This window comes from Esox lucius, chromosome 7 (genome assembly GCF_011004845.1).
Source record: "Esox lucius isolate fEsoLuc1 chromosome 7, fEsoLuc1.pri, whole genome shotgun sequence".
Taxonomy (NCBI): Eukaryota; Metazoa; Chordata; class Actinopteri; order Esociformes; family Esocidae; genus Esox; species Esox lucius.
The window spans coordinates 6,346,397-6,483,197 of record NC_047575.1 but is presented as its reverse complement, the minus strand read 5'-3'; the positions used below and the strand labels follow the sequence as shown (position 1 = coordinate 6,483,197).

General features: G+C 41.4%; 4 protein-coding genes and 1 long non-coding RNA gene across 6 annotated transcripts; 2 read left to right on the top strand and 3 right to left on the bottom strand.

The window, feature by feature from the left end:
* Positions 1-20,349: 20,349 nt before the first annotated feature.
* Positions 20,350-36,431, bottom strand: vtnb (vitronectin b). Its single transcript, XM_010899653.4, has 10 exons — positions 36,269-36,431; positions 36,031-36,132; positions 34,028-34,144; positions 25,957-26,205; positions 23,988-24,127; positions 23,384-23,540; positions 21,769-21,924; positions 21,403-21,640; positions 20,851-20,945; positions 20,350-20,759 (listed from the first exon to the last, which is right to left on the bottom strand). The coding sequence occupies exons 2-10, from the start codon at positions 36,086-36,088 to the stop codon at positions 20,635-20,637; spliced, it is 1,335 nt and encodes a 444-aa protein (XP_010897955.2). The 5' UTR covers positions 36,089-36,132; positions 36,269-36,431; the 3' UTR covers positions 20,350-20,634.
* Positions 28,150-28,473, bottom strand: LOC117594669. Its single transcript, XR_004575901.1, has 3 exons — positions 28,448-28,473; positions 28,272-28,350; positions 28,150-28,188 (listed from the first exon to the last, which is right to left on the bottom strand). It is a non-coding gene; the product is annotated as an uncharacterized LOC117594669 (long non-coding RNA).
* A 25,298-nt stretch (positions 36,432-61,729) lies between the features above and the next one.
* slc13a2 (solute carrier family 13 member 2) lies at positions 61,730-74,992 on the top strand. Its single transcript, XM_010899654.4, has 12 exons — positions 61,730-62,116; positions 63,696-63,824; positions 63,954-64,090; positions 65,876-66,129; positions 66,501-66,681; positions 66,891-67,013; positions 67,534-67,743; positions 68,535-68,644; positions 68,766-68,884; positions 71,290-71,451; positions 71,580-71,717; positions 71,960-74,992. Exons 1-12 carry the CDS (start codon positions 62,018-62,020, stop codon positions 72,092-72,094), a joined length of 1,797 nt encoding a protein of 598 aa, XP_010897956.1. The 5' UTR covers positions 61,730-62,017; the 3' UTR covers positions 72,095-74,992.
* Positions 74,993-84,306: 9,314 nt separating this feature from the next.
* unc119b (unc-119 homolog b (C. elegans)) lies at positions 84,307-114,114 on the bottom strand. Of its 2 annotated transcripts, XM_010899655.3 has the most exons (5): positions 113,481-114,114; positions 85,780-85,893; positions 85,500-85,599; positions 85,234-85,406; positions 84,307-85,131 (listed from the first exon to the last, which is right to left on the bottom strand). In XM_010899655.3, exons 1-5 carry the CDS (start codon positions 113,770-113,772, stop codon positions 85,019-85,021), a joined length of 792 nt encoding a protein of 263 aa, XP_010897957.2. In that variant the 5' UTR covers positions 113,773-114,114; the 3' UTR covers positions 84,307-85,018. The 2 variants fall into 2 exon arrangements, with proteins under 2 accessions (XP_010897957.2, XP_019903336.2); XM_020047777.2 differs by lacking the exon at positions 85,780-85,893.
* Positions 114,115-121,859: 7,745 nt separating this feature from the next.
* cryba1b (crystallin, beta A1b) lies at positions 121,860-124,707 on the top strand. The gene is made up of 5 exons (XM_010899656.4): positions 121,860-121,936; positions 122,678-122,878; positions 123,056-123,197; positions 123,468-123,610; positions 124,077-124,707. Exons 2-5 carry the CDS (start codon positions 122,703-122,705, stop codon positions 124,222-124,224), a joined length of 609 nt encoding a protein of 202 aa, XP_010897958.1. The 5' UTR covers positions 121,860-121,936; positions 122,678-122,702; the 3' UTR covers positions 124,225-124,707.
* The last annotated feature ends 12,094 nt before the right edge of the window (positions 124,708-136,801 follow it).

Genomic DNA, 136,801 nt, shown 5'->3' with positions numbered 1-136,801 from the left:
TACCATCCTGGAAAGATGAACAATGTACAGTAAATATTGTGATCTTTAATACATTTTGTTAATCAAGAACCGATGTATGACTTAAGTTTTACATTTCTTTGAGCAGTGTATATATAATGATTATTTAAAGGGGAAGAGGTACGCTTTGCTTATGTAGCAGAAGTTTACTTGCATGTATTTATATGAGGATTATTACAATTGTATTCATTCAAAGGGGTAATTTCCTTAAATATTTTTAGATTCAAGGCCCTTATTGATTCATATACCCTTCCTGGTATAACATTATATTGATGTAGGGTCAAGTTCACCAATTTCCATCATATTTTAATTCATTTTCACTCATGATTTTAGTTAAGGCCGTACAAAAAGAAAATGTATCTCTGCTCTATTTTCTACTGTGGTAACTCGTCATATTTTCTAGAACAGATTAGGTGTCCATATATCAGAAATTAATATGCATTCTACTGTCCCAATGTCAGGAATTAATATGCATTCCAGAAATTATTCCAGCCAATCAGCAACAGGTATTCAACAATACTATAAACAGTATATATCCACATATGTATACTGTTAACTGCAAGTTGCAGGCCAACCACACCGCTATTATGGAATTGATTGCTCAAGTGGCCACCCTGGCTAAACACCTGATACAGAGTGTAAAACCCCCTCAAGCTGAAAGTCACACCAGCCCTTACTTGCCTTTGCCAAAGAAAGTCAGAAGACTAATTAAAAGGACAGGTGCCGTGAATGTGTATGGATGGGGAAAGTAGGTGCCCTCACTGTTTTAGGAAGGTGGTCAGGAAGGTCACAGAGCCATTGGTTGTCTGAAGAAAAGGGGTCGGGATACGGAGTGAGGTTTCTGGAGAGGGACAGCCAAGGACTGTAGCCGGTGAAGTATTTTCTAATTGCATCAAAACAAAGAACCTGGAAGCACTTACCATAAAATGTAATCCACCCAAGATACAAGCAGAACAGTTCATTGGCAGATGGTATGTAATGTCTTGTGCCATTAATGGGATCCCCATAAGCATGTTGTTTGACTCTGGGGCCCAAGTCACTAAAGTGGAGAGGGACCAAATTACAAAATATTAGAATTCCGTCCCTTCAAACATTACTTTCAGACTACTCTCTTGAAGTTTCTGCAGACTACTCTCTTGAAGTGTATAGGACTGACTATGGACAAGCACTAATGCTGGTAAACCAAAACTCTGCAATGTCAACTGTTAGGCTCCAATCTTAACGGAAATCAGAGAAAAGTCTGATGTTGACATTGATGCATTACTGAAAGACGTGAACTTGAAAGAGGATGCAGTGAGTGCTACTGTGTCTGTTTTACAACTGATAATTGACAAGATATTTCCCCAGGGCTCTGTTAAGGTTGGTTGAAAAGGGAAAATCATCCCGCCGGGTCAAGTCTGTGAAGTGATATGCCAAGTCCGAGGTTGGTCAGAGGGAGGAACCATGTTGTTTGAACCAGTGTCGGAGAACCACTGTCCGGAGGGATTAGAAGTTGTTTAGAAGGTGATGTCCCAAGTGGGTCCTCCAAAATTAACAAGAAGTAGTCAGAGATATGTTGTCTGAAGAGTCAGATGTTTTTGTTAAGGATGACAGCTGTATTCCAACCAAACCTGAAACAAAAAATACATCAGGGAACTCAAGTGAAAAGACCATTGACCAACACCCATTACTGTAGATACAAGACCTACTGAGGTTTCACCTAGATTTCCATACTTGTCCAAGCCAATGCATACACCAAGGTTTTCTGGAGGAAAGCTTCCAATAGCCACCCAACCCATCCTTGTCTACCCGGATTTTGACATTGTAAAACCTTTTGTTTTACACATGAATGCGTACAACGAAGGCCTCGGGACACTGAGGTAAACAGCAGGGAGGTAAACTACGTCATAGGTTATAGGTAGTGATGGCCATTCGAGGCTTCATTACCGTTCTTCTAGCTGCAGGATATTATGCTAGCAGCGTTAACTCAAATTTTCTTTTTCAAAGTACAAGCCATCATTGAAATATATAAGGCAATATAGTCAACAATCTAGTCTGTCTATCTAATCTGTCATTTTTTGTTTAATGTCTGTCCAATGTTGTTCTTGTCTGTTCTTTTTTGAGGACTAGATTGTTAACTATATGTCTTTATAACTTTCAATAATGTCTTTTATTGTGATAATAAAATATGAGTGCTTCCAGCATAATATCCTGCTGCTAAAATAACGCTAATGAAGCCTTGTTTGGCTATCACTGGTTATGGGTCCAGGACACTCATATCCAGGACACTCACACTCAAATATAACCTACCCACGGCTCCACACGGTATCTGCCTTCAGACCCGAATGTTGTCAGTTTGAAACACGGCCCATTGGTTTACTGCATTTTGTTGTACTGTACTTGTACTGTTCAATGACAATAAAGTTTAATCTAATTGAAAAAATACCTGCTGAGAAGACTTACCACTTACATTCAGGGTAACTGGAGTTCCTGGCCCTTAAGTTGGCGATGTGTGACAGGTTTTGTGATTACCTGTATTAGGCACCCCGTTTACAATATACACAAATAACAATCCCCTGACCTACATCCTTAGTACCGCCAGACTCAGTGCAGTTGATTATAGCTGGGTGGAGGAGTTGGCTGATTTACATTTTGATAGAAAATACCATCCTGGAAAGATAAATTCAGATGCAGACACTCTTTCATGATACCCTATCCAGCTACATCTGCACCTAGGCGAGTACACTGAAATGATAATGATGACAGTTAGCTGCCAAACGTTGTGTCGGGTCACACCAGAAGATACTGTTCAGCAAGAGGATGCTACCATCTGAAAATTCATACACCTCAAGAATACAGGGTGGAATCCTAATGGGAATGACAAAAGAAAAATGAAATGAGAAAAAGGGACACTGATTCATGAATGGAACAAAATGAAGATAGACAAAGAAAGTCTGTATTGGTCTGTAACATAAACAACTACTACTATTTTTTATGACATCAATCCTTGCTTCGGCTTGAAATGTTACACCATGATCAGTGGCGGGAATTCAAGAACAACCATTACAGTGACTCCAACATATGGCAGGAATATCCCATTGTTCAAAGAATGAACAGAACATTGCCGAATATTGCTTGATGGTTGACTTTGAATTTGACTTGAACCCAGAAAAGTAAACGTAGTGCTAGTGAGGAACCTCTCAGAGAGAGGCAGCCCCATGTGTTTACTGGGATGAAAAAGTAGACAGTGGGAGATGGACTGTTATATAAAGTTCAAGCTGAGGTTGGAGAGAAGGCCACCCGTGTTCTACATCAAAATCTACTTTTACCTGTCAGTGACTTACCCCTGAAACAGACAGAAGACAGAAGAACAATCTCTGTGAAACCAAAACCTGAGAGAAAACAGAACCCTAAGAAAGCAGCATAACAGGACTCCGACATCTCTGATGATGAGCCTCTGGTACGTACAGCCTCCGGTACATACCTGTGTATGAGAAGAGAAATGGGAACCTGATGTTCAACTGGTACATCAGAATGTACACTGATGTGCCAAAACATTATGACCACCTGCCAAATATGCTGTTGATCCTCCAAAACAATGCCGACCTGCCGAGGCAAGGACTATACAAGACCCTTGAAGGTGTCCTGTGGTATCTGACACCAAGACATTAGCAGCAAATTCTTCAAGTCCTGTAAGTTGCGAGGTGGAGCCGCCGTGGATTGGACTTGTTGGTCTCAATCGGATTGAGATCTGGGGAATTTGAAGGCCAGGGCAACACCTTGAACTCTTAATGTTCCTCAAACCATTCCTGAACAATGTGTGCTGTGTGGCAGGGCACATTATCCTACTGAATGAAGCCACTGCCAACATGGAATAGCTATTGCCATAAAGGGGTGTACCTGGTCTGCTACAATGTTTAGGTAGGTGGCAAGTGTCTAATTGATGTCCCAGGGTTTCCCAGCAGGATATTGTCCAGTGCATCACATTCCCTCCACCGCCGTGTCGTCTTACCACAGTGCATACTGGTGCCATCACTTCCCCAGATAAATGTTTCACACGTACATGGCCATCCACGTGATGTAAAAGAAAACGGCACTCATAGACCAGGCCACCTTCTTACACTGCTCTAAGGTCCAGTTCCGATGCTCACGTGCCCATTTTAGGTGCTTTCGACAGTGGTCACAGGGGTCATCATGGGCACTCTGACTGGCATGTGGCTATGCAGCCTCATATGCGGCAGGGGGTGATGACCACTGTTGTTGTGACACATTCATCCTGAAGAAATCATTCAAATTTCATGTGACTTGTGCCACAGTAGACCTTCTTTCAGATCAGACCAGACGGGATAGCCTTCATTGCCCTTGTGCATCAAGGAGCCTTGGGCACCAAACACCCTGTCACCACGGTCAGTAGGTACTCACCACTGCTGACAAGGGCCTGGTTTCCAAAAGCACTAAGATGATTAAGGAGTGATCGCAAATAGTTAATATCAAGACAATAGAACAAATAAAACTTGTCAAAACAGTTTTGATTTCGACACATTTATTTCGAAGTGCGTGACTGGATGTAAATGTAACTGAATGCAATTGGTCAACTGAGGATAAAGAAAAACATACGTAAAACAAGAAACAGGCTAATTAAGAATTTCTTTCCAAAAATAACTGTTTATGAGTCTGAAACCCTGCATCGTACTGCTACTATTATTTGATGGATAATTGCTTGTGCCTCTACATCGGCAAGAAGAACATTGAAGAACATTCCAGAATGCATGTTTTCTCTTGCATTCCATTTGTATTCTGAACAATTAGAATACATTTTTCTCACTATGCTTTATATTCCCAGTTAACCAATCATGTGTTGATTGCTATGTGACTTATATTCTATATAGCTACTGGAAAATTGATAATTGGATGTCACGTGATCAATATCTGTAGAAATTATTTTGATTGGCTGAAGTCCACCCCCATTGGTTGCAAATAACAGTTTTGTCCACCATACATTTCTTTACTTCTTCGAGTTTTACATTTTCTTATTGATGCCTAAGTAGTAGTTGAATGCATCGCCAGCGATATTAAATGCTTCTGATAAGTAAGCAAGCTCTATCGAAATGCAATATTTCAAAACATATTCATGGCATGATTCCATTCCAAGCCCCAGAGATGGCCTAATTCCATTCCAAACGGCCATAACGTGGCACTTATGATGCACTTTATAAAGAGTGACTTACATTGTGGTTTGGGAAACAGGCTAAGTCTGTCGTAACAAAGTCCCACTTAAGACTATGTGTGTTGCTAAACCATCGTAAGTGCTACTCTATCAGGAAACCGGGCTCTAGAGCACACCACATGCCTTGCCATTTCAGAAATGTTGTAACCCAGTTGTCTGGCCATAACAATGTGGCCCTTGTCAATGTCGCTCAGGTCTTTACTCCTGCCCATTTCTCCTGCATCCAACATGTCGACTATGAGAACTGATTGTTCGCTTACCATGTAACCTAACCATATTTTGACATGTACCCTTGTTAGGAGATGATCAATGTTATTCACTTCAACTATGAGTGGTCGTAATGTTTTGGCTCATTAGTATAGCATTAACCTTTTAGACTCACCAAGTTACCGACCAAACTCAAGCACTTTTCCCAGACAGCAAAAAACAATACTTTTTTGAGAAAATTGTGCAATATGTGGATGTTCTCTATGAACAATTTGAAAGTGTTTTGAGGTTTCTAAGCCACATGGTTAAATAGCTATTGAATACATAACTTTGCGGCATGTAATGTATTGACGGTGCATAACAGACCACCCGGTTATATAGCGTCGCTGACTCTGGGAAAACAAGACCTGATGTTGGGGTTTGAATATCCGCTGAATGTGCAATATCGAATATCAAACCAACTTTACCTCGATTATATGTGTTATGTCAAAACTTTTTCTGCTACTGAGGGCCTAGCTCCTATAGTCATGATTCGCCACTGACCGGGTCCAAACATGACCAACAATGAAAACGGTATTAGAAATTATTAAAGTATTGAAAATTAAACAGATGACATAATTTAAAAGTTTTTTTTTTGTTGTTGTTGGGGAGAACATCGTTTCCATCCATCATCAGCTACCTTTCTTCTTGTCAGATTTCCCAGTTAAAACATTTAGTTTTGATAGCTGTATGGTTGTTAAGGAAGAACATGGTTTGTGTACATCAGCTAGATTTTCTGTATTTTTTTCCACTGGGCAGCAATCCTACTGTAGCTACCTTGAGGAAGGGAATGTGAGCTTTACCCTTCCTTCTAGCCCGACTGAAGTACTGTGGGGTTCCTGCCACACCAGACGTACAACCCTGCCACACCAGACGTACAACCCTGCCACACCAGACGTACAACCCTGCCACACCAGACGTACAACCCTGCCACACCAGACGTGAGAGCAGTCTGTCATGGTTTATGAGGTGAATTCGTCATCAATGAGCTAAATCATTTAGTGGTCATTTTTATAACCACTAAATGATTTGCAAACATTACAAGGTAAGTTGTAGAATTTCTACCTGCCAGCTGTGTTACATAAATTAATTAAGCAATTATTTTTGTGCTTTCCACTGTTAATTCACTTAATCACATGCATGTTCAAACACATATTATTTTAATTTCAATGTGTATATTTCAGATGGGGTGAATATATTTGAATGTCTGAATATAGTCTATACACCAATAAAAATCATGACCACCTGCCTAATATTGTGTAGGTCCCCCTTCTGCCACCAAAACAGCCCTAACCTGTCCAGGCATGGACTCCACCAGACCTCTGAAGTTGTGCTGTGGTATCTGGCACCAGGACGTTAGCAGCAGATCCTTTAAGTCCTGTAAGATGCAAGGTGGAGCCTCCATGGATCGGACCTGTTTGTCCAGCACATCCCACCGATGCTAGATTGGATTGAGATCTGGGGAATTTGGAGGCCAAGTCAACGCCTGGAACTCATTGCTGTGTACCTAAAACCATTCCTGAACCATTTTTTGCTTTGTGGCAGGGCGTATCATCCTGCTGAAAGAGGCCAATGCCATCAGGGAATATCATTGTCATGAAAGGGTGCACATGGAATGCAACAATGCTAGGTGGAACGGGTCAAAGTAACATCCACATGAATGGCAGGACTCAAGGTTTCCCAGCAGAACATTACCCAAAGCATCACACTACCTCCGCCGGCTTGCCTTTTTCCCATAGTGCATCCTGGTGCCATGTGTTCTCCAGGTAAGCGACGCACACGCACCCGGCCATTCACGTGATGTAAAAAAAAATGTGATTCATCAGACCAGGCCATCTTCTTCCATTGCTCCGTGGTCCAATTCTGATGCTCATTTGCTCATTGTAGGTGCTTTCGGCAGTGGACAAGGGTCAGCATGACGCAGCCCCATACGTAACAAACTGCAATGCATTTTGTGTTCTGACACCTTTCTATCAGTACCAGCATTAACCATTTCAGCAATTTGAGCTACAGTAGCTCGTCTGTTGGATTGGACCACATGGGCTAGCCTTTGCTCCCCACGTACATCAATAGGCCATGGATGCTGCAGACCGGAAACACCCCTCAATGGCTGTAGTTTTGGAGAGACTCTGACCCAGTAGTATAGCCATCACATTTTGGCCCTTATCAAAGTCGCTCAGATCCTTACGCTTGCCTATTTTTCCTACTTCTAACACATAAACTTTGAGAATAGAATGTCTGCCTAATATATCCCACCCACTGACAGGTGCCATGATAACGAGATTATCAGTGTTATTCACTTCACCTGTCAGTGGTCATAACGTTATGGCTGTCTGCTAAAGTACAAGCCAGTGAAGACCAAAAACAGTTAGTAATTAATGTATGTAACATTAATGTAACATTAAACAATGCGGAACATCTGATTTGCCTAAAATATCAATTTCAATACTAAATACGGTTGTGCTCAAAAGTTTGCATACCCTTGGAGAAGTGTTTATATATGTACCAATCTTAAAGAATACATGAGTGAGCAAGCAAAACACATTTTGTTTGTTTCTTATGGGATTCATAGTCAACTGTAGGTTATAACAGAATGGCACAATCATACTTTGTTTGTTAAATATTCTAATTAGTTTTATTTTATATTTCTGTGAGTTTAAATGGGTTTATGAAATACATTATCTGTATTATTAAGGTGGGACTTTTATTTTGAAGGTTATTCTAGTCTACGGGGAAGGAAACACAGAGCGCGCAGTTGAGCAAAGAGCGTGCAGTTGAGCAGAGAGCCAAGTTGATCACAGTCGTTTTGCAGCTGTAACGTTTGCAACTTTGTTAAGCACCCCCCGAAAAGACATAAGGTCTGTATATATTTGATGAATGTTTTGTGTAATTCGCTGTTTGTTAATGTGTATGATAGAGTCTTTGCACTAGTAGTTAATTCGCGCTTCTTATACTATGTTTGTTTAGCTCTTACGGTGATTTTTGAAGTCTCACGGTGATATTGATGTGAAAACAAACTCAATGAATAAACTTCATGAACATCAGTAAAGTGTTGGCCATCATTCGGGCGGGGTCCGCTACACATGGCAATAAAGAAAAAAATGAAATGACCCCCCTTCAAAAGTCTGCATACCCTTAGTTCTTATTACAGTGTTTTGCCCCATTTAGCATCAATGGCAGCATGCAGTCTTTTGTAATAGTTGTCTATGAGGCCCCGAATTTTTTAGGTGGCATAGCTGCCCATTCGTCTTAGCAAAATGCCTCCAGGTCATGCAAAGTCTTTGGTCGTCTTGCATGAACTGCACGTTTGGGATCTCCCCAGAGTGGCTTGATGATATTAAGGTCAGGAGACTGTGATGGCCACTCTAGGATCTTTACCCTTTTCTGCTGTAACCTCTGGAGGGTCAACTTGGCCCTGTGCTTAGGGTCACTGTTGTGCTGGAAAGTCTAAGAGCATCACATGTACAGCTTTCGTGCAGAAGAATGCAAATTGTCTGCCAGTATTTTCTGATAACATGTATTTGCAGATCGTGAAACATTTGTTTGTGGATGTTACATTCATTTCTAAATTGTATTTTCTGTTTACACATTGCAATATACATTTGTAAATTGTGGTGTGCACATTTGCAATAATTTAGAAGCAATTCTATCTCCATATTCTATTTTGCCATCAATTTTCACTAGATACTTCGTGCCTTTAGAGCTCACACACCCCCAAAACATTAGTGAGCCACCACCATGCTTCACAGTAGGGAGGATATTCTGTTCACTATAGGCCTTGTTGACCCCTCTCCAAGCATAGCACTTATGGTCTATTTTTGTCTCGTCACTACAAATTGCAGTGTGCCAGAAGCTGTGAGGCATGTCAAGGTGTTGTCGGCACTGGTGTAGTGGTACCCGGAGAAGTGGGTATACTGTAATCCAGTGGTGTAGTGGTACCCGGAGAAGTGGGTATACTGTAATCCAGTGGTGTAGTGGTACCCGGAGAAGTGGGTATACTGTAATCCAGTGGTGTAGTGGTACCCGGAGAAGTGGGTATACTGTAATCCAGTGGTGTAGTGGTACCCGGAGAAGTGGGTATACTGTAATTCAGTGGTGTAGTAGTACCCGGAGAAGTGGGTATACTGTAATCCAGTGGTGTAGTGGTACCCGGAGAAGTGGGTATACTGTAATTCAGTGGTGTAGTGGTACCCGGAGAAGTGGGTATACTGTAATTCAGTGGTGTAGTTGTACCTGGAGAAGTGGGTATACTGTAATTCAGTGGTGTAGTTGTACCCGGAGAAGTGGGTATACTGTAATCCAGTGGTGTAGTGGTACCCGGAGAAGTGGGTATACTGTAATCCAGTGGTGTAGTAGTACCTGGAGAAGTGGGTATACTGTAATCCAGTGGTATAGTGGTACCCGGAGAAGTGGGTATACTGTAATCCAGTGGTGTAGTGGTACCCGGAGAAGTGGGTATACTGTATCCAGTGGTATAGTGGTACCTGGAGAAGTGGGTATACTGTAATCCAGTGGTATAGTGGTGCCTGGAGAAGTAAGTATACTGTAATCAGGGGCGTAGAATTAGGGGGGACGTGGGGTCATGACCCCCCAAATATTACAGACCGGTCAATGTGACCCTCCTCGAAAATATCCTGGGATTTTGCTAATAACTCATAATTGTAGCCTAATTGAGTTACTTGGTGTTTGGTAATGAAGGGCCTACTTTGGATCAGCAAAACTGACTCCAAGACAAGTAATTCATAAAAATACAACTGATGGCACATTTATTCATATTAACTAGTTTCTAAGTAATTAATCATTTTATTGTTATTCATAAATATAATAATAAATCGTGTTCATGCAATGGTATGCAAAATCATGATCCTATTAAACAGCTACTTTTTAATAGGATATTAAACCGTCACAATTAGGTACAATTAGGGCACAATTAGACACAATTTAGCAATCAAGTATTTATTTATCAATCTTTGGACACCTATTTGGAAGATGAAAACAAACATTTCAGCTCTTTGTCAACAATTATTTAATGATCAGTATGTTTTGATTTTAAATGGAGCCAGAAACTTAATCAGAAAGTAGCAACAGAACGGAATATTAACCCAACTCCAACAACTGAATCTATTGAAAGATGCAGAATATAGGTATAGAGGACCCATACACATTAATAGTGTAGTAAGAACATTTACTTAAACAACAGTATAGAATACTACATTACAGAATACTACAGAACCGGTATTCCAAAACAGTTCAAAGGTTCTACCAAAAACCGTCAAACTTATGCATGAGTGTGGGTGAGAAAGTAAGCAAGTGATTGAGTGAGTGTGTGTGAGAGAGGTAGTGTATTGAATGAGAGTGTGTGTGGCCTACATTGCAGAGGTCTCTTTAGCTACTGATGCCTTTACGCACAAATCATTTTTCAAATGGTTGTGGCATTTAGACATCTTTGATGGCGCCGGTAGATCAGTCCAGCAAAAGAAAATAAACGCTCTACTGGAGCTGAGGATGGGATGATTGTGTTAAACCTCCAAAAAGGTGCTTGATTAGGGGATAATACTCCAAAGATGCAAAGTACACATTTCTCACCTTCACCTTCTTCTTCAGGTATGGATTCATTTTCTCTTCTGATCTCAACCAGTCTGGGAAAATTACTGAGTATTCACCAATCAGAGGCAGCATTTTTATGATGTCATCATTTAGACTTTTCACCAACTATTTTCCAGTATTTTTAAAATACAAAATACAAAATGATAAAGTATTTTGATACAAAATATGAACCCATTTTCATCAAATACAAATGACAAAATTCTATTTTGTATTTGAAATACATATTTGAAATACATGCATCATAAATACTGCCCATCCCTGTCTAACACCATGTAGATACATTGGAAATCTAGCTAACTGGCTACCAGTCCTGATGTCAGCTTCCCTACCCGAATTTTCCAACTGAACTAGCTACCATTTTCAAAACAAAAAAATTGTCAACAGTAAAGTTAGCTCAAATATTTTTGCTAGCTAAGGCAGTTAACGAGGGAGTACTGCCAAACCGCAGCTTAGACAAATTGATTTAAGGCAAAAATACGTAATTTACTGATATACTGTATGGTACAGTCTGTATAAATAGAGGTACCAAGTCCTTACCATTGAGGATCCGGTTGCTTTCAAAATCTGGAGGAGCACCAGCAGAGCCGGCAGTTTTGTCGGCTGCTGGGCAACGTTTATTTGGTTGGACAAATGTTGTTGGATGAGTTTGTTTCATAATGTGTTTCATTAGTAAAATAAGGCTAGCAAGCAAGCAAGTTTATTTATATAGCACAATTCATACATAGAAGCAATTCAATGTGCTTCACAGTGAATTTTTTAAAAAATAAAAATGCTATGGAACTAAAACAGTTAGATTGTTACAATTCTCTAGCTCAGCTGTCTCCAGGAGGATCAATGTGAGATACTCATTGCATCAACGGCTTACTTGGCTCTCTCCAGGGAAACATTTATGCCATGTCTGTATATATTCATCTTCAAGAATTACAGTTACCATAACTGTTTACTGAACCACCGCGGTATCTCAATCCTCACGCTTCAGCACTTGGATAAACTTGTCAGTCCTTTTGTGAGATAATACCCTAAGTTGATGTTTAAACAGCAATGTCAGGTCTGAGTCTATCCGAACACCAAGATTACGCACTTGATCCCTGGTTTTAAGGGTCAGAGAATCCAGCTCTTTACTAATACTTGTTCTTTTATTTTTGTTGCTAAACACAATAATCTCATCTCAATCTAATTGTAGACAATTTTGGTTCATCCAGGTATTTATGTGCTCTATTCAGTGACACAGAGTCTATTGAGCTGTTGTCATACGGTATAATCGGCAAAGCTGTGGTCGTTAATGTTGTGGTTCAGTAGAATTTGGCCCAGAGGTAGCATATAGGTACATACCCTGGAGCCAGGCCCGGGGTTGGGGCTCGTACACGAGCACCTGGTGGCCAGGCCTTTCCCCATGGGGCCCGGCCGGGCTCAGCCCGAAGGAGCGGTGCGGAGAGGATCGGGCGGCAGTCGAAGGCGGGGGCCTAGACAACCCGATCCCTGGACACGGAAACTAGCTCTAGGGACGTGGAACGTCACCTCACTGGCGGGGAAGGAGCCTGAGATCGTGCGTGAGGTTGAGAGGCTCTGGAACCACACTCCTTGAGAGAGGATGGACTCTTCACCACTCTGGAGTTGCCCATGGTGAGAGGCGGCGGGCTGGTGTGGGTTTGCTTATAGCTCCCCAGCTCTGCCGCCATGTGCTGGGTCGGGGATAGGTCTATCACTGTTGTTTGTGCCTACGGGCCAAACGGCAGTGCAGAGTACCCAACCTTTTTGGAGTCTCTGGGAGGGGTGCTGGAAAGTGCTCCGACTGGAGACTCTATCGTTCTACTGGGGGACTTCAACACCCACGTGGGCAACGACAGTGACACCTGGAGGGGCGTGATTGGGAGGAACGGCCCCCCTGATCTGAACACGAGCGGTGTTCAGTTATTGGACTTCTGTGCTAGTCACAGTTTGTCCACAACGAACACCATGTTCGAGGATAAGGGTGTCCATCAGTGCACGTGGCACCAGGACACCCTAGGCCGCAGGTCGATGATCGACTTTGTTGTTGTTTCATCTGACCTGCGGCCATATGTCTTGGACACTCGGGTGAAGAGAGGGGCGGAGCTGTCAACTGATCACTACCTGGTGGTGAGTTGGATCCGATGGCGGGGGAGGAAGCTGGACAGACTCGGCAGGCCCAAGCGTACTGTAAGGGTCTGCTGGGAACGTCTGGCCGAGTCTCCTGTCAGAGAGATCTTTAACTCCCACCTCCGGCAGAGCTTCGACTGGATCCCGAGGGAGGCTGGAGATATTGAGTCCGAGTGGACCATGTTCTCCACTGCCATTGTCGAAGCGGCTGCTCGGAGCTGTGGCCGTAAGGTCTCCGGTGCCTGTCGAGGCGGCAATCCCCGAACCCGGTGGTGGACACCGGAAGTAAGGGATGCCGTCAAGCTGAAGAAGGAGTCCTATCAGGCCTGGTTGGCTTGTGGGACTCCTGAGGCAGCTGACGGGTACCGACAGGCCAAGCGGACTGCAGCCTGGGTGGTTGTGGAGGCAAAAACTTGGGCCTGGGAGGAGTTCGGTGAGGCCATGGAGAAGGACTATCGGCTGGCCTCGAAGAGATTCTGGCAAACCGTCCGGCGCCTCAGGAGAGGGAAACAGTGCCCTACCAACGCTGTTTACAGTAGAGGTGGGCAGCTGTTGACCTCAACTGGGGATGTCGTCAGGCGGTGGAAGGAGTACTTCGAGGATTTCCTCAATCCCGCCGTCACGTCTTCCATTGAGGAAGCAGAGGATGAGGGCTCAGAGGTGGACTCGTCCATTATCCGGGCTGAAGTCACAGAGGTGGTCAAGAAACTCCTCGGTGGCAAGGCACCGGGGGTGGATGAGATCCACCCTGAGTACCTCAAGTCTCTGGATGTTGTGGGGCTGTCTTGGTTGACACGCCTGTGCAACATCGCATGGCATTCGGGGACAGTGTCTCTGGGATGGCAGACCGGGGTGGTGGTCCCTCTTTTTAAGAAGGGGGACCGGAGGGTGTGTTCCAACTATATGGGGATCACACTTCTCAGCCTCCCCGGGAAAGTCTATGCCAGGGTTCTGGAGAGGAGAATACGGCCGATAGTAGAACCTCGGATTCAGGAGGAACAGTGTGGTTTTCGTCCGGGCCGTGGAACACTGGACCAGCTCTATACCCTCTATGGAGGGTTCATGGGAGTTTGCCAAACCAATCCACATGTGTTTTGTGGATTTGGAGAAGGCATTCGACTGTGTCCCTCGCGGCATCCTGTGGAGAGTGCTTCGGGAATATGGGGTCCTGGGTCCTTTGCTAAGGGCTGTCAGGTCCCTGTGCGTCCGAAGCAGGAGCTTGGTCCTCATTGCCAGCAGTAAGTCAGACTTGTTCCCAGTGTATGTTGGACTCCGGCAGGGCTGCCCTTTGTCTCCGGTTCTGTTCATAATTTTTATGGACAGAATATCTAGGCGCAGCCAGGGGCCGGAGGGTGTCAGGTTTGAGGAACACACGATTTCGTCTCTGCTTTTTGCGGACGATGTTGTCGTGTTGGCCCCTTCTAACCAGGACCTTCAGCATGCACTGGGACGGTTTGCAGCCGAGTGTGAAGCGGTGGGGATGAGAATCAGTATCTCCAAATCCGAGGCCATGGTCCTCAGTCGGAAAAGGGTGGCTTGCCCACTTCAGGTTGGTGGAGAGTCCCTGCCTCAAGTGGAGGAGTTTAAGTATCTAGGGGTCTTGTTCACCAGTGAGGGAAGGATGGAACGGGAGATTGACAGACGGATTGGTGCAGCTTCTGCAATAATGCGGTCAATGTATCGGTCTGTCGTGGTGAAGAAAGAGCTGAGCCACAAGGCGAAGCTCTCGATTTACCGGTCAATCTACGTTCCTACTCTCACCTATGGTCATGAGCTTTGGGTCATGACCGAAAGGACAAGATCCCGGATACAGGCGGCCGAAATGAGCTTCCTCTGCAGGGTTGCTGGGCGATCCCTTAGAGATAGGGTGAGAAGCTTGGTCACCCGGGAGGAGCTCAGAGTAGAGCCGCTGCTCCTCCACATCGAGAGGGGTCAGCTGAGGTGGCTTGGGCATCTGTTTCGTATGCGTCCGGAACGCCTTCCTGGGATAGTGTTCCGGTCCCGTCCCACCGGGAGGAGAACCCGGGGAAGACCTAGGACACGCTGGAGGGACGCCTCGGTGTCCCCCCGGAAGAGCTGGAGGAAGTGTCTGGGGAGAGGGAAGTCTGTGCATCTCTGCTTAGACTGCTGCCCCCGCGACCCGGCCCCGGATAAGCGGAAGATGATGGATGGTAGCATATAGAGATTGAACAGAAGCGATCTGAGAACTGATCCCTGTGGAACTCTGCATGTCATAGCCACCCTATCAGATTCATGATTACCAATGGTGACAAAGTAACTCCGGTCATCTAGATAAGATCTGAACCTTGATCTACCGTGTCAAATGCTGCACTGAGATCTAATAGAACTAGAACTGCTATTTTATCTTCATCAGTATTCAGCTGTATATCATTTAAAACTTTAATCAGTGCCGTTTCAGGACTGTGGTGAGGTCGGAAGCCTGACAGAAATTTGTCTAAGAGACCGCTTGAGGTCACAAAATTGCTGTGTTGATTGAAGACAACCTTCTCAATGAACTTGGCTATTAAAGGGAGATTTGATACAGGTCTATAGTTGTTCATTATAGATGCATCCAGTGTTCTCTTTTTTAATAAGGGCTTAATGGCAGATGTTTTTAGAGATGCTGGGAAAATGCCTGATTGCAGAGAGCTATTAACTATTTGCTGCAGGTCCATTGTTATAAAGTAAAAAAAAATGTTTATGTCTGATGGCATGTTGAAGCTTTAAGATGTCGAACTATTTCTTTTAGGGACTTTTGATCGATTGTATTAAATTGCGATATAATAACCAAGTTATGGTGGTCGTAGTGACGGTACAGTGTCCTTGTTTGACAATTGTCAATAAACCTTATCCGTAGTTGAGGGGAATTTATGGAAATGTAATTTGGGGGGGGGGGGGGGGGGGGGGGTGTTGGGACCCTGAATCTTCTGGCAGGCAAAAATATTTGACTGAAGTGAAGTAACATGAGGTTGTAAATAACCAGCCAATCAGAGCTATGTCATACATTGGTCTCGGTCAGATTATTTATTGGTCGTATTTAAAATGTTGCATTTGTAATAATTGTACGACTGGCTTTTGTATGCTACTTGCATGCTTTATCTACAACAAAAATTATATATATTGCATATACGTACACTGTACTACATTCATACTCATTAGTAAGAAGTCAGTGTACTCTATGCCAGCTTACAAAAAAAGTGGGTAGAAAGCGTATACCTGCATATACCCTCCACTAAACCACTGGTAAGAATGAGTGTACGCAAAGGCTGCTGACACAAAAGTGGGTATATGGCGTACCCTACACTACACCACTGGTTGTCGGGCATATTGTAACCAGGCTTTTTGTGGCATTGGCGTTGTAAAGGATTCTTTCTGGCAACTCGACCATGCTGCTCATTTTTCTTCAAGTATCGTCATATTGTTCTCCTTGAAACAACCACACCGTCTTTTTCCAGAGGAGCCTGTATTTCTCCTGAGGTTACCTGTGGGTTTTTCTTTGTATCCCGAACAATTCTTCTGGCAGTTTTGGCTGAAATCTTTCTTGGTCTACCAGACCTTGGCTTGGTATCAAGAGATCCCTGAATTTTCCACTTCTTAATAAGTGATTGAACAGTACTGACTTGCATTTGCAAGGCTTTGGATATCTTTTAATATCATTTTCCATCTTTATGAAGTTCCCTTATCTTGTTACACAGGTCTTTTGACAGTTTTTTCCTCATGGCTCAGTATCTAGCCTGCTCAGTGCATCCACGTGAGAGCTAACAAGGTCATTGACTCTTTATACACAGATAGTAATTGCTTAGTAAACTTAAAGCCACAGGTGTGGGAAATTTCACATTTAATTGCCATTTTCACCTGTGTGTGTCACCTTGTGTCTCTGAAACTAGGCCAAACATTCAAGGGTATGAGTTACATTCAAGGGCCATTTGGGTAATTTCTGTCATCTTTATGATTTGAAAAGGAGCAAAACAACTATTTGATAATACATTGATTCATTTCATCACTTTCCTTAAATAAAAGAAGTTTTTTTGCATAATCAGTCATTTTTTCAAAATCAATGCCAAAATTTTCCAATTTCTGCCCAGGTTTGCGAACGTTTTTTCTGGATATTCCTTGCCTCTCTGAAAAGACTGCCAGTGTACTCTGTGTCTGTGTTGGATGAGTCTGAGGCATTTCCTTCCTCCCTTCTTTTCTGTTCCAGCTCAGAGTTCTCTTTCTCGTGGGTTTTCATATGTTTAAACAAATTGGAGTTGTTGCCACACTAGTGAACAACCTTCCCACATACCTCATAACTCATGATGTTTTCATTTACAGCTGTGAAATATCTCCACACGCAAATGATGCTCCTCTTTCATTTAGCCTGTATCTCGGATTGGTGGTTGGCCGGCTGGCGAAGCAATTTTCATGACTACTGAGCGTTGTTTTCACCGAGTGACAGTTCTACTCTTTGATGAAATGGGTGCAACCTAGAAGAGAGAAACTGAAAATGGTATAGATCCTATTGACAGTAGAATCGATCTTCAAAAACTAGATGTAGTGTCTGTAGTATTGATATTTTGGGATCGATCCGCCCGCCCCTAGTTTACAAGTCAGTTTTGTTCAGAAATGGTATCAATCTGCATTTTCTTTCAGGAATGTAGGGTGTAACTTTGTAAACAATGGTAAACAGCCATTTAGCACTTATTAGCTACCGATGACATCCTAGCTGAATAACAGAGGCTGTGTGGGGTGGTTGCTGTTAATAGTTCCATAGTGCCAGTTTGAAGTCATGAAATTCCGCTGGCTGTTTCATCAGTATGCAGTTCAATTCATTAATTTGTACCATGCTTATGCTAATTCCAGACCGGGACAGAGGTGAATAATGTTGTGTTGTGAAAAATTACTCTATGGGCCTTCAGTAACAACTCAGGATGAGCTAAATTCCACACAAATATGAATCTAGGTCAAACTGTCTCTTTAAGGAACTGGAAACAGCTGACTTGGGTCTTTAGATTGGAGCATATTCCCTCTTCTGCTTCCTGACGTTGACAATCATCTCTTGTTTTGCTGATGATAATAGAGATGTTGTCATGGCACCACACAGCCAGTTTGTTTATTTCCTCTATCTAGGCTGGGCGCTTGTTGGTAATCATCAGACAACTGTGGTGTTATCTGCAAATTCGATGATGGAGTTAATCAGAGGGTGGAGTACACTTGGGTAGCCCCAGTGTTAAGATTCAGTGGAGGTGCCATTGCCAGTCCTTACAGTCTGGGGTATGCGTGTCAAGATGTCCATTTGTGAGTTTGGCATTTGTGCATCAACATACTGTTTACCCTATATACTTCATCCTTTATATGTATGTAGTGTTGCAATTACTCCAAATAAATAATTCTAAGAGAATAACAGTTGGTAACTTCGGTTTATTCGTATACAAGAACAAGTCTCATTAACATATACAGAGAATCCAAGGTTGTTCTGCCTTACGTTGTCTCAGTCTTATATTCTCCCTGCACCCCCCCTTCTGATAATGCTGATTGTCCTTGCTCAAGCTTAGCACATACATGGGAAAGAGGAACAGGTCAAAGAATGTTAGGCTGTCTAGGTCTTCCTCTTTGAGGTCATTTGTTAAAGTGTGTCTAATGGCGCCCTATGTAACCTCATCAGAAGGAGCACACTACTTCTAGGAATGATGGTATCAAAGAGTGATACAGAAACGGACTAAAACAGAAAGATCATTCATCTTTAATTTTATCACTAAATATACACTACTGTTCAAAGGTTTGGGGTCACTTAGAAATGTCCTTGTTTTTTAAATAAAAGCAAATTTTTTTGTCCTTTAAAATAACATCAAACTGGTCAGGTAATGTTGGAAATTATTATTGTAGCTGGAAACGGCAGATTTGTTTATGGAATATCTACGTAGGCGTACAGGGACCCATTATCAGCAACCATCACTACTGAGGTCCAAGGGCACGTTGTGCTTACTAATCCAAGTCATTTATCATTTTAAAAAGCTGATCATTAGAAAACCCTAAAGCTTGAAACTGTTGTGCTGATTATCGAATCAATAAAACTGGCCTTCTTTAGATTAGTTGACTATCTGGTGCAACATACATTTTGGGTTTGATTACAGGCTCAAAATGGCCAGAAACAAAGAACTTTCTTCTGAAACTCGTCAGTCTATTTTGTTCTGGGAAGGCTATTCCGTGTGAGAAATTGACAAGAAACTGAAGATTGCTGCGTACTACTCCCTTCACAGAACAGTACAACCTGACTCTAACCCCAATAGAAAGAGGAGTGGGAGGCCCCGGTGCACAACTGAGTAAGAGGACAAATACATTAGAGTGTCTAGTTTGAGAAACAGATGCTTCACAGGGCATCAACTGGCAGCTTCATTAAATAGTACCATCAAAACACTAGTCTCAACGTCTGTGAAGAGGTGACTCCAGGATGCTGGCCTTCTAGGCAGAGTTGCCAAGAAAAAGCCACATCTCAGACTGGCCAATAAAAAGAATAGATACATATGATTAAAAGAACACAGACAGAGGACGATTGGAATAAAGTGTTATGGACAGACAAATCTAAGTTTGAGGTGTTCGGATCACAAAGAAAAACATTTGTGAGACAGACCAAATTAAATGATGCTGGAGGAGTGCTTGACACCATCTGTCAAGCACGGTGGAGACAATGTGATGGTCTGGGGGTGCTTTGGTGGTGGAATAATAAGAGATTGTACAGGGTAAAAGGAATCTTGAAGGAAGGCTATCACTTCATTTTGCAAAGCCTTGCCATATCCTGTGGACGGCAATTGATTGGAGCTAATGTCCTCCTACAGCACAACAATGACCCAAAGCACAGCTCCAAACTATGTAAGAACTATTTAGGGAAGAAACAGTCAGCTCATATTCCATCTATAATGGAGTGTCCAGCAAACTCACTGGATCTCAAGCTGTTGTGGGAGCAGCTTGACTATATGGTACTTCAGTACCCATCAAGCCAATCGAACTTGTGGGAGGTGCTTGAGGAATCATGGGGTGAAATCTCTTTAGATTACCACAACAAATTGTCAACTAGAATGCCAAAAGTCTGCAAGGCTGTAATTGCTGCAAACGGAGGGTTTTTTGACAAAAGCAAAGTTTGAAGGACACAATTATTATTTCAATAAAAAATCATTTTTCTAACCTTGTCAATAACTATATTTCCTATTCATTTTGCTATACTTCCCATTCAAACTAAATTCATGTATGTTTTCATGAAAAACAAAACAAAAAGTAACCCCAAACTCAGTGCTAGAATAACTACTGTAGCAAGTTAATTCCCTGCACTTAACTTACTGTATTTTGAAAATGTATAATCATTCTCTGGCTAAATTATCTATTGCTTTTCATCTATTATTTTATTTTAGCTAGTAATGTCAGCCTCTTCTGTCAGCCTCTTCCTAGCTATTGTCTGATACTGTCTATTTCTTCTCAGCCTGGATTGACTGTTGTTTGCAGCCCAACCAGTACTTTGCAATGGATCGTGGGTAAGGAGGGTGTGCATAGTCAACGCTTTTGGTCTGGAGATCCACTCTGTAGTATTTATCTGGGGACAGAAAACAAATAAAGTGGTTATCAAAAAAGGTGTGTGTGCGTGTGTGTGTGTTTGATGAGCATGACATGTTTGTTACTATCACCTTTCTTGAAAAAGTAGACATTCTGTACAGGTACCATCTTGTCCTGTGAAGTTGGTGTAATATAGTCACTGTAGTCATACACGAATGGCTCCATCCTGCAACACAAACACTTTTTTTAACTGATTTATTGTTACGGTTGATTGTTCAGTAAGTGGATGAGCTCTATACCACACTTTCAGCCAATCAGTTCATTGTACAAAAATCTTCTTGGTTTTCTGATGCCAACACAATCAGACTGAGCCTTTATAGCACCAATGGAGGCTCACAGAAATGATTACAAACATACAGTGAGGATTAAGAAATCTAATAAAAAAGACTGCATGGGGACTAACATAATGTGACAAATGCCATTTTAAGACATTGATGTGTGTAGACTTTTGTTCCAACAGAGCACACACACCAGAACTGATTGACAGGACTGCTGTTGTGTTATATCAGTTAGTAAAAAAACAGATTTAATAGTAGATCTGTTTAGTCCATTAATGAAAGATTATTACTGGGCTGGCACAAAAGCCTGCTTTGCATTAGGCCTGGGCTTTATACAGTACTTACCAGTCATCATAGTAAAAAACATCCTCAAAAAGAGAGCGACTCTGCCTGGCCTGACCCCTGTGGCCCCGCCTCTTGTTCTTCCTCCTATTGGCTTGTCTCCTCGGGGTGGGGGGTCGGGAGGGAGAGGGTGTCGGTTTAGAACTGATGTAGATACGGCCCACCATGGCAGCGTCTATGGGGGACTTGATTCCGACCCAGTCCCTGTTGATGAACTGTGGGCCCTTTTTATGTCCATGCTCTGCCAAGAAAGATCGTAGGAGTTCCGTTCTTACGGTTAAGACATGAGTCAGAGTTGAACATTTGAGACACTTGGACATGTGCACAGAAGAATGTCAATGCATAAACACACACGCAGCTGTGTCTTACGGCCTTGGAAGAGCATTGTGAATATATCCTCCCAGGAATCGCCACAGTAAAGGTCGGTGTAACGTGTGAAGAGCACAGAGGGGGTGGACTTAGTCATGCGCACACACTCCTCATGGGATGGCTGATGCTTGAACTCGTACTGGTAGTACTGGTTGTCTGGGTGGAGAGAAATTAACGTTTTGTATCAATTTAGATCAAGTCAAGCAATGCATTGAATCAAATTGGTGTCTGTTCCAATTGATTTAAGGTTCACTGCCTTACCAGTGTTTCACAGGTGTGAAGTGTTTTTTGAATTTGTTTCGGTTTACAATGCAGCTTTTGATGCTCAGGACGCACAGTTTCAATTCATGAGTTGGGTGATACTAATAAGGCCTATTCCTGGCTGGGACAGAGGTGAATAATGGCTTGTTGTGAAAAATTACTTCATAAGCCTTCAAGAACAACTCAGGGTAAGTGTTAATGCACTGTACAAGGGGCACTAGATAGAAAGGATAATTCACCTATTTCAGAAAGCTGGAGTATTTCCAGCTGTTTTTATCATCAATGACTGTTTCAATAAAATCCTTCTGTATTCTGTCTGCTGTAGGCTTAGTCCTACCTCAAAATATGGTGGAATTCTCCAACTGTCTGGGTACATCTTTGCTACAAAATGATCAATCTTGTTAAGCTAAACATGTCATTATTCTTCAAAATGTCACAGTTTTCACTAGGCTACCTTAGTGCTATTAAGTCAATTTTATCTGCTTTTTTGTGCTCACTAACTACCATGACCATTTTTAGTATTTTTAGAATGAACTGGATATTTAGATAGTGTTACGGGGGGAGCCACGAGTGGGCCCAAGCGCACGACACAGGAAACTAAAAGGGTATTGTAACGGTGGTTGGAATGGAAGGACTGAGGCCAGGCTGGAGGGGTGGGGGCTGGGCAGGTAGGTAGGGCGAGGTAGACAGGACAGTGGCTAGGTAGAGCAGGTGGCTGGCAGGTGGGCAGGGCAGGCGGGAAGGTGGAGGTGTTTGGAGGCTGGGTAAGGTGGAATCTTGGGAACGAAGATAGACAGGGTAGGCAGGAAGGAACAACTACAATGAATACTCAAACTGGTTTGGAGTGGCCGTGAACGTTACTACGTAGTAGAGAATAACAACGATCTAGCACCGGACGGACGGGAACCAGGTTATATAAAGGCAGGCTGATGAGGGAATGAATAGCAGGTGTAAACCAGGGTATATAAAGGCAGGCTGATGAGGGAATGAAAAGCAGGTAAGGAAACTTGAGGGGCAGGGGGGGGAAAGAAAGCCTGGCCCGGACTTCAGGAGGTGGATGCGGAGGGCGTGACAGATAGTTACTTGAATCCCACTCCAGCTTGATTCAGGTAACTATCTTAATCTCCAGTTAAATAAGGAGGCTGAGTAGTAGGTCAAAGACATAATAAAGGAAAAATATGTTGGTCTGTGTGTCTAAGATTATTGGACAACAGAAACACTGTATTATCAAAAATGTATATGAATGAAAATCTTATTGACATGATGGGTGCATGGGAGCCCAGAGCTCTTGGAGCCTGTCCCCATGAGCCATGCTGGGTTGTGAGGTTATCCTCAACACCAGTGTGTTCATTACCTTTGAAGAAGTAAACCTTCTCTTTGCCATGGTGACCAGGTGCTGGTACAGCAAATGCTGCATCAACATCAGTTGGAATCTTCTCAAACCCAACGGAAATGTCCCGAGGGTAGTCATCATCTAGGACATCATCCTCAAAACGCCAGTACTTACTTCCCTGAAAGCATATACATGAAAGCCTGAAAATATACTTCAATTTCAAAGACCAATTTTCTGTTAGTTTGGGATTTATTTCATCAGACCTCAGCTTGATATCAAACTCCTCAAAGAGTTATCCACTACCAGTCATTTTTTTATATAGTCCATAACTAGCACTGCTTATTCAACCAACGTAGAAGATCTAAATCAGTCCTCGTGAAGAGCTTGACGATTTTCGGAGCCAACTGTTTAAGTTCAGAAATACATCAAAGAAGTGGACTGGCTGGGGGTCTTTACGGTGACCATTTGGAAATATTTACTTTAAGATAAACGATCCCTTTAACAAAGCAGTGTTAGTTTTGTTAAAGGTCAATACATTAAGATAAAGGACAATGTGTCAGTGTTGTGAGTTGTGAAAAAAGTGGTAGCTTATGCAAATAAGAGACTTTGAAAGGTGTTAGCCTACCTTGAAAATGTAGGTCTTTCCCTCACAGTTAATGCGAGTGAAGGCAGCATCTATAGGTCCCCTGATTCCCCACACATCCTGGATCAGTTTGGGGTATCCGGGGACAACTGCTTTCTCGTCCATCTCAAAGAAATAATCACCTGTAAGAGAAGGAGCACGCTTTGAAGACGAGGGTTACAGGAGAAACAATAGAGACAGTGTAAGAGAGACAGAAAGAGAGAGACAGACAGAGAGAGACAGACCGAGACAGAGAGAGACAGACCGAGAAAGAGAGAGTTACACAGAGTAGCAGAGAGATGAAAGAAATGAAAAGTCAACATGAAGAACACTTACAGGTGCTGGTCATAAAATTTGAATATCATCAAAAAGTTCATTTATTTCAGTAATTCCATTCAAAAAGTGAAACTTGTATATTATATTCATTCATTACACACAGACTGATATATTTCAAATGTTTATTTCATTTAATTGTGATAATTATTACTGAAAACTAATAAAAATCCCAAATTTAGTATCTCTGAAAATTTTAATATTACTTAAGACCAATACAAAAAAATGCTTTTTAGAAATGTTGGCCAACTGAAAAGTATGAACATGAAAAGTATGAGCATGTACAGCACTCAATACTTATTTGGGGCTCCTTTTGCCTGAATTAATGCAGCAATGCGGTGTGGCATGGAGTCGATCAGTCTGTGGCACTGCTCAGGTGTTATGAGAGCCCAGGTTGCTCTGATAGTGGCCTTCAGCTCTTCTGCATTGTTGGGTCTGGCGTATCGCATCTTCCTCTTCACAGTACCCCATAGATTTTCTATAGAGTTAAGGTCATGCGAGTTTGCTGGCCAATTAAGAACAGGGATACCATGGTCCTTAAACCAGGTACTGGTAGCTTTGGCACTGTGTGCAGGTGCCAAGTCCTGTTGGAAAATGAAATCTGCATCTCCATAAAGTTGGTCAGCAGCAGGAAGCAAGAAGTGCTCTAAAACTTCCTGGTAGACGGCTGTGATGACCTTGGACCTCAGAAAACACAGTGGACCAACACCAGCAGATGACATGGCACCCCAAACCATCACTAACTGTGGAAACTTTACACTGGACTTCAAGCAACGTGGATTCTGTGCCTCTCCTCTCTTCCTCCAGACTCTGGGACCTTGATTTCCAAAGGAAATGCAAAATTTACTTTCATCAGACAACATAACTCAGCAGCAGTCTAGTCCTTTTTGTCTTTAGCCCAGGCGAGATGCTTCTGATGCTGTGTCTTGTTCAAGAGTGGCTTCACACAAGGAATGCGACAGCTGAAACCCATGTCTTGCATATGTCTGAGTGTGGTGGTTCTTAAATCACTGACTCTAGCTGCAGTCCACTCTTTGTGAATCTCCCCCACAATTTTGAATGGGTTTTGTTTCACAATCCTCTCCAGGGTGCGGTTATCCCTATTACTTGTACACTTTTTTCTACCACATCTTTTACTTCACTTCACCTCTCTATAAATGTGCTTGGACACAGAGCTCTGTGAACAGCCAGCCTCTTTAGCTATGACCTTTTGTGTCTTGCCCTCCTTGTGCAAGGTGTCAATGGTCGTCTTTTGAACAGCTGTCAAGTCAGCAGTCTTCTCCATGATTGTGTTGCCTACAGAAATAGACTGAGAGACGATTTAAAGGCGTTTGCAGGTGTTTTTTGGTTAATTAGCTGATAAATGTGTGGCACCAGATGTCGTCAATATTGAAACTTTTCAAAATATTCTAATTTTCTGAGATACTGAATTTGGGATTTTCATTAGTTGTCAGTTATAATCATCAAAATTAAAAGAAATAAACACTTGAAATATATCACTCTGTGTGGAATGAATGTATACATCATACAAGTTTCACTTTTTGAATGGAATTACTAAAATAAATCAACTTTTTGATGATATTCTAATTATATTACCAGCACCTGTATACTTACACTAACCTTTCACAGTCCCCCTCACCTCTGAATGCGTAGATTGATCCATTTTTCAGCTGGAGGAAGGCGTCAAAGGGCTTCCCACTGCAGGGCTCTGCCTCTGGATCGGGGGGATGGGTGGGGTCGTGGGTAGTGGTTGGAGACGGAGTAATGGTCGGGGCAGCAGTTGTGTTCATGGTCGGGGGAATGGTTGTGATCCCAAAGTCAGTGTGAACCACATTAGGGGTGGGTTTCATGACATCCTCTGGGGCATCAAAAGTGTCACCACGGGCAACTAACAAGAAAATATATTTACAAATATATTATCTGTTGCATACTTTATATGGACAGCAGTTTCATATATACATCAAAATGTATCTTAAAATAAGCTACCGAACACCTTCATTTTAAGTGTATGAAAAAAAAAATAATACAGCAGCCACACCATGGATCAAAAAATGGAACCAGGCAAGCCTAGTTCTGCTGACCCGCAATGGAATATGTTGAATATATCATTTTCACTCATTAACATCACACCAAGTTTAAATATTTTCTTAGACACCCTTCATTAGTGTCAAACTGAGTAATATTTCTTATTAAGTTTACCTCCACCACAAATAGTATCTATGAACTTTATGCCTTTTGCCACTGGCCATTTTAAAAGCTTTTTAGCAAGAAATATGTCGCCATACGCCATTAAGTATTGTTAAAGTGAGTAACGTTTCTTATTAAGTTCACTTCCACCACAAATAGCATCTATGAACTTTATAGCTTTTGCCACTGGCCTTGTTAACAGCTTATTAGCCAACAGCTGATTATCAGACAATAACCCAGATAGCAATGAGTCGGCGGACCAGCAGCGGTCCTCCAGAGACAGTAGAAGCGTCAGAATGTCTTCTACTGTCAATGCCAGCGGCAGCCGCTATTAAAAAAGCGGCAGCCGCCTTCCTACCGCCTTTTTTCTGAGGCCAGCCCGCGTGCCAACCGCCGTTATACCAAAGGTGGACCTTCCAAACGCTATTTTCGAGAGATCTGCCTCTTGTATAATTTAACATTTATAGCATGCAGTTTGTCAAGAATAATGATTGATCAAACCAGACAAATTTCCATTTGGCGTTTTAATTCCACATTTCAGTACAGTACAGTAACTGTCACTGAAACAAGATGTGTCAGATCACTGAAATATAAATATAAAAAAAAAAAAAATTATATATAAAAATTAAAAAAAATTTCAAGCCATTTCTAACAATAGGACAAGTGGTAATAATTTCAAGTAAAGCTCTGGAGTAGAATAGACCATTATAATGGCATTGCTGACCTGGGGCACAAGATTTACACTGTGCTGCAATAAGATCTGTGTTTCTTGTATTTGTGATAAATAAAACTTGACACACACACACACACACACACATATATACACATATACATATGTATATATAAAAATACTGAGGTAAAAACAGTAGTAGAACAGACCATTATAACTGCAATGCTGACCTGTGGCACAAAGATTTACAAGCTATATTTAACAATAGAATAACAGTTAAGCACTGTGACGGAATGAAAAAAGCTAATGTTAAAAACAGAGTAAGTAGAATATTTGGTACCAGGTAATGTGCAATATCAAGTATCAGAGGTATGAAATAGGATTTCCAAGCTATTTTTTAATAGAAACAGTTAAGCACACTGATGGAATGAAAGTAGAATTTTGGTACTAGTTAATGTGCAATATCAAGTAACAGGTATGAAATAGGATTTACAAACTATAATAGAATCGTTAAGCACTGACGGAATGAAATAAGCCAATACTTAAGTTAAAATACAAAAATAAATAAAAAATCCACAGTGAATAGTGTGGTTTGTGTGAGTGTAGTCTGGCACTTCTGGCTTCTTGATGTTACTGACTGCAGGATAAAGAAAGTGTTCCAGTTCAGTGATGCTGAGGTGTCAGTAGTCAGCCTAGGTTTAAGGGGTCGGCTGTGGGTCCCTCTCAGCTGTGCAGCCCCTTTTTCCGCCTTCACGGTCAGATGCTCCTTTCAGGAAACACATAACACACCTACAAGGGGTTCCCAGAATAAAGTAGTCAGTCCTGGTCCCTCAAATACTAAACTATGACATATATATCTAGGTCTACTACATGTACAGGTGGCCCCAGTGGGAATTAAATCAACAACCACAGGTGGTTTGCAAGTGGTACCTGATTGCCCAGTGCAAGCAAACGTCTTCAACATTGTCCCAACTTGTTTCACCTGCTCTTGAAGTGAGCCGCTGTCATCCGAAGCTACAAAATGAAAGGCATATGGTAATTCTGAACCTACATTACACACAAAAAAGATAAATTTAAGAAAGAGTGCATGTTCTTACCTGCTCGTGCATTGCCTTCCCTCTGGGCTTGGTTCTCCTCCCTAAAGATCTTGGTTTTCATTCTGGAGTCTCTGGAAATCTACATTAAAAAATTAAATAAATAAAAAAACAACTAAAGGCACCATTTTCAATATTGTTAAAAAAACTGGACATTAAGACATAGGACTAGAATATACCTTCATAGCTGAAAACTTCATGCTGTACACGAGATAGCGATGACTTTCTCCTATTGATAATCATTGAAGTAAAAATATGTTTGAAGTTATTGCATACATTTAATGAATTGGACTTAAATGTAACACTTAGTTTAGCGCAAGGTATTACATACCTCCAGCATTTTCACCCTATGCTGCCAGGGTAAATTTGCTGCTGGGGGTGTAAAGCTTAGTACTTGACGAGCTGGGGGAACAAACATAACTTTCATTTCACTGCAGAGATTGCATATTTAGTAATGAAACAATAATTGAACTGTGCAAAGCTAATGGAATGTACAACACACCTCGACACCTTTCATCCAGAAAGTAAAGTGCCCTAATGAAAAACAGATTATGGATAAAAGGATTCCTCATCTTAAATAGAAGCAATAGTTTCCAGGACAAAAAACATCACTTATTTGTACTCAAACTCTTGGCTCTGTGAAGAGGAGTCTGGATTACTGGGGAGAAACCTGGTTCTGAGAAAGAGGGATGAGAAATTTGAAAATCTAACAAAGGGTATAGTTTAGTTGCAGGATCACAAATTAAGCATCACAGCAATACATTTTACATACCAGCTCTGAAGTCTACAGATGGCTCAACTTTTTCCTGGTTTTCTGGTATCGATGCAACTTCTGGAGCATGGATCAGCACTGAAACCTCGTTATGTTTTCAAATCTCAAAAGAGGTTTTCGAAACAACGGCACTGCTGTTGCATCTGGAAGACTAGACTCCACTTCATCAGAAGAGGCCTGGGGTCTGTACTTGGAATTTGAGATTCTCATTCGCTTTCCCTTCTTGTCATCGTCCGTCGTTTCAACGCTGGAACCTGTTTGGAAGCACACCAAATATCTCATCGCCTCTTGCCAAGATTCTAGATCAGGGAATAATGAATGAAAGAGTCAGTTATGCACCATAAACAGGAAGCAATTCCATGTTGATTTTCATTTACATGAGGATTTACTTGGTCAAAGTCGGGAATAACAGCAAGTAGAGCATTGTTTGCAGCTGCAATGTCAATATTATTTTCCTTTTGGCCCAGTAACTAGACATTGCGACTAACAATGCATTTACCTTTAAAGCCAAAACAATTGTCCAACAGTAGGTCATTTGGGTGAAGATAACCGGTTATGCTCTGGTCAAGGTAGCTGCAAGAAAACGTGAACAAAACCGGATTGTTAGGAATATACAGTAGCTATGCTGTGTATATTATCAGCCAAATGTGGATTAGTGAAATTGTTACAAATAAAATGTATTCATTGAGTGTAGTGATTCAAGTGAACACAGAATTGTCCTCAAACAAAAAAATACAGCAGTTCAGAGAATTAGAAATCACAATCGCCTTAAATCCAGTACAGTAGCAACACAGCACAAAACATGCTAGCCACAGTGTGTACTGTAACAAAGGCAAAAATAGCATGTGCTAGCCACTCTAGCTACTGGACTAGCAGCATACTTGTTCAGGCAAACAAAATCATTTAAACAACCTATATACATGGTTATTTTTGTAAGAAAACATCAAAAGTTAAACTTAGTCTTTCTAGATGTAAAGCTTTGGCTACCTACTGTAGCTAGTTACATTTCTACATGTACTAGCAACATTGCGTAAACAAGGCTACTTTAGCTGAACTAATTAGGCAAGAACAAAGATTACTACAGATTTTAAATATAAAAACTAAAAACAATGTAAACATAACATAACATTACACAAAAAGGAAACATGTACTTACTTAAACGATGGTAGTCGAAGACTTTGCTAGCTAGCAAACTGCAGGCTGTAATAACTCGCGATTGAGCAACGAACTGATGCAAATGTGTGTCGAAACCAACATGGCTGGTCGATTTTGAGAGTAGCCTTGTATTTCAAAGTGGCTAGCCGCCAGACGGACGCGGTCCATTAGACCAGTGGCTCCCAACCCTTTTCAGTTACTGTACCCCCAAAAAGATTTTGCACTCCTTGGAGTTGAAGTACCCCCTCATGTTCATTTCACTAGTAAGTCTATGGTGTCATGAGTGTTTTCAAGTACCCCCTGTGGAGAGGCTAAGTACCCCCAGGGGTCCTTGTACCCCTGGTTGGGAACCACTGCATTAGACCGAGGCAACCATCAGAGAAAATGAAGCAGTCGGACCGCCGGCTGATTGCCGGAAGCATCTCGTAAGAAATGGGAATGACGTATTCGGCGGCAAACGTTTCATCCCCGCCACCCAGACGCACCTATAGCCGACAGCTTAGGGCCGGCGGCAAAAAGAAGCCGTGCAGATATTTTTTGCAATCTGGGAACTACTGTATCAATACAGGTGACGATAACTGACTTTTCGTTTGTCTATCCTGAACAAATCCTGAGACATAATTCGAAAATCCACCAGAAATAGTCGCAATATAACAGTTAACAGTTTCATTTTAGACTTCCCATAACATAGCTACCCAAGGTTGTAGCCAGCGAGGTTTTTGTCTTTCCTGAACAAATCCTCTTTTGCCACTGGCCGTTTTAACAGCTAATTAGCCATTCGTGAATGACACTGATACAGTCAATATGCATGACGATAACTAGTGATGGCCATTGAATGCTTAATTAGCGTTATTTTAGCAGCAGGATATTGATATGTTAGCAGAACTCAGATTTTCATTATCACAATAAAAGCCAACATTTTAATGTATAAAGCAATATAGTTGACAATCTAGTCTGTGAAAAAAAACAGACAAGAATAACAATGGAACGGACATTAAACATAACATTTGCAGACTAGATTGTTAACTATATTAACTAATTTGGTTCAAAGATGATTTTATTTTGAAAATGAAAATCTGAGTTAGCACTGCTAGCATAATATCCTGCTGCTAGAAGAACTGTAATGAAGACTCAAATGGCCATCACTAACGATAACTGACTTTTTTGTCAAATGAAAAGATGAGGGAATCGTGAAGCCAGCGAAGTGTTTGTCTATCCACCAGAACCGTTTTATTTTAGGCTTCCTATTACGTAGCTACGTAGGGTTGTAGCCAGCAACGTTTTTGTCTGTCCTGAACCTCTTTTGACTGTTACAGGACGCGAATGCGGGTCCTGTTGTTCCGGTCTCTAACCATTATGCTATTTAACAAGGGGTGGGTAGTCAGCCACTCACTCAGTCAGAGACATTTGCACTTCTAGGCCGGCTCCGCTTACGCGGTCCGGCAATAAACTACAGTATTTTTGTATTTAAAAAATACTTTTAAAAGGAAGCATGAAATCACCTTGCAGACCTTCGATCTATCTGCCTATTTGATCTATTCCTTAACCAGTACATTGACTCAGTTGATTAAGTAGACAGTATTTGATAGCAACAGCTTTTCTCTGCTTAACGAGACATGCGATAAAACCAACAAATGCAACCAGTTAACACATTAATTATTCCCCTATCCCTGTGATCACCCAAATGAAGATTTTTAAAGTAACCAACAGTTTAATGTTTAACTAACAGTTTGCTAATGACTCATAATGTACCGTAATGTACTTGGTGTTTGGTAATGAAGGGCCTACTTTGCATCCTCAAAACTGATTCAGTGACAAACAAGTAATTCATAAGAAGCCTGGAGTCATTAGCAAACTGTCATTCATAACACTGACCTGGATATGGGCATTAGTGAGCTCCTGGACAGTCAATGGAGCTACTTGGCAGTGTCGGATGTACCAATACATACTGTCCCAGAGGTTCTCAATTGAATTCAGATCTGGGGAACACAAGGGCCAATCAATGGCATTATGCCTTGGTCATCCAGGAATTGCCTACACACTCTGGCCACATGAGGATGGGCATTGTCCTGCACAAGGAGGAACCCAGAGCCCACTGCACCAGCGTAAGGTCTGATGATGTGGATTTCATCCTGGTACCTAATAGCAGTCAGGGTACCATTGTCTAGCATGTAGAGATCTGTGTGACCCTCCAAGGATATGCCTCCCCAGATCATCACTGATCCACCGCCAAACTGGTCATGCTAGATGATGTTACAGGCAATTCTGGTGTTCACTGGTAAATGCTGATCAAGCTGCACAGTGCTGGGCTGTGAACACAGGTCCCAGCTCCTCAAACAAAGGAGCAGATACTGGGTAGAGGGTCCTGCTGCTGGGTTGATGCCCGTCTACGGCCCTGTCCAGCACTCCACATGTAACGGCCCATTTCCTGGTATCTCCTCTTCTCCTCTATGCTCTTGAGACTGTTCTGGGTGACACAGGAAAACTTCTTGTGACAGCACATATGGATGTGGCATCCTGGAGGAGCTGGACTACCTGAGCAACCTGAATTGGCTGCAGGTATCGCCTCATTCTACCAGTAGTGGCAAGGACACTAACAAAAGGCAAAACTAGAGAAGAATCAGTCAGGAAGGATAAGGAGAGAGAACAATAGTCTGTGGCCACCACCTGCAAGACCATTCCCTTTTTGGGGGTTGTCTTGCTGTTGCTTCTCCAGTGCACCTGTTGTCACTTTCGTTTGCACCAAAACAGTCACAATTGCTTATGCATCCTAACTGGACAGATTGATCCCATGAAGTGTGATTATGCCATAGTGTGATGATGTGTTCCCTTAATTTTTTTTGAGCAGTCTAAATTGTGTCAGGCAGCCATTCATGCAATGGAATCCAAAATCCTGATCCTATTAAACAGCTACTTCAATTAGGGTACAATCACTTAGCAATCAATAATTGATTTATTAATCATTGGACACCTATTTGGAAGTTGAAAACAAACATTGTAGCACTTTGTCAACAGTAAATGATCAATATGTTTTTATTTTAAATGTAGCCAGAAACATAATCAAAAAGTAGCAAAAGAAATTGTCAAGGAGCATTGACCCAACTCTAACCACTGAATCTACTGAGAGCCTCAGAATATACACATTAATAGTGTAGTAAGAACATTTACTTAAACTCCAATAGAGAATACTACAATAGAGAATACTATAGACCAAGCATTCCAAAACAGTTAAAGGTTCTACCAAAAACCGTCAATCTTAAGTGTGAGTGTGAAAGTAAGCATGAGTGAGTGTTAATGACAATAAGGCACATGCACTGTATGTGCATTTAACAAGTTACACCATATTGTGGCATTATAACATGTTGAACAACACTGAAACACTGAAACTAAACAATTTAGCCTAGGCTACTAGAATGAACACCAAAACTTAACATGAACTGTAAAACATTTCAGCAATTTATACTAAAAACCGATGGAAAGTTGGCAACCTAAAGGTTTCTCACCTTGACCTTCTTCGGGTATGGATACATTTTCTGTTCTGATCTCAGCAAATCTGGACAAATTACTGAGTATGCAGCATTTTTATGATCATATGGTCATCATGTAGATGTCTCACAAAGCATTTTACAGTATTTTTAAAATACAAAATACCAAACACTGAAGTATTTTGACACAAAATATGAAGCCATTTTCATCAACCCTTTCAAATACAAATGTATCACAAACACTGCCCATCCCTGAAAACACATTTACACTGAATAAGATATACTGTACATAAGACCACCATATCATGACAACCATGATATGTTGACAAGCAAAACATCTTTCTTACTCTTTTTAGGGCAGGCAGTGTCAAAGTCCACACAGCAGCTACCGTAATAGTGGCACAAGGAGTCACACTGGCACTTGTTCCTGGGGTTGAAGCTGTTACAGCGACCCACACACGATTCTTGGCAGACAGGAAAGACCAGAAAAGGGTATAGGTTAGGGTTAGTAAGTTATATTTAAAATGTTTTTGATAGTCTGTATCCAGTCTGTAAAGCATCTATGGATTGAATATCCAAATAAAATCTTACTCAAGGTAATTTGTACGTAGACACAGGTTGTAGAACAGAACCATTTAGTGTAGACATTTTAGGATAATCTAAAACAATTTGGGATTTAGAGAATATCATTTATTTCTTTTTTTGTCTTTAGAACCAACCACCAATGAAGTCGCTTGTCCAGGTCTAAAACCAGGTTTATCTGTTCCAACTGCAATTTTTGCTTAAAAAGGACCACTAATGTATATCTAACAATTATTCCAGAATTTGTACTGTTATTTAACCAGGTAAGTTGGTTAAATTTGGTTTGGTCCAAACTTATTGTCCTATACAACAGGACATGCAGCTGTGGATACAAAAAAAGAACAAGCACAAAATTCAGCACGCTCAACAAAAATGGGATGGCATGACAAACTATAAAAACGAAAGGCCAACAAAATTACTGGTAATTAGACCAGGGTGTATTGTTATAACAAAAATCTTTGAATTTACTTGAAAACAGGAAGTACGCTTCATCTCCAACATGAACACGCACTTGTGGCTGAACAAGAACATTAAAATGTTGCCTATGTGGATTTGTGATGGAGACAGTGCTTACGCAGAAAAGTTACATGGATTGTAGGACTGATGAAAGCCAAGCTACCTAACATCATTAGACTTTTCTCCATCTCTTTCCATTAATCATTTTGTTGGTCCATAGTGGTGTGCAGTTGGCTTGCTGGAGTTATTTGAGTGGAGAGGGTACGCATGCCTTATTGCAAAGAACCTCAGGGAGACTTGAGTGGATTCAAAAATGAAGCACACATTTTAATGAAGGCAACGGTACAAAAGCAGAATCCAAGCGGCGTAGTCAGAATACAGGCGAAGGTCTAAACCAGGTAAACCGTAAAACAAAGGCACAAGAGGAGTAGGCTTGAGAACATAGTAAGGGTAGTCATGATTGTAACCGTTAGATAACCACATTTTAAGGATAAAGAATCAAAAAGAAAGGCTCAGTAGAGTAGCAGCAACTAACTATACCTCACAACAAAACAAAGAAAACAAAGTGTCATATATACAGGTGAACATGACAAGTGCAATCGACAACAGGTGTTCAGAATTACGGTGACCTGGCGACAATATGTTTGGTAAGGCTTACTAAATATCTTAACTATATTGGGTAACACTGTTTAAAATATGTTTCTTGGATAGCTTTTGGCACAAGCTCATTGTGTATGCATAACTTTTATTCAATATATTAATCAATGGGCAGGTCAGTTCCACTGGAAATGGTTCCTCTTTGCTATTGGTTAAATTCAACAGCTGTCATTTTTATTGATACATTTGCACATGAGGTGCTATTTGCCCAATATCCAAATTAGTTATAAAGTGTTTAAAGGTAGGCCTACCTATGTTAGAAATGATCAGTTAATGTCTCATAAACATTTCCAGCTCCAGGTATAAAGTCACATAAGTGGTTGCTTAGGGCCCCCAACCGCTAGAGGGCTTCTGATGCTAGGGAGCCTCCGACTGAGTGGAGAGGGGGCCCAAAATAAAATGTTGCTTAGGGCCCCTAAAAAGCTGGCACTGAACATAACATTTTATAAAATGCACTTGTATTCTATACAATTACAGTACGCTTTGACCGAAGCATTTTGTTCACTGTGATGGGGTTTGGTTTTACTACTAATTACAACTACTTGGAGTAAAACACTAAATTATAGTACCCTTTAGTTATAGTAGATAGGAATATATGCATGAAATCTAAGCTATTGCAGCTCACAGGTTGAAACATTTAAAATGTTTAGCTCACCTTCTGCAGCAAACGCTGTGGCCAGCACAAGCACTAGCAGAGCCCCAGACCGCTTCATTTTTTCTCTCGCTGCGGGAGACCCTGAAACCACAGACTGGTCTCCTTCGTCAAGTGAATGTAAGAAACACACGGAGAAAAACTAAGAATAAAATGCACAAAAAACACAGATGGCTTCTAGAAAGTATAGTCTATGATTTCGAACTGCACTTTACTCGGTAGTGACAGTAGGGGTATTTACCGGATGACCCACTGGAGCTGCTTTATTGTCTGCAAATCAGAGATCGATGCGGAGCTCCAAAGGTCGTTCACCGCTGGTTGTTTGCTTTGTGAGTGGTCAGTCTGTCGTCGCCCTTATATAATCATCAAACACTGCAGCTGTTGGCCTGTGCTAGGAACCGCCGTGGTCCACTGTGAAACACAGGGTCGTGACCGCGCGCGCTTTACGCACATAGGCTATTTGACAAAGTGCACATTGGAATAATCACTTACTTTGCTGGTACAAAATGTGTATCGCAAGACCGTATACTATCGGAATCTAACGCTAACCACTGTCAATCTTTGTGTAACTAGGCCAGCTGTTTATATTGAGCGGTCTATTTGTGGACTGAGAAAACAACATCCAAAAGCAAATTCGTGTGACCGGCTGCGTAATTCGCTGTTTTACTGATGTTAAGATGAACAGAGAAAACCAGCCTATTCTGAAATTCTGCAATTACTTTTAATTAATGCCAATATATTTTATATTACATTTTCCCAACGTGGGTTATTAAACAAATGTGACTTTGTTACATTAGATAATTTCACACTAGGCTATATATGTTGTTGAATACATGATGGTATATTGTGGTCACAAAATTATATTTTTATTGAACCGTTTCGGGTGAATCTGAGCATGAAGTCTGCACTTCAGGCTGACTCGTGATTGAGCCCGAATGGCAAGCGGTCTACCCAGGTGGAGCAGCTGGCTCTTCTAAGGCCGCTAGGGGGTGAATTTTTTGGTCTCCCTCTATGTTTAAGGCAAAAAAACACTGGTTCATTTTCAGTGATTAATCATTAATTAGGCTGCAACTTCACATCAGATCCGAACAAAGATATCACGCAGCCTGATGTTAACATGGTGAATTAAATGGGTTTTAGATTTCCTGATCAGTGGTTCGCTTAACCGAACCGATCTCCTCTCAGCCCTGTAAAAATATATAATGTCCTTACACGGATGGTGAAACATACGGAACCCCTTACGCTCTCGATTGGACGTCAGACACCCCATTAGAAGGTCAAAATCATCATACCAATCATACTATTCATATAGGGATATGCAGTGCATTTGGAAAGTATTCAGACCCATTCACCTTTTCCATATTTTGTTATGGTACTGCATTGTTCTACAATTGATTCAGGCTAGATGTTTTTTTGCCTTAATAATCAACACACACTACCACACAATGACAAAGCCAATGTTTTTTTTAAATGTATGCAAAGTTATTATAAATTTAATCAGGAGTTTTTGCCACTGATAATCACAAAAGATCCAATAATATCAATGTGAAAATAAAATCTACACATTTTTCTTTATTAAATATAAACAGAAAACAGAAAAAAATTGATTTCATAATCATTCACCCCCTTTGCTATGACAAAACTAGCTGTGGTGTAAACCAACTGTCTAGAAGTCACATACAGTGGGGGGAAAAAGTGTTTAGTCAGCCACCAATTGTGCAAGTTCTCCCACTTAAGAGAGGCCTGTAATTTCCATCATAGGTACACTTCAACTATGAGAGACAAAATTAGAAAATAACCTATTGGTTTTGTTTCTAGGTTTTACGTTTTTTGACTAAATGTACATTTTAGACAGACCCTGCTAAAGGGAAACCTTTTGAATATAAGTGTTGTTTCAGTTTTTCTTACTGAAAATAAATTCATCAGAAGGGGGGGAAGAGAAAGAACTTATGCACTGATCTGGGTCAAGGTAAGAACCTTACCTGTTGATGTGAAACTGAATCTAATTGAAGGTGTAAAAGAAAGTGTGTTGCAAGAACATTTTAGTTAAAAATGCCAGAAATATTATGTGAAGTTGTTGGGACGTGCAGTCATTTATAGGAACTCTGTATAGTCAAATAGCAAAGAGCAATGTACACTGGGTAGCATACAAAATTCAACTCCAGGCACTCATGTTGATTTCAAAGTTAAAATGCCTTTAATGTGCTGGCTCGATGATCATATAAAAACAGTGCCTGGAATTGAATTTTTTACGCTACCAAGTGTACATTGCTCTTTGTTTTTTGTCTATCATCTCCACTCCATGTGCGCCTGTGGTGGTTTCTCATTTTTGAATACCTGATGCACTTCTGTTGCAATTTCGTTTTGATCTCTGTATAGTGTTCTCAATTCCCCATGAGACCAAAGAGTAATACAAGTGCATGTAGCCTTGCTTACAAGATTTCATTAAAATGAATGGATGAAGAAATCAACAGCTAGTCCATTAAATGATTATAACTTTGAGTTTCTGAATGTAAAAGGGCTCCACAGTCAAATGTATTGTGAGCCTTAATGAGACAGTAGTATGATTCTGTATGGGGATAGGTTCAGATGGATTTTAAGGGGGCATGGGTTCCAGACTTTGAGGATTTTCTGGGTGTGGTTTTTGGATTGTACTGTTTATATTTTTGTGACATAAAAACATGTGAAAAATATTAAAAGACATACAGCTCCGGAAAAAAATTAAGATACCACTGTACCTTTTTCTTTCCTTTCCAAAAAAGTTGAAAAGGAATGTTTGGAGTGAGGAACAGAAGTGTTCAGTTTGCAATGGTCTCTTAATTTTAGCCCTTTTGTTCCTCACCCAAAAGCTTCCTTTTCGACTTTTTTGGAAAGGAAAAAGATAGGTGCAGTTGTCTCTTAATTCTTTCAAGAGCTGTACATCAAGAAAAGCGCCTTTAAAATCTCCCCAAAGGGAGACAAGCCCCCCTCCCGTTTTTTCCTTCTGAATCCCTTCCCTCTTAAGACAGTCATCCACCAGAGGGAGCAGTGAGTTCTCTGCAGTTGGACACTTCAGGAAGATCCTATGTGATTTGGTTTTGGTATGGTGTAGTCTTGTGTAATATCTTAAATTCATTTCTGCTACCATCATGCTCTGATATCAGCCACTGATGGTTGTTTGACAGACTGAAATGCATCATACCAACAAGATGTACAGTGACATCAAATAGTATTTGGACAGTGACAAATTTTTGTCAATCTGTATTCCCCCACTGGATTGGAAATAACAATGTATTTTCTATTACCATAACTATGTATTTTCTGATAACATGTTTAAGATCTCCCCAGAGTGGCTTGATGATATTAAGGTCAGGAGACTGTGATGGCCACTCCAGAACCCTTACCTTTTTCTACGGGAACCACTGGAGGATCAACTTGGCCTTGACCAAGACATGACCAAGAGCGTCCCATGTGCAGCATTCGTGCAGAAGAATGTAAATTGTCTGCCAGTATTTTCTGATAACATGCTGCATTCCCTGTACCTCTAGAGCTCACACCCCAAAACATCAGTGAGCCACCAACATGCTTCACAGTGGGGATGATGTTCCATTCTTGCTGACCCCTCTCCAAACACAACGCTTATGGTTGTGACCATAAAGCTCTATTTTGGTCTCATCACTCCAAATTACAGTGTGCCAGAAGCTGTGAGGCCTGTCAAGGTGTTGTCGGGCATATTGTAACTGGGCATTTTTGTGGCATTGGTGCAGTAAAGGCTTCTTTCTGGCAACTCGACCATGCAGCAAATTTTTGTTCAGGTAACGTCGTATTGTGCTCCTTGAAACAACCACACCGTCTTTTCCCAGAGCAGCCTGTATTTCTCCTGAGGTTACCTGTGTGTTTTTCTTTGTATCCTGAACAATTCTTCTAGCAGTTTTAGCTGAAATCTTTCTTGGTCTACCTGACCTTGGCTTGGTATCAAGAGATCCCTGAATATTCCACTTCTTAATAAGTTATTGAACAGGACTGACTGGCATTTGCAAGGCTTTGGATATCTTTTTATATTCTTTTCCATCTTTATAAAGTTCCATTACCTTGTTATGCAGGTCTTTTGACAGTTCTTTTCTGCTCCCCATGGCTCAGTATCTAGCCTGCTCAGTACATCCATGCGAGAGCTAACAAACTCATTGACTATTTATACACAGACACTAATTGCAATTAAAAAAGCCACATGTGTGGGAAATTCACCTTTAATTGCCATTTTCACCTGTGTGTGTCTGCTTGTGTGTCTGTAAGGCCTTATGTGTCTGTAAGGCCAAACCTTCAAGGGTATGTAATCTTTTGATCAGGGCCATTTGGGGGATTTCTGTTATCATTATGTTTTAAAATGGAGCCAATTAATGGCTTCAAGTGATCACTATCCTTAAATAAAAGATCAGTCATGTTTTCAAAATCAATTGGATTTAACTGTGTTAATACCTTTCTCAATGCCTCCCTAAAATGTGCTATGTTCACACAGGGCAGTTCTCTGCAGGGAACATTATGACTTATATGAAGACCAGCCTGTATTTTAGAAGCAACTTATGCATGTATGCAGGTAATTCAAAAAGTTTCACAAACCTTTTCTTGCAACAGCATATTCTCTTTTCATCTGTCACCAAGTGGGTACCATGAGTAAACAATTATTTTTACAGTTTTTCTCAAATGCTAAAACACATTTCACAAATGTTTCCTTCATGTTCCCCAATGTCTAAACACAACACCCTTTTCTAAAGCTACATAAACACAACCACACCTTCTCACTTCAAAACTCAAACTTTCAAAAATGTAAACACTATACACATCATTACACACTACAGCAAAACAATTGAAAACACAATGCTCAATTTGTGAGAAGGTTCTTTGTTTCATAACTGCCAATGCATATTTTTAGAAACTTTACAGTAATGGATCTTCTTAGATCTCTACAGAGGATTAGGCATTTAGATTTGTGAGTTTCATATGAAGAGTATAAATCTATAGTAAATTCTGCATGTACACTACTGTAACACGACTCAATGCAAAAACAGAATCTATTGCACACAACAGTACTCTTGAAAACATGATCAGGGTGTGAAGTTTTTTTATTTACTTTATTCACACCACAATCACTGTGCGGCATCATGTCGCTGAGCTGCATCGGGCTACATCACCTCATCCACATCGCAGGCAATATTGTCTCTTGCCAGGCACCGCGGGATAAACGCCCTGGAATGGCAAATCCATCCTTGGAAGGCCTCCACTGGGATGTCAACACAGGCCAGCTCCATTGCCCTTAGGAGGTTCTCTCTAGTGTATGGTTGTCTGTCATAAACCTTCCATCTCCACGATGAGAAGAACTCCTCTATAGGGTTCAGGAAAGGGGAGTAGGGTGGCAGACAGACGTTTAAAAAGTGGTTACTGTTGGTGGTGAACCACTCTCTGATTTGGTTTGTTCTGTGGAAGCGTACATTGTCCCAAATGATCACATAAATGTGATGTGCGGGCCCAGGATGGTGTTGTTGGCGGTCCAGGAGGATGTCTTTTAGCTCCTCTAGGAAGGTGAGGAGACGTTGGGTGTTGTAAGACCCAAGGACAGCATGCCGGTGGACAAGCCCCTCCAAACCCATGGCCGCACAAAGAGTTATATTACCCCCCCGTTGGCCAGGAACCTCAGTGATGGCTCTTTGGCCAATGATGTTACGGCCTCTTTGCCTTCGTTTTTGCAGGTTGAAGCCAGCCTCATCCAGGAAGAGGTACTCATGAGGTCTGGCCATCGCGTCCAACAATAATATCCTCTGTGAAAATGTGAAAGTGCACAGGTGTTCAGAACAACAGTCAATCAGGTAGCACAGTATTGTCCAGAAGTAATGTAGGCCACTGAGCAACACAGTATGTCCACTAACTGTACTGTGAACATGGATGTATACTTACTTGCACATACTCGTAACGTAGGTCTTTGTGTCGCACAGAGATGCGCTCAAAGGGAACCCTATAGACCTGTTTCATCCGCATTTTTTGGCGCAGGAGAACTCGATCTATTGTGGCCAAGCTGACATCATCAATGCTCTCAAAGTTGACATTATCGGCAATGACTTTGTCTCTGATCTCCTGGAGTCTGATGAGGTTGTTCTCACGAACCATATCCACAATGAGGGTTTCTTGTGCCGCTGTAAATATGGCAACCCTCCCACCTCTATGTGGCATTCTTTCAACTCTAAAGAAAGAAACATGTGTTGTCAATTGACATGTTTTACAATACAGTTACAACTGATTTGAAACCAATAGACCACTTTCACAGGCTTGTAAAATTGTATTGTGACAAAGAAAGCAATAGAGTACAATACCTGTTGTGTTGTCTGAATGCCCTGTTAATGGTGGCCACGGTGAACCTACTTTGGACGGACTCTTAGTCCTGCTTCAGCCATTGTCATGCCATGGACAATGACATGGTCAATGACTGTTGCTCGCATCTTGTCCATAATGATGGTGCGAGGTTGTCTTGCTCTCCCTCCTGGACCTTCTCCTCTCCCTTGTTGGCCTCCTCCTCTCCCTTGTTGACCTGCTCCTCTTCCTCCTCTGATTTGAACCCCTCTTCCTCATTGGCCTGCTCCTCTTCTTCCATGGCCAGCTCTTCTCCCTCCTCTGACTCGAATTCCTCTTCCCCTGACTCTGCCTTCATCCATTGTGTTTGTTTGGAATCTTCAGCAAACTGTGCACTCTGAACTTGCTTTTATACATGTATATATATATATATATATATATATATATATATATATATATATATATATGTGGTCACAGCATTAGCAACATGTGTCTTAAATTTTGAGTCGTTGTGTGTAATGAATGACGCCAGGTGTGTTCATTGTGTTCAAATATTGCTGACTGTGGCAAGCATTTTGCATCACATGAGCTTTCATTTGAGAATATGAGCAGAGTTCTTTTGCAACTTGTGTTTTAGCAAGGAAAAATTTGTTAAGATTTATGAGAACGGAGGATTGTGTTTTGTGAATTGTGTCTTCATGTGAAATGTGTTTATGATATTGGACAATGATGGCTAGATTTAGTAAATGTGTTTTAGACAACTGGTCATTTGGTTTAGAGGATTGGCTTTTGTGTTTTGGCATTTGAGAAAAAACTGTAATATAAAAATGAGGTCAGAGAATGTTAGAGATCTCTAATTTGCCTCCACCTTGTAGAAGGTTGCTGAATTATACTTTTGTCTTATATTTATTTCCTTTATTTATGTATTTATTTGTGACATATGATAATTAGGGTGTCCGTCATTTTGTGGGTGGTTAAATAAGACACCATTGGTTGACCAATGTCTCTGTGCTTTGCTTGATTGCTTTGGCCTGGTTCTGAAACATGCGTACACGGCCACCTTGAAAATTATTGAGAGCTAACATTAACTTACTGTAGAGCTCACTTTAGTTCAAATGAGCTTTGTGGACTGTGGTCATATGCTTTATCTAATATTGATGGCTAAGGTACTAACACTATTTTAAAGTAAAAAAAAAAAGAAAAAATTTTGGTCCCATTCCTATTTATTCATGTATTGGTGACTGAAAATTTAAAAGAGAAAATTTCCCACAGGGCCCTTGATCAGAGTGGCAATGCAGACTTCATGATCAGTTTTGCATTCAAACTATAATATTGATAAGATAAAAAATCCTAAGTCTGGTTATTTAACTACTGGTGTGTAAGATATTAAGATTTTTATTATAAAAATAATATCTTATTCTGCAGTTGTTAAATTACCAAATCCTTGCTGATGAAAATTGTTTTCTTTGTCAATTTCCATATCAATTACACTAACTACAAACTTTAATTACAGTTAATACACCATCACTGACTTCCTGTTCTTAAATATTATGTGGGATATCAAACTCAGTGGCCAGTTTATTGGGTACATACATTTAGGTTAGACACTTTTGCCTGAATTGTTTGGCGCATGGATTCTACAAGGGGTCGGAAACATTCCACAGGGTGTTGGTCCATATTGACAGGATGATATAACCCAGACTGCTGCAGATTGCACAGTGGTAAATTTCAAATTGGCTGCAATCAGCCTGTTTCATCTCCATCTAAAGAACGCTCCACTGGGTTTAGGTCTGGGGAACTGGTTATTGTCAGACCAGGCAATGCTTTTCTACTCCTCAGTTCTCCAGTGTTGGTGATGCCCATTGGACCCATGCTACAATAGCCCAGTTATGAGATGACATTCTGCACACCACTGTTGTACAGCACCATTATTTGCCAGCCTCTAGTCTGCCTGTTTGCACAATTTCTGCCGTTCTCCTTCAGCTTCAAGCTACTTTCTTTGGCCCAATGTACTGCGAGTGACTTTTTTATGTTTTTTCTATCTTAGACCATTGTCTGTTAACCATACATTGTTAAGAAAAGCACACGAGGGCAGACATTTTGGAAATCATAGATCCGATCTGCCTGGCATGATTATCAGACCACTCTCCAGGATGACACATCCATACATCCATGCAAGAAGGTTTGCTTTGTCTCCCAGTACAGTCTCAAGAGCCTGGAGGAGATACCAGGAGATGGGCCGTTACACAAGGAGAGCTGGACAGGGCCATAGAAGGGTATCAACCCAGCAGCAGGACTCGTATCTGCTCCTTTGTGCAAGGAGCAACAAGAGGAGCACTGCAGGAGCCCTACATAATGACCTCCAGTGGGCTACTGGTGTGTATGTTTCTGACTAAACTGTCAGAAACAGACTCTATTAGGGGGGCAGGCAGCCAACCCTAACATTGGCTGCCTGTTAGGGTTAGGGCTGATTTTAAGGTTTTACTCTTAACCTATAAATCAATACATGGACTTGCTCCTACTTACCTTGCTGAAATGATCCAGCCATACATACCTACACGTAACATTAGATCGCAAGATGCAGGCCTTTTAACTGTACCTAGAATTTCTAAACAAACAGTTGGCGGCAGGGCCTTTTCTCATAGAGCTCCACTCCTGTGGAATGATCTGCCAATTAAGGTTAGAAATGCAAACTCAGTGCAAACTTTCCAGTGTCTACTAAAAACTAATCTCTACAGCACGGTTTATAATTAGGTGTAGCCTGGCCCGGGGGCGTGAAGGTGACCAGTAGGCTTGATACTGTCCACCCTTGCTGTCTTGCCAGGTGGGCTCTCGTCGCCACTGGGATGCCCTCCCTCCAATGCCTTTCGGGGGAAGAGTCACTGCTTGTTGTTGACTCTCTGTTGCGCACTTGTGCAATTGGGCTGTACGCCGCTAGCAATACTCGGCCCTCATTCAGGGGGGTTGCGGTTGGTGGGTGTCCCTTTGGTTGATGCCTGGCAATGTGGTTGGATTGATTTCCAGCCTGTTGGGCCCTGTCCGGGGCCTCCCCCGGGTAGGGCCACAGTGTCACCAGACCCCCCCTGTCTCAGTTCCAAGGTGTTACGCTGCTATATTATTGTGCTGGGGGATATGAGGGATGTACTACTAACTTTTCTCAGTTTCCTCCAGTTTTAAATTTTAGAAGGAGATGAGGTCCTGGTCCACACCTGCGGATTACCTGGTTTGGGGGGCCCGTTGCTTTCCCTGTCCTTGTCCACCTGGTCATACTTCTGACCTAGTCTAAAATCAAATAGACTCTGGATTTAGCCCAGAGAAATGTATTTATTATTCCAATTGGACTCTTAATATCTCACCCGGCACAGCCAGAAGAGGACTGGTCACCCCTCTGAGCCTGGGTCCTCTCTAGGTTTCTTCCTAAAATTCTACCTTCTTAGGGAGTTTTTCCTAGCCACTGAAATTCAACACTACTGTTGTTTGCTCCTTGGGTTTAAGGCCGGGTGTCTCTGTAAAGCACTTTGTGACAACTGCTGTTGTAAAAAGGGCTTTATAAATAAATTTGATTGATTGATTGATTGATGAGTGCCCGACGTCCTATAGTGGGACTTGTGCATGCAGCCCAGCACCGTGCAGCTCGATTGGCATTCACCTGAGAACACCAGAAATGGCAGGTTTGCCACTGGGGCCCCATTCTCTTCACAGATGAGAGCAGGTTCACACTGAGCATGTGACAGATATGAAAGAGTCTGGAGATGCTGTGGTGAACATTATGCTGCCTGCAACATCATCCAGCATGACCGGTTTGGCGGTGAGTCAGTGATGGTCTGGGGAGGCATTTCATTGGAGGGACACACAGACCTCCACATGCTAGCCAACGGTGCCCTGACTGCTGTTAGGTACCAGGATGAAAACCTCAGACCCATCGTCAAACCTTATGCTGGTGCAGTGTACCCTGGGTTCCTCCTGGTGCAGGACAATGTTCCTGGATGACAAAGGCATTGATGCCATTAACTGGCCCTCGTGTTCACAGACTGTCCAGGAGCTCACTGATGCCCTGATCCAGGTCTGGGAGGAGATCCCCGAGGACACCATCCACAGTCTCATAAGGAGAATGCCTAGACGTTGTCAGGACTGCATACAGGCACGTTGGGGTCATACATACTACTGAGTCACATTATGAGTCGGCTGTGATTTCAACTGTTTACTTTGATTTTCATTGTGAGTTTGAATCCAGTTCGGTTGGTGATTTTGGTTGCAAATGACCATTGTTACGTCATTTTGTTCTTGAAGAATTACACAATGTACAATAATGATTTTGATCTTTAATATATTTCATTAATTGAGACTCGATGTGTGATTTAAGTGTTCCCTAAAAAATTTTGATCAGTGTAGTATGAATCATTCCTGAACAGACCTACAGTATCACAAGAACTAGCCAATCTATAGAGCCAATTTGCTAACTTTTCTCAACAGATTTTTGTGGTAAAAGAATGAGCAAATTTCAGTGTTTAGGAATTGCAACCATTTTCATACACAGTCCCCTTATTTCATGGGCTCAAATGTAATTGGACACATTCATAAATAAAATGTGGCAATTACTATTTGAAGTCTGAAACGCATGGACATCACCAGACACTGGGTTTCCTCCTTTGTGATGCTTTGCCAGGCTTTTATTGCATGTCTTCAGTTGTTTGTTCGTGGGTCTTTCTGCCATTGCAGAATATTACACACATGAAAATGAGCTTACCAATCATCTATCACTGTTGTCTTCTGTGGACGTCCAGAGCTCACCAGTGCATACTTTTTTTCTTACAATGTGCAAAACTGTTGATAGGGCCACTCCGTTTCTGCTATTTCTGTGACGGATTTTGGTTTGCAGCTTGAGGATGGTCTGTTTCTCTTGCATTGAGAGCTCCTTTGACCACATGTTGTGGGTAAAGAGCTATAATTCCTAAAACCTTCCTCCAATTTGCATTTGAATACCCTCACATTAAAGCTGAGAGACTGCACTTAAAGGCCACATTCCTGTAACGTGACTATATTTTGGTAAGCCAAAATAACAAAACATCAGTGTCCAATTATTTCCGGACCTAACTGTATAGTTGTGCAATGAGGCAAATGCAAGTACACATGGCAATTCTAAAGGTGCAATCGAGGCAAATTGTAGGTGTGAAGTAGCATGTGCAAATGAAATGCAGGGATAGCAGCTGTGAGATTCTCGAGGTAAACATGTACATATAATAACTGAAATGTTGGATGCCAAAATTCAAGTTTTGCTAAAATATGAGAACACACAAGCGAATATGAGCATCATTGAAGATGAACAGGTTAGTGAAACAAAGGTGAACACTACCTTTCAACCACCACCACTGCATGCCCCACCTGCACCCACTGTTAAATATGTTGTTCAGCCAGCAGCGCCTCAAAGAGCCTCACCTGCACCGAACATGGAATTCAATGAAAGACCAGTGCTTGATAATCTATGCAAGGCCATCACTCAACGTCACAGAATATCTTGTGAGAAATCAAAAATCATCATTACTTCCTGATCTCACCATACCAAATTTTAAGGGTGATTCGTTGAATATAAATCCTTTATTAGATCCATTGAACATGGAGTTGAAGGTCTCACTGATGACAATCGTGATCGCCAATTTCTTTTGCTGCAGTACAAAAGCGGACAACTGCACAAATTGGTTAAGAGCTGCATCCGCATGGAGCCTTCAGCAGGTTGTGCTAAAGCAAAACAAATGCTAATGGAGTTTTGTGGTGAAGATTACAAAATAGCAGAAGCCTACAATTTTTTTTTTAATTTGCCTTATTCCTTACAGGCTGCTAAACATGATGACAGATATTAGCTACATGAAAAACACACCTAACATAAAGGCACTGGCTAACAAGCTACCGTACAGACTCAAAGAAACTTCAAAGAAAGTCTGCCTGCGACTTACAGGAAAATTCTAAGAAAATATTTTATTTTAAAGATTTAGTCAACTTTGTCAACAAAAAAATTTGGTATATATTGCACCCGCTCTATGGAAACATAAAAGAAACTACCACAAGCACGAGAGACTCAAACCAACAGAAATCCAAGCCACATTATGCAAAGATCACAAGTTTGTTAACATGGTGTCTCAATCCTCAAAATATGCAGATGATCATTACTGTATTTGCCTTCCAGTGATGAACAAGTCATTGTGCACGCCAAAAAACAGATCAGTCGCTGAGCAACGTGCGTTGAACTTATGGAAAAGATTCTCTAGAGATGTCAAGTTTTAAACAGAATATGTTGCATTCATGGATGATCCTAAAGATAGGCAATGTGGTGATGCTCATCAGTACTGAATGTGAGCCAAGTGAAGGGTGAACATGGTATCTGCCTCACCATGGAGTTAGACATCCAGTCAAGATAAAACTGCATGTTGTCTTTAATTGCAGAGCAAGCTTTCGAGAAACGACACTGAACCAACTGCTCCTGCAGGGACCAGACCTAACAAGCTTGCTATTGGGGGTCCTCACTATGTTCTGAAAAGAGAACGTGGCAGTTATGGTCAATGTGGAGGCCATGTTTCACCAGGTCAGAGTCAGCAGGCGAAGACATGGATCTCTTCAGGTTTCTTTGGTGTTCAAATGGGAACTATGAGCAAGAGCTTGTTGAACACAAGATGTTGGTACACATCTTAGGTGAAATATCATCACCAAGTGTTGCAACCTTCGCTTCAGAAATGTGCAACAGATTTTGAGGATAAATATGGTCAAGGAGCTGCCAAAACAGTCAATATTTTTTTTGTATGTAAACAACGTATGTCTGAGGTCCACTACTGATAAAGTCACAGCAATCGCGGACTTGAGAAGGATGTTGGCAAAAGGTACATTTCACCTGACAAAACAGACGGACGTTGCTCAGCTCAATTCTCAAAGAGGAAAGACCTTTTCCTCTTCTGGATTTGGATAATCTGGATTTGGATGAAGACAGCTTGCCGATGGAGATAGCATTGGGAATTCAATGGTGTACCGAATCAGTTTAAGTTCAAGATCAACCTCAAAGATTGACCACATATAATTCCCACATATACTACTCTGAATCCTGCTGATCATGTTTTGAGAGGACAGACTGTGAAAGCATTCTTGAAATATGAAAGTTGTTTTTCAGGACCAGGTTTCTTGCTCATGGCACAAGACCAGTGGCCCAAGAATCCACATCCTGATGACCCAGATGTCAAAAGAGTAGCTCTAGCGCATGAAATTCAGACGCAAGAGCCCAAAGATCCAACAGACCAGTTGATGATCCACTACTAAATCTTGCTCTTGCCTGGTTTCTTAAATTGAAAGATTTGCTTAAGGAACTGAAAGTAAAGAGAAAGGAATCAAACCTATCAAATGGAGAAAGTACAATAAATCAGTTCAAGAAGGCTTTCAAAGGAACATACCTAATCTGGGAAGATTTGACCAAAGCAGAAACAGAAATCGTGAAGTACTGTCAAAAACAAAGATTCAAAGAACACTGGACAATGTTAAGGGAACATCAAAAGGTGAAGAAAAGTAGCTCACTCTATAAGTTGAATCCAGTACTTGAAGACAGAGTCATGACAGATGGAGGTAGGTTGTGCCATAAGTGGCAGTGCCAGATGAGTCCAAGCACCAAGCAATTTTTCCAAAAGATTCCCACATCACAAGGCTTGTGCTTGGACACATTCATGACATTACAGCTCACACCGTCAAAGATTCTGGATCCCTGGAGCGAACAAAGACATCCGAAAATTCTTATCCAAATGCGTTATCTATAGAAAACTACACAAAACTGCAGGCAAGCAACCCATGGCATGAATAAATGTGGGAGTGCCAATTTCTTTGTTTCATTGTTGGAGAAAACAAAGGAAGATGGCATTAGAATTTGGTGCCAGTTCTACTGAGTTTTCACAACTTTTGCAACAAAGAATCAACCTTTTGGTCAAGAGTATATAAGGCCCCTGTAATCATAAGACTGGGAGCAACCCATCCTGCAGTCAGTGTATCTTCTGATTCTAAAGAGCTGTTGACTTGCTCCTGGGCAACCGAATAAATCGACATAACCAACTGCTATCTGCGTTTGAATACTTTCGATTGTAAATCTTATTACAGAGAGGAATTTGTTGAGTTTCAACAATAGTGACTCCTTGCAAACTGACCTCCTTGCAAACAATTGGCAACCACATACGGACTCCAATATCTTCTCACAGGGGCATTTGCTTTTCTCCCTGGCTGACTGAACTGAGCGCACAATTGAATAAGAGGTAAGCGCAAGGTTTTTGAGATCCTGCAAGAGTTTGTGTCAGTGTTGGGGAGAGTTGTAATACAACCTACAGTGTCAAAGTGTGAGGTGACGGAATCCAATTTAACAGTTGTAACAGTTGGCTATCGATAACGTCCTTAAATAAGATTGGTCCGTAATTCAAAAATAACTATATCATTTTGGATGTAATTTGATAATGAAAGTGAAATGTATCCTAATTGGGGATATTCAACGAATATGTAATGTCTCCTGGTTTGGGGATACACAAGGAATCCTGGTTTGGGATATCTGTTAACTTAAACTGTATGAATGGCCGGCATTGAAAGGAGTGTGAGGGAATGAGAAAGTGTGAGGTATGAATGAAACAAATTTAGGAATGGAAAGAACCATCCTGATTCATGAACTGTGTTCGAGTTTAAAACAAATAAATAATAATAACATTTGTGCGATACAACATTCAAACAAATTAAAGGCAGAAGCCATAAAAATTGTCATTTTTATTTGCTACAATTTTGCTTGAGGTTTAGATTGAGTCGTGCCGATAGGCTACCCAAATGTATGATAATCCCTTGTCATGTTAGAATTGAAGATTCTATTCTAATTACAAACATGGAATTCACTGGTAAAACGTCTGTGTTGTTGCTTTCCAGTTGAAACGACAGCATTTCGACAGCTAACTTAACAAAACGAACAAACTGCATGCCAGCTTATTTGTGCTATCACTGTGTGTGTCTAAATGTTTGTAAAGGTTATGTAAAGGTTCACTACAAAAGGAGAGAATAAAATGTGTGCGACATTCATGATAACATTTGTAAAAAAGTTATTCCCAATGTAGGCTACATATTCTCTCTAGTCGCAACATAAAATAATAGAATAAAGATATCATTGATCGTATTATCAATAGACTGGTTAACTAGTATGAAATCGATCTCTGTGGTTGGTCATTGTTGCTGTCCACATTTGAGTGTACATGCTAATTCCAAGGAGGGGGGTTGAATTGGCTTAGAATTAATAGTTAGAAAACCGACTCAAAGAATGTAGACCATGGAATGAACCCATAGGTCAGTGGTTCCCATTCAGGGTTACTATAGGGCCCTTGTTGGTTTTTGGCCTCTCCACAGGGGGTACTAGGGAATACTTGTGAGACCATAGACATAGTACACGAGCGGGTACTTCTGAACTAATTCATGCTGAGTAAAATTACATTGGTGGTACAATAAATTAAAATAAATATGTACTTGTGAACAACTGCCATACATAGTCAACAGATAGCACATACACATAGTACTGATGCACACTCCACACATGCAGAAACCTAGACTCAGCCACTGTCGAGGATTACACAGGATATTTTTGTTTGCAAACAGTTAGAAGTTGAATATCACTCATAAGAATGATAATGTTTACACCATAGATTTTTTCCGGTTCACACCCTCTAGGATGAAATGCTGCATTATAAATATAGGTTTAACTAATTGGAAAGTATCTTGATTGAAAAAATAAAAAGTGTTTAAAATACATTTAAGAGAAAGAAAAGGTTTAGCTAGAGCCCTGGCCAACCAAAAGTAACAACAGACTATGAGGATTTTTTTAAATATGCCAGAAAGTAATAGAAATGAACAGTACTTATGGTTTGTACTTGTTTGGTCAGACAACATCCTTAGTATTTGTAGAACCATATTTAGTTACCACAAAAGTCCAATTCCATAAAAGCAAGGTTGTATGAATGGAATTAACTCAGCATGGTGATCACCTTACCATTAAAACGGTTTAGCCCATCATGAATATTAGTTACTACAAGACTGTATTTGAAGTAGTATATAAAAAAATTCTGCTCCCCTAAACACTGAAAAAGTTGAAAGCTTGGTCTCCAGAGGACATATGTTTTTTAGAGTAAGAAAAGGGGGAGAATAAAGTATGAGTTACGAGTATATGATAGCTGAAGTATTTGGGAGGAATCTATTTGGGTGATAGGATAAAGGATACAGCATGTTAAGGTGATCCATTTAGCAGTTATCAGTACATTTAGAAAGTTTTTTTGGTTTTTTATTTTGTTCCTAGCCTGTAATTGGTTCCCTGTACAGCTGGGCCAGGCAGTTTTGTTTTGTTTCAGATAGCCCCTGATATTATGGTGTTTTGAGTGAAAGGTAGGGTTGTGGTCTGAGAGTTAGTTACAATAAGACGATTGGTGATGTTTCTTCAGTCTGAGGTTTTAGCAATGGGATAAGCCACTGAGTAATTTTGGAATTCATACTTTTCCTTTATGGTGGAAAATGCGAGCATTGATTGGCATTTATGTTGTTTTAATGGGTTAGTCTACGAAGCATTAAAAACCATTGTTCATACATTTGTTTCAGAATCAATCTGGTTTGGGGCATTATAGTCCCAGTGTAGAATGAATCAATCTGAGGCAAATCCTTTTAGTTAAATGGAAAGAGGGTTTCCCTAAAGTAAAAAAATATTAATATTAGAACGATATGAAGATGCTAGATTGGGAAAAGGCAATACATACTATTGGGATTTAATTTAGGTTAGTTGAAAAACTCTCTGGTTAAGATTTTACCTTTTAGTTGTGTGTGATGCCCACAAAGTAGGAGTTCTGAGTCCAGCACCATTGATACACCTTGTCCAACGAAGGGGTACCTCACACCTGTAGCCCTGATCATGCCAAGGCCACATCAAGGCGTGACCTATGAGAGACTGTCTTGGGCTGAGAGAAAGAATATTGAACACAGATGGTTCAAGCTACACCACAGCCAAGGTGGCAGATCAGACCAGGGAAAAGGTTTCCAGAACCCAGGCCCCGATAGTCCATGCTATACCTGCGGAGGTTACGACCACTGGTCAAAGTGCTGCCCACAACCCCAAAATGCCCAAAGACAACAGGCAAACGGAGGACCAGGTCATTCTGGACATTAATCAGCCAACTGGAACAACACTTTCAATGGTCTTGCACAATGACGGTGTCTTGGGGGAAATGTCTGGGTCAAACAGCCCAACATTACCCCTGTCACAGATACTGTCACTACGAAAAAACCTTGGCAAGAGCCCTGCATACAGTTACTGGTGAATGGAAAACCAGTTACTTTTCTGATTGATACCGGAGCCACCAGCTCTTGCATCGGATGGGAAGCCCCAGACTTCCCGCTGTCATCCAAAACACAGGCTGCTAGAGGATTCACGGGAATCATGACAATAAATAGAATCACCAAACCCCTAAATGTCGAGTTGGCAGACCAGTCCATTCAGCAAGAATCGAAAGACTGATGATGGTTGTCAACCTGCCTATTCAAGTCCATGCTACACAAAACCCAAATAAAAGAGATGTTGTCTGAATTTCACTCCAACCTGGACAGTCTACACATGACCCTCCTCTACGACCATGAGTCTCAACTACAAGAATACACAAAGAAAGCCTAACAATAGTTCGGATAAGACACTATCACAACGACATGACGTGAACATTGAAAAACAAGGAATAGGAGCCAGTGTATCCCTGAACAACTAACAGGACCCAGAGTACCTCACCAACCCACTAAGAGACCCACACATCACACTGGCCATCAGAAAAGGTTTCTACAAAGCAGCAGATGTGGGAATTATGGTAAAAACAATGAGCACCTTGACAGATTGGGTACTACTACCAGGCCTCCGTTGGCACACTACAACGTATCAAGGATCCAAGGTGTATCGGTGTGTCGTCAACACTGTCGATCCTACTCCCTACGAGGTACACAAGAGTGAGCACACAGTATGTAGAATCTGACATGCCCAGAAATCAACAAAATCATTGAAGACGCACTGGAAGGCAAGGTCTGGTCAACCGGCCGGAACAATTTAGGTCTAATCCTATCCACCCCAACAGTTGGTATCATTCTCAAACCCCCCATGGATGGCCCCTGGGTCCGACAGTACAAAATATAATTGGAAGGAGAGAAGGGAATAGAATGCACCTTCCAAGATCTAAAATGACAAACTGTGCTCATTCCTACTGTCAGCCCATACAACACACCTCTTTTGCCAGTGAAAAAGGTACGCCCCTTGAATGACGTTGTTCAAGCTGAACTCCCTGTCGTACCCAACCCTGCCAGCGTCCTGTCTTCAATCCCAAAAGACACCAAGTGGTACACTGTGATTGACCTCTGCCCTGCATTCTTCTCAATTCCTCTGCAACCTGACTCCCAACCATACTTGCCTTCACCTACCGCAGACAACATTACACATACACAAGACTTCCACTAGGCTACTGTGAGTCTCCATCCATCTTCAACTGGATTCTCGCCGACCAACCTGGCTGACGTCAGTTTGCAAGGAGTCATTATTGTTGAAACTCAACAAATTCCTCTCTGTAATACGATTTACAATCGAAAGTGTTCAAACGTAGATAGCAGTTGGTTATGTCAATTTAAACAGCACGTCAGAATCAGAAGATAAACTATTGCAGGATGGCTTGCACTAAGTCTTATGTTTTCAGGGGCCTTATATACTCTTGACCAAAAGGTTGATTCTTTGTTTCAAAAGGTGTAAAAACTCAGGAGAACTGGCGTCAAATTCTAATGCCATCTTCCTTTGTTTTTTCCAACAATGAAACAAAGAAATCAGTACTCCCACATTTACATTTATTCAATTAGTTTCACCCAAGACTAAACCCTTGGTCTACTTCTCAACAATTTCTTGATATGCAGGAGAACATTTACTGGTAACAGAACATCAATTACAATATACTCAAGATTACATCCTTGATAATTTCAGTCAATGTAGGCTAGGTTAGCATGCATTCATTTCTTACAGTTGATTAGGATAATTCATTACCAGGATAGGAAATAACTTTGATCAGGTGGGGGCATCCAGTGGATGGAACGAGCCGGTTCATCGGACAGCCTTCCGAAAAGCGGTTCCATGTCTTTGGACGCCTTCATGGCCTGAGCAATTGCCATTGATGGGCAGCTCTGGGCCTGGGACTGCTTGGCGTGCCGTTCCCATCTCATGCCCACTGCCTGGATCTCTAGAGAATATTTTCCATAAGTTCAGCACATGTTGCTTGGCGACTGATCTGTTGTTTGGCATGCACAATGACTTGTTCCTCACTGGAAGGCAAATACTGTAATGATCATCCGCCAGTTTTGAGGATTGAGACACCATGTTAATAAACCTGTGACCATCATTGGACATTTTGAGGTCTTTGTTTTGTCCAGCATCAGGAAAGGCCTGCTTGAACTGCAGTTGCCAGTAGATCAGTTTGGCTAGTGAGATTCGATTTGCAGTAACTTCTGTCAATTTATTTGTCTCTATTATATCGCTTCCACCTCAGAGTGGTCCGTTTACCATTGCTCCTGTGAGTAATCCAACTTTTGCTTGGATAGATGGAAGTTTCAGCTCCTTTCAGTGAGGCCAATTGTTAACATCCTCTTGGCATGGGATATTATCTTTGGTTACAGGGATGTTTTTTTGTGAAAACACCTCTGGCAGTTCAATAAACTGGTTGTCATCCAGGCTACTGATTTCCAGTCCAGTCACAAAGCAAGTGTTCAACAGAGTTTTTTCCCCCATTGTTTGTAACAACATGCTTGTATTGCATACTGTGACATCTGCTCAGTGTGGCACCACAGCTTCTCTTCCTATCTGGCGTTCCACCTCACTGGTGTACCAACCACCTGCCGGAGAGTGATGGCAGCAGCGCACCACGCAGACACACCTGTTTTCACTTTGTCATCGACTTCTGCGTCTGAGGCAGGGCAACAGCACAGCCTTGGGGTATGCCCTCGCGTTTCCAGCGGATGGATTGTGGGCAGAGTTCCAGATGGAGCTGGCGTGCGTAAGCGGTTCCATGTCGTGGTGATCAGAAAGATTGATAGATTTATTTCCTCATTAGTCATTCCATCGTTCTCAGGAGATCCAAAGTGCCTAAAGATCCATGCATCATCGTTCATTTAGTTAATTGTTCCTTCCGGTTAACGAGATTCGAAGATCCGCAGATCATCATTTATTTAGTTCATTGTTCCTTCCGGTGAACAAGATTTGAAGATCCAAAAGAGCCATGGATCACCGTTCATCATTCCTTCCAGTGAACAACATTTGAAGATCCTACTGAGATTAATCAAAAAGAATGAATCATTCGCGATTGACCCATCACTGGTTGTAATCTTTTTTTTTTTTTACCTCTCTCGCTATTCTCTGTATTATTAATGATTCTGAAAATGAAATCTTTTTTTTTTTACCAATTGCTGCTTATGTCAAAGTAAGTAGAAATACATCGTGTGGCCCTATGGATTTCTTTAGTTGGATTTGGACGAGGGTAATCGTTAGAGCTTAAGGCTTAATTCATTGGAAACCTACAGCCATTTTAATGCCCCTTTTCAGGTTGGTCTTGGATGAGCTATAGGCCTCCGCATTGCCAGATCTGAAAGCAGCGCTGCCTTTAGCAGTTGTTGGACCTCTCTGTTTATCCACGACTTCTGGTTGGGGAAGGTCTTTATTCGTTTATGGGTGGTGACACTGTTGAAGCAGATGTTAAGACAAAGATTGTGCAAATAATTTTAGCAGGCATTCTTCTTTTCAAATAATTTCACACAGCCATTGGAACTACTCAGTGATATCTTGTAAGCAAGCTACTGTTTGCTTGCTAGATAGCCTTTGTTAAATAAAACCTGAAAATAAAGATAGCTATCTAACAACAACTTAACAATATTTTTTAGCCAGAAGAAAGATGAAATTCTATCACGTTCATCCGTTCTATAGCTATTAAATTGTGCTGATTTTTATAAGCATTTTACTTATTGTGAAATCAAAACCATTAGCTACAGTAATCCACTTAGCCAGCCTACACACAATGCTCGTCATGAAAGAATGAAAGAGAATGTTGGATTAAGTCGCAACGAGGACACATCATTTTTTCACAATAAAGGAATTACGCAAAAAAACATTATTGAGGGGGACAGTTTAACCCATTCCTAAAATTGAGGGGGACATGCCCACCCATCCCCCTTGGCTCCTACTTGCCTGTGTATGTCTACAACAGTGGTAGAAATGTGACTAGACACCTGGGGTTTACCTAGAGAATTCAATGAGAAATTTGGTGAACTTCAGTCGACCTGTTTCCATAAAATGTTTGCGTAATCTAATGTCAAGGAGGAACTGCCATTTACTAGAATTAGATTTTATTATAGTTAACCATAAAAAGGTAAGGGATCCTGAAGAAGTTGGTTGATAGGCCAATTTTGAACCAGAGCACAGATCAGAAGATGTAAAAAAAGACTTAAGACTTACTACATTGGTGGACAAAAGAGACCAATTGTATATTAATGGAAGAAATTCCCAAAAGGGATTCATGTATTTATCTCAGCCATCTATTGAATATATTGTGTTCTCCAAATGTATCTTATGTAGAGCTTGATGTCATATCTCTAGTTGCTGAAAAAGCTTTCCATCAAACAGAAAGACTCTACTTAACAGCAGCCATACAGAAATGGAACATTGAGGACGGTTCAGACCTAACTTCAATTCAGGAACCCCTGTGCTAGGATACTCAGCAAAAAATCTCTCTCACCCTATTTTAACTTGCCACCTGAATTTGTTGCATAAAGCCAGATAATCCCCCTGATCGCAGCCCACTTACTTTCTCCTTGAGTCTCAGGTTCATTGGGCCAAATGAGAGTGTGGAGGTTAGCTTGTAAATATTTTAAAGCCAAAATCTGTGAGAAATCAAGATAGAAGAGGAGATAATACTATGGAAGTGAGAACTGAAACAATCTGGGAATTGGAGAGGGGAGGGTAGAGTAGAAGAAAGAGAGAAGACGAATTAGTGATATTGTACCTTGAGGTGGGGATTTAATGAGAATATTTACCTGACAGTCTGGTAAAGATGAGGTTCATTGAACTGCCTGCCTTATGAAATGGAGTGGCCTGGGATAGGGTGAGGTCAAAAGAGAAAATGAGTGGAAAGAAATTAATAGAAGTTGTTGCAGTTGTTTTGAGGTTGAAGTAGCCCAATAACATTTGTGGTAAGCCATCATTTGGAAGTCAGCTTATCAACTTGTCAAGCATATTGAGGAAGTCTTAAAGGGCACTTGTTGGATGATGCATGACAACCTTGAAAATACAAGTGACACTGACAGCATGAAATTCAAAGAGGAGTTAGACAGCCGAGAAAGTCAGGAGACAATTGAAGAGATGAGTAGACCTGTATTACCACCCTGACAAACATGCTCTTGCATTACATACAGCTACATACAGTGGTCTCTTAATTTTTTCCAGAGCTGTATATTATGGACATTTTCTTATATCACTCTCATTTTCTGGTATTACATCTTCTCTATCAGCAATGTAGGAATACACAGGCATATGTGGACCTCAAAAGCTAATTGTCTGTCAAAATTCTGCTGCAGGGCCAGAAGAGGGCACTCATCCCTCTGCCCTAAAAATCTAAAACCAATTTTTTTAAGGCAGTGAATAGGACTGTAATTAGCATATTGTGCCATATTTCAAATTGAGCACTGAAGAGGTGTCTTGACACTTGTAAGAGAGAGGGTGTTAACCCAGTGTCCTGGCTTTCCAATCTGTCCCTAAGTAGTAATTCAATAACGTATGTAAATTGCTTTGGATAACAGTGCCAACTAAATTATGAAAATGTCAAATAAAACCCATCTCCTTTAATTATTATTATTTCTTATTTATGCAGGTTGCTATTTGAGAACTGCAAAACATTACATTACAAATAGAATACCACAGTATACAAAATAAAATCAATGCACATTTCAAATCTAATTCATTTTCATCATATCACAATGTTATATTGATCCATATGTGCCCAATGAACATTTCAAACTGCCAAAGCGGTACAACAAAATCAAGATGTAAAGTATTTTGTACATCCTGCTAGATATCTGGAATAACAAATCTGCACACCTAACAGCGAGAAATTACACAAATGTGTTACGATGATCACATACTGTATGGCTAGTCAAATCTCACTAGGCTGACACTAGCCACATTTATTAAACTCAGACCCAATGAATCAGAGTTCAGTACTTAAGGACTACACACCAAAATACTTAGACTTGAAACAGATGCATGTGACTTGGACTTGTAAACAGGGGACTTAGGACTCGGCACTTTGACTACATCACTATTTTACAGTGACCCAGTGCAAGTGCTCATCAATTCTTGCTTCCTTATCAGCATTTAATAAGTGTTCTATAATAGTGGGACTGTAAGCATTCTTTTGATCTAAGCTATTCTAATGGTTTTGGCACTGAAGTTAATGACTTACTGTAACTTATTGTGTGACTAGGTCTTATATAAGTTATTTGACAGCTAGAAAGTTGTTTGAGAGAAGAAATAATTATAGTTTTATTATGTAAAGTTAAATTAGCTTTTAAAAAACAAGCAATTTGAAGGAAAAGTACTACTACAAGAAACTGTCCTTAAAGTTCTTACCATTTTGCATCATATGTGTGCTCTCAGACAAATAGGTTTACTATAGTTTGCAATATTTTCATTGCAAACTATAGTAAACAATGGAGCAGAAAAGTGAACCTGGTCCGCCCTAAGATAAATTAATTTGTTTGAATGGAGGTTTGAATGTGTGCTACCTCGCTATCAACAAAAATTTGACTAAGAAAACAAGTAAATATTTCTTTTTTCAGTGAGAGTTTCATGACGTCACCTGTACTCATCGAGTTTGAAAAAAGTGACTCCAGCCGAGCCTCTGAATCAAGTCACGTTTTGGGTGGTAAGCTCATGTATAAGGCTCTATGGTTAAACACCCTACACTTGTGTATGTGTTGATTACCCCACTATGAAATATTTATAAAATAATGCTGCAATACCCTAATTACTACAAAAATGTACTGAGTGAAAGCCAACAGTCTGTGGGACAGACCACAGAATTTTGCTAAATGGTTGGAATGCCACATTCATGATGTCCTTGGACTGAATTCACACATACCTTTTTTTTCGTCATGACAACACACACTTACTCAACAGTTTCACTATCCAACACAATGATCTACCCCTGGCAATCAGTAAAGGTGTGTGTGTTTGTGTGTGTGTTTGTAGCCTTGCCCTGTGATCACATGCAAATACCAAATAAAACCATGTGCTAAACAACCAAACAAGAGATTAAAAGGGGTTCCAGGGAACAATCAATCCAATAAGTGTTTGCTGCCAATATGTAATAAATGATTTCAATGGATATCCTGTTGGAAAGATATTTCATAATATCATATAATGTTCATGTTACGTGTAGAAAAAGTATAGTAATCTGACAATTACGGCAAGTGAAATGTATCCTATTTAAACAAATATTGGGATTTTACATTTCACTGCTCTCACATGCAGAGATTTCTGCTGAGAATCTCATTTAGTTCCCAGTAAAATTAATGTATCTCTTTTTAGCCCAATTTTTACCTGGTGAAAACGTGCCCTTTTTCCTGATCTACTCCACATTCTGACTGTGCCCAGACTCTTTGATGAATGTAAACAATTAAAATGCACTTAGTGATCTGTCAGTTTACTCTTGTGACAGGTCAGTCAATAAGCATACTCCTACATTATAGCCTACTTTATACTTCAAATCTTTTTGTTGACTCACCATTAGATTTATCAACCTGAGCCATGTACATTTTTTGAGGTGATCACACAGACATCCCTATTTCCATTAACAATCCCTATTTTTGGTGACTGGTCTCTGGCTAAAGTACCCTAAATTTGAAATAATCAGTCACTATGGCTAATAACAATTTCATGAAAAAAAAATCGGTTTTCACTTCATAAATCTGGTGAGCTGTATATATACATACATTTCTCTTTGCACTGCAATACTTGGCATGAGGGGCTCTTTTGAGAAAGTTACAGTGGCTCAAGAGTTTAAGTTTTTTATGTTCAGTCAGTTTGATTGTTTTTTCATACATTTCAGGCAAAATATTGTAGTGCAAAACATCCCTGAATTCAGACTTTAATCTCTACGGCAATAAATCAGTCCTTGACTATCCATTGTTCTCTCTTTCTCTCTATCCACAGCCAGATCGCATAAAGGTTGTTGCTCTAAGATCCCCGTCCCCTTGAGGTAGAGTTAATGTTTAATTCTACCTCGGTGATATAAACAGTCAATGACAGTCCAGTTAGACGCATAACCTGCCAAGCTGTCAGGCTGGAGCACACCTGTCCCACTACCTGGCCCTAACCTGCGGCTCACCCATCTTTTACCTGTGGCTTAGCCAGGCGTGAAGCTGTACCTTTAAATTTATTACTCGCTGGGTAACTGTTCAGTTCCCTGAAGTTTGAGGTACGAGTCGCCAAGATATATCTGACCAACCTACTTCTTCGAGTTCCTTGTAGGTTAGCGCTAGGTTGACTGTAGTCCAGGTGTGTTTCTGTCTCTTTTCCTGTCTGTTGGAAAACATGGCTTTTTGTAGCGTGTTGTGGAGCTATCGGAAATACCTCCTCATCTTCCTCACCCCTCTGGTCCTCCTGCTTCTGCCTCTGCTCATCCCCTCATCGGTAAGTGTGTGTGTGTATATGTGTGTGCGTGCAGGTACAACTTGTGGGGACCTAAAATAATGGATGTTCAAAAAGGAAAATGTTAACTTGATTGCTTGTTACCATGAAGGAAAAGGCTTTTTAGGCTTAGGATTTATGTTTAAAGGGTCAAAGTGAGAAGTGTAAGAAGTGATGCTTTATCATATTAATGGGTACATTACCTAATTTACCTCAGAAATGGTCTGCTATACATAAACCACAATACACAGTTAATACATACATTACTCGTTGCCCAAGTCTTGACATACCCATGGTGTTCCATCAAAGAATGCCCAGAGAATGGAAACGTACAATATGCCATTAAGCAGACAATGCTTTATGAGAGCAGCTGACAGGAATAACATGATGATGATGTGATGGATATGTCATGGAAGTATCTTTAAATTGATTGCAAAATGTTTAAGCCAGTGACGGGTTAGGGGTTTGGTTTAGGTTAAACTGCACAACTTAGGTGTGAGGTTTAGGGTTAAGTGTTTGTGTTAGATTAAGTGTATCCATGAAGTTTAGGCAATTGAAGTTAAGGAGAGGGTTACATTAATGTCCGGGTTAGTGCTAGGTTTATGTTTAAAAGTGTCTTAGTTTGTGTTGGTGTAAAACCTTAGGTTGCACTGGTCTTCTGCATCTACCCATTCTCTCGATTTTTGATATATATTACGTGTGTATGTTAGAGAATCATTTTCTGGTCCCCATTATGATAGACAAACCCACATTTATTTTTCTATGTTTGTATGTGTGTGGTGCATTAACTTAAAGCTATGGTATGAAAGGAAAAGCTCATAAAGGAAAGCTTTACTTAAAGCTATTAGATAACAACTATGATAATGATAATCAAATAACTCCTGTCCTTTCATCTGCAATTTAGGTTGTAAAATGTCATGGTCTATAAAATGTTTCACAACAACAAGGCTATGGCCGTTTGTTTATTATCATGATAAAAGCTTCCATTCTTAATTTTCACACTAACAAAGTGGTCACTCTTAACTATTTCTTAAGCTAAGGGATAGCTGCTCCCAAATGCATAGATAGAGCAATTAAAGAGAGGCCTGAACATTATAGAAATTACAGCCCATGTTTTGTGGCTATACACTTAGTTTACATTTCCATTGTTTGCATTACTTGAAGTAAAAAAAGGTTATAGCTTTGGTTCTGGTGGGTTACCATTGCTGGACTAAGCTCAATGGGCCTTTAGATAGTATTTTCAAAAATAATTAATGGGAATATATAAAACATACGAAAATATCTGTAGAATGGTATTATCTAAATTTTACTGCCATCTGCCTGAGTGAAGATGTGGTTGAGGTTTTATGCATGTACAGTATGTTCAATAAGGGAGGGATATACAAGTCAAAATCAATGTCTTACCTGGTAGAGATGGGCAGCTGCCATCGCTATTCCTTGTACAATGAACCTGTACAGTATTTATTTCCTGTTATTTTCATTTTTGGGGAGTTTGTCAGCCATGTTTGTATTCTAACACATTTCATCTCACCCTCCCATTTCCTCTGTCTCTCTCCACCTCTTTCTCTCCCTCTGTGTACAGGAGGCTAAATGTGGCTTTGTTATCATCCTGATGGCCGTCTACTGGTGTACAGAGTGTATACCCCTGGCTGTGACTGCCCTTCTGCCAGTCATCCTGTTCCCTATGATGGGCATCATGCAGTCTGGAAAGGTATTCCAACATTAAACAAACATCTGGGACCTGTTTCCTAGGCTTTAGCCTGACTAGGTCTTGACCTTGACCTTTGTGTGTGGGGGTGTTTCTGTCTGTCATTCTGTCTCTCTTTGTGTCTTGCCTAAGGTGTGTGTCCAGTACTTAACGGACTCTAACATGCTTTTCATTGGTGGACTGTTGGTGGCAATTGCTGTGGAGCACTGGAACCTTCATAAACGCATCGCGCTCCGAGTTCTACTGGTGGTTGGGGTACGGCCGGCCCTGTAAGTACACTATGTTTGCAAGAAGCTAGTTACTGAAATAATTTGCCCTATATTATCTGAGAACAATCCAGGCAGATGTAGTATAAGGAGCTGCCTCACTTCAAACATCAACGTTAGCAACATTAGCTGCCATAATACAAAATACAGTCAGCTGTCATGGAACGGCATGGAGGCAGGACACAAGCACAGAGGTTTTCAAGGCAAATATAATTTAATAAACAGAGTCACAAAAACCACTGCCATCGACATGAATACAATGACCAACCGTGAGCTGAACAAATGACAGAACTAAATGCAATGCCTAATGAGGGAGCAGGGCACAGGTGAGTGGAAAACACAGGGGAAACCAATAAACTAAAGGACGCTAAACAGAACACAGAAACAGATACGCCAGAACAGAAACACAAAGGACATAGAAATATTACGACCAGCTCGGCAAAGGTCACATCAGCGTTAGCAACATTAATCATAAGGTTAGTCAGGAGTGTGTTCATACAGTAACAAATTAGTTTTTTTTCAAAGGAAGGCATCACCATCAGGTCATTTTACAATCAACATGGGTTTTCTGTCTAGTTCATAGTACAAAATTATTATGCTTTTCCAACCCTCTACATAAACTTTAACAGGCAAGTATCGACATGTCCAATGTACTTTTGTACATTACTGACCTGGAAAAAGGGTCAGTGATGAGAAAGAAAACATGTCTTTTCCTTCAAGAGTTATGAGAATGCACAGGTGTGTGTTAGGATCGTATTCAGTCCAAACGCAATTTGACCACGTCTCTCTGCCCCCTACTGGCCAACCATAGTAAGTCTCCTTTAAAATACAGTAAGTGATGTATCCCCCATTTCAAACAATACATAACCCTAAATGCGCGTCACACCTATTTGAATAGGCAAGTAGCCAGCCTACCTTAGTAATAGTGGTTGCCGAATTGTAATCATATTAACAAATTTGATTATTTTATATTACTTAGCCTATTGTTCTTGCAAACATCTACACATTAATGCATGTCCTGCATCAACATTAAACAATTAACAATTAAACACACAAACTGTTTGTTCCTGCAAAAAACGACCAGGCTTCATAAGTTTATGTCCTGTGTCAACATGAACAAATGACACTACACACTGTTTAACAATTTGTTCATGTCAATGTTCATAATTCGTTCATGTTAACTATTGTATTCATTAATGGTTGTTCATGCACCCTTATCGGAAAGAGGTTACTGCTGCCATAATACAAAATACAGTAAGCATTGGCAACATTAGCTGCCATAATAAAACATTCAGTCAGTGTTAGCAACACTAGCTGCCGTAATACAAAATACAGCCAGTGTTAGCAACATTAGCTGCCATAATACAAAATACTGCCAATGTTAGCAACATTAGCTGCCAAAATACAAAATACAGTCAGTGTTAGCAACATTAGCTGCCATAATAAAACATTCAGTCAGTTAGCAGCATTAGCTGCCATAATACAAAATACAGGCAGAATTAGCAACTTTAGCTGTTATACTACAAAATGCAGTCAATTAGCTTTAGCTCTTCATTTATTGTATTTCACACAAAACAAGAAGATCAATATGCCTACTGTTGTTATGAAAAACAATATATAGCAATTTAATGCAATATTAGCCAGGTACTGTAACTGCAGTAATCATTACCATAATTTGGGGTCGGCAAGGTAATGTACTGATCATGCGTATTGGGCCAGTAAATGTATAGTTGCAAGACAGTTAACCAATCAACAGTTAAAAAATCTCCAATACTTCGTTCTCTCCAGGCTTATGTCGGGTTTCATGGGTGTGACAGCCTTCCTGTCAATGTGGATCAGTAACACAGCCACCACAGCCATGATGTTGCCTATTGCCCAGGCTGTGCTAGCCCAGCTGAGTGCCACTGAGGCCAGCCATGATGAGAGGGAGTTCCAGGGTCAAGGGAAGGAAAACCAGGCCTTTGAACTAGAAATCAAACTACCCAAAGGGGAACCATTCACCACCAAGCTGGATCTTGTGAAGACTCAGCAGAAGAATATGTGTATGTATATAAAAATAGAGTTGTTCCTGACTAAAGATGTCATCAGTTTACGGGGAGATTTATGGTTCTTTGTCAAAAATGTAACTGCCATGCGGTAAGATTAACTGAACCACTGATGTCTGATTCCAAAACCAATTTCAGTGTTGTATGTTGAAAATAAGCTGTAAAGTCTGAACACAGTGTTAATGATTAATCTTAGACTTATGAGACGAGAGTAGGAACATTTAAAAGTAACATTTTAGTAATTTAACAGATGCTCTTATCCAGGACAGTTTACAGTAGTCAGTGAATTGTCAAGCCTAACCTAATCTCATCCTTCTATTTTCTCCTCTCCTTTTTTCTTACCCCACACCATCCGTCCCTCTTTCCAGATGAGGATGAGGAGAGAGATCTAGACACGACCCTGGAGAGGAGGAGAAAAGAGAGGGAGATGAAGTACAACCTCCTGACTAAAGGGATGAGTCTGAGTGTGTGTTACTCTGCTAGCATTGGAGGCACAGCCACCCTCACCGGGACCACACCCAACCTTATCCTTAAAGGACAGATGGATAAGTAAGTTACACTCAGTCAAGCCCAGGTACAGATAACAGCGGGTATCCTAGCATATAAAGTGCAAGAGTCATTGGTCACTGTGTCCACTGGGGCAGCCCCCTGTAACTGTTTCATTTGAAGGGCTCCAGTTAGAAGCGGAGGTTCCATGTTGAGTGGTACCTCGTGTGCTTTTGATGATTCTTTTTCTCTCTTCATTGTCCTGTATACAGACTCTTTCCAGACAATGGTGACGTGATCAACTTTGCTTCCTGGTTTGGTTTTGCCTTTCCAAACATGATCCTCATGCTGATCCTGTCTTGGCTCTGGCTGCAGTTCATGTACATGGGCTTCAAGTAAGTAGTTAAAATGGGCTTCAAATAAGTTTAAAATGATCAACTTTGATTAGCAAACACAACGTGTCATTTGAACTCAGGTCTGATAATGGGCCTCTGTACACCTATGTAGATATTCCATTAAAAATAATCAATTTCCAGCTACAATAGTCATTTACAACATAAACAATGTCTACACTGTATTTTGGAGAAATCTGATGTTATTTTAATGGGGAAAATTTGCTTTTCTTTCAAAAACTATAAAGCATCTAAGTGACCCCAAACCTTTGAACGTTAGCTGTCTTGGCTAAAAGATTTCCACTTGTGACAACAAACCCAAACACAATATGAACCCAAACTCAGCATATTTCAGCTCTAGGAAATGAACACACAACACACTTTGATAATGACTTTGGTTGCACTTGTGATTTAGAAACAAAACATTTGAAGCTCAATTTAACCCCTGACTAAAAGTATATAGAGTAGAACATATTTTATAAATTGATTCATTTGATTCCTTAATGAATTGATAAATCGACAGCATGAAGAAGTCATTTGGCTGCGGGAAGAAGAATGAGGGAGACGAGGAGGCGTATGCAGTGATGAAGGAGGAGTACAAGAAGCTTGGGAGTGTGTCATTCGCAGAGGGGGCTGTCCTGACTGTTTTCGTTCTTTTGGTGGTGATGTGGTTTACTAGAGAACCAGGCTTCATGCCAGGCTGGGCCACTATACTGTTTAACATTGATGGACAGTGAGTAGCAAATACATTTGCATGCAGACACACGCAAGAACATGATTGACTTGGTACATACTTGGAAACAAATGCATGTGCACACAATTAACTCTTCAACTATAGTAGGACAACATAGGGAAAGCAATACCGTAAAAATGTATTTTTGTAATGCATTTTCAGATACATGTGAATTATAATAAACTGACCAAATTATGTATTTGTTCGGCATATTAAAAACATATTTTAAATAATTTATCCCTAATTTGCTACCAGTTAGCTGAATTACAGCAGCAACAGCTGTCATTCAAACGAACGCCCCCCTCCACATGTAGTTTTACTTTCACATTTGGTTGATATTTTGGGGATAAATATATAATAAGCAATATATATAACAGTAAAATGGTTCCCTGCACTAGTGAGTGCTTGTTTTCTCAGTTGAACAGACATTTTGTGGAGTATGTAATATATAAGCATCCAGAAAATTCACTTGCCTCCTCTGCCAGTGGTCGTCTGAGGAAAGATGATTGTGCGTCTTAGAGATGCTGATGGAGGATGCATCTTTTCCTTTCCATCAATAGCATTTTAGGATGTACCCAAAATAATTTCTGATGAGTTAATATAGTGAATCATTATTAGTTGTCTATTATTACTACAGGTATGCTATGAACATTTGCGTATTACAATGCAGAAATTGCCCATTGAGTGCATGAGGTTTTAAAACGTATTTGGACATTCAGTATCCTATGTAAATGTATTATCCATGTGTTTATTTTCCATGTCAAGAAAATGTAAACGCAGGTGTCTTTCAGGTTTGTGACAGACGGGACTGTGGCCATCTTTATGTCCATGCTTTTCTTCGTCATCCCCTCTCGGCCCTTCTGGTATACTGAAGAAGAGGATGCAGAGGAAGGGAATGAAGGTTAAAAATAGTCAATAACACAATTCAGTTTCACACTTAAATGAACACAGATGCCTCGACTGTAGACGATTCTTGTTCATTTCATTAAAAAAGATTTCCCCCTCTTCTGTCCCCACCTTAGGTACGAAGAAACACAAGGCACCACCTGCTCTTTTGGAGTGGAGCGTGGTCCATGAGCGCATGCCCTGGAATATCATCCTGCTGCTGGGAGGAGGTTTTGCTCTGGCCAGTGGTAGCGAGGTGTGTGTGTACTAGTGATTCATAGGTCATAGGTCAGCAGTTTATTCATCCAAACCCACCTGCCATTGTAAATAACTGACTGAAAAGATGTGATAAAGTGAAAATACTTTTTTCTTGAGCATTTGAAAAGGCTTAGGTCTATACTGAGTCTTTGCCCCCCCCCCCCCCCCCCAGGGCTGAACATTTGACATATAAAATAATTGGACAACGGATGTCTTCGGATCACTCCACAGGTTTCCAATAGGATTTTGATCTGGAAGGCTTCTTCAGAAGAGTCCAGCATTTTTTCTTGAACTATTTCTTAGTTTTTTCGGGGTCATTGTTCTACTAGAAGACCCATGACAATTGTTCTACTAGAAGACCCATGACATTTGACAGAGACCCAGCTTTCTGACTCTGAGTTCAACATTGCGCTTCAAAATGCCTTGGTATTCTCATGATTTCATGATGCTGTGTGCAAGTTAAATGCACCCAGAGCCAGAGGCAGGAAAGCAACCTGATAATATCATTGAACCTTCACTATTTTTGATTGTCGGTAAAGTGTTATTTACATTGAAGGCTTCCTTTTGTAAACATAGAAATGGTGTGTAATTTTGTCTCATCTGGTCATTTGGGTCATACCCACTTTTGATGAGTTGGCGACAGATGATGCAAGTTGAAAGTGTCGTACCTTGTCAGATTTAATCCCTTTGGCAGTTGATCAAAATGTTTCTCCACCATTCAACAATGCTCTGCTGTGATTTTTCATCAGACAAGTCCAGGTAGTCTTAACTTCATGGGCCTTAAAACCTCTTGATAACATTACGTACGGTGGAACATCTATGTCTCTGGCTTGGCTACAATTCTGTGCCTTATCTCCTTAGACAATTCTCTGGTTTTCTCTATTTTCTACATGCTCACTGCAGTACATACATTGACACAAGATAAGGTAAAGGAAATGTAATTCCATCTACTTCTAAAAGGTGGCCAAAATACTGTCCTGCCATTTAACGATTTCTTTGTGGAATTAGCATTAGTAAATTATGAAGATCTTTTGGTTTTGTACAAATGAAAACCAAAGAATACAGTGGATTTCAACAATTTTTTAAATAAACTATGCATTATTTGAATAATGTGCAAGGGCAATCCAACTTTACTTTACTGACTTACTTTAAGTTAATATTTATCGACAATTACCTTTTTTAGAACTATGAAGAAAATTAGGTTGTTGTTTTTTATGCCATCCTGTTTATAACTAGTATATTTGCACCTTGAAATCCAGCCTGTGTAATTTGACTGGGAAGGTCTTCTGCTAATGGTAGTGGGCAACATATCGATGCCTACCTAATGGAGAGTATTCCTAATCTGTCAGACAGGTATTTGTTGTTGTTGTTGTTTCTTAATTACAGTGAGCATTCTTGGGTCTTCCACTGTAGAGGTCCTCGATGGTGTATTAGGCCATTACTAAACTATTGCTGAGCTGACCAGTGCTTTCTTCTTTTAAATGTAAGAAACTGTTAATTAATGCAGGTTATTTACATCACGATGGCTTTAGCTTGACTTGCGTTGACATGTCTTAAGTGCAGACCACAGAAACTGACCTGAAATACAAAGTGTAAAATCAAAACTAGACATTGACAGCTCTGCTGGTCATGCACTAATGATGTAAACAAACACCTGCTGAAAAGAGACAGCTGTGAAACCACTCTTCTCCTCCAAAAACCCATCCTGTATTGTCGCAGGCAGGAGGCAGGACACAGGGGCTTTTACTAAAATAACAAAAAAATAAAACAACAGAACAACTGTACATCGAACAGGATCCAAAACACTGACAGACAAGATACTTGAGGGAAGAAGGAACTTACATAGAGATCAGGGAAACAGATGAGGGAAATAACAACAAGGAACAGGTCACTGTCAATCACACACCATAGCCACTGCTAAAACCCTCCCCATTTCAAAGATTTTCACTTATTTCATCAAACTATCAGATTTTTCATTTCATACAGTAGATCTACATGATTTTTATTTTTCAGTCCATGAAGGTTTTGTCAATTCGGCACGTACAGTTTTCCCCAAAAGCTAATGCTTCAGCCTACGCATTATTGACAGATACATATTATGAAAGACAACCCCCGAAGTAGCCAATAGACATAAATGGCAAATTATTATGCAAGTATGGATTTTCTGATGTGCCTGTATTTTTATTTTGTCAAGCGTCTATTCCCCGTCCACAAAAACGTGTCCTGACCCCAAACCCCAGGTCCTTGGTGTTGTGAGTCAGCCTGTGTATCACTAGTGTGTGTGTCTGTCTGTGTGCGCAGGTTTGCTTTAGTAATCTCTTTCCGCTGTGAGTGCATGTGTGCAGACAATGTCTATAACACTCTGTTTCTATCATACATCTCTCCCAACCCTTCCCTCTCCAGGAGTCTGGTCTGTCTCTGTGGCTGGGTGAGAGTCTAGCGCCTCTAAAGTCCATCCCTCCCTTTGCCATCTCACTGCTGCTTAGTCTGCTGGTGGGGACCTTCACCGAGTGCTCCAGCAACACGGCCACCACCACGCTGTTCCTGCCCATACTGGCCTCTATGGTAAACACACGCACACGCCTCAAGATGCACCAACACACCCTCTATTCCCCCACTCTCTCTTTCCACTGTGTGCTTGCCATCGCGTTGACCGTGTCGTGTGTCCCCCCCCCCCCCGCCCCCCCCCCAAGGCAACGGCCATCAGCCTCAATCCCCTGTACGTGATGCTGCCATGCACCATCTGCGCCTCGCTGGCATTCATGTTGCCCGTGGCGACCCCTCCCAACGCCATCGCCTTCAGTTACGGAAACCTCAAAGTCATGGACATGGTGAGTGCCGCAGCACAGAACACGGAGGCGCACTAGTCCGCCTGCACTACAGACAGTTGACCCTGGGCTGGACAGATGACAGGTTTGAGTACGGGGTGGCGGTCACTTTTGCACCACGTGTGCTTTTGGATACACCAGTGTCCGTTTAATGGCGTGCGTTATTGACTGTGACAATGACACCTTTGGACACGGCACTGTGCATAGTACAGTGGTCCCATGCTTGTCTGTCTGTCTTTCTCCAGGTGAAAGCGGGCTTCGTCTTGAACATGATTGGGATCCTGACCATTAACATGGCCGTCAACACCTGGGGAGATGCCATGTTCCACCTCAGCACCTTCCCTGATTGGGCCAATGTCACACACGGGATCAAGCCCTGAGAGGAGTGAGGGACGGTCAGACGGAGGCGGGGAGTGGTCAGCAAACAAGTGTGCAGGGCTTAGAGGGAGGAGAAAAAGGCTGGGTACAAGAAATACTGGAAGCAAAGGGAGCAAGACAGACCAACAATTCAGATATGGACTCAGAATGATAAGTAAAGATAATGACAGGCACAAAGAAGAAATAGTGAGATAAAGAGAGTATGAGATAAGGAAAGGGAGATAAAGCTAGAAAAACAATGCTGAAGTGAGGATGTCTGAGCTGTTGAACAAGTACACCAGCTACAGTACTGTCTTTGTGTACTCTCTTCCTTAGGGTGTTTTGCAACCATTCGACAACCAGCCAAACTACATTCAAAAACCAAACCAGGATATAACATACAGACTAGCTCAGACTAACAGACCACATACATGCACAACAGAGACTGACAGAAGTTTCAAAGCTCCATAGTGTTAGACGCTTAGATAAAAACAATACATTAAACATTCATATGCTGTGTGAGTGCCAAATCAAATTAGAAACCAAAATGAACATATATTCTAACTTAAAAACCAATATTGAGTGAAGTTATCCGCTAATCAGCAGGCTAGGAGGGTGAGACTTTACCAATTAACAGAAATAGCCAAACTCAAAACATCACACTGCACAAATGTAAAACTAAATTAGCATCTTGGAAATTATTTGTACTAACAGGCATTGCTTTTGAAAGGCTTAGAAATCATGGATAAACCAGAGTATTGTCACTTTTGTTTACCAAAGATTCTTTCCTACGTAGTTTCATATTTCCTGTTTTTTGCTAAAGTAAAGGTACCACAGAACAGAATTTCCCAAAGGGTTGTGGCCCAATTTATATATAAAATGTGAATATTTTATATGTATAAATACATTTTTACTTTGCCAATTGTAGCTATGACAGTCCAGCAAACATTATTTTCAAATGATTTGTAATATTACCCAAAGGAAGTAAGATTATAAATTGATTAAGAAAGATCAGTGTTTTAGAAATAATTGTTTGATCTTCTGCGCAGAAGATAACAATCAGTTATTGTTTTTTCTCCCCCCAGTCGATTTATTGCCTAGTCCTTTGCACTCTGTTCTCCTTATGGAATTAAATGATACACACATATTCCTGACAGTCTTATCTGTATTTCACATATGTTATCAGCAAAAGACTGGCTATTATGGAATAGCAGTGAGACAATATATTAAGAGGATGATGAAAGAAGCCTCCATCTTCACTCCATCTAGAGTGTCACTCAGTAACATGTCAACGACCGCTGTGGGCTTGCTCAGCTTATTTTCAAAGATTGCTACTGTTAGGCTTTACCACGCTATGCTACAAGATAGTTTCTGTGATCTTCTTTCCTGAACCAAAGAACTCCCAGAAGGCTGTTGTTCAGGTCTTCTGTGAAGAGAGCTGTCTTGTCATCCTCCATCCTGTGAAACATTGTGTGCCCAAGTATGTCGTCAGCTTTGTGAAAAAGGCTTTACTAGTATTGGGATGTGTTTTCTTTGAGTAGATGAAGCTCTGAGATGGAATGAGCAAAGAAGGGAAAGTCATAATAATTCTCCAACACATTTCTTTTAGAAGACGCTGACCCTTCTCAATACATTACATTGCAGTGCCATTTCTCCCTAGTGTTCATTCAATGTAAACATATCTGTCCCCATGCCAGACAATGACATATCCCAACTCCCCTCACACCAACATTTTACAGACATTACTATGTACTTTATAAATAGGGATATATAATGTAGGAATATTCTTAGAAAATATTCTTATAAGCACAGAATTGTCAATGTGAATACATTGAAATTTAATGGATTAATTGCTTGTACTTTTAACTTATTATTATAGTCCTTTTTTGGACAAGATGCAGCCATATCACACCCCACATTAGGGTACATGAGTTAATCTGCACTGAGGTTATCGGTATCAGTTTTGTGTTGCATTGACGGTGGTTATTATATTACTGTCATTAATAACATTTTCTTATCCAAAACAAAAGATCACAGTAATCCAAGCTCCTTTAAAGCTAAGGGCCACAATTAGGCATAACAGCACCAGTGGCTGCCACAGTGCCATATCGGTTATGGTTTTTGCATTGAGGAGATCCAGCATCCAGGGAAACATTTTAATGACACACTCTACTGTTATATCGTGCCATGATGTAGAGTTGATGACCAATGATGTCTGTGAGAAAAGTATGGCAAATGGACATGGTCGTTTCACCACTATAACTTCCAGCTTTAACAAATTATAAGATTGACGACTGTTATTGCAGCCCAAGTGGCAGCCTGTTCACAGTGTACCCTGTTCAATGTAGTGGACTATACAGCCTGTCACAGTGTACCCTGGTCAAATGTAGTGGACTATACAGCCTGTCACAGTGTACCCTGTTCAATGTAGTGGACTATACAGCCTGTCACAGTGTACCCTGTTCAATGTAGTGGACTATACAGCCTGTCACAGTGTACCCTGTTCAAATGTAGTGGACTATACAGCCTGTCACAGTGTACCCTGTTCAATGTAGTGGACTATACAGCCTGTCACAGTGTACCCTGTTCAAATGTAGTGGACTATACAGCCTGTCACAGTGTACCCTGGTCAATGTAGTGGACTATACAGCCTGTCACAGTGTACCCTGTTCAAATGTAGTGGACTATACAGCCTGTCACAGTGTACCCTGGTCAATGTAGTGGACTATAATGTGAATGGGGTGGCATCTGGGAAACACGTTATCAGGTCTCGGGAGAGATATCACTGGGGACATGTTTGTAAAGATCAACATTTCTCTATTGTGGTATGTGAAATAATCTGTATGTAAATTCACCTGAACTTAATTTGTTTTTCCCCATGCAAATTTTGTTTAACCCATTAAAGTATCCACTTGTTTTAAGTCCGGATGATCCTTTCTAATTTCTTTAACAGGGTGTATAAACAAGAGGTAAGGATGATATCTAAATGAGAAGAGTATATGATAAAGTCAAAGAACAGTTTAGCTTTTTTACTAAAAATGTATCTGTGAGCCAAGAGAAATGAGGAGAACAGGCGAGAGCAGTTAAGCTCTCTGTTTGCTTCCATTTTGGAAGATTCAGGCCTCTGTTTTTTCATATTGTGTAAGAAAACTTCCCTTAGTTTTGAATGAGGTTTTGGAAGCTGAGAATAATCTTTATTCAAGGGGTTTAATCAAAAAGCAACAAAGCCTTCATCTGACCTTGATATTTCACTATCTAAACCAAGAATTTCAGCTTAATTTACATTGGTGCATTAGATGGCCATCTTCCAAGTACACAGTTGATAGAATCATGACACGTTTGAGTACATTTATTACAGTTGTATACAGTGAAACATGCAGGGCTAGGCATATTAGAGTAGAGACTGACACTACTGTATGAGGGAGACAGGTAAAGAGGGGACACAGAGGTGAAGGGTGGAAAAATGTGTTAAACACTGGTATCCAACTGGGAGTCACATACTGTATGTGAATGAGCCGAGGCTTTCCCACTGGACCAAGGCTCTGGACAATAGATATGATTTACTTATCAATAATTTCCTTTCTTACGTCCCTCCTTATATTTGTATTAAGGTAATTGATTGAGGACAAAAATTACCCTGAATATTTAAACCCTTAGCATGTGATTTGCAACATTTATAACAAACTCTATCATAAAAACATACAAAACACACAGCACATTAAAATGTACTACATATTGCTATCAACAAATCAACATAAAACGCCCATTGTGTTCCTTGAAAACACTGACCCAAAGAGAATCCCAGAGTTTCTATTTCGTCTACGTTCATGACATGTTCATGTACACGTTCTTGTGTTTTCATTAGGAAATCGTTCTAACCACATAAAGCACTGGGTTTCAGAGTCTGTTACAGAGGCCTTGACGAGTAACATCATTTCTTTAACTGCTTACTTGTGCAATACATTCAGAAACTCCAGGCTGGGGGTGTATGTATGGAGTCACATTCAGAGGGCCAGTAAGAGGAAGTGCTTTAAGGTGCCCTTCACCACACTAGGCACCATGATGGTCAAAACTAAAGTAGGTAACATACATTGCAGCAGGTGGGTAAGTATACAAACATTTCCATCAGCGAGGGGTAGTTTGGGCCGGAGCCAGCCGTACCATGGGTCAGAATGTGAACTAGGTGCAGCTGAGCACCAGCACCTCCAAAGACCAACAGTTAAAATGTTAGACACAACAGGTGCTATTTTGCCCTGATTTTACAATCGTGTGTTCCAATCTGTGGTCACTGACAGACAGTTTGGAGACATCGACGCGTTCGTAAACTCAAACTAGATACTGCTCTGAAATAACAGCGCTCTAGTTAGAGCTATTTATGTATTTATGAACGTTCCAGAATGCAATCTGATGAGTCAGTGTGAGATAACAGGTAGCTGCAGAAGCACAAAAATGGGCTGACAGAACAAATAGCAGGGGGAAAAAAGTATAAATAAATTAAAAAGAACAAATAGCGTCACATGGTATCGTGTTGGTCAGTACAGTACGCAGACCAAAAAAATTGGATGAAGAAAAAGTACTCAGCAAGCTTGCTAAGTGTAATTATATGGAAACTTAGTTAAATAATGAAAATAGGTATATTGCCATCTATCTACAGTAAGCAGACACTCCAAAATATGTGGTATTTTACAGTATATCTAAACTGAAGTTTGCTAACTAAGCAAAAACATAATACTCTCAGCTAGGTAGCTGGGCTAATGTTAGCTTATATTCGGTGGAATATGGTGTGTATTGTAGGTAACCACTGGCCAGAGTAATAGAGAACAATCTTGCCTCCAGAATTTACGACTTTGAAGAAGATTTAATGTTTTTTTGATGACGGTGGTTTGATGAGGGTTGATTTTTGAACTCTACTAGATTTAATAAGTAGCTGGATGCAGTACAAGGAGGAAGTAGACAGACTATTTCCAAAGGTAAAATCTAACTAGCTAACTAAACTTACTAACTAAACTAAACTCCAACAATATTTCACTTTTTATTATTATTTACCTGTAACGCTAGCTACATAAACAACTTACAATAAATATAGGTGGATTACTGCATTAAATATTACATTAGTTTATTTACTTTTTATTCATAAATGCATAGGGTTAGGGTTTCCCCTGTGTTTTTCCCTTAACTCCCCAAATACATGTCTCCTCCACATCCAAAATCCAAATTTAACCACTGCCATTAGCTATAGTACATACCACCTCTTCAGAAAATGGGGTGCACTAGGTGTTAGAGTATAACCTTTATACTGTATCTCATTATAGTATAGAAAAGAACATTAAAACAAGGTGTCAAAATGTTTCCTCTTTCTATGAGACTATACATCTCGTGGGGCATTACTTCCTGTATTGGTCCAGTCTCTCCGTGGTGGGTTTTAAAAACATTACACAATACAATCTCTTGTCATCATGACTTGGATACATTTGGGAAGTGGTCTTATATGGTGTTATTAAACAATACATAAAGCCTTTTCCTCACTAAAACAACTGTACCTCTCAGGAATTACCTTCATGTACAGCTAACGTGTGAACTGAAATTACGTTTAATATGAACAGAAATCAGTGCAATTACGTGTGCTATCAACATATACCCTGTACTATTGAGTCATTAATATGTTGCTCCTTAACATTTCGCTATTATGTTGGTCCTTAATAAAATGTATTTATAATTAAAAACACTTCGCAACGAATAATATTTACAGTTAACATTTAAGGTTAACATAGGGTTAAGGTTAGGCATGATGGTACTGGCGTTAGGGTTAGGATGAAGGTTAAGGGAACGTTTACATGAACAGAAAACTCCTGTCTAAACAACCAAATTCCACAACAAACTAAATTCTGACCTCTCACCGGAATCATACTTACATTCATCGGACTGAAAGTAAGTTGCAGAAACACCTGGCCACCGTCCCCAGACCACAACACCCTGGCAAACAGCCACTCCATGTAACTATTAACTTGATTTTATAATAAAAAAAAAGTGGTTGTGGGAATTAATTTACTGCTAGGTTAAGAAACAAATACTTGAGATTTTTATCATAGGTACTCTTCAACTGCGAGAGACGGAATCTAAAACAAAAATCCAGAAAATCACATTGTATGATTTTTCAATGATTCATTTGCATTTTTTGCATGACATAAGTATTTGATCACCTACCAACCAGTAAGAATTTAAGAAGCCCTCCTGTTCTTCACTCATTACCTGTATTAACTGCACCTGTTTGAACACCTGTCCACACACTCAATCAAACAGACTCCAACCTCTCCACAATGGCCAACACCAGAGAGCTGTGTAAGGACATCAGGGATAAAATTGTAGACCTGCACAAGGCTGGGATGGGCTACAGGACAATAGGCAAGCAGCTTGGTGAGAAGGCAACAACTGTTGGTGCAATTATTAGAAAATGGAAGAAGTTCAAGATGATGGTCAATCTCCCTCAGTCTGGGGCTCCATGCAAGATCTCACGTTGTGAGGCATCAATGATCATGAGGAAGGTGAGGGATCAGCCCAGAATTACACAGCAGGACCTGGTCAATGACCTGAAGAGAGCTGGGACCACAGTCTCAAAGAAAACCATTAGTAACACACTACGCCGTCATGGATTAAAATACTGCAGTGCACGCAATGTCCCCCTGCTCAAGCCAGCGCATGTCCAAGCCCATCTGAAGTTTGCCATCTGGATGATCCAGAGGAGGAATGGGAGAAGGTCATGTGGTGTGATGAGACAAAAATAGAGCTTTTTGTTCTAAAATCCACTCACCGTGTTTGGAGGAAGAAGAAGGATGAGTACAACCCCAAGAACACCATCCCAACCTGTGAAGCATGGAGGTGGAAACATCATTCTTAGGGGATATTTTTCTGCAAAGGGGACAGGACGACTTCACTGTATTGAGGGGAGGATGGATGGGGCCATGATCGATAGATAAAATGCAAATGAATTACTTAAAAGTCATACAATGTGATTTTCTGGATTTTTGCTTTAGATTTCGTCACTCACAGTTGAAGAGTACCTATGATGAAAATATCAGACTTCTACATGCTTTGTAAGTGGGAAAACCTGCAAAATCGACAGTGTTTCGAATACTTGTTCTCCCCACTGTATTTGAGCCTAGTTTATCAAACACAATGCCTGTGGGAATTAGTTACCCTGACCTGTGGCTAGCTATCTAAAATGTATAACATGCTCTTTAGATTTGGTTAGTGTAAAAGTATCGTTAAAATGGGAGATTGACTATATTTACTTGAAAACCATGATCAATAGTGATCTGTCTACCTCTCTACTACTATTATCAGTAAATAAACAGCTTACTTTTCTCTGTTCCATTATCATTTATTAGAAAACAGTTGCGTCCATCTTATGGTTAGGGAAGCGGTATCTATGCTTGCTATAAATGCTGGGACTTTTATGAACCGAATAATAAAACGTAAATCGATAGATCCAAATTCTACTGCAAAATAGAAATGTCCTATTTCTAGATTCAGTTAAGGAAATGTTGTAGTTTTATGACAAAAATATCCTTGCTAACATTAGTAAAGAGTAAGAGAGCTATATAACACGTCAAACAACTCCTTGTGAGAATGAACACATTTATATAGATATACATTCATGCTGGGGAAAAAATGTAAAGTAACACCACCGACTTTTTTTTTGGTGTACTAACAATCAGTGATAGTTATTGAAATATTACACCATTGAAAACATTTTAGGTGTGGAAACATTCAATGATAGTTATTGAAATGTTACACCACTGAAAAATGTTTAGGAGTGGTAGCATTCAGTGAAAGTTATTGAAATGTTACCCCATTGAAAATGTTTAGGTGTGGTAACATTCAGTGATAGTTATTGTTTATTTCCTCCCAGGGGTTGGGGTGTCACCTTGGAACATTTCTTGGTTACGTCGATCAAAACATAATCTGTGAGAAGTTTAACATTCATTTCTGCATAAGGACCATCAATCTAACTACTGTAGAATAACATAAAGCTCTCCTTAATTTCAACAAGAGATAGTTCACAATAGTTATACCATCTCTATCATTATCAGAGCCCCTGTAACTGTTAATTTTTATAAAACAATCCAATCCGACAATAAAATACTTCTGTTATACGAATAACTTCAGAGATTGTTGCTTTGCACAAGAAAAGGACTTGTGAGCTGTTGCAGTGGTAACCACGGTTACCTTTGATACACTTCAAATGATTAAGAGTTTTTATAACCACTACCTTATGGGTGTCCATGCATTTAAATATGCCATGTCTTCTCCCCCTTGCTGCTTATATTCCATTTCCCCCTAGAACATACTAGTCCTTACAAATCAGCTCAGCTTGTTGACCTGGACCCTTTGTTTTTAACGCTATCTGCCTCTATCATGGCAGACTCTATCACCTGCCTATTCAACATCTCACTACAAATGTGTCTAATCCCTCTAGACTGGAAAGCTGAGGCTGTTATTCTGCTCATCAAGGGGGGCGACTAGCTGGACCATGGGTGTTCTTCAGCAATGCTGAACCCTGAACCACATTATGTCCATGTCTGGCTCACCTTGAACAAACAGCTGAGGTTTTTTCCCCCTTAGAGCTCCATTATTGTGGAATTATATACTAATCCATGTAAGAGATGCAGACTCAGCCTCAATCTTTAAACATTTACTGACTCAGCTATTCAGTAGGATTTGTGATTATGTGTAATCTGGAGTTCATATGATCTTTTGAGAGAACTGGCCTCTAGCCCAAAACCTGAGGGAGAACGCCTCCTAGCCTTCTATGGTTCCAGTAGCCATGGACAAATACCATTTTTTGTTGCCTCTTTGTAATATTAAAGGTCACCACAAATAGGTATATATGATGGTCTTCCACTAGCAGATCTTGATTCTACCTAACATAATGCCCCAGGGCTGTTTATGGTACACTGAGACCTAAAAATGAAATAGATAACCAATGATTAGCTGTTCAACTCAAGGCTCAAAGGGAAGGTGTTAAATGTTTACCTGCCCTAAGAATGACAGATTGTTCTGACTTGCAGTCTTGGTCCTTGGTCACAGCAGTCTCCTGTTAAAGTCAAGACTGTATCGTTTAGCGTGAATTGGACTTGGTGCAAAAGTTGGTGCACTATAGTAACTCAAACCGTTTGTCCAAAGTAAATCATTTATTTCAGGCAAACATCTGATTGTTGACATGAAAAGTAAATGTTTTTGGACAGAAGAGTCATTATTCATCTAGTCATTGAATAAAGTTAATAGTTTTAACTAGTATGAAATGATGGAGCCTCCCAACCCCACACTCGCCCCAACACAAAGGCAAACTTATGAAAGCTTTTTTTTTGTTCACCAAGACTGGCATTAGAACAGTCATAAATGTTACAGATTTATCAGAAAGGTTTTAAAACTGCCCAAATCGTATTTACATATTTATCAGGGGAAAATAAAAAGCATTAGTAAATTAGTGAAAAATCTGTTAGGAACAGAAATACACAAGTGCAATGCTCTTTTACCTGTTTGACTGTTTGGCATTGATACAGAATTGTTTTGTCTTGATTTCTTGATTCTCTTTGGTAGCTCTCCAAAGTTTCTGTAATGATAGCAATAAAATGTAGTTGTGGTAGTCCATGGAACACAATGTCCTTTCCCCTTCAGGAATAAGGTGGGTCTTTTTTCCTCTTTAGTCAAAATAGTGCACCAGGGAATAAGGTGCCATTTGGACCACACACTACAGTACATCAAATAAACAGGATATTATGTAATAATTACTAGCCTGTCAATGAATCACTGAATATATTTTATGAACCTATTTTTATATGAGCAGTTGTCGCCAAGTGCTTATGGAGATAACCCAGACTAAAATCCAGAAAGACCAAGCAACAACAAGCATTCAATTGACAGTTGCTAAGAAAAACTCCCTAGCAGGGTTGGAACCCAGGAAGAAAACGAGAGGGGCCAGATTTGAGGGGTGGCCAGGCCCCTTATGGCTGTATGTGCAGGACGTTTTTTGTGCATTGTGAATGATTTTGCACTTGTTGCTTCTTTCCCTAATAATCTGTCCATCTTGCTACCACAGCCCGTCACTGGGTAGAGAAAAAAAAAGAGAACAAAGGAAAAATAAGCTAAAGCAACAACATTTTGAAAGCCATATTGTTTTTGTCAAACATTCATGAATTATTAGAGTGTGGAGAGTGTTTCTGAAAGAGCAGTGGCGCAGATTCAAAGCCATGCTGCAGCAGTAATTGTCCAGCAAGGGCAGCAGGTTAGACCGCCGGGGTTGTTGGGGTGCTGCCTGTCCTACACTCCAAGTTCCTTAGTTGGTCATTGCACCCATATACGTTCATCTTCTGGCTGGGGGGGTGAGCTGCCTCACCTCCTCTGGAAGGGACAGCCCCTCCAGCTCTCCGGAGACCTGGGAGTTTGTTTTAATGAACTGTGCCCAGTGTGACGTTGGCACATCCTGCCTGGCCTCCCCACAGGTCCTGCTGGCCACCGTGGTCCTGTTCAACCTCACCCTATCTGTCTCTCTGTGGGGAATCCCTGGGCAGCCCCAGTACCATGGTGGGGGAATCCACAGGACAGCCCCAGGAGTACCGTGGTGAGGGAATCCACAGGGCAGAGATAACTAATGGAATTCATCATACTGGGACTCGTCATCTGCATCCCGTCCCTGGGTGTCAGTTAACATCACTCAGTACTGAGATTGCTACAGCAACGCTGCGGGGGCTCTCTACCTGGGCTTTAGCACATCCACATTCTTCTTTGGGGCAGGGTTTCTCAGTTGCTTCTGTGCTCTGACTACACCACGGCTGCAAGCCTGAATGAGAACAAGCGTTGTGTTCCGAAGGCTTATGAGGAAAGCCCAAGCAAACATTCCAATAGTAAACGTACATAATGTTTCTACGGCTGCGTTCACAGAGGAAAATAAATTGAGACCTTTGAATGGAGTAACTCATCTTTTGACCACCACATCAGATTATTTAGCATTGATCTGATTTGACAGACTAATGAGTAGGAAGAATCAAGGATAGTGCTTGATTAAGGAGAAATACAGAGTTTGACTTCAATCATAGGACGTCAAGAGGATTTATGGCAAATTTTTTGGTACATTTCAACTACATCTAGTAAGAAATATGATTACTAGTGCTTCACAACCAATACAGTTTCATTTAAAAATAGACAAATAACTGAATTATTTCAAGGCGAGTTCACCGGCAGGGTGCAGGATCTGCCATTCTGTCCCTAAACAAGGAAATTACAACTAATTGGCCCTCGGATATAAACAAGTCAACTTACCTGATGACCAACAAAAAGTGTAGAGATTAATAAGGTACCGGAGAATGTGTAAACTAATTAAATCACTGTCAACTTTGAGAATAGTAAAATATTTACACCGGAAAACCTCATATTGTTAGAACTATAGAAACAAGAATGCCAACACACACAAACCACAAACAGCAAAGGAAATTCCTTATTTAAAAAAAGAATATCACATAAACCTTTATTTTTTTCACAAGTGGCATTAGAATGGTCCAAAACATTACACAATCAATTTATTTAGAAAATAATTTTTAAATGAATGAATCACATTCTGTTACAGGTTTGACTAGCATGGTCATTCAAGTTTATATTTTTGGGGGAACACAATAACTGTCTGCTGCTTAACACAGCACCAACCGAGCTCAACACACTGGAATGTCCTTATAGAGAGGGAAAGTGAGATACAGACAGAGAGGGTAAGAGGGGACAAAAGATTAAATAATATTAGAGAGGAAAGGAGGAAATAAAGACATTAAGCCAGCAACTGCTGCCGCAACTTCCTACTTTCCAGAAGACCTGGCTACATGATTGCTTTTGCAATGTATTTAAAGCGTGTTAGGTTCCAAACAGATTAAATGTCCTAAAAGGTGTCATAATCCACATGTGATACCTCCTGATCCCTGACCTAGCTCAGATGGAATAATGCTAATAACAACTCATTGATAACAATTGCAGAACAAAAACATGTTAACAAGGACTGATATGACAGGTCTGCTGGTATATGGGAAAGCAAAGGTTAATTTCCCCCCACCCATGTTGGAAAAAAACTAAAGGTTCTTTGCTCTGAACACTTGGTAAGGAGCAGTGCAATATAAAGAATCATACATTTTGTTTTAAATGGCTTTCATATACAAAATGTACTGGTCATAACTGGAAGGTCCTCTAATAAACAAAAAGTGAATGAACATGTTTATTCATCCAATATACTGTATATGATGTCCAATATATGTCACCCAGTCATTCAATAATATGCTGCAAAACAAAGTTATGGTATTGGATGAAGAAGTCTTAACTCATGTAATTATGCTTTAGACATGCACACACGTAAGTGCAAGTACACACAGTCACTGCCCAACATACAGACGTGCACTCGCAATCCCACTCACCCACACAATAAATATACAGAAAGACAAGTTATACATATATACACAAACTCATTCATTTATTTATTTGTTCACTAGGATCTACTGGTCCTATACAAAGACGTGCTGGTCATATTGCCATAACAACTCTATGTCGCTTTACAAGATTAATTAATGTCTGCTGGACACACCTTACAAGCACTTGTATGCTGGCATCTACTGGATCAATGGCAGTGTCTGAACAAGTGGTGTTTGGTTTGAGAGTGATTTGTGGGTGTGTGTGCACGTGTGTGCACGTGTGTGCACGGGTTACCAGGCTCTGATGCAAACAAGCTTTTTCACACAAACACATGGTCATGCAAACACACCCACACACACACACCACTGAGCAGAAGGAGAGCGTGGGATCAACGGGCTTTAAAAAGTGCCACTGTGTTACATTGTCCCTAGGTCAGTCTGGGCTTCCGTCTGTCCCTCAGTCTGTCGGTCTTGCCTGCAGGAGCCTGTTTGATCCTCCGTCGTCTAGGGGGCGCCGCTGTAGGAGTAGTCTGCCTTGTTGTGCATCACTAGCTTGTTGTCCACAAAGTAGAAGCTGTCGGACTGTGTCTCGTATGGGTGCGAGATCATTTCTCGCACTGCAGGGGGCAACAGAGACACACATTCAGATTAAAGCCAAACATCAAGATGGTCTGTCCATAGAGGTATGTGTGGGAGTTTGCGTGTGTGTGTGTACTCACTAATGTCATCAGACAGAGGGGGGAACTCATAAATGTGTTCGCAGGTGTTCTTACTACTGGGCATACAGAAGCCAAACTCAAAGTCAAAACTCTTGAGGAGTTTCTGTCTGAAGTAGTGTCTCTCAATCATCCTGAAGTTCTCTATGGGCATGTCTCCTACTGTGAACTCAACACTGAGGGAGTGAGAGAGAGTAAGAGAGATAGGGAGAGAATTAGTCATTTCTTTGAGTTAGATTTCATTGTAGGGGTCAAGGGTTAAGACTTACGTAGCGCCCACTTGTCGTAGCCGAAGGAAGGCAGGGGTGAACTGGTAACGGACAAACCTCCCAGCATTTGGATCAATGTCTCTTTTATCACCTGCTTTTTCTAGTGCAAAGAGAGAGAACACACCATAAAAGGTCATCCCTCTATGCATGTGTGTGAGTGGGACCAGAAGTCCACACCAAAATACTGAAACCTGAGAAAATGGGTCCCCACTAGAAAAGACTGTCTGGCTAAGGGATTACTTTCAGGTTTTGGTATTAACGTTAGCTTTAAATGTCCTGCCTGTATTAGGTGGTTTGGTGATCTCAAACAGAACCGTGCCGGTCTCCATGTCTCGGATCTTGAACCGGGTGAAGTCAATGCTGTACACATTCTCCCCTGGCCCACACAGGTAATCTGATCAAGAGGGGCAAGAGAGAGAAGGGAAGAGAAACGGGGGGGAAAGAGAGGGTGGCGAGATGGAAAAAGCAAACGATAATAGTAAGAAAAATGGTTTTGGATTCATCTGTGGACACACTTTCTATAAAAACCTGAAAGTAAATCCCTGATGGCTGACAATGCGGATCGCATCACTATAACCTTGAGGATCAGACAGTCCGTATAAATAGATTTGTTTACCAGGAATACACAGACAGGAACCAAAGGAATATTCTATCTTCTAGACTATTAACAACAGGTTTGCGTATAGATGTCTTTTCTAACCTGCAAATGCATTTGAATGTGACATTTGGACAAAAATAGGTAAATGCCAAAAAAAGACAGCCTACTGTTCCACCCAGTCAGCCAAATAAAGACAGACACACTGTTATTTTTACTGCTTTAATCCTTCCTGAGATCACCATGTGGTGTCACAGCTCATTAGTGGTCCTGACAGAGACCTGCTGCTGCCGCCCTCACTTCCTGCATCCTGTGAGGCCAGGTGCCAATGAAAAGTGTAACATCAGATCTGTCTTAACAACAGTTACCTGAACTCAACCTCTGAGTTCCTGCTTAGCCTGGCGCCACTGGCCAACGACAACAGATCCATAACAACCCTGTTAACGTACCCACAGCACCAATATCTCCGGTTCAGATCACACAGGTTTAAACCATTGGCTACTTAGTAGGAATTAACTAACAAATAAACCAAGGTCTTGAGAAGGTTCTACTGACACAGTGAAGAGTTTGAGGGAAAATTGCCATTGGCGCAGTCAGAAGACTTATCAAATCATGTGCCCATTTGTCAAATCCATAATTATTTATGTACAGACATGGACGAGATTCAGTGATGATTTTGGGTTGCTTTGCTGCCTCTGGCACTGGGTACCTTGAACTTGTGCATAGCATTATGAGTTCAGGAGGAAATCAAGGTATTTTGAAGCGCAGTGTCAAAACCCAATGTAAGAATGTTGGGTCTTCATCAAATTCCAGAGGGACACTGATCCCAAAAACACTTAAAAAAAACTATCAGAAATAGTTCAAGACCAAGCACTGGACTGTTCTGAAACAGCCAACAATTAATCCAGATAGAAATACTATTGAAAACCTTTGGAGATATCTGAAAACAGTGCCACCCTTCAAATCTGAGAATACCGGAGCAGTTGGCACAAGAAGTGTGCAAAACTGTCAGTTCTAAGGTGCAGGACACTCATTTATAGCAATAAGATGTGCTTGTTCGCAATTATATTGGCAAAAGGATGTGCTACTGAATATTAAGTCTATGGTGTGAATATTTTTTCACTGCCATTTCTGTTTCTTATTTAAAACGATATCATGTTCTGAATCCAAAAGAAACATGTTCTATAATATAAAAAGTGAAAGAATTCAATGAATTAATGTTCACCACCGGAAGGTTGAACAGATTTGTCACTTCCAAATCAAATAAATTCACAAGTGTGATTATTTTTATACCACTGCTCAACAAAATTAAGGAAAGACATAATCATCACAGTGTAACACCAAGTCAATTAAACTTCAGGGATTTTGATCTGTCCAGTTAGAAAGCATAAGCGATTGTGAATCAGTGTCACCTGTTTTGGTGCAAATGAAAGTGACAACAGGTGCACTGGAGAGGCAACAGCAAGACAACCCTGAAAAAGGGAATGGTTTTGCAGGGGGTGGCCACAGACAATTGCTCTCTCCTTATACTTCCTGACTGATTATCTTCTAGTTTTGCATTTTGCTAGTGTCCTTGTAGCATGAGGTAGTACCTACTGGTAGCGTGAGGTGGTACCTGCAGCCCATTAAGGTTGCACAGGCAGTCCAGCTCCTCCAGGATGGCACATGAAGGTTTGCGGTGTCGCCCAGTAGTCTCAAGAGCATGGAGGAGATACCAGGAGATGGGCCGTTACACAAGGAGAGCTGGACAGGGCCATAGAAGGGCATCAACCCAGCCGCAGGACCGGTATATGCTCCTTTGTGTGAGGAGGAAAAGGAGGAACACTGCCAGAGCCCTACAAAATGACCTCCAGCAGGCTACTGGTGTGCATATTTCTGACCAAACTCTCAGAAACACACTCCATGAGGGTAGCACGAGGGCCCGATGACCTCTCGTAGGACCTGTGCTAACAGCCCTGCACAGCCTAGGAATTTCACAACGGCCACGATGGCCATGGCCATCATTGCCCTTCGCTCTGGCCGTGATGCCCTGAAAATCATTGTACGCACTACGGCCACTATGGCTTTTGTACCCCTGCTACCGTCAAAATCTCGCAGTCAGCAGTTTGTTTGTAAGTTTGTTTGTAAATTTAGATCGCAACTGAGAACAACCACAATAACAGTCTACAATCAGATAAGCAAGCTAGCTAGTTAATTATTGATAGCTGACCTAGTGCTTACCTTAATCAAACCTCTCTGTTTAGGATGGTGCGTTCATGAGCAACTGGGTGGTGGGAAAGTTCCAAACTTTGAGCGAGAGAATAAACCTGAACACTTTTTGAAAGCTCCTAGAAGTAACGTTTCAATTCACTCAACATGTCAGAACTTGTGGTGAAAGATAAAAAAACTAAAATGACTTGCTCCGTGCACAAATATTTATTCAGGTAGTACTCATTTGCGCAGGTGATTGTGATGTTAAAGGACGCTTAGTAGTTTACTTTTGGGTAACGGAGGGAATGTTATCCTTCTGGCTAACTAGCCTTTACGTAACTTAACTGCAAATACCATGGCCTGTTTGTTGTAGTCATGTGAACGTTCCAAACAAAAAAATCTGAAATGAAACAGATTCTAGAATCTATATGTATATTTGTGTGTGTCTTTTTCTTATCAGCAATTCAAGTTGTTTATTTGTAAGTTCCAAATCATCTTATTTCACTCAATGGCCTTTGTGTCCTAAACATTTTTGTGACACGAAGGTCAAATGGCCTTGCCCCTAAAAAGACGAAATTCCAAGCCTGACCATGAAGCTCGATTGGCATTCAATTCACCAGAGAACACCAGAATAGGCAGGTCTGCCACTGGGGCCCGGTTCTCTACACAGATGAGAGCAAGTTCACCCTGAGCACATGTGACAGACATGAAAGAGTCTGGAGACACTGTGGTTCCTATAACATCATCCAGCATGACAGGTCTGGCAGTGGGTCAGTGATGGTCTGGAGAGGCATATCCTTGGAGTGTCGCACAGACCTCCACGCGCTAGCCAGCACAACCCTGACTTCTGTTAGGTACCGGGATGAAATCCTCAGACCCATCGCCAGACCTTACGCTGGTGCAGTGGGCGCTGGGTTCCTCATTGTGCAGGACAATGCCCGGCTTCATGTGGCCAGAGTGTGTAGGCAGTTCCTGGATGACAAAAGTATTGATGTCATTGACAGGTGCTCAGGTTCCCCAGACCCAAATCCAATTGAGAACATCTAGGACATCATGTATCAGTGCATCTGACACCGCCAAGTAGCACCACTGATGCCCTGATCCAGGTCTGGGAGAAGATCCCCAGGACACCACCCGCCGTCTCATCAGGAACATGCCCAGATGTTATCTGAACTGGCACATGAGAGCCATACACAATACTGAGTCACATTATGGGTTGCCATGATGAAATTCAGGCAAGTTGGAAGAGCCTGTGATTTCAATTGTTTACTTTGATATGAGCTTGAATCCAGCCCTCAATCGGTTGGTGATTTTGGTTTCCATTGACCATTATTTTGTCATTTTGTTCTCAATGATTCACACAATGTAGAGTAAAGATTTTGATCTTGAACATATTTCATTCATCGAGATCTGATGTGTGATTTCAGTGCTCCCTTAATTTGTTTTGAGCAGTGTATATACACCCACCTGTTAGCCAACCCATTAACCTACCTAGTCAAGTCATTTGAGAACTTGGGTGTTAGTCCAGCAGTCAATTTGGTTTAACTTGCTAGTTAGCTAGAGGGTGAATAATGATTGACACTCAAAGTACATTAGAACTACCATTAAATTTTTTTTTTCCTCTATACAATTTGTGGTGTGACACTGTCCGGTGGTCTAGTCTGTTTGCATACCCTATTCCTTTCTTGCAAACAAGTTCCTTTCCTGGCTTCAAGTTCAACACCTTAAAGGCCTGAAACTAAAATAAATCAATAAATACATGGGCCCACTGCAACATGAGAAAGATAAAGTTAATCACATAGGATAAACTTGAGGCTAAACCACAAGAGGGAGCTCAGTGAGCACCATCCTAGACTAAGGTAAGCTAATAGTTAGATTTAGGTCAGTTTATTGCCTAGTCCGTTTGCTTGGTCTGAATCAAAGCAAAGTTGATACTATTATTTCAATCAAAATTTTCAATCAAATATATTTATAAAGCCTTTTTTACAACAGCAGCTGTCACAAAGTGCTTTTACAAAACATCCAGCCTGAAACCCCAAGGAGCAAACAACAACAGTATTGAATTCTAGTGGCTAGGAAAAACTCCCTAAAGAAGGCAGAAATTTTGGAAAAAACCTAGAAAGGAACCAGGCTCAGAAGGGTGACCAGGAGAGTGGAAGCTGAAATCGTCAGGGGTCGTCTTTTTTACTTCCATTCCTATTTAGTGCGATGGCGATTTACACTGCCCAACTTCGAGCAGACTACATGTTTAAAAGAAAATCTTTGTGGTCAGAAATGTCTTTAGTAATTGGGAATACATTTTTCGCAAAAATATAAAAGCAAGTAAATTCACTAAGCTCCCAATCACATGTGTAAAATAGAAAACGCACAATTATAACTCCATTTTTTAAGTTTAATAGCATATTGTAGGCTATGAACTCTATTTAAATGAGATTATCTACACTAGTTCCCTAAATGAGAAAGCGCTTACTGTAGTTGGCTAGCTATACAGGAATTAAATCAATGACTCCATTGATTAAGCGTTGTAAATCGCAATTGAGAGGAATATGTTCGTTGCCGGTGCAGTTCGTCCATCCCAATATAACCATAAACAGTTTTACTTTATGCTTACTATAATGTAGCTACTTACGCTTGTAGCCAGAAATGCTTTGGTCTGGCTGTACAGTACCAATAATGAAAACAATGGCTTGAATCAGTCCATAGCTGGTTTGTTTCTGAAGTAGACCCAACTAATCAAATATGGAATTTGTTGGCAATTATTTTCATTATCGATTTTTAACAAGTATTTCCTGCAGCCCTAAAATAATGCACCCTTCTCCTCTAGACATTTTATGAAATTCTAAAGTGTTTTGGTATCCACAAATTGGTATCATAAAATATTTCTGGCATCTTGTAGACCTGTATTGAGCTGCAGGTGCCTGTAATATGAATAAAATAAATCCCTCATTCTAACAAGTTTGAAAAGAGAAAAGGACAGTGGTTTTGTAACACTGTGTACCAAAATTAGCATTAAGAAAATAAAGGAAACCAGAGATTTCTGAGGAGGTCAAACAAGATTGTAGCCCAGCATGGACAATACTCAAGGCTACAATGCCATCTCCAGTGACCTTGAGGTTTCCACCAAACGTAATGTTATCAAGAAGTTAATGGGCTATGAATTTCAAGGCTCCCCTCCCTGGATGTGACAAGAGAACACTTGATGGAAGATCTCAGCAAAGCATTTGTCAAAAGGTGGGGAAAGCACCTTCATCAACTGCCACACAGATACAAGCGGACGTTCAGACACAAGGTATGACACTTTCAAGTTGCATCATCCGTTGCTAACTCAGTGAATGTGGGTTATAGCTGGTTGATGCCAGGAGACCCACTGCTGAGAGAGACATGAGAAAGTTGACTGTTGAGCAGTTTGGAAAATGAAATCTACAGAAAATAAATCATAATACATCTATCAAAAAGGATGAGAATAGTGATCTGTATTGTATCGACATCTAAGTATCAGCATAATATTGAATCTAGAGGTTCCTGGCAATTCCCAGCCTAGTCTGCATTTTTATAAAATAACAAACACAGTGACAAAACTATTTGACAGTAGAAGGGATCACAGAGAAGATACTTGAGAAAGGAGCAAGAGGAGAATTGTGCAAAGAGAGACCAGGTTCTGGAACAAAGGAAGCCAGCTCTACACCAGTTGAAACAATATTTCCTCTCAATAGCACATTGAATAATAGCTTTAGAAGTGATTTAAGGAGGGTAATATAGTTGGTCCTGTGTCCACGTCTCTCTCTAGCACCTCCGTGCCAAAAGTGTCCATCACCGAAACTAGACACTCCGTCATTGTTGCCTATAATCAGGTTTTCAAGACTGCCGGCATAACATCAAAGCTAGACTTTAAGTGAAACAGAACCTTAACGCAACCAGTCAGGCTGCTTGACACAGCTACCAGCCACCACAAACAAAGTCACGCACAGATCTTGATGACAAGGCATCTCTTCGCCTCCAACAGAACAGGGTGTCATATGGCCTCAGCTCTGAAGTAGACACGCTGTAGGCGCTTTCTTCTTGTTGGACCGCTGATGCTCACAGGATGACATCCCTGTCCATATCACTCCACTGCCCCCCCCCCTCCTCATGACATGACTGTTGTTCATGTTCATTCAATTGAATTTGCCACAGGGGGACTTAAAGCAAGTTCTAGATACATCAAGGATGATGAAGGAACACAAGATGTATCCGTGCTCAGGTACTGAAAACTGGTACAGGAGATATTTCAGTTTCTCATTTTACAGTAAATTGCCTGAAATTTATTAACATGTTTTCGCTTAATCATTGTGTTTTTGAGTAGACTGATGGCTTAATTATAATTGATTTAAAAATAAGTTAAGTCTATTACTTAAAATGGTGGAGTGAAGGTGACCAAAGCAAATTTTGGTCTGAAAAGATAATATTTTAAAATGGGCCTATCTGAGTTTAATGGCAAAAATTATTATTGAATACATTTATTGAAGTTCATAGCGCAAGAAAATGTGGATAAATAAAAAAAGGAGGTCAATAACCAATTCCCAAATACACTGTATATTTAAAGGGGCCATATGTATAATGTTTGGGTTGTAATGTATACATTTTTGCCAGACCACGTAAGCAGAGCTGGCCAAGAAGGGCAAATGTCACTGAGTGAGAGACCATTGGTAAATAGCATAGGTTAGAGACGCAGACCTGCAAACAATAGGTCCCACATATGAATCTGTAAAATAAAAACTGTTTATATTGCAACTATTTCCGGTGGATTTTCAAAGTACGCATTCGTGCATGATTCTCTGGGGTAATATAGGCTAGATAGAAACCCCTTGGGCAATAAAAGAGTAGGGGATTCCATGATTCTCTCAACTTTTCACTTGACGAAAAAGTAAATTACCATCACCTATGTTGATAGTTATTTTATCAATGTCATTCACGAATGAAAGAAACAGTTTTTGTGCCATGAAATAGCTGTGGCTGTGTTAAGTTAATATTCAGTCTCACTAGAAATAGCCAGAGCAGCTTCTGCTGAGAAATGGAAAAGCTGCACTTTCCTCCAATGGAATCATTAATGATCATAGGATCATCTCCACAAGTTCACAGATGAACAATGACAGAGGTATACTGTAATGCTACTAAGTTCAATGTGTTCAGTGGACAAAACAAGCACTGTATAGTGTAGGTAACCAATGCATCATTTATGTTAATTGAATTTATATAAGAAAATACTAACCTGTTGTACACCATGATAGCTCTCCCACCCACCGATGACATCAAATCTGTTCTAAGTCTTATAGTTTCTCCATTACTATACGATGACAATGGTTCCCTGTTATTGCTGCCCACTCTCCCTCATTTCTACTAGTGTCTTTCTGATGGCAGGACCATAACAATGTGGGGAGCCAGCTAATGACGCCACTAGAGCATAGCTTAGAGCATAGGTCTGTGTGCTGCAACTCTTTGACTCTGCAACTCTTTGACAAAACATACAAGCACCACAAAATACATTAACTTATTACAAGATTTGGAAGAACCAAATAGACTCCTGCAGTAATTTCAGGGCTCCAGATTGGGACCAAACGGTCACATTCAAAAACAAAATGAATTGTAAATTTCATGATTCAGTCAAACTGTAAGTTGAGTCATACTGGTTTATTGGCATCATAGTGGACCATATAAAAAATTAAAAAAATACACAGCACATCAAGTTACCTCATCTGTCTACCTACTGACAGACATCTCACCCCAAATTAATGTGAGACATTAGTGAATGGTCTTTTAAACCTATCAATGGCCTTTTTAGTGATGTGTAGTTGGTGAACAATCACATTTTTAGAAATCCTCTGCAGTTCCCAAACTATGTGCTCATCACACAATTATGAGTTTGAAACATGTCAGCAATAGCTCCTTATTCTGAACGAGAGGCTTCTAGGTAGTGACTTGACCTTTCTGTGTATTGACTGCAGGCAGTGGGTCATGAGGTGCTCTGGGTGTTACTCAAAGATCAGAGTCGGTAAAAAGTACCTATTGGCCATGTTGAAATTTAGCATGCCCAAGTACAATGTATTTACTAAAATGTCAATGTACAATAGTTAAATGATCCAAATAAAAACAGAATGTTCTACTAGGTTATTGCTGTAAATAAGAATGTGTTCTTGGTATACTTTAAAACTGCTCTAATAGGTTTATAAATAATTTCATTGTTAACAAAAAACAAAGACCTGGTTCAAAAGCAAGTAGCCTAATTATATATGTAAGGCACAGCAATTTAAACATACAATAAAAAAATCATGATATTCCAAATACTTGTTTTACTCTAATTCCAAATACTTGTTTTAGCCCTGAATTTAGCCTTTCAACAGAATGGACTTGAATACTTATGGAACATATATACACTGCCCAATATAATTAAGGGAACACTCAAACATCAGGCAATGAACAAAATATATTAAAGATCAAAATCTTGTGTATTCGTTCAGAACAAAATTACAAAACGGTCAATGGAAACAAATCACCAACCGAGTGCTGGATTCAAACTCACACAGAATACAGAGTAAACGATTGAAATAACAGGCTGTTCCAACTTTCGTGAATTGCATCACGGTGACTCAATGTGAGTCAGTAGTGTTTATAGGCCCCATGCCCCTGTATGCACTCCTGACAACGTTTGGGCATGCTCATAATGACATGGCGGATTGCTATGGTCATTTTGATCTGGATATAAATGACCAGCCGTCCAAGTGTATGGTACACATTTGAGCTATGATCAGGTACATATTTTGCTGGCTGACATTATTGTTAGTTACTATAGGATATATATAAGAAGTGTGTGAAGCAGTGTGGGTGAAGCAGAGAATGGGAAGTCTGAGGAACACGCTTTTTAGTAGGTTATATCAGTGGTTCCCAACCAGGGGTACTAGGACTTGGCATCTCCACAGGGGGTACTTAAACACTCATGACACCATAGACTTACTAGTGAAAATAACATGAGGGGGTACTTCAGGGGTACTGAAAGCAGTGCAAAAACATTTTGGGGGTACAGTAACTGAAAAAGGTTGGGAGACACTGGGTTATATTGTGGTGTTATGTTGTTTAACCAGGAAGCTTGTGGTGGAATATAATCTCTCAACATCTCCATGGAAAATTGGCGTTTAAGTTAGTTCAATTAATAAATAATTAACAACTAAACAAATTTGGTTCATGTAATGACAACAGTGTCAGAAATAAAACAAATGACTTCGTTTTGCAAATTATCTAAACCCATTGTTGGTTTAAAATAAAATTCACATTTTCAGATGGGTCATGTTCAGTTTGGGACAGTTGAAATTGCACTTTGGGACTGTGCCGGGAAGGTGAGGAAAAAAAGTTAGTTGCGAAACCTGCAGGTACTACCTCATGCTACCAGTAGTGACAAGGACACTAGCAAAACGCAGAACTAGAGAAGAATCAATCAGTCAGGAAGGATAAGGAGAGAGCAATTGTCTGTGGCCACCACCTGCAAAACCATTCCCTTTTTCAGGGTTGTCTTGCTGTTGCCTCTCCAGTGCACCTGTTGTCACTTTCATTTGCACCAAAACAGGTGACACTGATTCACAATCGCTTCTTCTTCCTAACTGGTCAGATTGATATCCCTGAAGTTTAATTGACTTGGTGTTACACTGTGATGATTACGTGTTCCCTTAATTGTTTTTGAGCAGTGTACATACAGTACCAGTCAACAGTTTAGACACCTACTCATTTCTTTATTTTTAATTAATATGCATACACATTCTAGAATAATAGTGAAAATATAAAAAATATGAAATAACACATGGAATCACGTAGTAACCAAAAAAGTTTTAAGCAGATCAAAACACTTTTCATATAGGAGATTCTAATTAGCCACGCTTGGCTTTGGTGACAGCTTTGTATACTCTGAATTCTCTAAACCAGTTTCATGAAGTAGTCACCAGGAATGTATCTTAATGCGATTGAGCCAAACAGTTGTGTTGTGGCAAGGTAGGGTTGGTATACAGAAGCCAGTACTGTAGTACTGTACTGTAGTAGTCTGTATTATGTCAGGAACAGCTCAAATAAGTAAAGAGAAACAACAGTCCATCATTATTGTAAGACATGAAGGTCAGACAATTAACAATGTGTGTATTCATTGCCCTTCAACATGTATCTTTTTGGTTGAAATAGTCTTGCACAGGATTTTTCTAAATACTATTAAAATTCCAATCAATGTTCTCTTTTTTTATACACGTGATGAATTAGCTTGACAATTAAAAAACACACATCATACTACAAAATGTACGTAAGTCAATTTAGGTTGTGAAATCTAAAGGCTGTTGGGAGTGCACAAAACAGTGAGTTAAGCAAATAGCATAGTGCTGGCTAGCTTAGCCAACTAGCTTCTCAAGACTTCTCCAGCCAATAAATATCATGAATTGATACATTTTGGCTTCTAGTTCTAGTTTTTTGGTGAGTGTACAACATTGCTCTATACAGCTCCGGAAGAAATGAAGAGACCACTGCACCTTTTTCTTTCCTTTCCAAAAAGGTGCAGTGGTCTCTTCATTTTTTCCAGAGCTGTACGTGCGCTCGCTCTATTCTCACTATTCTATTCTTGAACGACACCAACTCCATTATGCATTATGCAGAAGTGTTGTATGTTGTATAGTAGTTTAAAAAAGAAAAATATGTATTTCGGGTAACCCGAATGATATTGGGAAAATAACAAATACCATTTGTATAATTAAGACATGTTCAGTTCACATTCCTACTGTTTATATTATATATTCAGTGCTGTTTGAAAGGATGAGAACCCTTTATGCAGTTATAGATTGTTAGTGTTCACCATGAAATCTTTATTTAATCAGAACCAGTCTTTATCTGACATAACAGGTTTAAAGTTCCAATTCTATATGCGGGTTTAGCGGAAATCATGCATGTAGAAGAAAAACAAATGTTAAAGATAACTAGGGGGTTCAAAAAGGGAACTAGGGGGTTCCCTTTTTTGGCCAAAAAGGGAACCCCCTAGTTGCATTGGTTAAATAAAACAGGAATGTAGAATCAGGTGGGCAAATAATTGGGTACCAAAGAACCCAATCAACGGATGGATCATTAGGAAAGTGTTTGGGCAGGACGAGAAACCTGGCCAGTTTGGTTTTACCTGTACAGGCGAATGCAAAAAACACCTTGCCAAGAGTAAAGGAGACCTCAGATGATATCAGAGAGAAGGCAGAACACAGTCTGGGTAAAGCTATAAAACCCTTGCAAAAAGATTTGAGCTCCATAAATGCAAATCATTTTCGAATGGAGAGCATCTATAAAATGATTAGGGATGTAACGATATCAAAATCTCACGGTACGATACAATTTCGATATTGACCTCACGGTACGATATTTATTGCGATATTGTGGAAAAGCTCAAGGTATTGTTAAATAGCTCATGATAATTTTTGTGATGAAACAGTAAAGTTTACTGTGGCAGTGCTTGCACATAGTCCATTGTCTGTCCACCACCTTCTCTCCTTTTGCGTTTTTTGACACGGCGAAACCAAAATGTTTCCAGACATCTGATTTAAAAGCTGCAGGGGCTGGCACAATTTCAACTTCGGGGTTGTTGTTTTCATCCTTACAAGTATTGCTGTCGGCCATGCTGGCTTGCTGTGAGCTTGTGTGGACAGCGTGCAGCGTGCAATCCTATTGGCTTAACAATGGTTGTTGTGACGACGCAGCGCAAAGGATCATGGTCTATGTAGTTAACAATGATTTGTTCTGCGGGACTGTGTTTATTCCTCTTGCTTTTTGACGGACACCTGTCCTTTTAATATTGTAACCCAACCACGACGATATCGAGACACGTTTACCACCGCGATAGCGCGATATCGTCAATATCGTTACATCCCTAAAAATGATCAATCTGGTTACCAACCAAACATAACATCTGTAGATTTGCAGACCTCCCTGAGTGCATCCCAGGTTACTGTGCATGCTTCCACAATAAGAACACAATCAAAATGGCACTCATGGGAGTGTTGCTAAGAAGAAGGCTCTGCGGTCATAAAAGAACCAAACAGCCGGTCTTAAGTTTGCCAGAGATTGCCTGGACAAACCAAAAGGTTTCAGGAAGTCCATTCAAACTAGTCCAAAATCAACCTTTTTGGTTACAATCAAAATGGCTGTTTGGCAAAAACTCGACACCGCCTAGCACAAAAAGAACCTTATCCCAACAGTAAAGCATGGTGGTGCAAACGTCAAGATCTGGGGCTGCTTTTCCTCCTGTGGATCTGGGCAACTGCATATCATCAAGAGAACCATGAATTATGAGGTATACCTGGAGTTTCTTGAACAGAATGTCATGAAATCTGTCAAGGAGCTAAAGCTGGGCAGAAAATGGTTCTTCCAGCAAAGCATTCATCAAATCTACTGAGCAATGTCACATGAGAAATAAGATTTGTGTTTTGGATTGGCCACATCAATGTCCTGACATTATTCCAAACGAGATGTTGGGGCAGGACCTAACGCAGGCAGTACATGCCAGACAGCCCTCAAACCTCAATCAATTGTCTGAGTTCTGTAAGGAGTACTAGGCAGAAATCCCTAAAAAATTTCAGAGACTGATTAATGGCTATAGGAGATGTTTACTCAAAGTTATCGCTGCAAATGGAGATATATTATTTTATCTTTACTTTATACAGAAATCAACAACACCAATGTCTCATTCACTGCAAAGCCATGTATAACAACAAAAGCACAATAAAATTATATTTGCAAGGTTTCCTCTTGATACAGCAACATATTTTGTGCATTGCAGTCACAAGAAAGCACACTTATTCCAATCACATTTGGTAACCAAGTCCAAGGGGTTGAATACAGTGTGCGCATAGGTCTCTGTTCTCACTTCTAGCCTAGTTCCCAACCCTGTGCGTGCTCGAAGGTTGAGATTATACCCTGGCTTTAAACTAATGCAGGACACACAAAAACGCTTTCCCTCTGCATCATTCTCACGCTAACAAATTGAACAAATGCAAATTAAGCATTCCCTCACAGCGAGGTGAATTGTCTGAAATTTGTACATACATAGAAACTAGGGAGATCTGATTACGGATCATTAGATTTTATCAAATGGATGTGGAATGAGGTTTCAGAAAGGGGAGGGATGAGCAGTGTAAACAGCTAATACTCTTATGTTAAGGGCAGGCTGTCCACACACACACACAAATGCACACACACCCACACACGCACAGCAAACTGACAGCGACAGAAAAAAAGTTATGTTACATGAAGTCCCTTTCTCTGTCTCACACACACACACTTTCAGTTCTAACAGTAGACCACAAAGACCTAAGACAGGAAGGCTCCGCTCACCAAAAAAAAAAAAAAAAAAAGTGTCTTTCACACACAGACACACATGCATGACATGGTTATTCTGCACAGCCTTTGTCACAATCACCTAGCAACCAGCATAGCAGTGTCCTGAAAAGCAAATCCCCTGGTTTGCTGTCCCCACACACAAAAAACACATTCCACATCTAAAACACACTCTTTAAAAAAAGGTTTTGAGTTTGTGACATGGATGAGTGGTTGTGTTGAATTTAGATAGTCTCTGAACTATTTAAGTGATCAAGTAGCTCAGTGTGTTACCTATTTGGAACTTAATCCTTCAGTAATCAAGGAACCCCAGGAACAGAGTGGCCTACCGCACACACATAACCCAACTTTTACACAGACTTGGCCCTGAGTCTGTGCAATTTGGGTCACATGGTGAGGTATAACCCCTGGCCCAGGTCATGTGATGTGGGTGACCAAACACAGGAACGACAGTGTGCCTTATTCAACACTAATCCTCCATCCCGGATTAGCATCCTGAGTATGGTGTGTGTCCGAGTGTTGATTAAAACACAGTGAAAAAATTATTTAATTGTAGCAGAGAGCGAGGAAGGTCACCTGAGAGAATAGGATAAGTAACAAAAGAGAGGAAGCCAGTACAAAGCTACTGAGAGGAACAATAGTTGCTCTGACTAACAACAGTCACCAAGGTGCACATAAGACCTAGCACCTTGTATAGGAGTCCACTATTTTAAATCCCTATTAATCAGTCTATTCATTTAGTAGGCAGAGACCTGCTCATTCATGCAGACCGTAACCCTTAAATAACCTGTAACGGTAGGTACATTTGACCCAGTCCTCATTAGCTGGACTGTATGATTAATCACCATGACGAAGGCCAATGGACTCTCACAGGGATGGGTGGCCTATTATTCTCAGGAAGCTGGGAGCGTGATAACCCGACTGTTTGCTGGAGATGTAATGCAATGTGATTTCCCTCTCGAATGCTGTTTTGATAACACCACAGTTGACGGCTCGTTTTTATTTTAGACCAAATCCTGATGCGAATCATGACGCAGCTGTAATACAGACAGTGGGGATTATGAACTATACGGCAGCCATGAACTATACGGCAGCCATGAACTATACGGCAGCCATGAACTATACGGCAGCCATGAACTATACGGCAGCCAAATGTGTCCTCTGTGTCACCATCAGTGAAAGAGTGTGGCTTTTTGTTGTTAAAAATGTAAGAGACACCTTGTCCGAAGGCTACTGTACATATATCAAATGGAAACATTAAGGGTTTTGAACTTTGCAGGCTATGTGGACTTAGAGGTGGCTCTCTGGTCTAAGGCTTTATTGTAGCACTGCTCTTCCGATCAGAAAGTCACATGGGTCGACGTCTGTGAGGGAACCCCTTAACCACAGAGCACGTTCTAGTTTTGACTGTGCTGGCTGAATAACTGCTGGAAAGCCCCATGGGTGATGCAAATTGGCTTGCATTGCCCAGGGTAGAGAACACACAAGATATTTTCTGGCCTCATCTAACTAGTGAGAACTACAGGCAGCTTGAGCACCTGAAAAAGCTAACTGAGGATACCAGAGAAGACTTCCTGTTCAGACTTGCAATGTGGAAATCCACAGAATGGATTGGAGCAGATGCATTGAAGGAAGGTTTGCACTGATCTTCCAAATTATTTGGGAGAGAGTTGGAGTTATTTCAATGAGACAGGGCAGTGGATACAACTGTAAATTATGAAACTGGAGTAGGAAGAAAAAAGGGGATAAAAGGTATAAATAGGCCAGGCAATATGTAATTCTTAAAATGAACATTGCATAGTTTGAATGGAAAATGGCCTCTAACACTCAATAATGACAAAAAATATGAAATGGCCATATTTAGCATGTCTCTCTCTAGCAATCAGAAGAGAATAAAAGCAAATACTGAAATAAGAAGTTCAGCTAGTAAGGGATCACAGATTTGTTTGGGTGGGATGCTGAACAGCCAGTCAGAGACAAGCAGGAAACACTGTGGTTCAGCCCAGCTCAAATCAGACTAATCTGGTTTAGTGACTCGCTAGGACGCAAATCCATCTTATCAGTTGGGAGTAAAAAAGGGTACAGGGCAGTGTTTTTCAGACTGTGGGGACAGGGTACAGGGCAGTGTTTTTCAGACTGTGGGGACAGGGTACAGGGCAGTTGGTGGAGGAAGGAAGGTATTTGGGGAATTTGGTAGAGAACAGAGGTGAGGGATAGAAGGGCGGCTATGATGTAATTTCCTGACCCAAAATGTGTGTCTGGCAATGGGGCAGACTCTGGAGCGGGGTTGCAGTTGAAAGACAGATCCAAAATCAGGTTATATCATAACGTTGACCCCTACGTCATAAAAATACAATAAACAAAAACTTGCAGAATAACAATTGTGCGGTGTTGTTTGTTCACATATACATACATATATATATACACACATATATACATACATACATAAATCAGGTGCCATGATAACGAGATTATCAGTGTTATTCATTTCACCGGTCTGTGGTCAAAATGTTATCGCTGATCGTTGTATACATTTTCATAAGTCAGCTGTCCTTTAAAACTATTCTCTTTTGATAAATATTTTATATATTTGTTATGAGGTTTACTTCCTGTTCCAAGCAAGAACCAAAGAAAGTTTGTTCAAGCCACTTTTCTCTCAACTTATTGTCGATTCATGTAGCCTCTTCTGGGTCACAAAAGACTGGAGTGTTTTCATCATGCTTCCCTGTGCTCAGTTACAAATGCTGAGTCACCCACCTGTCACCGAACCTTGTACCAAATGGATGACCTCACTGCGTATACATTTACATTGATGTGTTCATTTCCAAAGCCCTTCTACATAAACTCCCTACCAGTTTCCTTTCACCACTAGCATTAACCAGACAATCTACTAGAGCCATGCTTCCACCACAGGAACCTTTCCAGGAACTCACTGCTTTTAAAATGCAGGAATCAGGCTCTAGAACCAGGAACTACAGTTTATCCCCAAAACCGTCCCTGCTCAGGGGGCAGTACTTTCCCAAAGTACCAGAACTTTGAGGGGTGGGGCTTGCAGTGCTGAACGTTTCTGAATTGGAGAGGGAGACTGCGAGGAGATGCAGCCCACGGGTTAATTGCATTGAGCAGTCATACAAAGGTTTTCGTTACACAATTATTTATAATAAATATCAAGAGACATTTAATATATGCAGTATTTCGTGGTAACCATAAAAGTTGCGACCTTGGTTGGGAATTAATGTCCTAGTTATATATTTACATATATTCTGGGGCATATAATCTGTTGCATGGTAACGTCAATCATCCAACTAATGTTGTTAGGATGTTGTTTCAAGTGGTTTTGTTTTTAATAGTTAATCCGTAGGCTTTTTTTCCTTAGGCTGAACATTCATACATTTAAACTATTTGAGCAGTGATTGGTCTCCAAACCGTACTGTTTGTGTTGTATTTAGAGGTGTGACCAGGGAGCTTTTTGCACGTGTTTCTCGTGTGTAGCAGACAGACACAGTTTTTTATTCAAACAGCAACCTAAAGTGCATTTGAGATGATAAACTCCAAACCAATGAGAACCAGTATGCATTATCCATTCACATTAACACCACCGAAGAAAAAGTCCAGGCCTTATTGAGTGTTTATACTGTGGACCAAAATCCAGCAGGAATTGGACATGGCGATCTGTAATGATAAGGTGTACATGCAAATATCCTGCAAGTTAAGTGAGCTGAACATTATTTTCACCAGGAAACAGTGCCGGGAGAAGCTTAAAAATGTTAAACAAGTTGTTAGTTGTTATTTATACTTGTGTTTTTCACATTTGTATTTTGCACCTACCTTTTTGGAGACAAATAAATAAATAGTAGTGGAACCAAATGAATAGTTGCCGTTTGCAAAAATCTGAAATCAGAACTCCTCCCACACATACTCAAAGTTCTGGGTACTTTAGGTGGAAACGCGGCTTGGTTGGTTGTTATTTTAAATCCCCAGGATTCCATATTTTCAGAGTTCGATAAGACTGCATTTACTTGTCAGATGCATGGAATAGCCTACAATCCATGCTTCAACTAAACATGTTAGTGCCTAGCACATTGATCTTAAAACTGATGTATTGCTCTGTTCAAGAATGGAAATCAGTGGAAACTGATTTCTGCTGCTGTCTTGGCCAGTTCTCTGGAATACATATTTTCACATGCCAGCATTTGTTAAAATTATATAAATGTGTTAGGGTAGTTTACTCAATTCAGAATCAATCCCCATTTAACTGAGAGTTGGAAGAGTTAGAAGTATCATAAAGAGACCTTTGCCCTCTAGTCTGCTAACTGCAGCTAGTATTCTGATTCGGCTCTCTCCCATTAAACTCCTCTAAATCTCTGCCTCAGAACCCTCATCAGTCTTAGCAAAATAATAGCTCTATATTTTTTTGCTAAGAACATTTTAATTGAAAACAATCACAGTAAGATCAGAGTTCCCCCAAAAATGATTTGCTATGGAGATAAGAACAGCTGTATTGGACCATTACTGGCATAGTGTTTGTTTGTGCGTGGGTATGCGTCCATACAAATGTGTTATAGCGATAGGAGTTGATTTCCTGACACGCTTACTGTAGCATCCCAGTGCTAGAAGGCCAACTCCTGCTGAGTCCTGCGGTGTTTTAAACCTTGTTTGATCTGACCTGACAGTAGAGATTAATAGTGTGGACACCCTGTTTCAGCATTGGGGACAGTATCATATATTACAAATATCACACCAGAACGAAATTAAACTTGATTATAATGTGACTATTAGGGATGCAACATTAAATTGGGCCCACAGTTCAGTATGTATCACGGTTTGTAGGTCACGGTATCGGTATGGTTTTGGAATGAATGACTTATGTTTCCGCTCCAGTAGCGACAGTGGGAAAGCAATGCTTGCAGACTACTCCGTTTACCATCTTCTTACCCTCGTCATCATATTGAACCAGTGTTAATTTAGCCTAGTTGACATTTTGGCTAAAATATCTTTCAGTTTTAGACATTAATATCATTTGAATAATGATTTTCTAGTTATTGTCAAAATTATGAAAACAGTGAACCATTTTAGTCAAGAAAATGCCTTTATGTTTTAGTCACATTTTAGTCCAGTCACATTTACCTATAGTAGTTTAAACATATCACCAAACAAGGCCAATGGAACATTTCATATGCTAATGTTTGTCTTATAATGTTGATATTGACTACAATTAGGCCTGTGTATGAACACTTTGATTGCAGCTTTGTGCAGAGTATGGAAGTGTGAAATTTCCAAAATAGAAAATGTGGATTGCGTATGTTATTGTTTGAGCAGTTTAATTGACATGGATGGAAATATGAGTTTTAAATGGAAGAACGAGGGGAAAACAAGGCCCAAAATTGTGATGGCTAGACGACTAGGTCAGAGCATCTCCAAAACTGCAGCCCTTGTGGGGTGTTCCAGGTCTGCAGTGGTCAGTACCTATCAAAAGTGGTCCAAGGAAGGAAAAGTGGTGAACCGGTGAAAGGGTAATCTTCTGTTGCCCAAATTGCAGAAAAGGTTAATGCTGGTACTGATAGAAAGGTCACAGAACAAAGGTGCATTGCAGTTTTTTGCGTATGGGGCTGCATAGCCGCAGACCAGTCAGGGTGCGGACTCCTGTCCACTGCCAAAAATGCCTACAATTGGCACATGAGCATCAGAACTGGACCACAGAGCAATGGAAGAAGGTGGCCTGGTCTGATGAATCACATTTCCTTTTACATCACGTGGATGGCCGTGTCTGTCGCTTACCTGGAGAACACATGGCACCAGGATGCACAGTGGGAAGGAGGCAAGCAGGCGTAGGCAGTGTCATGCTTTGGGCAATGTTCCGGTGGGAAACTTTGGGTCCTGGCTTTCATGTGGATGTTACTTGTACACGTACCACCTACTAGGGATGGGCACGGATAGTAGAATATTACAATACCCTGAAATGTATTTATTATTTGAATACTTGCATGTGTATTCAATTAACCCACATCATATGTATATGTAATTTTTTGGTTGAAATAAATGGACTTGAATGTTATTTTTATAAACATTTATTGACATATGACGATATACCATGACATTTTTTTTAAAGTATACAGTTTAAGTTGTTTTTGTAACATGCGCTCCTTCACACGTGTTTGTTGTTTACGTTCCTCAATCAAAGCGTTAGTTGTGTGGTTGGGACCAGTCAGTCAGAATGATGCAAGACATACTTCATAGCCTACTGTTAGCAAGTGGATGAAAGTCAACTAATTCAACGGAAGCTGGAATATATTTACTGAATTAATGTTACCTCTGGAAAAAATTGTTTGGCCACAAAACACTACATAAAGTTCAGCTAAGGAACCAAAAGGCAGTTGAGTGCAGAAAAAGGTGAGTTAAGCAAATGGCATATAGCTGGCTAGCTTAGCTAACTAGCTTCTCTACATTCTTCCATCCAATAATCTCAATGTTGTGTGTTTATTAATATTGTCTTCTAGTTCTGTAATTTTGCGTGTCAATCACACGGCTTCCTCCATACAAGCAGTTGCTTTTTTGTCACACGAATGGTCATTGAGCCAATGTTACATGAGAATGTGCAAAGGACAGGGTGTTATGTAGTAGCGCTCATGTCATATTGATAGTTTAAATTTTTTTTATTTCGGTTAACTGAATACTAACACACTATTGGGATAGTAAAATATGGTCCAATGCACATCCCTACCACCTACCTAAGCATTGTTGCAGACCATGTGCACCCTTTCATGGCAACGGTATTCCCTGATGGCATTGGTCTCTTCCAAAAAGCAAAAATGGTTCAGGAATGGTTTGAGGAACACAACAACGAGTTCAAGGTGTAGACTGATGCCACCGTTCAAGTGCACCCTGAGACCCTGGGTGATATGCGCTTGACACATGATGCGTTATTGACAAGGTCTTTAACACCTGTTTGAAAAGCTTAGAAACTAAATATGAACCTTGATCAGTTTGTACCACCTTAGGTAACCCAAATGTTAAAAATAATTTAAATCAAGGCTTTGCTCACCACTGGAGAAGTAATCCTTCGCAGAGGAATAGCCACACGCATAATTGTCTACAGAAACTGGTTACCAGCTTTTGTTTTCGGTAATGGTCCAACACAATCAACTACCACCTGTTTGAATGGTTCGCCTATGGCGAGTATGGGACAAAGAGGAGCGGGAGGAATAACCTGGTTTGGTTTTTCAGTTACCTGACAGGTGTAACATAAAAAAACATTTAGCAAGGCTATTGTCACCCTTTTGGTTAGCAACCAGCTGCTCACAAGTTACTGGTAACTGTATTGCATCAGCAACAAGTTCCACATTCTTCTTTCTGTTCCTGGGCTGTTTGTCAAACCCCACCAGTTTACCAGAGATAGAACACAAGCGATCCTCTTGGTCAAACTCTCTAGACAGAATAGTATTTGACAATTCTATCACGTCGCCCATCCGTTGTGCCTGAGCAAGTGTAATGGCACAAGCGGGGAACACGTGCATAACTCTGTACCAGCTCCTCTCAAAGAGTCTAGTCACTTTTATCCAACATCTCCAATATGGGTATCACCTTTCCACCGGCAATATCGTTGCCCATTACAAACGTCACCCCTTTTACTGGCAACATTGGATGTACTCCTACTCTGAACAATCCACTGACTAGCTCAGAGTGTACGTTCACAAAGTGCAATGGCACAACTCCGATTTCTATTCCCTGGACTAACACACTGGATCCGCAGTATGTATTTTCGGAGAAGGGCAACATGTCAGATAGGATGAATGACTGTGCCACACCAGTATCTCTGAGGATCCTAACCAGACGCTGAGACGCATCCACACCAGTATCTCTAAGGATCCTAACCAGACGCTGAGACGCATAGTTACCTGATAGGGATATGAATGGTTCATAACTGTTCTCTGGGACTGGGACATTCAAGCCACATTTACCATGAGGTACCTGTCATTTCCCTGACCTAACAACAGTACGAATTAGCCCAACACCTGTTGGCGGCTTGGCGTGCAGAGGTGTCCCTTGTTTGCATTTCAGCAGGAAGCACTCATTAACCAAATGTCCTGGCTGGTGACAATAAAAGCATTGACGTATGTTTTTCGGCCAAGTCTGATGTACTGTTGGTCGACTAGGGCTAGGAGCCGGTGGCCCTGCAGCCCTACTCTCCGTACGAGCCGAGAATACGCTTGTGCGTCAAAACAAATTTGTCTGCCAATACGTCTGTAAAATAAAACTCAAGTGGTGTAGAGTACATGAACAGTGAGAACAAACGACACAGACAACCAAAGCTACCGTCAAACATGAAACATTTATTATAAACACACGGTAAAGGGGTTAGGGAAAAGGGGCGGAGCTGGACCCAAGAAATGAAATAATATAGTCCAAAAACCCCTAAACTGAACTTGCCTGCCTCAAGAACCACTTAGCTGACTACTAACCAATACATAAATACAGAGGGTGGTCCGTTCAGTTCCAACTAGTGTTTTTAGACAGTTTTCCAATTAAACCGAGGGAGAGGTTAGGGAGGGATTTTGAATGAATGGTAACTAACTTGTAAGCTAGCCTGCCTGGCTAGCATTACAATGGTGACGTTTATGAAAATACAGCTAGCCACATAACCAAATGGCTACATAACCTCCATAACCTTCACTTCTTCCATAAAATATTCATGCATTGGACTAGCTGATACTACATTAGTAGTAGCTGATTTTACAGTGAATTGAGGCCCAATCTGATGCAGGGTGGAAAATTAAAACACAGAACCCACAAACTGCATGTTAGCCACTATAACGGTAGAAAAAAACTTGCATAATGTAAAAACATTCATGCAAAAACAGTCACAATGAAAACAGGTGATGTTAGCATGGTTCTAATGAAGACAACTGAGCCAGTTCCAGTGGCAGCCAAATATGCCCAAAACATAACACCGCCTCCACCTTCGCAAATATACACTCACCTAAAGGATTATTAGGAACACCATACTAATACTGCGTTTGACCCCCTTTCGCCTTCAGAACTGCCTTAATTCTACGTGGCATTGATTCAACAAGGTGCTGAACGCATTCTTTAGAAATGTTGGCCCATATTGATAGGATAGCATCTTGCAGTTGATGGAGATTTGTGGGATGCACATACAGGGCACGAAGCTCCCGTTCCACCACATCCCAAAGATGCTCTATTGGGTTGAGATCTGGTGACTGTGGGGGCCATTTCAGTACAGTGAACTCATTGTCATGTTCAAGAAACCAATTTGAAATGATTCAAGCTTTGTGACATGGTGCATTATCCTGCTGGAAGTAGCCATCAGAGGATGTGTACTTGGTGGTCATAAAGGGATGGACATGGTCAGAAACAATGCTCAGGTAGGCTGTGGCATTTAAACAATGCCCAATTGGCACTAAGGGGCCTAAAGTGTGCCAAGAAAACATCCCCCACACCATTACACCACCATCACCAGCCTGCACAGTGGTAACAAGGCATGATGGATCCATGTTCTCATTCTGTTTACGCCAAATTCTGACTCTACCATCTGAATGTCTCAACAGAAATCGAGACTCATCAAACCAGGCAACATTCTTCCAGTCTTCAACTGTCCAATTTTGGTGAGCTCGTGCAAATTGTAGCCTCTTTTTCCTGTTTGGAGATGAGTGGTACCCGGTGGGGTCTTCTGCTGTTGTAGCCCATCCGCCTCAAGGTTGTGCGTGTTGTGGCTTCACAAATGCTTTGCTGCATACCTCGGTTGTAACGAGTGGTTATTTCAGTCAAAGTTGCTCTTTTATCAACTTGAATCAGTTGGCCCATTCTCGTCTGACCTCTAGCATCAACAAGGCATTTTCGCCCACAGGACTGCTGCATACTGGATGTTTTTACCCTTTTTACACCATTCTTTGTAAACCCTAGAAATGGTTGTGCGTGAAAATCCCAGTAACTGAGCAGATTGTGAAATATTCAGACCGGCCCGTCTGGCACCAACAACCATGCCACGCTCAAAATTGCTTAAATCACCTCTCTTTCCCATTCTGACATTCAGTTTGGAGTTCAGGAGATTGTCTTGACCATGATCACACCCCTAAATGCATTGAAGCAACTGCCATGCGATTGGTTGATTAGATAATTGCATTAATGAGAAATTTAACAGGTGTTCCTAATAATCCTTTAGGTGAGTGTATTAGTGTGTTGTTGCTTTCCCTTGCCATTACGCTGGTATAGATTATGTTTCATCTATCCACAATACCATTTTCTACTCCATAGGACACTTAACTTGTTTTTGCACCTTGCAGTCCAGCCTCTGTACTTCAGCGAACGTTTAAGCCACTACTATCCAAACCTACCTACCAGGGAGTGTTCCAAATCTGTTCGACAGTTCTTAAATGTTTATTATTCATAAAAAAATCTGTTCCTAGGTCTTACGCTGCTATACTATTGTGTTGGGGGATTGGGTCAGTTCTCCTTCTCCACTATAAATCGTTGTTGATATGATGAATGCATTTTAGGGAGTCTTCACCAGTTTTAAACTTAAGGAGGACATGAGGTCCTGGTCCACAACTGCGGAGTACTTGGTTTGGGGGACCCGTTGCTGTCCCTGTCCTTGTCCATCTGGTCATACTTCTGACCTAGTCTCATTTTAAATAGACTCTGGAATTAGCCCAGATAAATGTATTAATTATTCCAATTAATACATTTCACCTGGCACAGCCAGAAGAGGACTGGTCACCCCTCTGAGCCTGGGTCCGTTCTAGGTTTCTTCCTAAAATTCAGCCTTCTTAGGGAGTTTTTCCTAGCCACTGAAATTCAGCACTACTGTTGTTTGCTCCTTGGGGTTTAAGGCCAGGTGTCTCTGTAAAAGCACTTGGTGACAACTGCTGTTGTAAAAAGGGCTTTATAAATAAATGTGATTGATTGAAAATAAATTTGATTGATTAAGGTCATTCTTTAAAAAATAATAATCTTCCTCAGTCAAGCAGTCATTTTACATTGCTTAGCTACCAGTGTTCTTGTAAATGCGCCATATTGATTTTGGCATGCTTAATGTCTGGGGTGGGGGGGGGGGGGGACGACTATGGATAAAATATGTTTTGTCTAATATGGATTAAAATGCCCTCAAATTAAAGGTAGGAGTCAGTGCTTTAATTTCCATCGTCATTGTATAATTTCAAATCTAAAGTGCTAGAGTACAGAGCCAAAACAACAAAATGAATGTCACTTTCCAAAGACCTATGGCCTTGTCATCACCACTATCACATAAGAATTGTTTCTGGGTGGCTACAATTACACATGCAAAAACCACATTTGAAAGCATTGTTATTTTACACAACAGGAAAGCATCTACCACAGGGAGAAGGGCAACATCTTTAGGCATGACATTTCTGGCCCACTGGAAACGTGTCAACCCTCTGAACACTAACTCCCTAAGGCAAATCCATGATGCTGTCACATTGTCCTTGTAGCCTTCACCAATCAGGGTATTTGTCACTATTCTACCACAGCTCCACAACACTGAACAGAGCAAGACTGCACTGGCTAGCAGACAAGTAGACAGCCAATGAGCCAGCCACCCAGAAAACCAGACAGACAGGCAGAACAGACAGACATAGGTTGTCTCCTAACCCAAACTAGTAATCAATGTAGGCTTTTTTGTTTTAAAATAGCATTTTACAGTATGTGAATATTTTTGATGGATTTTGGCTTTACATATAGAATAATCTACTATTTACTTAATCCAGCAGATGCTTTTAAAATCAGACTGCCTTAGTGATGGGTGCATACATTTCCATCATTTTCTTCCCCTTACTGGCCATATGCGGGAATCAAACTCAGAACTCTGGCATATTCTACAAAAAGGGTACCCTAGACACCCTTGAAGAAAATCATATTTTGAGGCCCATGTGCATAAAATAGCAGCAGTTAATCACAGAGGCATGGGGGAGTGCTCAATTTGGCAACAAAGCAGCACCTGTAACCATGGAGAGATTGTTCCAAGTTGCTGAAGCCATCCAAACATGGCTCTCATCTCGGCCGGGGATCATTAGGGTATTCCCCGAAAACCATCACAGTATTCCCAGAAGGACCTTCTAAAGTATCGCTCATGGAAAACCAAACACCACAACAACAAGTAATCGTAGGTACAATCATGTCTCATGATATGGATGTACCAGTAAATATGACTTATGGCCCTGATTTGCTAGAGTAGCAAAATGACTCAATTACAAAAATCGTTATTGAACTTGATTGTTACATTACATGTACTGTACTCATGCATACTGGGTTGAAGTCATAAAGAGAATTAAATAACTTTTCTTTGGATCTTACCCTTTATAGCAATGGTGAGCATATGGGTAATGCCAGAAAAGGGGTGTTTGGGGTTTTAGAATCTTAGATCCGATTTTCCAATTTTAGCAGGGCTTGACAAACTTTTTTTGTCCTTCAGAAAATTGGGTCACATTTTTTACTTGTTCAATAGGAGAAAACACCTGTCCAAAACAGATTATTCAAGTATTTTGATTACCTTGCATGTCTGCAATAATGACCAGTAAATGTTTCTCGGAATCAAATTAAATCCAGGTAAACTCAAATATTTCAGATCTAATTTACATGCAATTTTCTCATAACCAGGGAGTGATTTATGGGATCTTAGGGAAAAGGCCCCTTGACCTAAAGGGGGTACTTAATCAGGAACAAGTTATGGATCATCTGATTCACTCTGCACATGCTCAATTTCATCCTTATTTCACATGTGAAGTAGCACCCTGTGGCAGACACCCATTTTTAAAAGGAAAAAAACAATTACGAGGCTTTTTTTTTTACCTCATTCATTTTTGTGATAGTATTGCCAGCTATGTAATTAAATTCATCAAAGTTAAATCATGTTTATTGTGTGTCTATCTAGATATCTTTCATGCAAGTTGTTACTGATAAAATTCTACCGGTTAGCTGTAAGGTAAGCTAGTTCATGACTATAGGAGTCTGAACAACAACCCAAAGCAGATAAAGTCTGTCATTGGTACAGTGGGATTCAGCAGCCAGCTGAATAGGCTAAGAGTGAGGAGAGGGTGTTAGCAGGCCAAAATGGCACCCTATTCCCTGAATAGTGCACACATTTTGTACCAGAGTCATATGAGACCTGGACAAAATAAGTGCAGTGCTGTAGCTAGGGAACAGTGCGCCATATGGAACACAAGCTGTTTTTGTAAGGTATTACAGTTGCTTCGCCTTAAAATAGTCAGGGGAGATACTGGCCACCTGTCATCTGGGTTAGCGAGGCCACAGCATCGCTCTTGATCCTTTGTCTGCACACTACCTGTGATCTCACGCTCATCAAAATATATTGTTGGGCTCAATAAACTATATATGATATCTAATAATCCCTAGGAAACGCTCTACTGGTCAAAACCTCGTAGATCTTTTGTTCTGATAGGATTTGAGAAGATAAACTAAGCTCATAAGAGTTATACGTTACTTCAAGAATCATGGGGAAACTATAGCCTACATGATATAGAAGTAGCAACTAAGGATCCCGACAAAAAAAATTAAAACTACTGATATGAAAATCAATGTAGCACCCAGTTTCACGTCTTTAGACGCGGCGGGAAAGATCAGCCATTGACAATATAGGCTATTGATAAACCGAAGATCGAAAACTCCGTGGTTATATTGTTACAATGCATTGAACAGAATGGTAACCCAGGGTTACCATAAAGAAACTAACCCACATTTAATGAACTGAGTTTGGTTTAATCGTGTATTTTTCTTTACCATAGGAACTAGTAAATGTTATAGTTTAACATGAGGTCATTCGAACTTACTCTCAGTTATCTTCTGCAAACCAAGTACGTCCTCAGGAGTGATTGCCGTGTTGGCGAGCAGTTCCTCCTCCGTGGTAACCCGGACACCCGCGTCCGTCGAGTTGCATCCTGTCTTGACTTTCATCCCGGCAATTGTGTTTGGGTCCGCGTTGGTGCCCGCCTGACCGTTGCTGTTAGTGCTGCTTCCTCCGCTATCTCCTCCGCTACCGCAACTGCCCGGATTATTACCGGTGGATTTCTTAGTGCTTGACCGGTCCTGGCTGTTGCCTCTGCTGGTACAAGAATAGCTCATTCTCCGTCCCTCCTCCTCCTATTAGCCCGGGCTTTCAAGATACAAAACAGTCGCCCTCCCTCCTTCCTCTTCCTCCCTCCTCCTCCGAAGGCAGCACAGCTGCTGTCTCTAGCGCCTTCGTTGCTTAATTTAAATCCCCTCTTTCCAATCTGAAGTGGACCGTCTGCAGGAGAGGATACTGCTGTAGACTACAGTTTTTGTCTCTCCGCCTCTTACTGACCGATCCCACAGAAAACGCAATGAATGTAGCCTTGACTGTAACAATCTCTCACTGGTTGGGTTGTCTCCGGGTTTTTGCAGCTGCCTGGTAAAGATAGCAAGCCAAAGAGAAGCGAATTTATGCTTAGGTCGTAATCGAATAAAAAGGGGGAGGAGTGCGGATGTTTTTATGCATTCTCGAGAAAGTAGTCAGCGTATCATCTTCTTAACTCAAGGTCCTGATTGAGATCCATAGGTTCAAAAAGCAACTTTTCCAAAAACATATGTCTTTGGGAAATTCGTGAATTTAGACATTGGCAATAATATTTTATTTGATGCCTACTTGGCGCACAACCCCTATCTTTTTCTCTCCCAATATGGTACGGTCCGTTCTGATGTCACTCAAGAAGTGGCATTTTTTTCTCATTTTAGCTGATATGAAGGCAAGAGTTTGCCAGTGAACCGGATTGATTGGTACTGGGTAGGCCTATATTATTATGGAAAAGGCAAGAGTTTGCCAGTGAACCTGATTGATTGGTACTGGGTAGGCCTATATTATTATCACATTTTAAGCACATACATTAAGAGAAGGGGTAGATCAGAAACATGAAATGCCTTGATCCTAAGGACATTAGATAACATAGTACAACTTATTTATTGGACATTTAGCAGGATCTTCAGATGCATGGATCTCGTCTTTAAGAATGGGCTTTTCTTTTTTTCTTTTTTTTTTTATAAAAAAAAGGTTTTATTGTTTTGGCTGTGTTCTCCAGCATATTTGGATTTGTAATTAAACACTCACTAAGAAACTCCAGTGAGTTCAGAACTAGGCTTAATCTGGGTCCATGAAACCAACCCCTTTAAGATAGAGTGCAAACTGTCACTTTTAAATGGAAATATCACCTTAGCTCACCTACGTAATGTACCAATTACACATGTTAGCAATGAGACAGTTTTATGATAAAAATAGACAATCTCCTCAACAGAATCTAATGTGCAATTTGTCAGTTCCTGTACTTATTTTATCCCAAGTCAAGCACTGGTTATCATAGAACACACAATTCTGTATAGAAATGTTGTAAAACAATAGCTATTTTTGATCATGCCCATGTGGTTTTCTCGGAAAGGCTGTACTAAATCCAAGCAAGCGCAAAAAACATTTTGTTTGCCTGGAGATTTAACTCCAAACCAATGAAATCCTATGTAGATACTGTAGCACAGATGTCACATGTTTCTCCCCCTTATACCATGCTAAGAACCAATATTAACTCACCAGATAATGTTGGTTTCACAAGCTACTGCACTACAGCAATTAGGCCTACATCAATTAATAAAATTGTCACCGCCACTTAATTTCACATATAAGTTGGTATGTCAGTTCCTTTTTTCTCCCTACACTTCACTCTCGTACAGGTAACACTTTCCAGAACACTGCAGGCTCTTTGTGGTTTTTGTTAGGCCATCCTGTTTTTGAGGCTGACAACTTTCTTTGGACCTTACAGTTCAGCCTTTGTAGTTTGGCAGGTGAAGTCTTCTGCAAATGTGTCACTGTCCATATACAGTGGGATTAATCTGTTTAAAGTAAGTTGGTGAAAATATTATGCACTGTATTTCCAAAAGTATGTGGACACCCCTACTAATTATTGAGTTCAAGTGCTTCAGCCATTGCTCACAGATGTATAAAATCCAGCCCAAAGCCAAGAAATCTCCATAGATAAACACTGGCAGTGCAATGGGTCGTAATTAAAAGCTCAGTGACTTTAAATGTGGCACTGTCATAGGATAGCATGTCAGTTTGTAAAATGTCTGTCCTACGAGATCTGCCCCGGTCAACTATCACCGTAAAAATTGTGAAGCATCTAGGAGCAACAACACCCCAGCAACAATGTGATAGACCAGGCAAACTGACAGTGCGGGGCCGCTGAGTGCTGCCATCATCTGTTCCATCAACACAGAGGTGGAAGCAACATCCGCACAAGAACTGTGCGTCAGGAGCTAAACAACATGGGTTTCCATGGCCGAGCAGCTGTACGCAAGCCTGCTGCTGGTGGTGGAGAAGGCAAAAATGGAAGCAATGCCAAGCGTTGGCTGGAGTGGTGTGAAGTACCTTGCCATTGAACCCTGGAGAAGTGGAAACGTTCTCTGGAGTGATGAATCATGGTTCATTATCTGTCAGTCTGAAGGATGAATTTGGGTGTGGTGGATGCCAGGAGAACACTACGTACCGGAATGCATAGTGCCTACAGTTACGTTTGGTGGAGGAGGGATAATGGTCCGGGACTGTGTTTCAGGGCTTTGGGCCTGTATCCTCCAAAAATATTGACCAGACCTCTGGTTCATCTATATTCAAGAAACCTTCCATCACAGAAGGAAAATATAATCTGGAATGCCTACCAGTCAGTTTATGGGTACAGGGTGTGAAAAGCAATGTGCAATGTGTGAAAAGAAAGATGTATGGCCAACTTTTCCCAAGTTTACTGAATGCACACCATATATCCCTATCGAGCTGCTGTTAATTCCCTGAGGGTCAAAGTGGCGGCAGGGTAGCCTAGTGGATTTAGCATTTGACCAATAACCGAAAGGTTGCTGGATCCAATATACAAGCAGGCAAATTGTACAATCGGTTCTGCAAGGCAGTTATTCCTAATTGCTACCAGGTCATTGCTAAAAAGTAAATTGTGCTCTCAGTCAACTTACACATTAAAATAAAGGTTAAAAATATATGTTGATATTCGGTCATGACTCCTTGTCAGCAATGTGGCAGAGACCTGAGGTTTGCCTTAACTTAGTGGGAAGGAGAGTGCACATGGAGAATTGTGTGTCTGTTCAAACCCGCATATATGTAGGGTTTGCTGTATTTATACAGCAAATGTAATTCAATGGTTCAGTTAATTCACAGATGTTTAGTCGGTACTGTTTAAACAACTGCAACTACTTCCAGGGCTACCACCATCACATGTAGGCTTTTATTGCTGGGTTTGAAGTAATCACAGCCTATGCTATTGACTAATTGACTACACTGATCCTTGATATTCTCTGTGAATATCCCAGTCTGGAAATTCACAGAGATTCTGCAATGTTACATCAATTACTGTTCCATAATGTCAAAGTAGTTGTAGAATCTCTCCAGTCTTCGGATGTAATATCATCCATGAGAAAATGCTGCCCCCTAGAGGCCAATTGCATTTAATGCAGTACAATTCCATTGACATTTCAGGCTTGTCTGCCTTGGATAAGCTTTTTTTTTTATATATATATATTTATTTAAAGGGGCAATGTGTAGAATTTTGCCTGTAGCATTTATGGGACTGAAGTGAAACAATAACCCAATTCATGTCTACTTTGTCTACCCTTACCGAACAAGACCAGAATAGTTTTAGCTAGTCCAGGGTGTTTTAAGTTTGGAAGGATTGTGCTGGAAGTGTCTATGTGAGTATGAAGAGAAGTCATGCAAACAAATAAAAGGACTGGTAAAAATATTTGAATAGGGAATATCGTAGGCACTCGTAACAAATTTGTAGAAAAAGTACATTTGAAACATTAACTTAAAATAATAACTGCAGAAGACTTCTGGTGATGAATGCTGGTATTTATGCAAGTAGTACAGACAAGATCTTACATATGTCCCCCTTAATTAGATTGGATCAGATTCAACTTTGTCATTGAAGAAGTACAAGTACAGTACAATGAAATGCCGTTAGTGTCTAACCAGAAGTAGATTTTTCTGCCCTCTTCTATTTGCACAAGCATTAGTATAGTGTATGTTACAAGTGATAATAGTATAAATGGCATTCTAAAAGTGCAATGAATGCAAATTGAAGGAGTAAGGAGTAAGCATGTGTAACCGGGATGCAGAGATATCAGCAGTGAGATCCCAGAGGTAGACACGTACCTGTAACTACTAAAAACGTCCATTATCAGACTTTGCTAGGCAGTGTCAGAGTCCAGTAGTACAAAGGGAGTAGTGCAACAAGGTTCCTGAGAGGCGGGGGATATGGTTAGTGATCACAGTTCACAGAGTTCTCTGGGTCACAGAGTTCAGCAGGGTTACAGTGGATGGGAAGAAACTGTTCCTGAGCCTGCTGGTGCGGGACCGAAGAGACCTGTACCACCTGCCTGATTGAAGGAGGAAAACAGTTGGCATAGATGTGAAGGGTCCCTGATGATGCTGCACGCCATGTGCAGACACCGCTTGTGCTGGAGGTCTATAATGGCTGGGAGCTGGGCACCCGTGATGTGCTGGGCGGATTTCAATACCCGTTGCAGGGATATATAGTCGGCTCCGGAACAACAGCTAAACCACACTGTGGCGGAGTTCGAATGCTCTCAATTGTGCCACGGTTAAAGTTCCCAAGGATCTTGGAGGACAGACAGGCTTTCTTCAGCCTCCTCCAAAAGTACAGGCACTACTGCACCTTTTTTGACCTGGGCTGAAGTGTTGAGGGTCCATGAGAGGTCCTCTAAGATGTGGACACCCAGGAATTTCAAGCTGGAAACGCACTCCACCTCAGTACCATCGATGAGAACTGGGGTGTGACAACAGCCTTTAGACTTCCTGTAATCCACAATGGGCTCTGTGGTTTTCTTTGCGTTGAGGGCCAGGTTGTTGTCAGCACACCTGCCGCCAGGCACTTGACCTCCTCCCTGTAGGCTGACTCGTCATTATCACTGATCAGGCCTACCACTGTGGTGTCGTCTGCAAACTTGACGATGGTGTTGGAACTGTTAACTGTTAATTTACACAGTTAACATTATAGGACCCCAAATGTAATCCTGGGGAACTCATCTGTGGACATCAGGAAATATAGATTCTGCCCTGTCCATTACTACCCCTAAGGTAATCTTTAAACCTATAGTAAGTGTCCATGGCCATGCCCAAGAAGGTACGTTTCTTTTAGCGAAATTGTGTTATCCACTGTATGGAAAGGTTTTTGACAGGTCAATGAATATGAATGTGATTTCCCATCTAAGGATTTAGCAATATCATTTATGACCAATGTGGTTGCATTAATAGTACTGTGCACATGTCAAAAACCCTAATGATATACACTGATGGGCCAAAACATTATGACCACTCACAGGTGAAGCAAATAAAATGAATCATCTCCTAACAAGGGGACATGTCAAGGTCTGGGTAGGTTAGGTGGTAAGCAAATAATCATCTCGTACTCAATGTGTTGGATGCAGGAGAAATGGGCAGAAGTAAAGACCTAAACAACTTTGACAAGGGCCAAATTGTTATGGCCAGATGATGGTTACATCAATGTCATCATCACTAGTTTTCTATGATGACCAAGTTTCAGTTAAAATAAAGATATGGATTTGACTGAGATACCCAAACCTTAAACAAATCCATCTTCTCAATGGACAGACAATAGAATCTGTATATTTACAGTGCACTCAGATGGTATTTGGCCCCTTCACTTTTTAAAAATGTTGTTGCATCACAGCCGACCAGGCAAAAAACATTTTTAGAAATGTTACCAAATTTATAAAAAGACAGAAATATCCCATTCATATAAGTATTGTAATCCTTTGCTATAGGACAGTTGAAACCAAGCTCAGGTGCATCGTGCTCCTATTGATCCTCCTTGATGTTTCTACAGCTGGATTGTAGTCCGCCAGTGTTTATTTTCAATGACTGGAGACGATTTGAAAAGGCATATTCATTTGCTTATTCTAAACAAACAAGCTGTGTACATTTTAATTTGTCAGAGATCATCATGCCACAGGTCTAAAGTGTGTGTGTGTGTGTGTGTGTGTGTCTGTATACGGTTGAGTATATATGTTCACAGAGAGCTCCTCCCATAGTCTTGCTGACTGTGCTTCTCTCTTTGTCACGTCTGGTCTGCTGCTATCATCAGCAGAAACACACATACACACCCACATAGACAGACACACATCCAGGAATATATGCTAAGGTTTTCAGGCACACACGCATGTACGTGCACGCGCACACTGATCTGCTTATTACACAAACTATCGGCAATGCCACAACATGCACAGATCTCAGAAACACACGCACAGACCCACATTTACTGAGAAACGCACACAAGTGCAGACACACACACATATGTACACACATTCTCATACACATTCACAGAGAGATAGGCCTGGGCAATGTGCTGACCTCAGTAAGCTGTTCCCTACACGTTCATTGTGTTGTGAGGTTACAGGAGTGGAATAGATGGATTGCTGTATAACCTCTGTTAGATGTTCAGCATTGTTCTGCCCTACCAGTCTTTCTCCACACCATTTTGTTCTCTACTTGTTTGCTTTAGCAGGACCCACAATGACATATGAGGAGGGAGTCATAGAGACGCGGAATAGACTATAGCATTTCACTAAATAGCTTTCGTCTCTGCTCGGTTACTGTACAAGACGGAGCAGGCCTGTCCTGCCTACTGTCCTGCCTACTGTCCTGCCTACTGTCCTGCCTACTGTCCTGCCTACTGTCCTGCCTACTGTCCTGCCTACTGTCCTGCCTACTGTCCTGCCTACTGTCCTGCCTACTGTCCTGCCTACTGTGTGTATGGATGGGCTTGTATACTGTCATTCAAAATAATGGCAGCTCCACAATTCATGTGCATTCAGATTTCTTGTAACATGAAAAACAAATGGAAAAAACGCTGAAATTGAAAATGTGCGCTCAACTAGAAGATTGTTGAAGTCTTAGTGTGTCATTTCTTTCAGTGCATAATGCATTTGCATAAAACACGGAAAAGTGTGGACAAAAAACCAACATACTGTATATTCTTTTTTCCCCCAAACATATTAACAAGGCTCAGGGAAGCGGGCACTGACATAATGACCGCTGTTGTCACTCCCAACCACAGTTTGCAACATCTACATCACTCTAGACAACAGATACATTGTCTGTCATATGTATCAATGGCTAGAAGAGGGGTTTTTCTATCGTTCTTATCTTTCAATCTGTTTCATGCAACCCCAACAGCTGATCATCGCTTAAATCTACATAGTTTATTCACAATGCCAATCAGAAAGAACCAACCAATAAATGTCAGTCTTTTGCCAATGTCCATCTACACCATGGCAGAAACCAATATTATATTGGCCCGTCATTGGCCTGTTGCCTCCTAATAATGTAGTACTGTCTCCTAAAAAAATCCCTACCACTGTTATCAAAATGAAGATCGGTGGTTATTCACAAATTGCCTCTAAAGTGTCTTTTTGACAAACACTGTAACACAAAGCAAACAATTTAACATAACAGTGATATCAGACTGTTATAAAATAATGAGTATTCTTTTTAAGCTATAAGGCGCTATGATGTGTTGATGTGCTTATACCAAGGATCAAGCTGTTGTTAAAGTCTATTCCTATCAATAACTGGTTCCCAACATCAGGATCAAGCTGTTGTTAAAGTCTATTCCTATCAATAACTGGTTCCCAACATCAGGATCAAGCTGTTGTTTAGTCTATTCCTATTAATAACTGGTTCCCAACATCAGTAAAACACATTTGTGTCGTACCCATTATATTTAGTTTGATATAAATCAAGCAGCATTCAGGACCTGATCCACCCAGCCTATTATCTTAATAAATAACCAGTGCATGTGTTTACCTCCAGGTACTGTTGATGTGTTTTGCTGTGTTGGAATGTCGATTTGTATCATTTGGCCAGTGCTCCTTCTTGAACGACAAGTCTGTGAACTAATGTGTGTCACATATACATTGAACCCATACATTACAGTCCAATTAAAAAATTGATTTGTGCAGTTTGTGTCCGTTCATTCTTGCTTTCATGGTTGTGCGTACATCACCGCGTGCATATGTGTGTTAACCCTCTCTCAGGCTGGCTCAGGCCCAATAACAATGGATCCCAAAGCAAAGTGCTGACAGTGAAGAGGTTGGGGCCGACCCCCTAGCCCCCGGGGCTGTATATAAACCCCCACACACACCTTCCTGGCAGAACCCTTCGACACACACACATCGCCCTGTTTAGGTAGGTCGGCTGGTACATTGCTATGCTTTGGTCTGTTTTAATTAAGGATAGGCACTGAAACATAGCTTTCAGTTAATCAAACAGATACATCTGTTTAAGAAGGTATGACTGGCTGAACAGAAAAGACTAATCATTTAGCATGTTTTTAGGGCATTAGGCATCAGTTTCATATTGAGTCAGGAACCAGTGCTCCATGGTGAAAACACTTTTGCAGCAGGGGACATTTTGGTTGAATCTTTTTTGGATGATAATTCTACCTCAAATGAATAGGGGTCAGTTTATATGGATCACAGCATGTCAGTGAGACTGATGCCATGGCAGGAAGATCCTCAAGCATAGAAAACTGTTTGTTTAAAACAGCTTAGCAGGGCTTTGTTAGGGTAGATGAGTTACGGGGAGAGCCTCGTCGACTGAGCTGGTCAGGCCTCTGGCACACGTCTGTCTAAAGCGTTACCTCCTGGTTCAGTGAACTGTGCTGTTCTGTATCTATAGGTCAGGGCAAAGGAGGCTAATGGCCTTTCTCAATGGGAGCTTCATGGCAGAGTAGGAATTATTGGTGTAGAATATATTATGTATAAGAACTATACAAAGGCGCGTGTTCTTTATATTCATGCAATGATGTTTGGTTAGTGATGTGTTTTAGTGAAGAATTTCAGTGTAGGTATATTGTATACAACTTCATGTGTTAGTTCATGGGTTATTTCAGTATTGATATTTTAACTCTCCTCTTGCACTCTTCAGGTCATCACTAAGACAGTAGGAAATAATGGCTTTGACCAACCCCATTAACCCTGTGAACCCATTGCCCATGGGCCCATGGAAGATCACTGTGTACGACCAGGAGTACTTCCAGGGAAAGCGTATGGAGTTCACCGCCTGCTGCCAGAACATCATGGAGTGTGGCATGGAGAACATCCGCTCACTGAAGGTCGAGTGTGGAGCGTAAGTTTTCCCAAAACCGGGTGGTCTTGGAATGGGCTTTCAAGAGGAGCTTATCCTTGTCTGACCATTACATTCTACCTTTCTATCCCCTTTTCTCTCTCCCCTTATCTCTCATCTCACTTTCTCTCCTGCCATCTTTCTTTCCCTTTGTTCATTCCTTCATTCATCCGACTTTAGCTGGGTGGGTTATGAGCACTCCAGTTTCTGTGGCCAGCAGTTTGTCCTGGAGAAGGGCGACTACCCCCGTTTTGAGGCCTACAGCGGAAGCAACTCTTACCGTATCGAGAGGATGATCTCCTTCAGACCCATCTGCTCCGCTGTGAGTCCCTCTGCATTTCCCATTGCATCATGTTCAACATTATCCACAATACAAATGAAATCCAACTGCATTAAAATCACATTAGCATGCTAATGTTGTCATTTTATACTTTTATAGCGTGATATTTTATTGCAGGATATTGAATCATACAATTATTGATAACACTACATATTGTGAAAAATAAAATAATGTAAACTGAGGGCTAAAATATATTTTTATGTCCATTTCTCTCACTGCCTTACACTTACTTTGTCTCCATCTCTCTTTCAGTACCACAAGGAGTCCCGTATGACCATCTACGAGAAGGAGAACATGATTGGTCGCCAGTTTGAGCTTAGTGATGACTACCCCTCCCTGCAGGCTATGGGCTGGTTCAATAACGAGGTTGGATCCATGCTCATCCAGAGTGGAGCGTAAGTACACTACTTCCATGAGTGGGACACTCTAGGGTACAAATACTGCTAAATATACGACTAAATAAGCGAAACAGATGTAAATTAATTGTGCACTCTCTTAGCCGCAACAGAATTATCCCTACATCTAGTAAACTACTACCGCTAGTACTAATGCACTGACACAGAATCATTTTGACTGCTTCTTCTACTAGTAGTACTGTAAAAGGCAATACAGGCAATAATATACTAACGTTAATTAGTGTAGTGTTACTACTACTACAACACTACTAGAATAATCATAACATCATTGGCCAACCTGAAACTGAAACTGCACCGTAGGTATTTTTGCACTTATCGTGCTTATATTGCAGGCGCTACTCAGTCCTATTGCCAAGTTGATCCCAACCCATATTTCCTTTGGCCCTCACTTACTAACCTCAAGTCAATCTAATTGGCCTGCTGTTTTTCCCCCCTCTCCCTGTAGCTTTGTGTGCTACCAGTTCCCTGGATACCGTGGCCACCAGTACATCTTGGAGAGCGACTGTCACGGGGGAGAATACAAGTGCTACCGTGAGTTTGGCTCCCATTCCCAGACCCCTCAGATCCAGTCCATCAGGAGGATCCAGCACTAAGCAGGAAACACTTTCTTCATCCCTCCTCCAACGCTCCTCCTCTCCTTTCTTCTCTTCTTCTACTTCCTACTCCTCCCTCTCTCCTCTCTCCCTCGACCCACTCCCGGTTCCACTGGTCTGGCCAGTCCAGGAAGAATAGCGGGCCTCAGGTGCTTACCAGCAATGTCACATGTTCACTGCATTTTTTTTTATTTTTTACCATCATGAAAAAGAAAAGAAGAACGAATTGAAAGACAGACAGAATGACCGAACTGAGAGAAAGAGTAATAACATGAAAGAATCCATCTGCGACTCCTCCCAGAGGCTGTCCGCAGAATCGGCGATAACACAACTAAACCTTTTGCTCCTCCTCGTCTACGACACAGACATCACCAGTTTCTTCCTGACAATCATCAACATCGTTGATTATCTGTCACTCTGGTTGTCATGGGAAACATTGTATGAGATTGATAAATAAAGAGAGAGTAAACGAGAATAACAAGATGACTGACATGTGACTCTGTTTGTCTTGTCCTTTTCACACACACACACACACACACACACATATATACACACACACACGTTGTGGGAAACCCGTGATTCTTTAACCAGGAGCCCATAAACCAAAACTAACTCTAACTCCTAATCCTAAACCTAACCCCTAATCGAACTTTAATATACTGCACAGTCATCCATTTAATATAACCAAACAAACAAAAAACAACCAAGATAATTGTCACGGTGCAGGTGAGGCAGGACACGTGGAGCAGAGCGATAGGGTAACAGCCTTTTATTATTTCACAAAGAAGCCACACACCACTAAAGCACAAACAACAAAACAAAACAAGAGCAACTTAAATAGGGTCCCCAATCGGAGACAATAGGGTGCAGCTGCCTCCGATTGGGGAGAATAGAAAACAGAAGCGCAGAGACGCCTAGAGGCATTCCCATGGTCAGGCCCTGGCTGTGGCCCCTGGGGCACATAGAGATGCCTAGAGGAACACCAGCCAGGACATGACAATACTAATATGTGCAAGAGCATTTACCCACTTAGAGATGTAAACACGCTTTCTGATGAAAAAAAAAAGATAACACATTCACAAGGAGCCAAAAATAACCATTACCATGTGTCTACATAATTTACCCCGTTTGTACCATTTACCTGGTTTCAGAGTTAACCAGCATATATGACACTCTCTAGGTGATTTGTCATTTTAATTTAATAGGGTTGATGAAAATGGTTTCATATTTTGTATCAAAATACTTGTGTTATGTATTTTGTAGATAAAAAATACTGTAAAACACTTTATGAGAGGTCTACATGATGACATCATAAAAATGCTGTCTCTGATTTTTGCCTACTCTGTAATTGACCCAGACTTGTTGAGATCAGAACAGAAAATGTATCAATACCCGAAGAAGAAAGTCAATGTGGATGCAACCAACGAAACATGTAAGTTGCCAGCTTTCCATCGATTTCTTGCATAAATTGCTAACATTTTTAACACTTCATGTTAAGTTTTGGTGTTCGTTTTAGTAGCCTAAGGCTAAATTGTTTACCAATTCATGTAATGTTCTAGCTAACTATTTGATCAGAGTAGCAGCCCTCACAGTTAATGTCAGTTTGCTACTTTCAGCTTATGTTAGGTTTTTGTCGGTTGTGCACGAAAAACTAAAATAATAAAGCTTTTCAGTGTTGTACATTACATTATAATACACTCCCTCTCTCACTAACAATCAACACACAGTAAAGCACATGCTTACTTTTTCACCCACGCTCACACATAGGTTTGACTGTTTTTGGTAGAACTTTTGAACTGTTTTGGAAAACCTGGTCTGTAGTACGCTCTATTGTAGTATTCTCTATTGGAGTTTAAGTAGTATTCTCTATTGGAGTTTAAGTAAATGTTCTTACTACACTATTAATGTGTGTGTCCTCTATACCTATATTCTGAGGCTCTCAATAGATTCAGTGGTTGGAGTTGGGTTAAAACTCCTTGACAGGTTCTGGGGCTACGTTCTGAATATGTTTCTGGCTACATTTAAAATCCAAACATCGATTATTTAATAATTGTTGACTAAGTGCTAAAATATTTGTTTTCAATTTCCTGTGAGGTCTGTCGCCAGGTCACGCCCTTGGCCTTGCCATACCTCACCCGAAGACAATACACTTCCTACATCACTTGAATGCTACACACTCCCTAGATCGCAATCACTGGAATACTAAACACCTGTGCACCCACTCCTGTCCCTCATCCCGGTCCTATATATATGACGGTCCATTTCCTCTGGTTGGTTGTGAGGTATTGCCAGTTTATCTTCGTTCGGAGTGTTCTCAGAGATTATCTGTATTTTAAACGACTTTTGTTTATCTGTCTTACGATCTTGTCTCCTGCCTGCTCGTTTTGTACCGTTGCTCTCTGTGGTCAGTCTACCTGTGTTTTTGGATTACTACTGCCTGCCTTGTTGACCTCGATTCCAGCCCCTGTGTTTGGTACCTTTGCTGACTGAACTGCGCTTCTGCGCTTGGATCCAACCTCCTGCTTTCGTATTCATTACGATACTTCGTCACGAACCATGGATCCACCAGAACTGCTCTCCCATCTGGCCCGACATGATGACCAACTTGGGGAGCTGTATCAACACCTGCAGACCCTCCAATCCCAGCCCAGGCAACCCAAGAGTCCACCTGCTCCTTCTGCCTTATCCAGTCTTAGCACCCTGCCCATCAAATACGATGGTACTCCTGGGAAGTGTAGTGGATTCCTTATGCAATGTACCATGTTCTTGGCCGAGCACCCTGACCATTTTGTTACTGATACACTTCCTCATGACTCTCCTCACCAGTAAAGTGCTTGATTGTGCTATCGCCCTCTGGTCAGCCAACAGCACAGATTTGCAATCTGCCACTACCTTCCAGGCCATAATCAGAGAGTTTTTTGATCACCCAGTGTCCGAGCGCAGTGTGGGGGAACCGCTGTGTGAAATTCAACAGGGCGATCGCTCTGCAGCGGGCTACGCCCTGAAATTCCGCACCCTGGCGGCTGGGAGTTGGTGGAGCGACATCACCCTGCTCACCATCTATCTGAGGGGTCTCAAGCTAGAGCTGCAGGCTAAATTGGCGTGTTGAGGTTATTGCACTGATCTCAACCAGTACATCCACATCCACATTGACCGCTTGCTTTCCAGCAAACAGAACCATCCTGCTGCGTATGCACAACACTCCCCACTGTCCCACCAGTCTCACCAAACGCCAGCAGAACCTGAGCCTATGCAAATCAACCGCACCGAGCTTTCACAAGTGGAATGTCAATGGAGAGTCAGAGAAGGGCAATGCTTATACTTCGGCGGCCATAACCACCAGGTGAACTCCTGCCCCATTCGACCGCCATGAAAAGAGGAGACCGACATCCGGACACCAGGTGGGGGTTTCAGTTTATCTGAACATATCTCAAACCAGTTCCGAGTGCCAGCCATTATGCTAATTGATTCGGGGGCAGAAGGGAATTTTATCGACACTCAACTTGCCCAACAATTGGGAGTGGAATTAATCCCTATTCATTCCCCCTAGAGATCAACTCCCTGAAAATCCAACCATTGGGCACGGGACTCATTACCCATCAAACCGCTGAAGTCCATCTACGAATCGTACCCTCCATCAACAAACCTTCAAGCTCAGGGTTCTGCAATCACCAAAAGAACCTCTGGTCCTCGGCTACCCATGGCTCCGTCAACACAATCCTGCCATCTCCTGGCGACTGGGAGAATTAATGTCTGCCTCAGCATTCCCTGTCGAGCCACATCAATCGAAGAGTACACCATAGATGTTCCAACCTCTATCCCAGTTGAGTACGATCAGTTCTAGGATGTGTTCAGCAAACAAAAGGCAGCCTCTCTGCCACCCCATTGTCCATGGGGCTGTGGCATAGACCTGTTACCAAGGGCAGCACCTCCCAAAGGACCTATCTACTCCTGTCCCCACCAGAAAACAAAGCCATGGATATTTATATTGACAAGACCCTGAAACTAGGTTTTATTCGTCCATCGACCTCACCAGCAGTCTCCAGTTTCTTTTTTGTGGGAAAAGAGAATGTATAGATTTACAAAATTTTTGACATGCCTTTTTCTGGATTTTTTTGTTGTTATTCTGTCTTTCACTGTTCAAATAAACCTACCATTGAAATTATAGACTGATCATTTCTTTGTCAGTGGGCAAATGTACAAAATCAGCAGGGGATCAAAATAAATAATCCCCCCACTGTATGTGAGAATGCTGTTCATTGACTATAGCTCAGCCTTGTGCCCCACAAGCTGGTTAAGCTCAGGGATCTGGGTCTCAACCCCACTATGTGCAGATGGATCCTGAACCTCCTGATGGGCAGACCCCAGGTGGTGCGGATGGGCAACGCCACCTCCTCCTCAGTGACTCTCAGTACGTGCTCCCCCCAGGGTTGTGTGTTGAGCCCGCTCCTGTACTCTCTCTTCACCCACGACTGCCTGGCAACTCACGTCTCCAACACCATCATTAAGTTTGACACCACCATCATAGGCCTGATCTCTGACAATGACGAGTCAGCCTATAGAGACGAGGTAAGGTCATTGACTTTGTGGTGTCAGGATAACAACCTCCAGCTCAATATCAGCAAAAGGAGATGATTGTTGATCACAGGAAGAAGCAGCAGGGAGACCATGCCCCCATACACATAAATGGGTCTGCAGTAGAGAGAGTTCACAACATCAGGTTCCTCAGGGTCAACATCAGCGATGACTTGACCTGGTCTCATCACTCTAACGTTGTAGTGAAGGATGCCAGGAAACAGCTCTTCTTCCTATGCCGATTAATGAGATTTGGCATGGATTCTAGGATACTCACCAACTTGATGCAACAGATGCACTATTGAGAGTATCCTGATGGGCTGTGTCACTGCCTGGTATGGCAGCTGCACCACCCTTGACCGCAAAGCACTTCAGAGGGTGATTAAAACAGCAGAGAGCATCAAAAGGTCTGACCTGCCATCCTTGTAAGATCTCTACACAGAGAGGTGTAGGAGGAGGAGCAAACGGATCATTACAGGTCCCAGACACCCATGCCATGGACTGTTTACCAAGCTGCCGTCAGGCAGAAGGTACAGGAGTATTCAGTCCAAAACAAACAGGCTATGGGACAGCTTCTTTCCACAGGCTCTAAGGCTGCTCAACTCGGGAACCCCTCTTCCCTTCCATCCATAGGCCATGCACACCTGTTTCTTTATATCATGCACATCTGCCACTTATATCATGCACCCCTGTCACTTTTACATTGCACTACGGTTGTATAGTTGTATAGTTATTAGTATTGATATGTGTTTTTGTATAGTGTTATTACTGATTAATTGTGATATCTTATTTTTTTTAATTATAATTACTGTTACTTTTTAACTTTTAACTGTACTGTCGGGAGTAGGAAAACCAAGAATTTCATTGCCGTAACTGGTTATTGCAAATTACAACTAAACCTACCTGAAGTTGCAACTTCTTCATCAGCATTTTATCTATACGGTAGGCCATGCTAGCTACCATCAATTCCATACGTGGAATGGTAGTTGGTTTGAGCGGTGCAGATCTTGAATTCCCAATGCCATAGGCACAGTGAGCTTGATGTTGAATGTTTCTTTGGATTAAGTGGTACTTTAGATCAGGATCCTTAACCTCTTAAGTTATTTCCTTAGGTATAGTAAAAATACTCTACTATTCCTTACACACTTGGAAAGTCTGAATACTCATTTTCCACAGATGGCGTTTAGATCCTGGTACTACACCACAGTCATTGTGTGAATACTGACTTAAGGCAATGATTTACATACAAGTTATTAAGGACTGTGTTAACAACCTTGACATCAAATTGCTCCCTGTTGTCTTTGACACATCTCTAACATCTTAAATTAATGCATAAATGGAACAACTTAGAGATGAGGTTGCACCAAACAAGTGCACCACCATCTGGAACTCAACCATGTTTGATGTCTCCATCCAGCCACCACAGAATCTGTTGAGGTCTTTCAAGAGATTGTTAGTGATATCTGGACCCTGCAGCAATAGGTATTTCAATTAAGTGCCCTGGAACGACACTCCACAATCAAAAACCATCAGAATCTTTTGTTCCTTGGGATGATACACCCCATGGGATGGAACCTATAGTACCTGACCCTTCCATCGCTGCAACCAGGCTGTTCTTCATGGACTCACTTCATATCCCTTGGTAGTGATGTCCCCCATGAACTGTCTGTAATCCTCATGAAGTGAGGACATGAGGTGTGAGCTTATTCCTTAAGCTTAAAGACTGCTGTTCAGCTAATCTGTGGTTTTTAGGCAAGTTGACGTTCCAATTCTACAAGGGTAGGCTGATGCAGTAATGTCCATTTTGGCAGACCTTGACACAGACTCCATGAACTGTTGGTCTACCCTTGACATTTCCACATGGTCACCCTGACTGGACAAAGCAAAACTGTTGTCAGGTCCTGGCTGGGGGCCTCTAGGCATCTCCATGCGAATGGGGGCCACAGTCAGGACCTGACCGTAGAAATGCCTCTCTGCATTTCTCTGGTACTGTTTTCTGTTCTCCCCCAATTAGAGACAGCTGCGTCTTGTTGTACACTTTTCGGTTTGCCTTTCAGTTTGTTTGTCACTGTTTTGGGTTAGCTGTCTGTGCTGGCACTCTTCAGTTCCGGTTCGTACTCACCTTTTGTTGTTTTCTGTTTGTTGTGAGAACATCCACCACAAAAAATATGTTTAGGTTTGACCACCTAAACAATCAGTAATTTAGGTTTGACCACCAAAATTAAGTAGTAGTTCTGTAAACTTATTTCCAGACCTGGCACTGTCTTGACTGTTACGATACAATGTTTCTGGGGGCAGGTCCAGGATTCAACAATAAGTATTTAATGCCACACAAAAATACCAGCGCATCAAAAGAATGCGTAATGAAGAAAATACTGAGTGTAAGAACACCCAGGCTAAATAGCAACGCAAAAGCCTTAGAAAAGCAGTAGGCTGGAATAACGATTCTGCGACGTAACGCAGGGATGTGTAATAATAACCAACCAAGGACAGGGGAGAACAGACGGCAGTATATACAACTAATTGTGGAAACAGGAACCAGATGTGTGTCATGGGGAGACAAGATTGTGTGATGAGTAGCTGGTTAGGGTGCATTGAACCGGTAGCAACTAGTATGCTGGGGATGCCGAGTGCTGCACCAAGGAGGGGAGGGGGAGCAGGAGGAGCATGAAGAACAGGTGTTAAACTGATAAACTTTTGTTCACCCATAATGGTCAATAGAATGTCTATTCTCTTTCCTTGAATGTTTAATTCTCAGTTTAAATCTTCCGTACCAAAACTGGCTGAGGTACCTGGATCTAGAGAGGAATAAGTGTCCCCAGCCCACACACTACAACATTTCTTTTTTTAAATGATTATGTAAACACTGGTCACAGACTGCATATCATCTGATATATCTTCCTTGTGAGTCACCCCTCAGGGTGCAGCTTTGTCTTTTTTCTTCATGTGGAGAATTGTAGGATGTAGCAACGAGCACTCTTCATAACTTAACTTCTGTTCACATGCTCTACTCATGTGTCCTATTTTGAGACAGCCAAAGCATAAACATTTACTTCTCAAAACATTTTCTTCTCTTTGAGGAGAGACCCTTTCCTCCTTTTGCACTTCTCCATTATGTGATCACCCAGGCAAAATACAGGCTTGGTAAACAAAAACAAAAGGTCTTGTTGAACACTGACTGAACTGACAAAGCCTTTCTTCACTGGTTTTGGCAGTGTGTTTTCCATTCTTTTCTCTGCTGCAGTGACTGGTATGGGGAAACTTTTCTTAAAGCCATCTTTCCTTTGTGACCGTAGTTCTGCTTGAGACCTGCCTTGTTCCTTGGCTGTAACTCCTTCCTTAATGTTGCCAAAGTGTGGATGCAGCGCTCTCTTTGCTTGCTTGTTAACATACTCAATAGGATTCTTGAACTGGGCTGTATGTTCCTGCTTGTCCTGAATATCACAGGCAATGTTCCTTCACCGCTCCCTCTGCTTGTACGGTAGCTTGGCAACAGTGGCACACAAAGTTGCTGCACTGTCTAACTCTTCCATGTGCTCTATGTCTGTCATGACAATGAAATATCCAGTGAATAAGAAGGCATATGAATAAAGCGATTCTGTCTTCCTACTTGATTGTAGGAAAGCTTTGTCAATTGTAAGCCAGAGACCTTCATAAAAGCTTTCTCACTTCACAAAAGCCTCTCTCTGATTCCATGTGCAAACTGCTCCAAATTAGTTCTCTGAGTTGACCACTAGTATATTGTTCTAAAAAGTATAAACAGCTCTCTATCTTACTCTCAATACCGTACTCAATGCTCAGATGAACAGTCTGTACTCCAATGGATCTCCTTTAAAGACTTGAGAGACAGCATCTTGAATTAAGAACACAGCTCTATCTATCTCAATCTTGCAAAATAGGCAGGTGATGAAGCATAAAAATATCTAGAACCTGCATTAGAGCTCTGCCTCCTTTTAACAGATGACAACACAGATCCATTGACCCGAAGAGCTTATCTCTTCAACACATCTTCTTGACTGTGCCATTGTCATGGGCCTCAGCTATCCCTCTATTAACTTTTCCACTGAAAGCTTTTCTTCCTTGGTCTCAAACAAATCAAGTTGATCCTTGATCATATCCTGCTCTGACATTTTAACTGACATTTTCTTCATACAAAACTCACCAAAGAGCAAGTTAAAAGAACATTGAAACAAGTCCATCCTACTGGACTTAACCACTTCCATATTATCATCAACATTTATTAACTGATCTATCACATTCTTCTTTGCTGTTAGATGGCCCAAACAGGAAGTAGAACACCTTGTAAATGTTCATTTGACTGATGGTATTAAGATGGGAGAGGGCCTTGAGCCTTGGATCCAATGCTTTTAAGGTAATCAAACAGTTGAGGGTCAGAGGATTGATTGTCTCTGAAGGCAGCCTTGTCATATCTGACTGTGGGAGTGTCTTTATTCTCTATCAATCCTTTAAGCACCATTTTCCTGAGAGGGAGAATGATGGAGAGAAATGGGGAAGTCTCAGATGGAAGGCTGCCACCCATCAGTTACTCTGGGTCACTGCGTTCTGGGATGTGTTCTGTGATGCATTCTAAGATGCGTTCTGAGATGCGTTCTGAGATGCTAGATAAACTCCTGCCTCTTTAACAGCATTAATAATGTTTGTGGCACTATACACTCACCTAAAGAATTATTAGGAACACCATACTAATATCCCCTCCAAGAACTGCCACCTTAACGTGGTGGAGGGGTTTGAGTACCCGAGTGACCCTAGGAGCTATGTTGTCTGGGGCTATATGCCCCTAGTAGGGTCTCCCAAGGCAAACAGGTCTTAGGCGACGGGTCAGACTAAGAGCGGTTCAAAACCCCCTTAATTAAGAATACAATTTTGAGTACCGTGACGTCGCCCGGTATGGCGCAGCCGGGGCCCCACCCTGGAGCCAGGCCCGGGGTTGGGGCTCGTATGCGAGCGCCTGGTGGCCGGGCCTTCCCCCATGGGGCCCGGCCGGGCTCAGCCCGAACGGGCGACGTGCGGCCGCCCTCCCGTGGGCTCACCACCCACAGGAGGGACCATAAGGGGCTGGTGCGAAGAGGATTGGGCGGAAGTCGAAGGCAGGGGCCTAGACAACCCAATCTCTGGACACGGAAACTGGCTCTAGGGACGTGGAATGTCACTTCGCTGGCGGGGAAGGAGCCTGAGTTAGTGCGTGAGGTTGAGAGGTTCCGATTAGAGGTAGTCGGGATCACCTCTATGCACGGCTTGGGCTCTGGAACCACACTCCTTGAGAGAGGATGGACTCTTCACCACTCTGGAGTTGCCCATGGTGAGAGGCGGCGGGCTGGTGTGGGTTTGCTTATAGCTCCCCAGCTCTGCCGCCATGTGTTGGAGTTTACCCCGGTGAACGAGAGGGTCGTTTCCCTGCGCCTACGGGTCGGGGATAGGTCTCTCACTGTTGTTTGTGCCTACGGGCCGAACGGCAGTGCAGAGTACCCGACCTTCTTGGAGTCTCTGGGAGGGGTGCTGGAAAGTGCTCCGACTGGGGACTCTATTGTTCTACTGGGAGGAGTTCGGTGAGGCCATGGAGACGGACTATCGGCTGGCCTCGAAGAGATTCTGGCAAACCATCCGGCACCTCAGGAGAGGGAAACAGTGCCCTACCAACGCTGTTTACAGTAGAGGTGGGCAGCTGTTGACCTCAACTGAGGATGTCTTTGGGGCGGTGGAAGGAGTACTTCGAGGATCTCCTCAATCCCGCTGACACGTCTTCCATTGAGGAAGCAGAGGATGAGGGCTCAGAGGTGGACTCGTCCATCACCCGGGCTGAAGTCACAGAGGTGGTCAAGAAACTCCTCGGTGGCAAGGCACCGGGGGTGGATGAGATCCGCCCTGAGTACCTCAAGTCTCTGGATGTTGTGGGGCTGTCTTGGTTGACACGCCTGTGCAACATCGCTTGGCGGTCGGGGACAATGCCTCTGGGATGGCAGACCGGGGTGGTGGTCCCTCTTTTTAAGAAGGGAGACCGGAGGGTGTGTTCCAACTATAGGGGGATCACACTTCTCAGCCTCCCCGGGAAAGTCTATGCCAGGGTTCTGGAGAGGAGAATAGGGCCGATAGTAGAACCTCGGATTCAGGAGGAACAGTGTGGTTTTCGTCCAGGCCGTGGAACACTGGACCAGCTCTATACCCTCTACGGGGTGTTGGAGGGTTCATGGGAGTTTGCCCAACCAATCCACATGTTTTTTGTGGATTTGGAGAAGGCATTCGACTGTGTCCCTCGCAGCATCTTGTGGAGGGTGCTTGGGGAATATGGGGTCCTGGGTCCTTTGCTAAGGGCTGTCAGGTCCCTGTACAACCGAAGCAGGTGCTTGGTCCGCATTGCCGGCAGTAAGTCAGACTTGTTCCCAGTGCATGTTGGACTCCGGCAGGGCTGCCCTTTCTCACCGGTTCTGTTCGTAATTTTTATGGACAGAATTTCTAGGCGCAGCCAGGGGCCGGAGGGTGTCAGGTTTGGGGACCACACAATTTTGTCTCTGCTCTTTGCAGATGATGTTGTCGTGTTGGCCCCTTCTAACCAGGACCTTCAGCATGCACTGGGACGGTTTGCAGCCGAGTGTGAAGCGGTGGGGATGAAAATCAGTACCTCCAAATCCGAGGCCATGGTCCTCAGTCGGAAAAGGGTGGCTTGCCCACTTCAGGTTGGTGGAGAGTGCCTGCCTCAAGTGGAGGAATTTAAGTATCTAGTATCTTGTTCACGAGTGAGGGAAGGATGGAACGGGAGATTGACAGACGGATCGGTGCAGCTTCTGCAGTAATGCAGTCGATGTATCGGTCTGTCGTGGTGAAGAAAGAGCTGAGCCGCAATCTACGTTCCAACTCTCACCTATGGTCATGAGCTTTGGGTCATGACCGAAAGGACAAGATCCCGGATACAGGCGGCCGAAATGAGCTTTCTCCGCAGGGTGGCCGGGCGATCCCTTAGAGATAGGGTGAGAAGCTCGGTCACCCGGGAGGAGCTCAGAGTAGAGCCGCTGCTCCTCCACATCGAGAGGGGTCAGCTGAGGTGGCTTGGGCATCTTTTTCGGATGCCTCCGGAACGCTGGAGGGACTATGTCTCCCGGCTGGCCTGGGAACGCCTCGGTGTCCCCCCGGAAGAGCTAGAGGAAGTGTCTGGGGAGAGGGAAGTCTGGGCATCCCTGCTTAGACTGCTGCCCCCGCGACCCGGCCCCGGATAAGCGGAAGAAGATGGATGGATGGACCATACTAATATTGTGTTTGACCCCCTTTCGCCTTCAGAACTGCCTTAATTCTACATGGCATTGATTCAACAAGGTGCTGAAAGCATTCTTTAGAAATTTGGCCCATATTGATAGGATAGCATCTTGCAGTTGATGGAGATTTGTGGGATGCACATCCAGGGCACGAAGCTCCCGTTCCACCACATCCCAAAGATGCTCTATTGGGTTGAGATCTGGTGACTGTGGGGGCCATTTCAGTACAGTGAACTCATTGTCATGTTCAAGAAACCAATTTGAAATGATTCGAGCTTTGTGACATGGTGCATTATCCTGCTGGAAGTAGCCATCAGAGGTTGGGTACATGGTGGTCATAAAGGGATGGACATGGTCAGAAACAATGCTCAGGTAGGCTGTGGCATTTAAAAGTTGCCCAATTGGCACTAAGGGGCCTAAAGTGTACCAAGAAAACATCCCCCACACCATCACACCACCACCACCAGCCTGCACAGTGGTAACAAGGCATGATGGATCCATGTTCTCATTCTGTTTACGCCAAATTCTGACTCTACTATCTGAATGTCTCAACAGAAATCGAGACTCATCAGACCAGGCAACATTCTTCCAGTCTTCAACTGTCCAGTTTTGGTGAGCTTGTGCAAATTGTAGCCTCTTTTTCCTATTTGTAGTGGAGATGAGTGGTACCCGGTGGGGTCTTCTGCTGTTGTAGTCCATCCGCCTCAAGGTTGTGTGTGTTGTGGCTTCACAAACGC

What these genes read in the sequence shown, in the direction of transcription:
- vtnb (XM_010899653.4), bottom strand. Translation starts at nt 36,088, where the DNA reads ATGAAGCGGTCTGGGGCTCTGCTAGTGCTTGTGCTGGCCACAGCGTTT. An exon ending in CACTGCCTGCCCTAAAAAGA is followed by an intron (nt 26,206 to 34,027) that starts GTAAGAAAGATG and finishes TTTTCTTGTTAG; the next exon opens with TTGCCCGTGGTGACACTTTT. An exon ending in GTTTTTTACTATGATGACTG is followed by an intron (nt 20,946 to 21,402) that starts GTAAGTACTGTA and finishes TTTGTGTTGCAG; the next exon opens with GATGGAGCCATTCGTGTATG.
- slc13a2 (XM_010899654.4), top strand. Translation starts at nt 62,018, where the DNA reads ATGGCTTTTTGTAGCGTGTTGTGGAGCTATCGGAAATACCTCCTCATC. An exon ending in GACTCAGCAGAAGAATATGT is followed by an intron (nt 66,130 to 66,500) that starts GTATGTATATAA and finishes CCCTCTTTCCAG; the next exon opens with ATGAGGATGAGGAGAGAGAT. An exon ending in CTGTTTAACATTGATGGACA is followed by an intron (nt 67,744 to 68,534) that starts GTGAGTAGCAAA and finishes GGTGTCTTTCAG; the next exon opens with GTTTGTGACAGACGGGACTG.
- unc119b (XM_010899655.3), bottom strand. Translation starts at nt 113,772, where the DNA reads ATGAGCTATTCTTGTACCAGCAGAGGCAACAGCCAGGACCGGTCAAGC. An exon ending in TTTGCAGAAGATAACTGAGA is followed by an intron (nt 85,894 to 113,480) that starts GTAAGTTCGAAT and finishes CCTCTTGATCAG; the next exon opens with ATTACCTGTGTGGGCCAGGG. An exon ending in CACCAAACCACCTAATACAG is followed by an intron (nt 85,600 to 85,779) that starts GCAGGACATTTA and finishes TCTTTGCACTAG; the next exon opens with AAAAAGCAGGTGATAAAAGA.
- cryba1b (XM_010899656.4), top strand. Translation starts at nt 122,703, where the DNA reads ATGGCTTTGACCAACCCCATTAACCCTGTGAACCCATTGCCCATGGGC. An exon ending in CTGAAGGTCGAGTGTGGAGC is followed by an intron (nt 122,879 to 123,055) that starts GTAAGTTTTCCC and finishes ATCCGACTTTAG; the next exon opens with CTGGGTGGGTTATGAGCACT. An exon ending in TCAGACCCATCTGCTCCGCT is followed by an intron (nt 123,198 to 123,467) that starts GTGAGTCCCTCT and finishes TCTCTCTTTCAG; the next exon opens with TACCACAAGGAGTCCCGTAT.